Below are 119,013 nucleotides of genomic sequence, written 5' to 3'. Positions count from 1 at the left end.
GATGAAGTATCAATTGAAATTCCTCTCCTTGGGAGTCAGGACACTTACGGGCCTAAGAACTGTGTTTACTTGGTATCATCCTATAGTTCCCAAATTTATTAGACCTGAAGGGTGGCAGGCCAAAATATGCCACTTTGGCATTAGATTTTTTTTTTTTAAAGTTAAAAGCACTTGAGAAACAGCAGATACAAGATCGCTCTGACCTTCCTTTTTCTTCCTGAAAGCAGAAGGTGAAACTCCCAAATGAAAGATGTTGTCCCTATACCAGGAGGCAAGAAACTTTTTTATCACCAGAGACAGGGAGTCGAGGACAAAGGAAATCAATACACACAAACCTTCCTAGTCACTTCACCATTAAGTGCCTCAGCTCAAGCCCCTTTTCCACTATTTACGACCCTTTGTCCAACTTACTATGTAAGTGTTCAGCTCTGCTTTTGCTCTTCGTTTTCCTACAAGGGCTGCTGCGTACATGTAAAACTCTGCATGCTATGCTCTTGTTAATCCACGTCAATTTAATTCTCAGCCCCAGCCAGAAACCTAAAAGGCCGGTGGTAAAGTTTTGCCTCCCTTACACACCACACAACTGTCTTCTTCCTTTTTTTTTTTAAGATTGTATTTATTTATTTGACAGAGAGAGAGAGAGGGGGAGAGCACAAGCAGGGGGAGTGGCAGGCGGAGGGAGAGGGAGAAGCAGACTCCCAGCTGAGCAGGGAGCCTGATGCAGGGCTGGATCCCAGGACCCTGGGATCATGACCTGAGCGGAAGGATAACACTCAACCGACTGAGCCACCCAGGCGCCCCACAGCTGTCTTGAGAAATGCCTGTCGCCATCCTGGGCCATTAATGTTTCGATGCACACAGTTTGATAAACACTGCTTGAGAGCCCTCGTACATTCACCTTAGATAATTTCTCTATGACAAATGTTTGCAAAGTCCTGTACTGTTTACACAAAGTTCTCACATGAGTCATCTCATGTAACCCTCACAATTATGATGTAACTGTTATTATCCTTGTTTTACAGTTGAAAATACTGAGAGTCAAACAAATGGTGGTTGCCCAAGTAGAGAGTCAAGACTGACTCGACTTCAGACTCCAAAGCTCTTAAATATGTATTATATAAAATACGTGTGTGCACATATATGTATATATACCTATATGATGTGCTGTACCTAAAGGTTAAATGAGAAAGAGAATATATATATATTCTCTGACACTTTGTATTAGAAAAATTCAGTTTTCCTCCTGTTGTAGGGGAAAACCCAGTTCTTTCCTCCTGTGTTTCTCTTGCCCCTGAATCTCCTTGACTCCTCATACGAAACACTTTCATTCTGACATTCCTGGTCACCAGATATGTGGAGGTTTTACCCCACACCACGCAATTCTCTGCAACACCGGCTGGATGTTCTACGAGTCAACTCAGTTCTGACATTACATACCCGGAGAGAGCATCAGATCCCACAGGTGAAGGGCTCAGTCCCGCAAGACTGCTCCCTGCACCACCACCCCCAACATCCTACGCCAGCCAAAAGCCCAGGTTATCACCTGTGCTTCTGACCAACCAACTATAGACCAGAGGTTCCAATAACCCCCCTCCATGGGTTCAATTAATTTGTGAGAACATCTCGCAGAACCCAGGGAAATGCTTACTTGGTTTTATCAGTTTATTAAAGGATATAATGAAGGATACAGATGAACAAACAGATGAAGAGATATGTAGGGCAAGGTCTGGGAGGGTCCTGAGCACAGGAGCTTCTGTCCCCATAGAGCTGGGGTGTATCACCCTTCCAGTGTGGATGATATGTTTGCCAACCCAGAAGCTCCCGGACCCCTGCGCTATTGGGATTCTATGGAGGCTTCCTCACTTAGGCATGATCACTTACCCCACTTCCAGCCACTCTCCCTTCTTTGCAGGACAGGGGGTAGGTGGGAAATTCCAAGTTTCTTTTTTTTTTTTTTTTTAAGATTTTTTTTATTTATTTGACAGAGAGAGAGAACACAAGCAGGGGGAGCAGGAGAGGAAGAAGCAGGCTCCCAGCGGAGCAGGGAGCCCGATGTGGGGCTTGATCCCAGGACCCTGGGATCACTCCCTGAGCCGAAGGCAGATGCTTAACGACTGAGCCACCCAGGCGCCCCGGAAATTCCAAGTTTCTAATCATGGGTTGGTCTTTCTGGTGACTAGCCCTCATGCAGGAGCCATCCAGGAGCCCACGCAGAGCCACCTCGTTAGAACAAAAGACGCTCCTAGTGCTCTTATCGCTTGGAAATTTACCTGAGTTTTAGGCTCTCAGCTAGGAACCAGGGCCAGAGACCAATATTTATTTGCTATTATCTCACATCCTTAAATAGAGCGCATCTTTGGCTAGAAACCTCCAGACATATGTTAGTTCTCAAGGTGAAGGACCTTTACCCATCTCTTACTCTCCTGCGGCACCTGACATCATAGCGCAGGGCACAAAAGTGTCACTCAAATGTGCTGAATGAACGAAGAATGAGTGAATGTGTGAATGCTCGGTAATACTTATTAAACTGGACTGAGAACTTGGCTCCTAACTGAACAATCTTAACCTCCTCACTGATGGAGGAGTCCCAAGAGGAAGCACTCCCCGAATTGTTCTTAGTTTCTGTCCCTCTTCCATCTGAAAAGGTTTTCTTAGAAGAATCCACTCCTGTTGACAGATATAGTTCTTGGCAAACAATGAAACCATTTCCTTTGTTTTCCCTGAAATGGGCCTTCTTCCTGTTCCACTTTCAGAGGCAAGTCTACCTCGATAGGGATGGAGGATATGGTACACTTTCCTTTGTGTCCTTGTGTTTAAACTCTTCCCATAAAGTGTTGCAACATTCAGAGTGGCTTTTATGTGTTGATTTTTAATGTTAAATATTAATGTGTTTAATGTTTAATGTCTTCTATTCGTTGGAGCAGATCCGAGGAGAAAACTATAGCTGGGTTGGTGCGGATAACACTGCTGCTTAGATTTTACTATCCCTATTTTTTCATTTGATAGAGACAAATCACTTAATCCCTATCCTAATCCCTCTTCATTCATCCTTCCTTTAGTGCCATTTATAAGTGCTTGGTGACTCAGTCCAGCCCCACCTCTTCAGCCTCACCTCCCACTACCCCCCACCACACATTTTTGCCCTTCTGAATTAATTGTTGTTCCCTAAATTGCCAAATTCACACTACTGTTCCCTTTACCTCTATTTTACGGGTCATCACTTGACAAATGCATGTTCATTCAGCTGAAGTTAGCACCTCTTCTGGAAGGTGAGACTTCGTAACACCCACCCCAGAGTGAATCAGGTGCCCTACCTCAGCCCTCCCACCACCACGCATCCATATCTCTGTCATGGCCCCTACACAATAATTGTAATTGTTGGCTTCTTTTCCCTCTTCCTACTAAACTCATTCCATGTGAGTTACCAATAGACAGGAATTATGACTTCCTGAGCACCTAGCATAGCACCTGCCACATAGAAGGCCCTCAAATATTTGTGGAATGAACGAGAAAAAAAAATCTTTAAAAGAATATGAACTCTTAGAGCACTCACGAAAGAATCTCACAAATATAAATGGTCATATGGATAGAAAGGGGTAGCAGATGGATTTCTGCTTTCCCCCAAAATTATTCCTTCTCATTTTCTGCCTTAGAAAACAGAAGGCTATACTTAGTTTTTCATTCATTCGTTCACGTGCTTGTGCAACTAACATTCTTGAGTACCCATGGTGTACCAGGAACAGTCCTGAGCTCTTGCTTCAGAGGGAAAGTGACATTTCAGCAGAGCCAGTAATGCTCACCAAACTTTCAGACCTTTTCTTGAACATAAAGCTAAATTACTTTTTCCATTCCCCCTATACATGTGGCCAGTTCTCACCAATGGAATTTGAACAGAGGTAGCATTTCACTTCTGGGTCTAGGCAATTAAGAACTGGTGAGCCTTTTCCCCACTCTCTCCTTCTTCCCATTCTTTGACTACCTTAGACCATTGCTAAAGCTGAAAATGCAGCCAGATGGACGTCTAGGTCCCTGATTGACTTCGAAGAACAAGGCTCCACCCCACCACCACCCACTAATCTTGACCAGATTGTGATGGAAGTGAAAAATAAACTTTAGGGTATGAACTACTAACATTTGGGGATTTTTCCCCCAGCAGGTCTCTTTACATACCCTGATTAACGCTGTCATAAATGATGGCATATACATTAAGACACTAGAACGTTGTCTCCTGCTCTAGGCATTGCATGGGAGACATGGAACATGAAAATTTATCAAAGGTATTAAGGTCATAGAGACTTTAAGTTTATCCCAAGTGGACAAATAAATATCTTTATGGATACACAGCTCTTTGTGCTCTCTCTCAGGTGGCCATCAGATCAGAATGCTGACATTGGGGGCACCAGGGTGGATCAGTCAATTAAGCATCTCCCTTCGGCTCAGGTCATGATCTCAGGGTCCTGGGATCGAGACCTGCATTGGGCTCCTTGCTCACCGGGGAGTCTGCTTCTCGCTCTCCCTCTGCCCCTCCCTCTACTCATGTGCGCACGCTCTCCCTCTCTCTCTCAAATAAATAAATAAATAAAATCTTTAAAAAAAAAAGAATGCTGACATCTTGATCTGAAAAACAGCATAGAATCAGATTCATCACATGATCTTCATCATCTTTATCAGCCCTTGTGAATCTTTTCCATGCACTTTGAAGAATTTCCCTGAGTGAGCTGCAAGAGGTCGGCATCCCTCGAAGTGGAGTACAGAGTTGACTCTTGAACAACATGGGTTGGAATTGCACAGATCCACTTATACATGCATTTGTTCTAGTACAGTGCTATAAATGTATTCTCTCTCCCTTATGATTTTCAGTAACATTTTTTTCTCCAGCTTACTTTATAAGAACATAGCATATAATACATATAACATACAAAATACGTGTTAACTGACTACTTATGTCATCAGTAAGGCTTCCAGTCAACAGCAGGCTCTTAGTAGTTAAGTTTTGGGGGAGTCAAAACTTATACCCAAGTGTTTGACTGCTCAAGGGTCTGGCATCCCTAACCCTGCCTTATTCAAGGGTCAACTGTTTGTTGAGAGATATAAAATAGGAGTGAGAAGATAAGCTCTGAAGGCTCTTGAATATCTCACTAGGGAGGTTGTATACCAATCTTCAGGACACATGCTGAATAAATGGGACTGTTTGCAGTGGGGTGAGTTTCTTCCTTTCTCTTTCCTTCTCCCATCATCTTCTTTCCTGGGTAACTAGAACCCACCAAAGCTAAGGTAACAGTGGGAAAATGGCTGGTCATAGATGCTCCACCAAGAGGCCTGGCATGATGGAGGCCTCTTTTCTCAGTGCCCTCACCCCAAAGCCCTTCCCCAATGCATTACCATCCTCCCTCCTCTTCCATACCCCATTAATCAATGATACTTCGTAGCACCAAAAGGCTGATGGTTTCATGGAAGCCTAAATGAAAAATATTCAGCCCCTAGGACAAGAGGACTAGCACCAGTAGGATCAAAGGAAGGTTATAAAAGAGGAATAGAAGAAAGAGAGGATTCAGAAAAAAAAAAAAAAAGAGGATTTTCTACCAACTACGACATCAACTCACCTGGACGGGAAGCTGGTCCAAAGAGGGTGAAAGACAAGTGGAGCACATCGTGTGGACCTGCCTCAGGATTCCAGAACAAATGCCCCCAGACTCACCGAATAAAGCAGAGAAACATCTAAATCCCTACTTCCTGTGAACTCTGCATGGCTTGGAAGAAATGATTCAAATCTGAAGCAAATGGCTCTGCATCCCTCTGGACTCCATTTACAATGGCTCAAACTGTGTCCTAACTTGCTTAAACTGGAACTACATTTTCCAAATTTCTTTCTCTATATGGTTCTATGTTAGACTGACCTAAAGAGGAATTTGGACAAGATCTGGAAGGTACAAATGAAGCAGAGATTTTACTCTTGAAAGATTCACATGAGTACAGTGGCAGAAAAACAGAGACACTATCAGAGTCTAGCTTGTCCTTGCTCCCCATGTCTTGCTCTTCTTCCTAACCACCGGCCCTGCTGACTACCTGAGTCCCGGGCCCACGTTCGAAGCTTGGCTGGGGACCTACAGAGCTGACAGCTCTTCTGTGGATTCTACTTGAGTGGCTAGGTGTGCCCAGCTTTCTAGATACATTGCCGAGTTCTGACCCTCTAAGTTCATCTGTACCAGGGCTTCTTGGGGGCAGGTTAGACTTTGATCCTTCAATCTCACTTCCAGACCTTTATTTCCCCCATTTCTCCCACAGTTCTCTAAGATCTTATTCTCATATTAGTAATACTCTAATGGTTCTGCTTCCCTGATTGAAGCCCTCTGATTCACCATGCATGTACTTGGCTGCCAATGGGAAGATTCCATGGATTGTACCTTTCTTCCCCTCCCCTATGAAAGACAAAGTGCCGGTGTTATATATAGGACTACAAACATTTGGGTAAAATTACATACCGGAAGAGGTCTCCCCAAGAGAGGGTAGTTATTTAGTGCCCACTGGCTTCATAGCATGACTCTACTGTAGTGTGGAAACTGACTTTCCATTTTTCAAGCTTAGGAACTTGCTTCTTTTCCCCTTTAGCATTCTAAGTTAAACTCTGTTGAAGAAGTCTCAGTCAAGCTCCCTAGGGACTGAACTAGACAATAGGGTCTATGAATATTAATAGGACCTTTCTGTGAATATAGCCTGAGGAATAGAATTGTTATGGGTCCCAGAAATTTCTGTCTTATGGTCCAAACACGACACCCTGCAGAAACAACCACATGGGAAGCTGAGTGATCATCAGAAGGTTGCCTGGGGAGGGAAGTGGAACCAAAATTAAAGGAGTCAGGAGAAATACTGAGTGATGAATAGCGTCAAGTTATGATAGCCATCATCGATACCACAGAACAGCCTGGCCTGTCTCAGTTGCAGGCAAACTGTGTGGTTTCACTCACCAAGGGTACAGTCCTACTCATAGACCTCTCTGTGGTAGATGACAGTCTTGGCCCCAGTTCTTCATTCCTTACTGTACCCATCCTCTTTGCCATGACTTTGAATTTCCTTCCACTCAAGGAGTGGAATATATTTCTCTACCCTGTGATTATGGGTTCAGTCATTTGACTTGCTTCAGCCAACAAAGTGATACAGAGCTAAGAGTGTGAAAGTTTTGAACTTAGCTAAAGAGGCCTCGCATGTTTCTGCTTGCCTTTTTGTGCTTCTGCCAATGCCAAGACAACATTTTGCCTGAGCCAGCCAGCTGGTCCAAGGAGGAAGAGAGACATGGAGCAGAGTCAATCCAGATAAGCCCAGACTCGATGAGCTAATCCCCAGTTGACCAGCAGGCACATGAGAACTAATAGATGATTGTCATTTTATATCAAGGCATATGGGGACTGTTACACAGCAATAGTTGCCTGACACACCCTCCAACCGAGATTTTCTGTGGTAAGGTGGAGGCGGTGCTCCTACCTCATTGCGGCCCCGGAGTTCCAGACCAGTGTGGCCAGGACCCCCTCTCAAGTCACTAGGGGGCACCAACTGGGCCAATGGTAAGCAAGAGGATTCAGCCTCACACCCTCAGTAAAACTCTGTTTGATGTTTTCTATCCTTTTGGTCAGACATAAAATCTAAATATTTGTCACAGCAGAAAAAGAGAAAGATTTAAAAACTCTTCGGGAGACTATGTCTGAATATTAGTGGTTGTTTACAAACGCAACTCAAACTCACTGTCTGAAATGAAATTTGAAGGCTATCATTTGTGATTTTTGTTTTCCTCAGTTTTAAGAAAACTCATCCGCCCAGCAAAATCCCCAGGCAGTTGAGGGTGCCAAGACTTTCCTTCCTTTTCTTTAAAATTGCTCCAAGTCCATACGGAGAATTTATGAATAAATGTGGTTGGCAGACGAACCACATACCCAAAGATGAATTCTTATGACAATCGCATCTTAATTTGTTAGTTTGAAGTATGCATTGATCTTTATATAAATTAGAGGCATGGATTGGAAGGGGAGGTGTCCTCAAAACATTTTACTGTCCTTTTTTTTTTCAGACATTCCTTCTTTCCCCATGACTCTTTGCCTTTCGCTAGCTTCCCCCACCCTTCTAGTTTATGAGGGGACGGATGAAGTTGGGATATTTTTTGAGGAAATGTGGGAGGTCTGCAATCCATTTCCTACTTGATGTGAGCTTCATTTACCAGAAGGAAAAAGAAAAACAACAAGGCAAACACACTCCAGCAAAACTGGACAGCAGCTCTATGGACTGGCTTTTAAAGAGCCATCGTATCACTTTGCGAGGTGACAACACTCCAGGGACGGGATGGGGTCTGTGAGGGCCAGTGAAGCATACTCTTCCATTCCTAAAAAACATCCCCTCAGGAAACAATTTGGCGTTTCCTGCAAAACATGAACTTGCTTGGCAGTCTGACCAACTCATCACCCCTGTTCATCTCATACCGCATGCCTGATTAATAACAGTAACTAGTCCGAGAACATAGTGAATACAACTTCAATAGGAAAAGGGGGCAAGGAGAACAAACAACACCCTTGCCAAACGGACACGCGTGCACACGTGCCTAAAGCTTATACATACACTTAACATATACATAGGCTTCCATACAAAGCCACTTAAAAATGTTGAGAAATGCAAAATGCCTGAGTCAAAACCAGTTGGCATTACTGAGGACAGGGTTCAAAATTACTTCCCCCCACCCATTCAAATACATTTGGAATGTTAGCAGCTGCTGTTCTCTGCTGACCTATCATGTGCCAAGCACTGTGTAATGGTCTGTACATAGACTTGGTATGTATGATACACACACACACACACACACATAAAATTATTTTTAATTCTTGCAACAACCCTGCAGAGTGGGGATTATTGCCTAAACTTTATAAATAAGTAACTTCTGAGATCACAAGGAAGTGATGAAGGAGTCAGGATTTGACCCCAAGGCTGTGTGTGACTCTAAAGTCAAGCTCCTTTCATTAAACCACAGGCTTGGTCAGCAAACTGGGAAGTCCAGACACAGGAGTTGTGTTTACATAAATCCAATTCGTTACTTAAGGCCCACTGAAGTCGCCATCTCCGCTATGAATTCTTTACTTGTTCTAGAAGGAGCTCCGATGATTACAAGAAACAGAAACCCAGGGGCGCCTGGGTGGCTCAGTCAGTAAGAATCTGCCTTCAGCTCAGGGCATGATCCCAGGGTCCTGGGATCGAGCCCCGCATCGGGCTCCATGCTCCTCTGGGAGCCTGCTTCTTCTCCCACTCCCCCTGTTTGTGTTCCCTCTCTTGCTGGCTGTCTCTCTCTCTGTCAAATAAATAAATAAAATCTTAAGAAAAAGAAAAAGAAAGAAACAGAAACCCACTTAAATTAGTTCCAGTAAAAGAGCATGGTACTCTGGGCAAGGAGACAAAAGGCATATACTTTGTCAGGAATCTCAACAAATGAACCCCAGGAAGAACAGGACCCAAAGGAGACCAGACACCCCTTGGCCCCTCATCTTCCAGAGACTGCTTCTTTCTGCACGCCTGCACATGCCAGCCCACTTCTTGGAGTCTCTAATCCCTCAGAGCTGCAGTCTGCACCCAGTTCCACAATGGCTGCTTTGAGGGCAACTCTGCTAGACCTTTGAGCTCAGGGCCCACAACCCAAAGGACCTAACTGCATGTCCCTTTCCAGATTCCAGTCACCTGATAGGCTCAGCTCAGATTTTCCACACACAAGGCACAGGTTGCTGGCCAGTCTTTCTCAGCTTACAGATGGGCACCCCTGGGTCAGATGTTGACCTTGGCCTAGTCAGAGGCAGTGGGGAAGGGAGGATCCCAGGATCTGCTGCTGTACCTTCTGGGCAGGGAAGCACCCTGAAATCCAGTAAGTGTTCAGCTCTTACTCTCCTTTTCTTTACAAGGCTGGCTTATGTACCTCCTTTAGCGCTCAACTGTTAAGTTGCCTCCTCTTGCTCTCCAAATGCCTTTTATCTTCTAGTCTCCTAGAGAACCACATCTTATCTTTATGCTGCAATGCCTAGGGGAGTGCTAAGAACACAGTGGACACTTAAACATTGTTTGCTTTGTTAGAGTTTATCATGGGGCAGAACAATGCAGATGACCAAGAAGAATGTCTTTATTCTTTTCCTTGCCCATAGAAAGACCAACAGAACCAGAAAGAGAATATAAAATGTGATCGCAAGTCCTTAACCTCACTGGCTTAGCTTCAGCCTAGTGGAGAAGAAAAAGGATTTGACCCTGAGCACACAGACTATCTAGAGGTCCTTCTAATTCTCACTTAAAGAAGCATCTGGGCCAAGAGCTCTCAATCTAGAATAACACTTCGATGTACCATATTCTTGCTCTGATTCCATCCCTTTATCACCCATCCAGAGAAGTCTACTAGAATTAAAATAAATGACTCTTCTGCTATTATAGTGGTAAGCTTGATTCTACTCCAATTTGCAAAAAGAAAAAAAAGTAGTTTCAAAACCTTGGTATTCAATTACTAGTAACAAATTACCGGAAGCCATGCTACAACTGGCATTTTAATTGAAAGCTGTTAATGTGGGACATTCTGCTGCCAACCACTGAGATGACACTAACTGTATCAATGAGGATACTTAAGCCACAAGCAACAAAAAAACCCAACTGAAATGGTCATCAAAAATTTGTGTGGTGGCTTAAATCATGTTCATAATTCTTTGAAATTCCTCTCATCTAAGGTTGGGCTCTGCATCCTCTCTCTTTTATGTAGCTAACCATAGTGACTGGTTGACCAAGAGAGTACTGTGGAAGTTATGGAATGTGGAAATAAGGAAATAGGACCTAAAAGGCAGTACAATTTCTACTTGGCTGTCTTTAGGTGCTTGCTCTTGGAGTCCAGCCACCATGCTCTGAGGAAGCCACAGCAGTTTGTGGGGAAACCCACAGGGAGAGGCCCACACAAAAAGAACCAAGGGCCAAGACCCCCAGATCCGATGGAACCATCTTGGAAGTGGATCCTTCAGCCCCTAGTTGAGCTGCCCCAGCCGGCACCTTGTGGAGCAAAGACGAGCCTTCCCCACTGAGCCCTGCCCCAATAGCATTCAGAAGCTAAATAATGATAAAACGCTGTTGATTTAAGCCTCTACATCTTGGGAGGGCTAACTGGAAAGGAGGTGCAAAGGTAGATGGGACTCCAGAGTCATTGCTTTAGCAATCCCATCTTGTATGATTGAATGTTTCCCTTCCTTTTGCTCTGCTCTAGATTATGTAAGCTTTATCCTAAATCAGCTTCACTCATGTTTGTAGAATGGCTTCCAGGGACAATCAGACCTTCTTTCTTCAGTTCAGATGAGGGGGATAGAATGAATTCTCCCAAACTGCTCTTGAGAGATCAACTTTTCCAGATGCCGGCTAACATCTTTTCATATCTCTTTGGCCAGAACTGGGTCGCGGGCTCATTCTTGATCCAGTGACTGGCACAGAGGATGAGATAACATTTTGACTAAATAGGCCTACCCCTTAAGTTGAGATCAACTCCCCAGACCATGCTGCCGATAATTATGGGATAGAATTGATGTTGGGAAAGCCACTTCGCTGATCCAAGACTTTTGAAAAGAGGGTCTAGAACATGGGAAAGCCCTCAGGTTGTGGCTGACCCCAGATATGATAACTAGGAGAAGATTCGCAGGATTGGGACTGTCCTGAGTAAGCTACACAAGAGCTAGCTTTGTATAGATTGTGAAAGACTTAAAGTCTACTTTCTAAACCCATTGACTAAGAACCTTTCCTTTGTCCCCTTTCCTGGCATCTCCTATTTTTATCACGTCTCCCCTTTATCAGCCATCTGCATATTTATACCTACTCTCTGGCAAAGGTTGGCCCAGCGGGGAAAAAAAATGCTCTATACAATTTCTGGTAGCTTTATTTCAATTTCCCTCAGAAGAATAACCTCCCTAAATAGGCAAGTGTTGGCGTCACTATTTTTCCTATTTTTGCTGATAAAATAATTAACGCTTTATGGCTTCAGCAGATTACTTCTCCCTGCATCTATCTATTCAAATGAAAAGTGAAAAGAGTAGTCAGAAGATTGATAACCTTTCCAGCTCCAAGAATCTCTACATTCTGCGTCCTATCCTCTCCAAGATGGCTATAGCCATGCCTGAAAATCAACATCATTTTGTGGCAGTCAAGCTCTATGTTCTTCCTTAGAGTCACCCACCATCTCCCTATCTTTAGTTTGCTTTCACTGCTCTGGGCCATCTTCAAATTCTGTCTTCCTTCTTCACTTCTAGGACGGCTAAATGTAACAAGGTTTCCTTAACTTTTCTATATGGAGTTTTTCCTGCTCATACCTGTTGGCATTGTGCTGACTCCTTTAAACACAGTACAGTGTTGGGATGGAGTCCAGAAAATATTTAATTTCCCAAAATTGAATAGATATTTCTTGGGGGAAAAAATACACATGTGGATTAAATTTAGGGTGCTCAAAGTAGACATTTACTTATAGTCTGATCATAAGAACCACCCTGTCCTCCACTCTAAATGTGTATTTCTAGAGTGGCTGCCATATTTTCCCAGGATGCCCCCCCCCCCCCATCAGAGTTCATTGGCTCACAAAAAGGCACCGGACCTAGGGAACATCCATCAAAATCTTTCTTTAGAATTTTTTTTTTTTCAAACTATAACCAGGAAAGATCAGTCAATTCTCTTTTTAGTGATGGAAGAAATTTTGGTGGCCATATCTCCAAGGGAGAAGTCAACATACAATAAGAGAGATTAAGTAGATATTCTGAGAAAAGTAAAGCTGGTTAAGAGGTTCCAAAGGCACTAGATTTTTTTGTTCCATTCAGTCCTGAGGGAAGATGCACTCTGTTTTTTCCACTGTTCTAGAACATAAGCCACACTGGTTATAAAGCCACGAATTACGTCTTTTGTCCAACTTTGGTTTCTGCCACTCAAACATGAGACACTTGACGTGAATTCTCAAAAGAACCAGGTCCCTACAAGAGTCTCTGGGTCTTCGGCTTTTTCATTTGATTGTGATTTACATACACATGCATTTGCTTTGCATGCTCGCCTCTCAGCATTTGTTTAAGGCGCAGGGCACTGGAAAAAACCACGGGATTTAGAGGCGGAAAACCTGAGTTTAAATTCTGGCTTTCATACTTTTTTTGGTGGCAGTGCAAGAACCTCACTGAGCCTCAATCTCTTTCCTGCAAAGTGGAAATAATAACAGTCTTTGCCCTAGCAACCTCTCAGGGTCATTACGATGATTAAAATAAGAAAAGAGGGAGGGACAGGCCATATTCATCTTTGCATAAAGATGTATAAAGGGTAGGATAGGTGTAGATACTGAACAAATCTTCCATGAGTGAAAGAAAAAATATCAAACCATTCTGTACACTAAAGCACTATTTAAGTGTGAATTAAAATGATTATTAAGACCATTTCACCATAGCGGAGTGTATGTGTAAAGATTTATGTTGGCAGGTTAAGTTGATCTTTGGGCTGAATGACAATTTTGTAACTTCCTATAAGCTTTCTATAAACCAGATGCGAAGTGAATGGAATTTGTGTCCAGTACCCCTCCATTCTCTTTGGTTGCCCTCCCTCTGTTTGGTCCAGACAGTGTGTCAGTGTCTCTGGTCCCAAGTTCTAAAAGTGGCCAATGCTTTGAGCTGCTAGATGCTGTTGCAGAAGCATCAAGATGGCGACGATGGTGAAGAAAGTGGTTATTAAAATGATCCAAGGCCCTTTCACTTATGATCAGCACATAAATTTAACTCTACCACTGAAGCATCAACACAGTTAAGGGTCCTACAAAACTCTCAGGATGGAAATTGCCCATTTGTGACTCTTTTTCCCTTCCTAAATGCCTACCGTAAAATTACACAAGGAAGACATGAGGATTCAAGAAGCACCAATGCCTGGGGCCATTCATTGTAGGGGCAAACAGATCTATGCACTGTATTACAACACAGCAGAGTGTAGCCACCAATGTTTATAATGATAATCCTGAATCATCATCAAGTAAATCTTCACACATGGCATAGTCTGGCTACCAAGACAAGAAAGTGGCTAATATTTCATTTTTAAAATCCACCAGAATGACTAATATTATTTTAAAGATTTAGTGCTTCAAAAGGTATATTCTCAGTTATCAGAAAGACATCTCCCAAAATGATTTCTTTTCTAGCTATTCAAGAGGGCCTTAGTTTTGGGGTATTGTTGCTCAATCAATGGATCAATAAGTTGGTAGCAGGTACTAGATGCCCGTAACTTAAAGCTCCCAACCCTTAACACTGTACAGCAGGTAAAAATGAACAACCTCCCAATAATAAGTATAAGCTGTTGGGATAAAAATGCTTTGCCCCACTAACTTTGACTTCTTCCATTTATAAGGGAAAATTTATCTTTGGCTAAATTTCCTACAGCAAAGATTGCCGAAAAAAATGAATTCTTGTGGGATTTAGATATTTTTTTTTAAATCTCCACCAACAGATCATGAACTTATTGCTAATTGTTTGAAATAAACTATCTCCCACTTTCCTACCTTAATAGACATAATATTATAAGTGTGCTTTAACCTCTGCTGTACTAATGAACCATACAGAAGAAACTTGCTTGGCATATTTAAGAAGCAGTGAGAGGACTGGAGCAATTGGAGCAAGAGGAAGAGAGGGAGAAGGGGAAACCAGGGACAGAGGAGCATAGGGCAGGGTTCAGAGTAAAAGAGATAGCATGAGCCATCGTAAAGACTTTTGCTTTTATTCTGAATAGGCTGAAAAGCTATTGGAAGGTTTGGAGTAGAGGAATGACATGAACAGATTTAACTTTTATTTGGATCACTCTAGCTGTTGGGTTGAGAGGGGACATCGGGGAGCAGGAGCAAAGCTGGAAGCAGAGAGGCTGGCTAGCCCACTAACTATAATGAAGGCAAGAAAGGAAGGTGGATGAGACCGAAGTAATAGCCTTGAAAGGTGATGGGTATGAGGGTTGAATGATACAACATGAACAAAGACACAGCATAGTGATCGGCACAGTAAGTCCCCAGTAGATGAGGGCTGTTATCAGTATGATGGCATTCTGAACCCCAAAACTCATCAACAAATGGTTGGTTGATCAAATGGCAGACCCAGCTGCGTGATTACAAGTCAGAGTGAATGTCAGGATTTAGAAAAGGAACTTTTTGAACATTTCTACATAGATCAGCCAGATCTGAAATTGAGTCAAAACTAAAGAGTTCATGCTTCTCCTCCTTGAACTGTCTGCTTGGATCATTTAAAAAATCACACACACACACACACACACACACACACACACACACACACGTGAAAAACCTGTGACCAAAAGGTTGTTGAAATGTTGCCGTTGCCCAGAATCCAGCCTGGCCTTGCAGCGCTCGTAGATATTAAAAATCATTTCTATGCTCTTACATTTTTTGGTTTAACAAGCACAAGAGGCCATGAACTCCAGTATCTGAAGCAAACGTGTTAAACATCTGGGATCTGGCATAAGTTTCTCCTGTGGGATGCATTGTTTGTGCAAACTTTTATTGAATAAAAAAAAAGTAAGGACTGAGTTTCAAAATATTCGTGTAACCTAGTAAGAATATTTCTCTGAAACCAGAGTCAAAACACAAGAGTTCTTCAAACCATTGAATAAACTTAATTTAAAATCAGGCTAGAAATCAGTTCTTAAAACAGAGAGTGTCTAAATGGAATCAAGCTTACGGATCCCAAGCTCTCACGCTAACAAGAAGATTGTTCATCTAAATTAAGTGGATTTTTCCAGGCTAATGGCTGAGGTTCACACTACTCTCAGAAAGGCATGGCAAGCTGTCACTTAAACACAGTTGATCTTGGGCAATTTACTTCACCCCTGGGCTTGGTTTTCCTTATTTCCTATAAAAAATTGGAAAAAACAACACTGTTCCACAGGTCTTGGAAATTTGTAAGCACAAAAAAAATAGAATACAAAGGGTGACAGAACTTTAAAGCTCTCTAAACGTAGACACTTAGAAGAGGAAATATAGAGGGGGAGGAGGAAGAAGTAGAATGTAAGAGATTGTTATTAGAATATGGGAGAGATCAAACCAACCGAACAAAGCTCTAAAAGAAGAAAAGCTAAGGGCAGTCTTCTGGAACAGTCCTCGAGGATGGGACAACCTCTCCTATTCTTTGATTGTCTCCCCAAAGTGCCCAGGGCAGCATCTACTGAATGACAGATGGACAAGTCCCCCTGGTTTCTACAACCCATACCCTGAGCATTCTAAGGGTGGGTGCAGGTAAAGAAGCATACCCCACAGTCTCCAGCAGGCTGAAGAACAGGAAGCAGAAAAGAAATACTTCTCCCAACAGGGGAATAGGTGTGACTCTTTAAATCCACATCTCCCTTCTGAGAGGGGCTGCCAGTCCTTGCAAAGTATTTTCATGCAGAGAATGCATGAGAATCAGGAGGGTTTTGGCCTGAATGGTGGGCTGGGGGCTGAGTTTGAGAGCTGGAGTTCTGCATCATAGGGTAAGATGGATTTGGAGTTTGGGGACTTCAAGGGCAGAAAGTATGAGGAGACAGGATGTGCATGGAAGAGGGAGCCAGTGAAACAGCAGGGACAGAGAGTTAAAATGTGCATTCCTGTCTCATCTCCCCTCTCAAATCCTCGGTAAAGCTGACTACACACCCAAATGAAGATGGTGTATGTGTTAGCTTCCCGTGGGTACTGTAGCAAAGCACCACAGACTTGGATGAAAACAACTGAAATTTATTCTCTCACATTTCTGGAGGCTCAAAGTCCAAAATCAATGTGTCAGCAGAGCCAAGCTCCCTCTGAAGGCTCTAGAGAAGAATCCTTCCTTGCCCCTTCTAGCTTCTGATGGCTCCTGGAAATCCTTGGTGCTTTTTGGCTTGTGACCACATCATTCCAGCTCTGCTTCATGTTCACATGGCCTTCGTCCTCTCTGTGTATCTTTATATGTCCTCTATTTTTCCTATAAGAACATCAGTCATTGGATTTGGGCTTACCTTTTTCCAATCACCTCATCTTAACTTGATTGATTACATATCCAAAGACCCTATTTCCAAATAAGTTCACATTTTGATGTTCCAGGTGGACATGAATGGGGGGGGGGACACTGCTCAATCCACTAAAGTGTTGTTTCATCTTGTTTTTGTGGAAATCAAGCAACAGGCAGAGTTTTATGTCAGGGTCAACTCGGCAAGGGACTGGGTTGGTAGTAGAAGGGCCTGTGAACCAAGTGAATTTAAGAGAAGTTTAGTGTTTGGAGTCGGAGGTGACCATGAAAATAAAAGCCCCTCTGCCTCCCATAGGAATTTTCAGAAATCGGGAAGGACTTTGGAATTCCATAGGGCATGGAATGAGGAGTTCAAGGCAATATTATCTAGACCTTGTAGACCAAGGAGACCACAGCTGGCTTTTGGGTTACCAATAAAACAAAGACACCTGCGAAAGGAGAAAACAGAGAGGTGGAAAAGAAAGAACAAAAGCAAAAAAAGGCAGGGAGACAAGTAAGAAAGACAAATGAGTCTTTGAAGGACGACCAAGGAGAAAGAAGCACAAGCTCTTTAGAGTCACGGTTAAGGATCTAGCACAAGATCTGGTATATAAAAATACTCAAGGTGAGTTTGGGGAAGAAAGAAAAGAAGAGAGGGTAGAAGGAGGGAAGGCGAGAGAGAGAGAGAGAGAGAGAGAGAGAGAGAGGTGGGGGGGGGAGGAAGAGGACTCATGGCAGGCATGGCAGGCCTCATGCACAGTCATCAAACTTTGCCTCCGCCATCACCCAGAGCTGTCCATACAGTGGCTGCCTACTTATGATCCACATTAACTTTGAAGACCAGAGTGCCACATGGGAAGACTTTTTACTTCTCTCTCTGTATCACAGATCCTTAGACTGAAGAGGTCGCTGTCCATTTTCTACCCAAGGTTCTGAACTTTTTCCTTTTCTGATGACGCATATTCCATCTCAGCTCTAGTTGGAGCTGCACACTTCTGGCCTCTCTGTGTGGTCTTCCACAGTCCCTCACAGTGCCAGAACTCACCTTACTGAGTCTCCTGAAAGGACATGAAAGTGTCCTCAATTAGTGAATGTCCTTCAACACAAAAGGGCAAGGAGCACCCTGTGGATTAAGCAAATAGCTTTCAAATCGCTTGAGATACAAGCAGTTGAGATGGTTTAGGATGGTCTAAGGGGAAAAGGGCTAGAGCAGGAATCAAGGAACCCACGTGCCTGTCTACCACCAGATCAAGGGGGTTAGTCCATTCCCCAGCCCCACCTCAGGTCCTTCATCGTAAAGAAAGTAATTGGACCTTGTGACATAATCTCTAAATTGTTTCAGACTTATATGGTCTCTATGGGGCATTATCAATAAAATTCAATAGAACTACCTCCCTGGGACATCCAGAAGGTATTGGAAGAGTAGAAATGTTGCTAGAACCCATATTCCCAGTTTGTAGAAAGAGCCAGTGATTTGGGGGTGCCAGGGTGGTTCAGTCAATTAAGTGTCTGACTCTTGATTTCAGCTCAGGTCATGATCTCAGGGTCATGGGATCCAGCCCTGGGTCAGGCTCCACCCTCAGCCAGGAGTCTGCTTGAGATTCTCTCTCTCTCTTCTCCCTCCTCCTCTGCCCATCCCACCCTCCACCCCCCTCTCACGTGTGCGTGCTCTCTCTCATTCTCTCTCAAATAAATAAATCTTTAAAAAGAAAGAAAGACAGACAAGATGATTTCAAGTCTGAAATGAAATGGAAATTGCCAAGGGTAGGCTGAAACTAATGGGGCCACTCTGGTCCTTCAAATTCCAGGAACTGTTTATAAACTGAGTCGTGGCTCAGGCGAATGGCTTGGATATTTAGAATATTTGAGGTGAAGAAAGGCATGGACAATTGCTGCTTGCTAGGATAATAGGGAAGAGAAGCACCAAGCATTTCCACGTGCAACATCTTATTTCTCAAAACAACAAGGAGGTACCATTATTTCCATTTAACAGATGAGGAAAGTGAAGTTCATAAAACCTAAGCAACTTACTTCAGGTCACAAGCTGGTAAGTGGCAGAACTGGAACCCAAATCCAGCTCTGTTCAGCTTTAATCCCATTGGTCCTCCTGCCTCTCCGGACTGACACAATTACACCCAGGTGTCTGAATTGTACAGAGCAAAATTCCTATAAAGAACCTGAGTGGTGTCCAGTTCACTCTTCCATCCTCTGGCGTAAAGAATGCAGACATGCTTTGAATTGAAAGTGATGGCTATCTGGCCAGGGGCCAGAGCAAAGAGTTGTGAGAGCAGGTCAGAGCCAAGAACAGAGTAGAAGCTGGATAAAAATTTGTTGAGGAGTTGAGTAGGAGCACCTGGGCGGCTCAGTCAGTTAAGCGTCTGCCTTCAGCTCAGGTCATGATCTCAGGGTCCTGGGATTGAGTCCTGAGTCAGGCTCGCCACTCAGCAGGGAGTCTACTTGTTCCTCTGCCCCTCCCCCTTCTCATGTTTGCATTCTCTTTCTCTCTCAAATAAATAAAACCCTTTTTTAAAAAAGGAGTTGAGTAAATATAGGATTCAGGGTTAAAATTTTCTATAGGTCACGAAAGAAGGTTCTCAGGCTCCGAGAGGCCACATGACTTGCCCTAGGTCAAGAGAACCTAGAAGGGTTCTCTCTTTTTTCCAGAGAGAGCTGGGAAAAGAACCAAGCATGTCTAGACTTCTAGACTAGAGCAATTCCCACCACATTACCATAACTCCTTAGGCCAATGGAATTTTTCCTATACATTTAATTAAATGCAGTATACTTTGGGGGAAAATGATCGCTAACCTCCAACCAAGAACATTTATTTGCCTAATGGGTTAACTAGAAAATGACTCTGCTGCTTCAGGAAGCTACTAGGTGGCATGGTTAGTGCAATTTTCAGTTTTCATGTTAGGCTATGAGTCACTTCTGTTTATCTTAACATTCTTTCCTCGCATGTGGTATGTGCAGACCATAATCACTGAGGATAGGCACCCCATCACTCACTCAAGGAAGTGACTGACTCTCTGTGAGTGGATGACTGAATGTGTTTGATCATCTAGGTCAAAGCTGGGATCCTCAGTCTCTCATCCCCAAGGGGCCACCTCTGCATCCCCAGCACCACTTCTCAGAAGGACCCCCAGAGCTCAATATCCAGCACCACATTCTCTCTTTACACACACACACACACACACACACACACACACACACACACACTTCTGACCATCTTCAGAATACCTCCAGCTGGATATCTTACAGTCATCTCAAGTTCCGTCCAAGGTATCGGTGTCGTTGAGACCTATGCATTTACGCCACTGTATGTAAATTGTACCTCAACAAAAAAATAAAAATAAAAATAAAGAAGCAAGCTTAAAATGGAATTCATCTTCCCCCACTACTGACACTCCTCGTGAAATATTCTTTGGCCTGGTTCTGGGGGTCCCTTAGCCTCCACACCCAATACGTCACCAAAACCTATTGATTCCATCTATTTCAATTCTCTTGAATTTTTCCCCTTTTCCTCCATTTTCTCTTGCAGTTTCTATGATCGCATTCACTCACATGACACGGACCACCCACTTTGTGCTAGGCACTGTGCCAGCCCCTCAGTCTATAGTGATGAGCAGCATGCCGTGTCCTGGAGGAGTCTGCAGTTTAGAAGTCCGTGTGGCAATCACAACCTTGGAGATGCAGGTAATGCAGAAGGAGTGATTTGGTCTACACAGGAGCAGGGGGTGGGGTGCCAGGGCATGGGTCTGGAAAGCTCATAGAGGAACGAACCTCTGACAGGAATGTTGACAGATGAACAGACATCTGCCAGGTCAGTAAAGAGGAGAAATGCCAAGGAGGACAGCTCTAGCAAGAACATCTGGAGAGAATACATAAGCCTTTCAGGTTCGGGGAATTTGTTTCAGAATTGGTTGTAAAGGAGGGGCAAACAGTGGGAGATAACTTTGGAGAAGCAGGCGGGGACCAGACTGTGGAAGGCTTTGTCAACCACATTCAGGCATTTGAACCTTAACCTGTGGGCAGGGTGGAAGTCAGTAAAGCGTTTCAAGGAAGAAACTAGTCAGCTTTACTCTTTAGAAAGATAATTTAGAGATAATGATCTCTTATGTGAACAGCCACAACAGTTTTCTTGACTTCCGCCTCTCCCATCTCCACACACCATTTCCAAAATGATCTGCCTAAAAATGAGACCATGTCCCTTCCCTAATTAAAAAGCAAAACAAAACAAAATAAAACCCCTACCATAGCTCCCCACAGTAGACAACAGCAATTCCCAAACTCAAAAGAAAATTGTTCCTGGAGATGTTGATAGTTGTTCTAGTGGGGGAAACATCCCCTGCAAATAAGTTTGATTAACCTTTATACAAAATTAAACATGTTTCCTTTTTATTGCAGAACTTCTCAGAGCCTTTAATTTTCTAATGTCAATTGTGAATCTTTAAAGAGGAGATTCAGATTCCCCAATTTATGAAGCAAGTGAACTCTTGCATCTGAGAGCACTGGCTAGCACCTCCACGGACCAGTGTTCTGTGAAGTGCCGGCCTCTCCTACAAAGTCCGAGCTCGATTAGATGAACAGGACATAAGTAATGTGGCCTCAACTTCCATCACTCCCTGCCACACATGTGTCCCTTCATCCCCTGTTCTGACCACATTGGTCTTCCAGAACCCTTCCCTTCCTCTGCTTGAGGAATTCTTGGTCATTCTTTAAGGCATAGCCAAATATCAACCCCACTGTGAAAACGTGGTGTATGGGTGCCAGTTGCAAGGATATACAAAAGACTGAAAAGACCAAAGGCTGCTATCCATAAAACCACACTGTGTTTCTTAAATTCCACATATGAGTAAAGAAACAAAACAGATGAACATAGGGGAAGGGAAGGAAAAATAAAATACGATGAAAACAGAGAGGGACGCAAACCACAAGAGATTCTTAAAAAAAAAAAAAAAAGATTGTATTTATTTTATTTGAGAGAGAGAGAGGGAGAGCACGAACCAAGAGGACAGGCAGAGGGAGAGGGAGAAGCAGACTTCCCACTGAGCAGGAAGCTTGACTCGGGGCTCAATCCCAGGACCCTGGGATCATGACCTGAGCCGAAGGCAGATGCTTCACTGATTGAGCCACCCAGGCGCCCCTAAGAGACTCTTAACTCTAGGGAACAAACTGAGGGTCGCTGGAGGGGAGATGGATGGGGGGATGGGGTAACTGGGTGATGGGCATTAAGGAAGGCACGTGATATAATGAGCACAGGGTGTTGTATGCAACTGATGAATCACTAAATTCTACCTCTGAAACTAAAAACAAAAACAAAAAGCAAAAAACGAAAACCAAAAAACCCCCATACTAGGTACCATTTTGGAATAGTCTGGGTGAATAATTCTATAATCTGTGAATCTGTGCAGAGTGCATGACTACGTTTTACAAAGAAAGGGAAGGGCTGTTGCTGGCAGAGAGCCTGGTCTCTGGAGACTCTGTACTGTCCTGTATTTAAAGGGAGTCTGGTTTTTCCCAGCCTCTTTGCTCCAGATTACATGAAGAATCTAGGCACCGTGTCCAGCCCCTGGATGCCATGATGGACTAGGGACAAAGAAAGGGCTAGAAATACTGGGTTTTTTTTAAATGTATTTCTGGGAATGAGTGGGGGTAGCCTGACTCCTGGACAGGGGCTGTTGAAATGAAGGAAATTGACCCAAGAATGGAGAGACTGGTGATCAGAAGGAACCCTGAGAAGGAATCCTCATGAAGAACAACCATAAGGAAGACCTTAGGTCAGATCACCAGCTGAAGATACTTTCTTTTTTGGGCAGGACAACAGGAGAAGACGGAGAAAAAGAAGAAGAAGAAAAAAAAGCCAGTCCTGGCTCTATTCAAGAAGGGATGTTCTGGAGCCTGGGGAGAAATTCTGTGTGCTGGGAAGAGAAGACAAGAGGAGCTGGAAGGGCTGTACTTTGCCCTCAGACCCCGCTGTGCTTTCACCGGGTGGGTCCTAGCCCTCATCCCCTCCTTCCGACTTTAGGATGGAGATCCGATGGTGGGGGTGGAGGAACAAGTCAGAGAAGGAAAAAGGAGAAAGAAGAGAAGACAGGGAAGAAATGGGAAGAGAGAGCAGAGGGGCGAAGAATTCCTCCTCCCCGAGCGCATGACCTCACTCAGAAGCACAGCAAGGAAGTGGAGTTGAACCTCCGGAGAAAGAGTAAGACCACCAGCTCCACGTCCACGCTCCGTCCCTTCTTCTCCACCTCAGCCTTCAGCAGGTTGTTGGAGCGCTGAGTGAAAGCTGGTGAAAATTAAGAATGAGAGCCACCTTGAAGCAGTTTCCCGAGATGCAAGCACGCAGGGAATGCCTGTGAAGAGCAGAATGTCTATGAAGCATCAGCAGAGCACTGGCTCGGTATTAGCTGGAAGGAGCGACCACCTCTCCTCCCAGGCCTGCCCCATCCAGAGATGCTGCTCCAGGTGAGGCAACCCACTCCTTTCCGTGCGCCTTATTGTCCCCGAACCCCTACAGGATACCTGGGAGCTCTTTGCCACCTGCTTGTGAGAAGTCCTGGCTTGTATGATGAAAAATGATGCCCTGGGATTTTTTAAAAACTGGTATGGAGGACCCTAAGAAGAGAATCCATTCCAAAGTCCCAACAGGGAAAAAAAGCAGAAAGCAAGGGGGTCTAGCTCTCCCCAAATATGCATAAATTCTGAGCTGAAAAGATCCCTGTGACTAACCGTGATTTTCCTGGAAGAAGTAGATGATGATTTCGATAGTGCCTTTGCACAGAAAACTTCAGCAGTGTTACTGGACCAGGCTTGAATCTGCTTTTCAGAAACACGGGCAAAATGCTGTTTGGAAACGCCAGGCTTGGGGTGGAAATCTCCATGGGATATTTTTCAATGCGGAACCAGCCAAAAACAAACCCAAAATGTAAGACTACAGGTTACTGTAAAGAGCTAAGTTATTTGCAAATGCCACAGCCTGGCATCCCATCCGTGATGGCTCTCTCGGTAACATTTTTAAGAGCAGGGGATGTTATATTTCACAAGCATAACAGCAATCCATGCTCCACATTACAGATAAATTACAAACGGTTTGTGACGTGGGAAACAAAGCCAGGAGAAATTATTAAATCTCCTTACTACCTACAGCCCATTGACAAGTCCTTCAAAGGCAGAGTGACATTCCTCTGAGACTCAACCTTCTGGATGTTAATATTTTGCTAATCACAAAAGGCAATCCTAGCCTCACCCCACCCCCCAGGACCCTGTAAGTCTACTTTAACACATAAAAATTCCTTTGGAAATTTCCTTTATCTCTAAACCCCCCAAGGGTATGGCTCACCGATTTACATCTGAAGAGTCTCATGACTCACGTTTTACTAGGCAGTAATAAGTGACCTTTTCCCAACAATAGCTAGGCCCCCTCAAGGTCCTGGACACCTTGCTTCCAAAATTCCTTAGAGACTTACACTCTCCCAATCCCCCTCCCAACTTGAAAGTATATAATGGGCCACTCCTCATGACCCCGGGGCAGCTCTTTCTGCCCCCGGGTCCTGTCCCCGGGCTTTAATAAAATCACCTTTTTGCACCAAAGACTTCTCGAGAACTCTTTCTTGGCCGTTGGCTTCGAATCCTTACATCTTTCCTACACCAGTTTGTACATTCAAATGCAGAAGAACTCGAGGCACCTGTTCTAGAGTTTTTAAAGTAGAGCTGCTACGTTGTGACAGGCCGGTTCTGCAACATCAGGTGCATTCTGCAGAACAGTGGAGAGCAAGAATTAGAAAAAAGCTAGGTTGAAACCAAAACAATCCTCCCCAAACAAAAACTACCTTTACGCGACATCAAGCTATCCAATGACTCTCTGGCCCTAAATCAGTCATAATGAATTAGTTAATCTTGATAAACTGGTGTCATAATGACCTTGATGTTTGCATCTATGTACAATTTATCCCTACCTTCATTTTACAGTATTGCTCAAGAATATCCTAAATTCCGGGGCGCCTGGGTGGTTCAGTAGGTTGGGCATCTGCTTTCAGCTCAGGTCGTGATCCCAGAGTCCTGGGATCGGGCTCCCTGCTCAGTGGGGAGCCTGATTCTCATTCTCTCTCTCTCTCTCTCTCTCTCTCCTCCTTCCTCTGCCCCTCCCCCCACTCGTTTTCTCTCTCTAGTAAATAAATAAAGTCTTTAAAAAAAAAAAGAATATCTCAAATTCCTGAAAAAAACAAAAGTTCTATCAGCCACTGCCTAAGAACATGTAGTCCCCTCTATGAGAGGACACCAACGATGGCAACTTAGTAGCTCATTCCCAAACAGTTGAAACCTGTTTTCTCACCCACATGATTTCTTTCACTGATGGCTGCAGGCAAAGATTCACAATGAGGAAGCATTAGCAAGTCAAAGATTCTAACTGGCAGCTGTCCTCACTAGAGCTACCAGTGATAAATCTTGCCTCTCTGCACTCCCTTTGTTCTGAAGCCTCTAGAGTTTCTGTTTTCTTTTCTTTAATCTTTCCGTTGCTCACAGATTCTAATGGAGACATCAGCGATCTGTTAAATAAAGGCACTGAGAAATCTGAGCACAAAAATACTGATAAGAAAAACTCTGTATATTTGTGGTTGACAAGTATCAGCCAGTTCCAAAATAATGAAGAGCTTTAACAACTGTTTGCTTTTTTTTTTTCTAGAAAAGAAAACACTGCATTTCAAAGTATAAAGTGTGTTAGGGCGCCTCGATGGCTCAGTTGGTTAAGCTGTCTGCCTTTGGCTCTGGCTCAGATCGTGATCCCGGAGTCCCAGGGCTGGGGGCCCAGGACCGAGCCCACATTGGGCTCCCTGCTCAGCAGGGCATTTGCGCCTCCCTCTGCCCCTCACCCTGCTCATAGCTCTCACTCTCTCAAATAGATAAATAAAATCTTAAAAAACAAAAACAAACAAAAGTACAAAGTGTATGGGGGCGCCTGGGTGGCTCAGTCAGTTGAGAGTCTGACTCCCGATTTCAGCTCAGGTCATGATCTCAGGGTCTTGAGTTCAAGTCTTGGGTCAAGCTCCATATTCAGCACCTGAGTCTGCTTGAGATTCTCTTTCTTCCTCTCCCCCTGCTCATGCTCGAGGTAAGTAAGTAGGTAAGTAAATAAATAAATGAAAGTTCTCAAAGTACAAAGTGTACCAAAAAGAGAGAAAATTTTCACCTAACATTGATTTTGTTTCAATGTATTTAATAATTGTAAGTAGAGGCATCTTATACTAAATTTCAAATATGTATCTCTAGACATTCATGAGAATTTTTGTTGTACAAAATAGATGTCTTAATAATTACGACAATCTAACCAAAATCATTTTGTTCACACTGCTAAAAGGCACAGAGCCCACTGTAGTGCAGTTTTGTCTCACAGGCTGCGTAAACCCTTGGGCAACGATCGTATCCGTAGACTGTAGGTCTTGTTCAGAAACTGGCTGAACCGAAGTTGGGTGGATAGTTGCTCAACCAAAGCACATCCCCCCTAAAGACAAAAACCTTCCGCGAACAGGATTTCATGTGTTGAGAGGGGAATAGAGAATACCTGCTTCTTTGTCGTATCATCGCTCTCCGGGCTCACAGCTTACCCAGCTGAAGAATTTACACACATGACAATAAACAATCAGGCCACAAAAATACATTTATACCACTGAAAATGAAGTAATCAGACCTGCTCAAATATTTTCACCATCTGGAAAATTAACACCCCAAGGGCCAAGACAGTTACCTAAGAAAATTTCTAAGTACATTACCCAGGCCTGAGAGGTAACAGGCAGGTGGATTCCATGCCAATTAGAAAATGTTATGATTGGCAAACCGCTGTGAAACTCTAAAATTGCAGTTTAATGGAAATGCTGGCTGTCATCCCCCAAGTACATTTCAAGGAATCACAAAGCTTTAGCATTAGAGGCAGCCGAATGGAAGTTTTCATCTGTGTTGAACCCAGAAGATCAGGAGGTAACACAAGGACTTTTGCAGGTGTCCCAGCTCTTCATCCGGCACCCCTTCTACCAAGGAACCCTTCATCCCTCAGGACCTGATGGAGCCGTCCAGAGCAGGGCTCATATGACAGGCTCTCGGCCCAGCTCGGGGACGAGGCAAAGACGACAAGCTCCGGCTCCGAGAGCCCAGGTATCTGAGCCCAAGGGAGCAGCCAGTCCCATCAGACTCCAGGGAAGCACAACGCTGTGACTCAGAAAGCAAGCTTATCCCCAATCTTGTGAATATAAGGTTTCCCAAGGGGTGGGGGAAGCCAACAGCTTTTTGGGTCCTGGGAGCCTCTATAACTGTTTCCCAAATGTTTTGGGTTTGGCCTTACGATACACACTTTGCCCCAGGGCGTTTTTCCCTTAATTTTTAGGCCCCAGTGTATTTTAAGGTAAATTGATCCCACATGCTTCTGATTCATTTACACTGAACTCATCAGACCATGTTTGGAAAGAGCGATCTGAGGTCCAAGAAGCCCTTTGAGCCTGCTTTTATGAGTCTCTCCGTGCCTTTTTTTCTTAGAAGCAGGAAGCCACGTTTTGACGTGGACAAATAAAAGGCCAGCCCCAGAGACTCAGGTCTGGTTCCAAATGTGGCACCTCTGAAACCGATGGGTCCTCAAATCACCAAGACACAGCCTTCCTTCCTTCCTTCCGTTCCTGACATTAAAGGAAAACTTACCCTTGTGCTGTGTTGAGCCCAAGTGGGAAATTCAGAGCTGCCCGGGGGCCGAGCTCACGTAAACCATCAATCAACATTCCAAACTCCACAATGATCCCTGACACCCAAGCCTCCCAGACGAGGGGAGCCCCAGGTTCACGGCCACCTCCTGCTCTTTGCAGAGAGCTGAGCAGGGGGCCCCAGCACTGGCAAGCCTGTAGGAAACTGTCCTTACTCTTCTGAGTTATGAAGCCCGGGCGTTCTGAGCCATTTGTTGTTGATGCTGTTAGTAACACCCCTTGAAACCGACTGCCCGATGGGAAGTGGCTTGGATGTGCTTCGCTTTAGAGGAAAAAGAATCGCCAGCTGAGAGAAATGCTGTCTGGGGGAGGGAACCAAAGATGCTTTTCCCTCCACTGAAGACCCAGCTGTGAAGGATCCATGAAGCCCCTGCTTGCACTGTTGACTCTCTTTGCCCCTGCCTGAGGTGCTGAGTCCTGAAGGAAATCCAGAGTCTTTGATCAGAAAAGGGATGATGAACCCTGCCTATAACTGAAAGGATGCTAAGGGCAAGGTGACCGAGGCGGGGCCGTATTTGTCCCCCGTCGCTTTATGGGGCTTATAACAAGCACTCTCAAGTCCAGCTATTTACTAGAGATTTTAAAAGTCCCAAGGCCCAGGCTCTACCAAAAACCAACTAAATCAGAATCTCTGGGGGCAAAGCCCAAGAAGTCAGGCTTTTTTTTTTCTTAAAAGCTCCACGAGTTACCCTACGTGACAGTCAGGGTTGGGGACCACTGATTTAAAGTACCGTGACTACACTTGTGTTCTGGAAGCATACCTGGAAATAATCTACATGCCAGAGGGCTGGTTAGTTGTTTCCTAATTGAATGAAATAGGATGCAGGTCCGTGCTAACCCCTACCTTCCCCCACCTCCATTCCTCTGCCCCGCCCCCAACTCGCCATCACGTACCTGAGTTATAAAGGACTATCGAGTTCTCCAGGGAGTTTTCAAGTTGGTGCACAATACACAGGTTTAAAGAGAACTAGAACCAACCCCAAATGCTGAATCATCTACGATAGCCAAAATGAACCAAACACAAGATCTCTTCAAATATTTAATCAGTTTAGAGACCTCTGCCTTCCAACCCAGTTGGGTAAAAATTCTAAAGAAAGCATGATCAAGGGGTCCTCGAAGAAAACACTGGGGTAAAATGGAGAGGAGACTGGGTTTGGGAAGTCAGAACAAAACATGTGTCTTAAGGCCTTTTTAAGGAATTCTACCACTTAATTTTTAAAAAATACTCAAAATGCTCAAGAAAGGATTAAACAGTTATACAAATTTAAGGACAACAAAAACTTCTTTTATGGCTGAAAATGCCACACTTGGTTTTGAAATAGACTCTTTAAAAACCCTTAGATCCTGCTGGGGTTTCTTTCCATAGCCTTCTCTGTGCATACAAGAAGCGAACTAGCTACAGCCAGGGGGCCTCGGCAAAGAAGCGATCAGCGGATCAGCGAGAGACAGAAGGCGTGGAAGAGGTGACTGCAAGCCGTTCACAGTCTTTGAACATGGACTCAGGCCCCAGCGAGCCTAATCTATTTCCCTTGAAAAATATGAAAAGAAACTGAAGGCCTTGAAAAATCACCGTCGATCTCAGGTCAGGGTGCCAATAATACTTTCCAATAACTGCGTCGTAAGAACTGGGGAAGCATGTCCTTCAGAGTGACGGGTCTACCATGATACAGGCAGGGTCAGGACATCAGGGCCGACTCCTCGGGAGACGGTCTGCAAGAAAAGCGTAACATCTGTCCCACTTTACTCTCCCTCTTGTTTCTTCTCTTCTCCTGTCCCTTGGGGCTGCTGAGAGGCAGTGTCAGTGGCCCCCCCAGCCCGGGGCTCAGAACGGGTACTGGGACACGTATATCCGCAGTCGGATCACAGAGCTGCCTCTGAAGTTGATGACGGTGTTGACAGTGATCATTTCCAAGTCCAGCTGTATGTCCCGGGGCCCTTTGATGGGGCGTGTCATCACCAGGGTGGCACTGATGGGACCCGTTTGCTGTGGACAGAACCAGGGATACCAGTTAGACAAGGCCTGGCCGACGTAAGGGGGCAGATGAGCGGGACCCCCGAAGCCGTTAAGCAACATGGAAGAAAGTTGGGGAAAGCCATCATTTTGAGGGCACCTCTCGTGCAATCACCAAAGCGGAAGGCCAGGTGATCTGGCAGCAGCCTGCCTCTGCAGCCCCAATCGGGGATCTCCCCCTTCAGCGCTGCCATCAACCTGGACCTCCTCGGTGCCACACTCTGCCCTTGGCTTTGCCCACGTCCCAGCTGGCTTTTTCCTGCTAACCTTCCAGGGCTCGCCCAAACTGCCACTTCGTCAGAGGCCTTCCTTACTTCCCCCAACCAATTCAGGTCACCCTGGGACCCTCTGCCCCTGCGCCCAGTCTGCCTAGGGTGGAAAGCACTCATCACCGTGTGGCACTGTCCACACTAACAGGTCTGTGTCTGATGTCTGAGTCCCTACCAGACTATGAGCTCTGTAAAGAGCAAGGACAGGGATCAGGTTTTTCACCGCTGTCCTCCCCCAGAACCCAGCCTGGTGCCAGGCACACAATAAGTGCTCAGTAAATATTATCTTGAATGAAATAATGAGCAATTGGCGGAACTAACGGCATACCATAGGGCTGTCGCTTCACGGCTCTGGGGCTCGGCTCTAAAATGAGGGTTTGTACCAGATCACAAGTTCTCCAGCCAACAGCCTCCAGGGCACCTAGGACACTTTTTCCTAAACTAACAATTCCAGGGACCCATTCCAAGAGTGTCAGCTCGAGTGGATGTTTGGATGATGCCGGGGGAAAGTATAATTTGTTTACAGGCCTCCAGGTGGTTCTGATGTGCGGCGGCCGCAGGAGCTCCCATTAGACACCCTGTGGGTCCCTCCAGCCTCACACCACCCTGTGACCCTAGTGCTGCAGCCCTAATGATTTCACGTAAGCTCTTCTCTTCCACTGAATCTTGCTCTAAAGCATTTGAGGAGCTCAGCAGGGAGTCAGCTTCTCCCTCGGCCTGCTGCTCTCCCTGCTTGTACGCCGGCCTTCTCTCTGACAAATAAATGCATAAAACCTTAAAAAAAAAAAATCGAGAAGTGCTGATCTAAAAGCACAAGTCCGAATCTGGGGACCCTGGCTGTCCTACTTAGAGGTATGTGTCATTATTTCCCCATTTTCTAAATAAGCAAACCAAGGCCCAGTGAGGTTAAGTCATTACATAGGGTCACCTGACTAGTAGGGGCAGGGCTGCTGTCTGACCCCCAATCCCAGGCCTTTTCCACTGCACCACAGTTATCAGAAGAGACTGCTGTGTGTTTTACTTCTTCTCCCGAGCACTGCCCTTGAGGCGAGCGCTCACGGTCCATGCTAGATAGTGGGCTCCTGGAGAGGAAATGGCGTGAGAGAACAAGGAGATGAGGGATTAGCACTTTCTATAAGCACCAGCGCCCAGCAGTGCTCAGAAACTGAAAGCAACAGGCTTGCAAAATCAAGAAGCTTGGCTTACTGAAAGCCACACCACGCGTTTTATCTGTCTCCATAAAGGGAGGACTCCCCATAAAGATCCGACATCCCCGAGCTGCCACAAATATGACCAGGGCGGGGCAGGCAGGTAGGTGCTGGCCAGGTACTGGGACCTCCCCTGTCCCCTGGGCTATCAACAGCCTGACACCCATGCAATTTCCTCTTGGCATCCGCTCCCTCTGTTCCCGTCAGCATCGGCGCAATTGGCACCTCCTTACACAGAGAATCGCTCGGACTTCCTTGTCGACTCTTGCAAAACCTCAGAGCACTGGGCCAGCGTTTCAGAAGGGACAGGCACACAGGGAAATGCCCGCGGCATTTACATATACAAATACCTCACCAGCTTTCACTGTTTGCAAGAACAAAGGCCAGGGGTTGAGGACCTGGAGCTGTGGGCAGCCCTTGGGAGGGAGACCTGCAGAGCCCAAGGTCCAGGAAGGGACTGGAAGGACTGGGAACTTCCAAGTTGTTCACTTGGGCTCTCCTGGTAAAGGTCTCCGGAGGGTCACTGCCTCTCCCATCTGGAAGGAACCCCAGAGGTCAGCGGGTCTGAGGTTGGCCAGGGCCAGATTGCAGCAGCCTTGGAAGGCCTGCCTACAAGCCCATGGGAGGACCCAAGCACCTATCAGGGGAGCTGAGGACAGCCACCTCCCCTACTCACTACTCATTAGGCTTTTAGGGCATAATCAAGGCATTAATGAAAGAGGCCTCCTGAGAGCCCCTAGTCACTGGGAGGCTTCATGGTCACTGGTGCAAAATGATGCCGATGGGGTGGGGGTGGGGGGTTATGATCCCAGGCGTTTGGCCATGACCTTTCGTACATCTCTTATTTAATCCTCATGCCCCCACCATGTAAGTAGCTAAGTACACTACAGAAGGGCCCCAAACTAGCACATGATACCGGCGTGTCGGACCCCCCAAACCCTGCTCTGTGATAAGGTCTCAGGACCTCTCAATTTCCTGACCATCCCACCGCACGGACTCCATGCAAGCATCGCCACTTTACATTGTAAATATTGGCCTGTGGTGTGTCCCCCTCCCCACCGGTGTGCGTTCCTCAGGGACAGAGGCCACATCCTGTTTGTTCCTAGACTCTCAGTGCCTGACTCAAAGCCGCCTATGTCATGCTGCTGAGTTTATGTTCGCGCTGCAAGAAGGGGTGAGTGTGGCCGACCGCAGCAACTGCAGGTTGCAAACTGCCCACCTGATGTGTGTCTTCTTGGCCTTTTGCTCTCATGCAACTTGGATCTGTTCTGAATCAACCTATGGGATGGCCCTGCCTAACGAGTGGCCAGCAAGTCAGCTTGCCTTGGACCTGCCACCTGACCCACACATGTCACAGAGTAGACGTGCTTTGGCAGTCTGAACCCCAGGACCGTGCTCCGTCTTCTGGCCCTAATTGTGTTCCCGAGGCACCTGGCCAAGGCCAGTCAGTCACCAGTCCTCGGTCCAGGGCTCTGAGTGAGATGGGCTGCCAACAGTGCTCCTGAAAGAGGCGTGTGAGTGTGCATGTGTGTATGTACACGTGCCTGTGTGTGCACGTGGGTGTGTGTGGTTTGCCTGCTGTGTGCTTGTGACACAATCAGCAAATCTCAGGGTGGGGGGAAAGCCTGAATGGCCATCAAGCCCCCCACGCGATGCTCCAGTCCCTTGGACGGCACTGCCAAGGCTCCAGGGCCCGGGAGCTCATGGCCTTCTGACAACAGTAGCAGTGTCTGCCACAGCAAAAGCAGCACTACTGGGGGTACCTGGGCGGCTCGGTCCGTTAAGCATCTGACTCTTGGTTTCAGCTCAGGTCATGATCTCGGGGTCGTGAGATCGAGCCCCACATTGGGCTCCACACTCAATGTGGAGTCTGCTTAAGATTCTCTCTCCCTCCCCCTCCCCCGCTTGCATTCACGCTTGCGCTCTCTCAATAAATTAATAAAATCTTTTGAAAAAGAATATTACCAATACAAAATAACTGACACTTATTGAACATTTTCTACTATTACTAAATGTTAAACTAGACTTTTCTTGTTATCTCAATTTCTGCTGCATCCCAAAGCTAGAAGAGTAGGTGAAAATACCCCACATCCTAAAGGAAAATGTATAGATTTTGATACCCTCCTGACTGGGTTCGAATCCTGCTCTGGGGCTTCCTAGCTGTGAGACCGTGGGCAAGCTCCTCGGCCTCTCTGTGCCTCAGTGCTCACATCTGTAAGTTGGGATGGTCACGCAGGCCCTATGTCACAGGACTGTTGGAAGGATGAAGGGAGCGATATATGGGACCCAGCTGGCGCGATGCCTGGTGCGTGCTGAGCGCTATATAGGATTTGGGATAGTTCCTGTAGCTGTTATCCGTGACTTGCAAAGCAGTGGCCCAGGCTGATCTGTTTCTCTCGCTCTTACCACCATGCTACGTCAAACACACTTAGCAGCCCCCACCTCAAGTCGGAGGGGGTTTCAAGAGAACCGTTCAGGGATGCGGGTCCTCTGGGGTTTAAGAGTGCAGCCAGCGGTGCCTGACTCTCCTGGAGTCTACAGACGACGCCCAGATACCTGGAACCACGGGGAGGTGAGGGGCTGCTGGGGAGCTCCCTGTTGGTGCGCCTGCTCTGCCGACGCGCCACCACCCCCTCCCCACCCACGGGAAGTCTGTGGGAGGCACAGCACCAGAAAGAGGCTGGGAAGGTTTGGGGTGGCAAGTGGCCATCAAGGGGCCCGACTGCCCACACCAGAAAATGGTCAGTGCAAAGTCTCCAGGGAAATTTCCAAAGAATCCATAAAGCATCCCCGGAAAGCATGAGCATTTGGGTCTCTGTTCCAGACACGGCACCAATGCCTGCTTGCAATGGCAACAAGCCAATAAGACCCCAGTCCCCCTAACGCTCCCCTCCCATCATCTGCACCCCCCAGTCCTGGAGAAAGAGCCAGAGGCAGCATGGTCAGTGGGAGGAGGGGAAGAGGAAGCTAGCACAGAGGCCAAAACCCCTCCACCCCGGTCCCACCCCTGAGCAGGGGAAGGGGGGAAACTTGACACTGAGTGAGAGACAGAGAGGTTGAAGTTTTCACTGCAACCGGCTAGGACTTGATATGGGAGAAGGAGACAATTCAACAGTAAGTCAAAGCACCTGTTAGTCCCGTGGGATTAACCTAGCCAGCACCCACGTGTGCCCAGGTTTGGAGCCAGCAAGGTGAGAAAAAGGTTACTGAATGTTTCACCGCTGCTAAATCCTACGTGCTGGAGAGAAACAGTTGCCCTGTGTTCCAGGTACTGGACTAAGTAGACGAGCTCATCTAATCCTAAAGTAAATACTATTATTATCCCCTCTTTACAGATGTGGAAATTGAGGCCCAGAGAGGTTAGGTAATGTGCCCAAGGTCACACAGCGGGTGCGTTGTGGAACTTGAGTGAAGCGGGTCAGCCTGGTTCCGGAGCCCATGGAGCACAACCATGGGTGCCCCCTGATGGAGCTGCAGCTCGGACAGAGGGGAGCGTGGAAGGCCCACCTTGTCTGGCAGGTTTCTCCCTGTCTTCCTGCCTCCATGCCCATGGCTGCACACGGCCCCCCTACGGAGGCTGTTCTCTCTTCCCGGGTGCAGTCAGAAAGAGAGGCCAGGAGTCACCACCTCCCCGTCTCTGAACGTTCCTTCAGCCTTGGAGTCCTGACAGCCTCTTCTGAACAAGTACTGAAGAATGATGGCCCTTCCCAGTGTCCCGAGAGGGCACAAGCATACAGCTCAGCTTTGTGAGTTTCCAGGGTTCCCCAGGGGCTATGACAATGTGAGTCTGAGAGGAAGCCTCCAGGAAGGGTCCTCGCTCTTGCCCACTCCACCTGCGGGACAATCTGCCTCCCCCTGCATCACTGGGTATCTCTCACAAGTCAGCCTCACGGGGAACATTTGGGTCTAGAGGGATTTTAGCAGGTGGTGGTCTAGTGAGTGAAATCTCGCCCCGGTAAAGTCACCTTCCGAGGATCTTCTTTTCTGCTTGGGGAAAAAATGCAAGGACAGAAGTATCACTGATGGTATTTTAAATCCCCAAAAGAGGCATCTTTGCACACTATGGTTGGGCCCCGCTGTGTCTGTACAAATGAGAGGCCAAACTGGAGAATGCCAGGGGGCCAGGCTTCTGCTCCTAAGGGCAGCAAGGCCACCGCGGCTCACAAGATGTGGGTTTCCGCTGGAAGCGGAGACAAGACAGACAGAAATGCAGCTCTATCCTTCTCATCTTGCAGAAGCGCCTCTACCTTTAACTCATTCATTCCATCTTTCCCCAAAGCCTTTGGCCCTATTGCATTCGTCTACAGATGCTGGCTCCATGGACTATGTTACTACATGTGACCTGGTCCTGTTAGGGTCTTGCCAAAAACATAGTAGTGAGGATACAGGCAAGATACCAGCCCCTGGGACCTTCTCTAATCTGTTCTAACCCCTGCTTCTGAGACTCCCCTGTTTTTAGAACATCCTAGCCCCAGAGGCAAGGACTGGAAGATTCTGCCAGGAGACAGCAAGAGGGTCGTAGAGACCTCAGATAGGCGGTCCTCTCACAGGACCAGGGGCGGGAGGCCCCCTTCAAAGTGGAGAAGCTTCCATGGCCCTATAGGTTGCCTCTGGAGGACCGCATGCTGTAGTTGTTAGAAATGCAGATTCCTGGGTAGAGGGGGCTGAATAAGGGCCCCCAGAGATCTCAGGCCCTGTAACTACATCCCCAGAACCTGTAAATACTACCTTATAAGAAAAAGGGATCTCTGGGGCACCTGGGTGGCTCAGTTGTTAAGCGTCTGCCTTTGGCTCAGGGCGTGATCCCAGAGTCCTGGGATCGAGCCCCACATCAGGCTCCTCCGCTGGGAGCCTGTTTCTTCCTCTCCCACTCCCCCTGCTTGTGTTCCCTCTCTCGTTGGCTGTCTCTCTCTCTGTCAAATAAATAGATAAAATCTTTAAAAAAAAAAAAAGAAAGAAAGAAAAAAGAAAAAGGGATCTCTGGCCTGTGATTAAGGTAAGGATCTTGGCTCATGGAGATTATCCTGGATTATCTGGGCAGGCCCTAAATCCAATCACACAGGAGGGGAGAGAGAGACAGGGAAATTTGACACACACAGAACCAGAGGCAGTGTGTCCACGGACGGAGGCAGTGACTAAAGGGACATGGCCACAAGTCAGGAAATGCTGGCCGTCGCTGGGACTGAAGGAAGCAAGGAATGGCCTCTCCCCTAGAGCTCTGGAGAGAATACGGCTCTGGGGACACCTTGGTTTCAGCTCAGTGAACGTGATTTCAGGCTTTTGGCTTCCAGAACCGTGAGAAAATAAATTTCTGTTGTCTTAAGCCACCAAGTTGTGGTAATTTGTCACAGAAACCACAGGAAACCGATACACTAGGCCTCAACCACTGTCTTCTGAAAGAGACTCCCCAGAGAGGAAACTCCAGAATCCACTCTTTGGACAAGAGCCCAAATTCACCCTGCAATGTGAAAAACACGGCTCTAAAGCGGGGGTCTCCAAAGACGTGCGTCCACCCCGAGTGGCAGGAGATGAAGCTCAGGAACACAGGGGCACAGGATTACACGTGCGTCATCAACAAAGAGACGAATGTATTTTAGGACGCGTGCTCTAAAATGTTTTCTTGATATGGCTAAGGCAGCACTATCCATCCAACTTCCTACGGTGATAGAAATGCTCTTTATCCGAGCTAACACAGCGGCCACAGGCGACTACTGAGCTCTTGAAATGTGGCCAGTGCCACGGAAGAACCTAATCTTTCATTTCATTTCATTTTAATTTATTTAAAATTTAAAGAGCCCTCATGGCGACTCTGTTGGACCACACAGACGGCGCCCACTTCTGAGAGGAAAGCCTTTATATTTGCTGCAACGGAAGTGCCACGAGAGCAAGGATTTGGGGATGTTTTTTTCACTACTCCAGCTCAGTTTCTGGAAGCGCATAGGAGGCAATAAATATTTGTCAAACGAGCGGATGGATGACTGGATATGTGAGTGCCTCCTCCAGGCAGGACAGAAGATTGCAACGCGGTCTAACTTCTCAGGGCGCAGACAAGGAGGATGTGGAGGCTCACCGAGGAGAAGCAGTTTTCACACAGCTGCCCAGAAAGTCATAGGAATCAGAACCTCAAAGTCCCGACTCCCACCCACTCCCCTCTTCCCACCCACCCCTCCTACCTGCTCTCTGACCCGTTTCTAGAAGCACGTGCCAGGCTAACAACATAAGCATCGTTAACGATGGTGACCATCCCCTCTTACCCGCATATAGAATTCTCTGCCCTCGTTCCCAGACTTGATCTGGAAGATGTAATACGCCCCAGGGTAGCGGGTCGTGGCTTGCATTTGGAAGATGTCGGCAGGAACGGAGCGTCCTGACACCACATCCATATCCCGGTACAGGATGGTGAAGGGTTGGTCTCTGCAGCCAGGATTCTCAGCAGGACACATACAGCGGCTGTTGGCAAGGGAAATTATGCATGAATGCGATAAATACTTTCCAGATGCTCCTTGTACCTACTTCCTCCCTTAACACACTGAAAAGGAGGCTACCCCATTTTTATCATCCGAACGCTGTAACTGTAGATCCCCTCTGCCCCTGGGTCTCACCTACAACCTCACCAGGGTGTAGGTGAGCTCTCTGACCCAATCAGGTATTTCTGCTGCTAGAGTATAGACCCTAGATATCTGCTTTGCATATTCTCTAATGCACTTTACATCTGTCATGTGTTTATTTGGCAAAATGCTTCGCTGGTCATGTAGCCCTTCACTTCCCCAGACGTTCATACTCAGGAAGAAATTCTAAAAATGAGAAATCACATGAGATTGACAGAAACTGGGTGGTCCTTGTACACTCTCTACAGCACTTAGCACGGGCTGTGCAGAACGTCACTTCATCTTTTCATTCGATAAACAAGAGCTTAGGACTCACTAAACTCACTGTGAGACACAACGTTAGACACTTTGGAATTGCCAGGATCAATAAGATTCTGACCTCAAATAGTTCATCTTCTTGTAGGAGAAATAAATCATGGACACAAATATCTCTACTACAAAACGGCTAATTTGAAACACTAGTAACAGCATTGTCATGAAACCGTTGACTCTCTTTCCCAACGAAGGCCTGTTGTAGAGGCCCCTTGATGTCTTCCTAACCACCCTATCTCTCACCTCATCCCTGAGACTCCCCAAAGGGTCAGAGTTCACAACAGGATGAGGACATCTGTGGGTACATTGCCTTGATGGGCAGAACTGGGAGTCAACCTTGTCTTGTTTCCGTTGCTCTCCTCAAACTTCTGATCTATGTTCAAAACATTGGTTGGTTCCATCTCCAAAACACAGTCCAAGTCCATCCACCCTTCACCATCTCTTTTATCACAGCATTGTCATTCAGGGCACCACCGGGTCTCACCCGGACCTCTGGGGTGGCCTTCTAATAGGCCCCTCCCCCGTCAATCCATTACATGGCAGCCAGAGCGCCCGTCATCAGAAAACCAGATTCTGTCTCTGTCCTGCTTGAAGATCCTCCAAGGGCCACCCCTTGCAACATGAGTAAAAACTAAACACCCACTTTAGCCTGTAAGACCCAGGGGATCTGGCGTCTGTCAATTTCCCACCAGTCACTGCCCACTTCACTCACAAGGCTGCAGCAACTGAGCCTCCTCTGGTCCCCGAGGACGTCAAGCTCCCCACCACCTTGGGATCTCTGTACGTGCTGTTCCCTCTGCACTTCCACTCTCTGTCAACACTGGCTCATTTTCTCATTCCAGCCCACATGCCATCCCTCAGAGGAGATTTTGGACTCCCCAGTCTAGACCAAGTCCAACCAACATGGTCCTTTTATAAATCCCCATTCCTCTGGCTCACACTCCTACCCCAATCTATGATTATGTTTTCATTTATGGAACAATTTGCTTAATGTCTTTCTCGTCCACTCTCAGAAGAGCAAAAACTACGGCGCCTGACACAGGTGTCCAGCACAGAACCGGAGCTCAACTGACACCGAATAAAGGAACGTAGAAAAATTATTTCTAAAGTTTTGTTTTTTAAGGCTGATCAAAACAGCTGAGCTAATACGTCCCGGGTGCCCAAATGGCCCCTTAAAATGTCACGTGTCACACAGCAAAGAATTGCTTCCCAAATTAAGAAGCTTGGAGGGCGTGCTGACTGAGGGCAGCTGAAGAGGGTCACAAACAGCTGGGGGACGCGGCACTGGAGCTCAGATCTGAAAGATGGGGCGGATCCGTCTATGTGGCGGTGGGAGAAATGCCTTCCATATGGCAGAAGTGGGTGCGCGAAAGTCAGGAGGCTGGCCGCTGCAGGGTGTGGGTAAAGGTGAGGGCAAGTCCCGTTCGGGTTGGCAGGAGTACAGGACACACAGACAAGGACACGAGCTGGAAGGGGGTGGCTGGAGTCGGGAGGAACAGGTCCTGGAGGCAGGCAGTTTTCAGCGGCGTGCCAGGGACCTCCCAGGCCACAGTAGCTCAGTGCCGAGCACTGAACCGGGCCAATTCCCCGGCTACAGATAAGGGTGGCCGGAGGATCCCTGGGAGAAGCAGCAATGGGAGCTGGGAGAGCAGCCTGACACTCGGCTCTGCCCAAAGGACCCTGGAACCAGAAACCAAAGGGTTGCTAGAAGCGTATCTCTTAGCATGGAGGGAGGCCATCTGCCATGGATCCCCGCCTGCCTGCCCCTGCTTTGTCCTCTTTCGCCTGTTCTTGTACAGAGCAGGAAGCACCCTGGTAAGCCATGAATGGCTCTTGGAGGCTGCACTCCTAGAGGACAAGACAGATGTGTCTGATTCATCTCTTTATCTCCAGTGCGAGGAATGGGTGTTACTCGGGGTAGTAAATGTGTGGCTGGAAGAAAGGAGGGCAAAAGACGTACGTGTGTGTGTGTGTGTGTGTGTATGATAGGCAACAGGCCAGGCAGGGGCACTCTCCTCTCCACCACAATGGCACCCTCCTGAACCAGGCCCCTCACTCATGTTCCCATTTCTCAAATGACTTACTTATCGCTGATCCGCAGATAAGGCTCCTCGCAGCGGATGGGGTCAATGCACTTAAAGCCCCCCTGCAAATTGTAGCAAGTCTGCTGCAGGTTACACGTGTGGTTTCCATGCTCACACTCGTTGATATCTGCAATGCAGGTAGATAAGAGGCTGAAACAGGACAGCGCTTCCCAGGTGTTGGCTCCGGCCAGGGGTGTGTGTGTGTGTGTGTGTGTGTGTGTGTGTGAGTGTGTGCGCGAGCACGTGCGGGGGGGCAGCCTGGTCTTTACTATAGGACTGCACTGTCCACTATGACAGCTACTGGCCACAGGTGGCTACTGAGCACTGGAAATGTGGCTAGTGCAAGTTGAGCTGTGCTGTAAATGGAAAAGACACACAGATCTTGGCCACGCAGTACAAAAAAAGAATGCAATATCTCATCAACAGTTTTTACATTGAGTACACGTTGGAATGATAATATTGCAGAGGTAGTGCATTAAATAAAATATATTCTCAAAATTAATTTTACCTATTTTTTTTATTCCTATATGGCTCCTATTTTGTAGCTGACTTTATATTTCTATTGCCCAGCACTGCCATGGAGAATTCTTGCTTGGTGTTCAGGTAAGGTAGGTTCAAGGAGCTGAAATGGGTCAGTGGCTCACCTATCAGCCTCTCCAACGGCCCCAGTGGGTGGACCACGGGGCTGGGAATCAGCCCAAACAGCCAATCTGAAGGAGACCTACCCCCGACACAACCTGGGGTCCTGACCCTCTGAGGGACACACAGTTAGACGTGTGAGTTTCCCTGGCTTCCACTCTCTAGGGAATCAGGAGAGAAACACTAACTAGGCTACCCTCCAGGAGCCGTGCGAAAGCCTGGACCTCGGTCCATGAATGGGGCCAGATCACAAGAAGCCTTGGCTGGGGCGGTCCTCTGAGGGGTCACTGAGATCTGCCCAGGGAGGCCAGACAGGCCACCTCTTCCTGTGGAGTTCATGACAGTAGTGAAGTAGCTATGTCTTTTCTGAGGCCAAGGTATGGGTCACAGGACAGGAAGGCCCGACATCCTGGCCAGAGACTGCCACTCTGCGAGCTACTGGAACCCACTCATGCCCTCATCCCTGCCACCTTCCCCAGGTGAAAACATCCATGACCCCCTGAGCCAGCCCCACCTCACACCTCCTCCAGCCAGGCCCCTCTGGACAGCCTTACCCTGGCAGCTTCGGTTGTCGTCCAACAGAATGTAGCCAGGGGGACAGGAGCAGAAGTACGTGCCGGGCTGGTTCACACACTCGTGTTGGCAGAGGAACTCAGAGAGGCTGCACTCATCCATATCTGGGGGTGACAAGTCACACCTGCTGCTTATAATCAGACTACCTGGGGATGGGGGCTTAGTGGTTTTCTCTTCCAACGCCCACACCCTCCTGACACATGTGACGGTACATCTGTGGCTACGAAGTTGCCATTTTACTTCTTGCACACTCAGGTGACGGGGAGCTCACTACCTACTGAGGAAGCCTACTGACAGTTGGACAGCTCTAATTGTTAGCATATTCTTCCCTATAGGGAGCTGAAATCTGTCTCCATCCAACTTCTCACACGCCCACCTCAGCTACATTATCTACTAATTACGGACTCATTTTGCGCAGCAGGTAAATATAACTCCCACTTCCAGAGGTGGGATTCGTTTGCCCACTGGAGTTTTCCAGGTGCAGAGCTCTTCTCCAAAACCCAAAAAACATTCCCTGGACCCAGTCTTCTGAAAGGGCAACTTTACCAGTGCCAACGGCCCTCTAATCACCCCAAAGTTAAGAAACAATATTATTTCTATAGTCCCAACTCAAAGGAACATATCCAGGAGGCCAGGGGATGTCCAGTACATTAAAACATCTTTGTGTCCAAAAATCTCCTTGAAAAAGAAAACTCTGGAGTGGCACCGGGTGGGCCCATGTATATCCCTGGGTGGCCCGCCTGCCTCAGGAGGTCGCTGGGACCTGGGAAGCTGGAGGTGGGCCACCCTCCAGCTGCAGAGGTGGGGACGCGAAGGAAGAGCCATTGAACATGTTGGCCGTGGTGGCTGATGCAGAGGGCGGTTCGGAAGAGCCAGCTCTTCATCACACACAGAGTTTGGCAACAGAGCCCCCGTTTGAGCCTCATTCGATAGGCGCGCCAAAGAAAACATGTTTTTCTTTCATTTATTGTTTCCCGAAAACTTGCTTTCACTAGTTTCCCCATGTGACATGTCCTCGGATTGCTCTCTCACTCACAGACCACTGGTGGCTGGAATCACCCATGGAGGGTGTCTGCACAAATAAGGCAGTTTCCTCACCACTGGCTCCTTCTGGGAGTGTGACATGCGTGACGCCTCTCCCATCAGAGAAGGAGAAACTCCTTCCCGCCTCTCCCACCGGTCTCCAGGCAAAGGGTTCGGAGCCAGCAGAACCGGGATGCTGATGTGAAAAGTTAAAGCTCTGTGAGGCAAGATTTGCTTTTGGCAACTCCTCCCCCTCTCCCCCGGGACCTTGTAGGGTCCCATCAACAGAGAGTGTCCCCCTCGATCTTGGCTATGTTTGTAGATTCCGGTCCATAGCTCCGGTAGAAGCATGAATATAAACCAGCAGCTCCCAAGTGCTTGCGACGTACCAAGGGCCGAGTTAAATGTTTCATATGCCTCACCTTATTTTTTTTTAAGATTTTATTTTTAAGTTATTTTAAGTCATCTCTACACCCAGTGTAGGGCTCAGACTCATGACCCCGAGATCAAGAGTCGCACACTCCACTGACTGAGCCGGCCAGGCGCCCCATGCTTCATCTGATTTAATCCTCACCTCAGCCCTATGAAGGAAGCACTATTACTAGCTGCGTTTTACAGAGGAAAATTTGAGGCTTATAGAGGTTAGGTAGCTTGACTAAGTTCACAGATAACGAGTGAAAAGGAAAGCTGGGATTTGAAGCCAGCCAGCCAGTCAGCCTCCCGATCCTGCGGCTAGTCAGCACAATGCTGTAATGTCTCTCTGAGTGATCATGTTCGGAACTTACAATCAGTGGATTTGAGGGGTTCTAAGGTTGGGGGCATCCCCAGAGCAGGACTGGCTCCAGGGCAGGTGGAGAGGGCGGCACCCACCCCTGCCTCCTGTTGGGTAGGGAGGGGCCCTAATAGGCCCACTCGGTTTATCTTGGGGTCTGCAATCCCCAGACTTTACTAAGGCTGTGACTCTAATCTCCACCAAAAATTGAAATACAAGCCCAGTTTCTGGCCAGGAGCACACCTGAGGCTACTTTCACTCATCCCCATGACAAGCCGCCATGGTTTCCAGGACCAGCTCAGCTTAGCAGGTCCTCGAGAGATAAGGGGACACAGCTAGGAAGGGGCTAGTGCTGCACAGAGGGGCCCCACTAGCCTCAACAGCATGGAGAGGTACAGTTCCCGGGGAAAATGAGAAGCAAAGAAAGGGGGTGAGTAGGAAGGGACAGAAAACAAACTCCCTGTGTCGCACTGTTATCCTGGGCCAACCCTAAAGCCTGCAGCGGCCACGGGTCACTCTAAGTCTTAGAAAAGTGGGTGTCGTGTGAACGTGCAGAAGATAGAGATTTCGGGTGAAGTGAGTCAACTGAAAATCCTTGCCAAACCACCAGGGATGTAAAGTCTCCGAAAAGCCAGAAGTCTCTTACACGTACACCTGGAAAAAGTCAACTAACATGGAACGACACAGGTACACAAGCTTTTTTCATGTCTGTGACCACCCTCATGACTTGGCCAAGGAAAGAGCTAGAATTTGAACCCAGCTCCATCTGGCTCCAATCCCCCTACCATACCACCTCTGCAGATGGTCAATAAACACCTGTGGATTCTGGAGCATGGACTTCTGGAGAAACAAATAATCCCATCTCATAATGCTAAACTTTCCCCCTCTCAGTCCCTTGGCCCAGATTCCCCAAGGAGTGCCATAGGAGGAACTGAAATCAGGAAGAAAGTAGCTTTTCATCCCTGAAGGTATTTTATTAGTTTCTGGGACTGACATTTAATCCATCTAAAGCTCTCTGCAAATGCTTAGTTGGGGCTCCAGCTTTCCGGGCCCCAGAGAGAGGTGCTCAGTTGTTCAGAGAACTCTGTCCCCAGAACACCCCAGTCCTCACTGAAGCTACCAGACAAGTCTCATTCATGACCTGGGTCAGTTTCTGTCACAGTGAAACCCAGGATTAAGAAACTTTCCATTCAGCAGGACAAAAAGATTTTCACACCCTAGGGTATGGTTCGCTTATTTTGAAAAATACAGGGAAGCATGGTTAATTTGGACTGTGCTAACTCACAACTCCTCAAGATGCCAAAAGTGGATGGAGAGGAGTTTACTTTAATCCAGTATTTACAAAAAAAACAAGGAATGAAGGGAAGGAAGGAAGAATGGAAGAAAGAATGAGCTGTACACGGCTCTGTGTGGGATGCTACAGGGATTTATACGAGTAAAACTGCCATCCCTGTTCTCAAGAGTTTATAAGCTTCTTATTACAGGGTTTAATAAAATTATAATAGAGTTCACAAGAAAGCACTGGCAAAGAATCATAGCTTCTTGGTCTTGGAAGGAATTTATAAAAGGTCAACAAAGCCACCATATTATGTTCTCACAAATTATTAAGAATTAATTAATTCAATATTCAATCATTTGTTCACTGCTTTGAGAACTGTTGACTTCACGCATGCTATGTGCCAGTCCTAGAGCTAGGCACTGCTCATTTGTAGAGATTTTAGAAGTTCACAAAGTATTTTCACTCACCCATATGATCTCACTCATTCAGTGCCCCCACCAACCCACCCTGTGAGATATGCTATCATACCAAAGTCACTTCCCTCTACAGGTACTATTAGGCTAGGCCCAGGACTTGTCAGTGCAGGGCAGGGACAGATAATTCAAACCAACACACAAAATCAGGCAACTCCTTTCCCTCTTCAACCCCATGTCAGACCCTAAAGGCCGCTCCATTGGTTTTTGCATTAGGGGTCAAATGACAAGGGAGGAGACTCTACTCCACCTTTCGGGAAGTGACTCATCTCTGCTTTGAGTGGCTGTGATTCCACCGCACTGGGAAATATCCCAAACTGGGGATGTGTCTGGGAAAGGAGAGGAAACACCTGTAAAGGAAGCCCTGTCCTCTGTCCCCCCACTGCACCCCTACGACAGATGGAAGTCTCCAAATGCCAAATCCCATTACCACTGCAATGAACACCGTCATCCTCAAGTTCATATCCTGGGTCACAGCGGCAGATGAAAGAGCCGTAGGTGTTGACACAGGTTTGCACGCAGGGGTTCTCAGTGGTACACTCGTTCACGTCTATGGAAAGCAAAAGCACATCACCGACCATTCCCACAACAGAACATCCCCACTGACGTGGCAGAAAACGCACTGGCAACAGAATCTACTGGGCACCAGGAGACCAGATTCCCAGGTGCCAATGCTCTCCATCCAGGACCTCTCAGGTCTACAGCTCAGACCCCAGAGTGTTCACCGGAGGACGAGGGCCTCCATTCACATCTCCCTCTTTGCTCACAAGTTGGGAGGGGTAGAAACAACTTGTATACACATATCCATGTAGATGCGTGTACACACATACCCCTCCAGTCCCCAAAGCTCAATTTCCAGGTAACATCTGCTCTTTCCCATCATCTGACACATTCTATCACTGAGTAGCTCTTCCCTCACCCCCACTGACTTTGAAGTTTCAGGTAAGCAGGTAAATAACCACGACCATTTTAATAACTCTCTTTATTATTGCTATGGACTGAATTGTGTCCCTCCCCCAAATTCCTGTGTTGAAGCCCTAACCCCCAACATGACTGGATTTGGAGATGGGGCCTTTAGGAGGTGATTAAGGTTAAATGAGGTCATATAGGTGGGGGCCTCATGACGGGGTTAGTGCCCTTAGAAGAATGGACACCAGAGAGCTTGCTATAGCTCCCTCTGCCTTGCGAGCACACGGTGAGAAGGCTGCTGTCCGCAGGGCAAGAAGAGAGCCCTCACCAGCGCCTGATCATGCCGGCATCTGATCTTGGAATTCTCGCCTCAAAAACTATGCGAAAACAAATTTTCCTTGTTTAAGCTACTCAATCTGGTATTTTGTCACGGCCACCTGAGATAAGACAGTTACTCAAAAACAATGTCACTCATTATTACAAAAGGATCTCACACTTACCAAATCCTTACAAGGACTACTGCCCCATGTTACAAGTTCAGTGGGTTAAGGAAAGGACCACAAAGGGGCACAAGGAAACTTACAGATAATGGAATATTTCATCATCTTGAATGTGGTGATGGCTCCATGGGGGTATATGGACAGCAAAGTTTATGAAATAATGTGCCTTTAGTAGTGCAGTTTATTGTACATCAATGATACATCAATAATTTTAAGGTTGTTTGAAGGTTGGGACATGCGTCCAAGTCCCAGGCGAACAAGCACAGCTGGAACCGGCACATGAGTCAGGGCTCTTTCCATAATACCTGTGAGTTATTTATTCTGCATAGTTCATCGGGATGAGGGAAGGGGGAGGAAGGAGCCCTTTTCTCCACTGGCATTGGCTGACCCGTTTTAAGCACACCCTCTCCCCAGCCCCATACGCCAATGACCAAAGTTCCAGCTGAGAAAATTTCTATCCCCTTCAAAGTCCAGGTAAACCTCTTAAGGCTCTGAATAGAGATTTGAGTGTTTTCAGAGTGAAAGGCCTTCCTAGGGAACAGCTTGAGAAGCTTTTCTTAAGGGGAGGGCTAATCCCATGCCCACACAGCTCCTGTTTCCTTAGAGCTTTCAGAGGGTTGCAGGGGGAGAAACAGGGCTCTGCAGGGAGAGGGCAGCGAAGCACCAGTCTCCCCAACAGAGCTGGAGGCTCTGCCCCCCAGAAGCCAGAAAACGCGGTGGTGGTGGGCCTTCGAGTCAAGTGCAGGCAGGACGGCACTGCTGGGTATTAGGGCTTGTGTCCTTGGCTTCCGGCCACACGCTGAGCACACTGGGATGAGGGAGCTCGGGTCTTGCTCTCTTGCAGCTGCCTCCTCAGAGCAACAGGTCCCACAGCCCTCTGGCCCCTGGCATCCACACAGGCCCAAGTGCCCTTCTGAAGCGGGTGCCGGCAGGCCACACCCGCTGCAACCCGCGGGACAGGAAGGCTGGAGACTCGGGCCTCTCAACTCTGCCACCCACCGGCTGCAGGAATCGTTGCTTAAGGCTTCTGAGCTTCGATTTCCTCCTCTGCAAAACAAGGCCCCATGCCCCTGCCCTACCTATCTCCTCGGGCTACTGTTGGGGTTCAGGGAGGTTAACAGACTATGACCAGGCTTCAAAGAGCTCAAAGCACCCTTCCCTGCACGAGGTGTGAGGATTACAAAAGCTCAGTGGAGAACGTAGCACCCTATTGCACCCATGGACCCTGCTGATGCAATATCCCCGTGGCTGGGTGCCCGCGGCCAGGCCTTAGCGCACTGCTGGACTTGGCACTGCCCGGTGGATCACCTGCTCCTCGTCACAGACCTGTCCCTGAGAGGCCTGAAGGACACTGGGGCCTTTGGGCTCTGCTGCGCATGGCTGTTCCTCTTGAGGTGCTGGAAGCGCCTTACCAGTCTCCGGGTGGAAGCCTGGGCTGGCACTTCCAACCCCCTGGCCTGGGCACAGAGAAGCCTGCATCTGCCCTATGTCACTTCTCACAGCAGCAGGGGAGCCAGGCGCCTGCTCCCTGCTCCAGGAAAACGGAAGGGCCCCTGTTCTATCGGCTCCCTCAACCTCCAGGCCCTGGCTCTCAGAAGAAAATTACCTCTCCTGGCAAGAGGAACGCCGTCGAGACTTCTTGGAACAATTAGCAGAACCAGCTTTGGAGCAAAGACTTACAAAGAATCCAGGATCAGACCCTTTAACGCTGATGCCTTCCTGTTTACCCAATGATTTAGATATGATTAAGCTAATGGAAACATAATACCCTCCAACTAGCTGGCTTGGAGCCTGCCCGCCAGACCTCAAATGGTGTGACAAGGAAATGGGCCCTGCAGAACCTGGTGGCAGGCTCCAAACAAAGACCTCATTCTGCGTCTCCAGGACTAACCTCCACCCTGCACGGAGCCGCTGCCAGGGGCTGGAGGCCTGGGTGGGGGCTGGGGGCGGGGCCAGGCCTGGCAGAACTTGCATGAATTCCTTGGGCCTGGAGCCCCCATTCACTTCCTGAGCAGAAGAAACCTTCGGATGGAGACTGCAGAAGGCATGTAGCTTGCTCTTCTCACGGATCAGTATTCGAAGTAATCACGTGAAACTCAGAAAATGCCTTTGTGTCGGGGCGCCCGGGCGGCTCAGTTCATTGAGCGTCCAATTCTTGGTTTCAGCTCAGGGCATGATCTCTCAGGGCATGATCTCATGGTCATGAGATCGAGCCCCACGTCAGGCTCCGCGACGGGCTCTATGCTGGGTGTGGAGCCTGCTTGAGCTTCTCTCTCTCTCCTCTCCCTCTGCCTCTCTTTCCCCTGCTCACTCATTTTCTCACTCTCTCTCTCTCTCAAAAAAAAAAAGCCTTTGTTTTACTCTGTTTTTTTGTGGGGAATGCTGAGTCCTAAATTATCATCATCCCTGGGCTCTTTGCTAGGGAACAGGCTCTGCTAGCTTAGGTCGTAGGGAAAACTGGAGGCAGAGGCATGAAAATTGCCCACAAGACCCGTGCACGGAAGGTGTGTCTATTTTGAATTCATCCAGGCTCAGGACCCCTCCCTGACCACCCCTCTTGAGCATCAGGAACTGAACTCAGGCTACAGGACATGCGTGAAAATTTCCGATTAGCCCAGAAACCTGGCAAGGCTACTTGTGGAAAGTAGACACGCAGAGAGGAACAAATCCATGAAACCATAAAGCCCCAGATGACAGATGACTGTGGTTCTCCTCTCAGCGGTACTCAGAGCACTTTTTGAGATGCTTCCCATAACCTTCGGTTTGGACCGCAGGTTTCTGTAAGCAGCGGGGCTGGGCACACGGTGACCAGGAGCGGGAACAGCCGCTAACCACGTCAGCTGTCAGACTCCGGAGAAGACAGCATCTAGTGTTTCACACCGTGTTCAAGAGATCACTCGCCTCACATACCTTGGCAAGACCTTCCATCCTCGTTGAGGGTAAAACCAGGGTTGCAGGTGCAGGAATAGGATCCAGGAACATTTGCACAAAGTTGCTGGCAGTAGCCGTAGCGACATTCATCAATGTCTGGAAAGAGAAATGCTAGCAAGGTGAGACATTTCTTCCCAATCACCAGTGCTCCACCCGGCATCATGACTGCCCATTGCTTTTGGAGCAGGATCACGAAGGGAAGGGGAACTAAAGAGAAGACAGTACCGACTGTCAGGGATGGTGATACCCTCCAGAGTCTAAGGCTCAATCCCTTAGGCCCTTAATCCCTGACCCAACTCAGTCCCGTGAACACCTGCACCTGTCTGGAAAGTTCTAGAAGAAATGTCTGCTTTGATTGGGATGTGGGGCAAGTCAGCCTCCAAGAGTTTATCCAACTCCAATACTCAATGCTAAGATTTATCCAACATCAAGAGTCCACTCTAAGATTCTGTAGAAACGTCGCATGGCCCTAGGAAGGGACAAGTTGGCCTAAAGTGTAAGAAGAATCCACAGCCTCGCTCCAACAGGTTCTTCGCCAGCTCTGTTCACAATGATCTGTCTAGCACTCAGGAACAAGCAAGCATAGGCCAGGACAAGCAGAGCAGCACAGCAGTCTGGAGACCTAGAATCCAGTAACACAAGGATGCTGGAGTTCGCCTTGGATCTCCTGCTTGCACCAGAGCAGACATAAAACTCTGGATAAACACACCTCTCCCAAGCCATGGCTGGCCTTTCCCGAGCAAACGGCTTTGTGGCTGAATGGAGCCTTTTAGCAGAGCTGGGCAATATGCCCTCCCTGCTGACATGTACCAGTCAATGGGGAGCCTGATGTCATTAGGAAAGCACTTCCCAATACCCCAAGTTAATGGGCTGATGGGCAAGAGAAGTCACTCCTCTGGGATGGGATGCCTTTAAATGAAGCCTCCAGACAGAGACCCAGTCCTCACCTATACAAGCACCTGCTGTGGCCAACTGATCTGACTGTAGCTGTAACTGGTCCTTATCTTATCCTCACTTCCCCCAAATGTTGCCTCCCTGGTCCCCCAGTTCCTTGGAACCAGAGTCCAGCCAGGGCTCTGGAGACCAGTTCCGAATCTGTCTCTGTGCCTCATTTCTACCACCTGCTGCCAGAAAGGACTCCACTCCACCTTAGCTAGTGATCAGCCCCCTCGGAGGCTGTGCCCTTGTGCTTCTGTTTTATCTCTGAGCAGCAACTACTTCTAACCTGACCCACCCCACTGCCCACTGAGTGCCCTGCAGCTCCTGCTGCGAAAACACACTGACTTGTGCGGTTGCTGGTCCTGACCTTTCCCAGGGTGCAGCTGGGCACACCACCGAGGCCAGAGAGGCAGCGGTGGGAGTGGGGATGGGGACAGTCTCCTCTGCCTAGGGGTACCTTGGAGGAAGGGCAGCCCCGGCCCCTTATTTTTCCGCAAAAGCAATGCCTCCAAAAGGTGCACAGAAGGGGTGGGAGATGGTGATGGAACTTGTGTTTTGAAAGAGAAAGAAGAGTTTGGCCAGGAGAAGGCATGAGTTCAGCCACAATTAGGAAAGGTCTTCACTTCGGATGTGAACTGTGAGCGGGCTGAGCATGTGGTACCACTTAGGCCTCCAGGAGCATCCCTCCCAAAGCTTCAGGCCCCGTGGAAGAGAACAGCCCTCCCAAGCAGAGAAACGTCCCAAGAGCTGGCTCCCCTCACATGGGGAAGGGTTTCCTGGCCCTAAGGTTTCTACAGCGGGGCCTGTGTCCCACTCACCCGGTCCTCTCTAGCGCCCCCTTGTGGTGGAAAGAAAACTGGACTGAGAGAGAGGAGCCAGATTTTAGACCCAACTCCCTCTTTGTTCAAAATGTTCCCCTTCTTTGAGTCTCAATTTCCAACTCTATAAAAGTTGGATGACATAATATCTAACATCCCTTCCAGCTCTGAGAGCCGACATATTAAGTTCCCGTACAAATAACTCACTCACACTGATCTGCTTATGTTCAAATCAGTGGCATCAAATTTTCCATAATAACTGAGGTTGGTTAAAATGCACAGCGACCATCATATTCACAAATGCCCCCATGTGCAGCCAGCTCTCTGGAGCATGCCTGGAAAGGAGAACCAGGCCAAGTGTAGTCTGGCTTATCAGGCCTCAAAGATGCATCAGACGGGGCTCTAGAGTGGACCGACACTCAAGTCTTAATCAAGGGAGTCTCAGAGTCTCTCTCTCTTTTTTTTTTTTGTTTCCATGAGTTGTTTGGATTTGGTTCTCCGCTCCTCCAGGACTGATTTTCGGGCAACAGAACAGTGTCTTAGAGAACTTAAACTGGTAAGGCTTTTCCAAGAAAACACAGCATAGAAATCACACCCTAGAAATAGAATTCAAGTGACAGCTAGAGATTGCTATGAATTCATTCACTTGGCTAAACCAAAACCAGAGGGGAAGAACGGCAGATAACCCTCCAGTAAAAATAAACAGAGAGATCATATAGCGGATGCCAACTGCAAGGGACAAAATCCTCAACTGGTGACTGACTCCTTCAGAGTAAAAAGACCACAGCTAGTGGGGTGGGTATTGGGAGGAGGTGTTAGAATCTACTGATTCACATGTGAGACTCGGAACATTTCTGTGACTAAGCAAGCGTTCCCATCTCTTAGTATGATTTCTAACTGAGACAGAATAGTCCTCACCTCTATCACTTCCTGCCTTGGATATAAACTTTCTGAAGGCAGGAAGCAGGTCTAGGTAAAATCAAATATGAGCCCTTAAAACTTACATTCAAAAGCTCTGATGATGACACTGACAGCGATGTCACAACTGATTTGACAGGGCAGTGCAAGCTGCATAGCCTTCTACCCCCCAACAAAGAAAATCCCACTGCCCTCAGGCCACCCAGTTATGTCCCCATTTCACAATACCCCTGGTGACCATTAACTTCCAAGAGTCTCTTCGAGCCCCAAAGAGCTGTTACCTAAGCACTGGCCTTCCAGAAGCCAATAGCCATCGGTGCAGGAACAGGTGTACCCTCCTTCCGTGTTGATGCAGATCTGGGTAGGGTGGCACTGGTGAGAATCCGTTGCACACTCGTCCACATCTGTAACACAGACATATTCCAGAGAACGTCACATACATTTATCCAGAGCCAACAGAGGTGCCAGCTGCTTGCTTGTCCTTCTGGGAAGGAGGTGATAATGTCTACAGGTTACATCCAAGGAGACGGACGTGCCTCCCTGATGAATACCACTAGGAGACACTGACCTTTGTGGAGGGGGCAGACCTAGTCTGCTCCCCAGAAATCCACAAAAGAAAATGGCCAAGAAGAGAACACACATCCTTGGGGACTCTTCTGACATCCTGCCCCATCACTTTCTGAAAGCAGGTCACCTTGATAAAAACCATGACTTGATTTAGAAACACGTTTTGTCTTAGGCGTAGTCAGGCATGTGTTAAACATGGGTCTGTTGCGTACCTGTGCAAGAAACACCTCTGAGAACACAACAGGAGAAAAATAAACGTCTCCCGCCAAAGGAAGCTAGGAGTGGAGCCACTTGACTCTATCCATCCACGAGAATCCTTCAGCCTGGGGCTCCCGCACCTTCCCGAAGCTTCACGGAACCCTGCAGCCTTCCCGCTGCTCCAGAGCTCCTGGGACTGATCTCTTACTGCCCTCTGCTCAACACTGGGGGTCTCTGCATGGCTGCCTATGGCCGTATGTCTGGCAGTGGGCAGGTACCTGCGTCCAAGTCACCCCTTCTCCTTAATCAAGAGCTTCAGAGCGTAGAGACCAAGCTGTATGCATGGCCACACTCCTCAAGACATCCAGTGTATACACTCAGCTCTCAAAACTGTTTCGATGGCAACAAATCCTTCTGGCGCTTCTCCCTGCACTGCACTTTAGAGAGAGCGTTCAGCATCCTATAATAGAACCTTCTGACACCACACTCTCACTTCCACCTGGAGGAGGAGACTTTCCCTAAACGTTCGTCTATTAATTCACTGCACGGGATCCATCAAGCGCCCCGGATCCCACACCAGCGCCTCCCCTCCTTGTCAACCTACCCTTCCTGCCCGTACCTTAGCAGGGCACCTGCCTTTTGCTCCCCTCATCCCTGCACTCGGGGCTGCCTCAGCTACATCTTCTCCCCTTCTCCCTCCCTCCTCCAAAAGGACCACACAGTGTGGGAAATAATATTAAAAGCCACTCACTGAGCATATGCGGTGTGCATGTGCGGTGTGCTCACATCATGTGTGTATGTCATGTGCACACGTACTATGCAAATGTAGAGCACGGGTCGTGTGTGTATGTCGTCTGCCTGTATTGTGCGCATGGGTCGTATGTATACAGGAAACGTCACAGACGCTACCATATTTATTCTCACAAACCCTGCGAGGAGGACTCATGAGCCCCATCTTCCAGGTGGGAAAATGGTGCTGATAGAGTAAATACCAAGCCAAGAGCTGAGCCCAGGCCTCCCTGCCCACCTGACTCCGAACCCCTCTGTGCAGGAATGGCAGAGGTCACATCACCACAGTCCGCCACCCTCCTGCGACAAGTCAACACCGACCACACTCATCAATCCCCACCCCACCTCCAACCATCAGAAGCCTGGGCATCGTGGGAAACCAGACTTCAGTCCTCCAGACATGCAGCTTCCAAGAACCTGGCTCCAAGGTGGTGGCAGCCTCCACTCCACCCTGATACACTGACAATGTGCAGCCTCCGTGGCAAAAACCCAGCCTGTTCTTGGCTGCAAGAGCCCCTGCCTCTGCCCTCGGCCTCCCTTCCATCCCCAGGGCTGCCCACCCGGCAAAGCCTCCCAGGGGAACCAGCGAATAATGCTTGGCCAGCAGCCACTCCTGCTCCAATCCCTATCGAAGACTAGGATAATAAATAATGTCACTATCGGCCAGCACATAGTTATATTTTTCCGGCCGGGAGTGATGGATGGCCACTATACCCTGGGAACAACGGTGCCTTAGGAATTTGCACGCTTTTTCCTGCCTTGAGGGGATTGAAGGGTGAGAGAGACCCAAGGGGAGAAGAGACATTAGACTTGGTCATAGCAAGTTCCCAAGACTCTGTGTTTGTGTAACTTGCGACACACACAATGTGCCGGCGGACTCCTGCAGAGAGACACCAAACCCATGCCAGGGGACCAGACGGGGCTCCCACGGGTGTGCGGGGCCTGAAAGTACACAGGCGTGCATGCACACGCACACACAAGCGCACGTGTGAAGTAGTCGAGCCTAGAAACCACATCTTGAAAGTGCATTTTTTTAAGAACTCCACCACTTTTACTGAGTTAAAGAATTAACTTGATTCAACTGCATTTCCGTCAACATACGTTCAAAAAACTGTACTTTACACTTTCAGTCACCGAATGGATTGTCAATACATACATATTTTTTTAAGAACCTGTATGTCCCTGGAGTTTTTGGAGGGTGTGTCTTACCTTTATATTCTGAAAACATACCTGTGTGATGCTGTGTCCATAGTAAATGCTCAGGAATTCTTTGGTGAATGAATGAATGAACACGTGAACAGCAAACATGGATGTCTTAAAACCCCCCAGACAAGTTTCCGCAGCCAGCGTGCTGGCAAGACGGTTCTGGTGTGTGGACTTTAAAAACAACCCACAACCAGCCCCCCTGAAAACCACCGTCGGCTTGCACACCGGGCGGAGAAGAAACTAGAATGTTCTCACCGTGGGGTTCCGCCGGGGCTGAAAGACTCATCACACATTCCATCTTACAGCTGAATTGCTTACATTAAATACATTCGACTTCAATAACAGAAGGAAAAAATACATCAAATCACTCCAAGGACATTCTTTTGGCAAAGGGTCCTTTTCTGCATCAGTGGAAAAATACAAGTTACAACAACCTGAGGAAGTGTCATTATCCTCGTGCGCAAACTGTGCCTGCTATTTCCTTGCCCGTGTGATACTTAGGAAGAGTCTCCCAAGAAAGAATCCTGGTTCATTCAGCCCTTTATTTACAGATTCATTCATCCTTTATGTTCAGCTGTGGCTGTGTGTGTGTGTGTGTGTGTGTGTGTGTGTGTGTGTTCTCCCGAACCTCCAGGCCATTTGGCAGAGCTGGCCTCTAGCAGAGCCCTCCAGCCATGTCACTCCCAGACGGAGGCTCTCCCTAGAGTCCTCTGCCCGCTCCCTGTCTTGTCCCTGGGAGCTGTGGTCCTGGTCAACTGCCCGGGGAACCTGGAGGATCCCATCAGAGCGTGGCTTGTCTCTTCCCAGGTGGGGCAATGTCCATCCACTCTCCACATGGCTAGCACCCCAGCAACCAGAGGACAGAGCTTGCTCTCATCTCCAGAATCTGCTGGCATATCAAAGCCCAGCCCTGCACCTGCCCAGGAAGAAACTGTCCTCGCACCGAGTGGCACAGCTCTGCTGACCTGTGTGGCTTTGGCTGACCTTCCTTTCGATGTCCCCAGAGCGGCCTTCGACGGAAACGTTCTCAGTGTGAGACAACTGCTCGCTCTGGAAAGTCATCAAGATCAGTCACTTCCTTGACACCCTCTCAGGAAGCCACAAGCTGGACTGGGCTCCCAGGCCTCAGGACAGTGGCTCACATATGAGGGATGCTCGTTTAGGATTTCATACTGCTAGCTATGTCTCACGTCCCCGGCCAGATGGAAAGCTTCACGTGGGCAGGGGCGCTAAGACAGTGTGAATAAAGGACGTCTGTCAGGGCCAGTCAGGGTCTCATAGCAGCAGCAGATGGAGGAACTGGCCTCAAGACGTCAGAAGGCAACTGCTCAGCAACCCAGACAACCAAACAAATGGGCTCTTTCAGGCTGACTCAAGAAACACCACGGGGAGGGACCACACCTTCACGTTGGTTCACTGGTTCCCCTCTAAAGATCTCTATCGGCAAGCAGAACAGACTAAAGGTACTGCCATAAATAGGCATAAATCGGTTTGAATATAAATAATATGCATATGTATGCCAGCTCTTTATCATATTTGAATATGCATATAATATACAAAGATGTATTTACATGTCCACATTTATCCCCAAAAGGTAAAGGGAATATATATTAACGGTTTTCAAAGCACACGTTCTAACTGAAATTAAAGGTCCTTTAAAAACTGTAAAACAAAACAAAACAAAAACCAATGATTCATCCATGCCCATGGGAAGCACATTTCCTAAGCCGTTCTGCCTGCACCAAAGCCTAAGAGGAAAAAAGACCAAAGGGCCAAGACCTCCCCAGAAAGGGCTAGTGGGTAAAAAAATAACTTCGGGGGCAGGCAGAGCTGGATGTGAATCCACGCCCCTGCACTTGATAACTATTACTGAGCAGGCGCGTCAGGCTCCCGCGGTCTGCTAAACAGGGTTCATAGGTTAACGTGTGCCCAGGTCCTACTGCCACTGCCTGGCACACAGTAGGTACACAGGAAATTTTAGTTCCCTTCCCCAAGTGAGGTACTATTCCTAACAGCTGTGAAAGATAGGGGACGCACGGCCTCTGCCTCGGCAGCTTTGTTCTGGGATTCACCAAAGACACCAAGATGACAGCACCGGGGCTCAGTGGGCTGTAAGGCATGATTAGTTCTACTGTAGCCAGAGTGGGGACTGCTCCCCCTAGAGCAGTAGACACGTGGCAGGAGATGGAGACAAGAGTGAAAAAAGGTAGGCTACGTTCCTTCATGGGGACTCGGTTTCCACCTCTGCCCTTTGGCACCTATGGGTCCATCTACGGTTCCATAATTGCAGACGTCGCAGGAGTACGTGTGTCTGACTGAATTCCAGAGCCAAATACGATCAACCTTTACCCCACCTATGACTCTTCGCTCTTTCCACGTCTTCTGCTCTCCAGTATTATGAACAAGCAAGGGGTCATCCTCGTGAACCCGTGTTCACAAGCTCAGAGGAATGTCTCTGCTCTCGTGTGAGAACAGCACCGGCCAAAGGGAAACATTCTCACTGGGTGACACTGCGAGAAAACGTCCAAAAGTATTTGCAAGGCTACACCTATCCAAAGGCCTTTTTTGGAAATGGCAGAATCATTTCCTTGGTAGTAAATTTTTACCCAGTGAAACAACGTGTTTTCCCAGCCCATTTTTGTTCCTTCCTTGCTCAAGCTAATGGGGCTTGATAAGAAAGAAGAAAGTAACAATGGCACATTCCTATGCCTCCATTTGAAGCCAGTTTCAGGCCTGCTGCTGGACTGGGTCAGTGCCATTTTTCAGCAAGACAAGCCCAGCCAAGGCTGGAAGCTACGCAGGACCTACTTCCCAAACACCTGCTTAATTAAAGACCTCAGCGTTTGGGAACTCGCTTGTTGACATCCCAGGACATCTGTACTCCATGTGTCTTATGGGTCCTGGGCAATAGTCAGGAACCAGACCTTTCTGTGTTTACAGCACTTTTCTTAATGCTTGATATTAAGCTTAGAATACAAAGCTTGCCCATTTGCGCCTCTAATTAGGCAACAAATATGTGGTCCATTTTTTCCAAACAACAAAAAAAATCCTTTCCTCTTGGATGAAACCAGCTGGAGTGCAGGTTCCGTCCTCTCTGTGGATTCTATTTTTCTATCCATAAAGTGAGAGCTCGGAGGAGAGTTCTGGAAGGCCCCTTCTAGCTATGACCTTCTACAGAAACAAACTATGCAACTAATGGAGATCACATTGTTTGGTCTTGGGTAATTATTTTCATCAGAGTGCTTGGTAAACATCAGCTGACTTCAGCTGCTTTCAAAATGGGCAGAGAATTGGTCAAGCCCATTCAACTTCTGCCAACGTATGAACGGTTGTCAGGGGTGGGGGCAAGAAAGGGCTGACACATATCTTCCTTCTTGAGGGTCAGGAATCAAATTGTCCCAACAGCAAGGAGCCAAAACTTGCTTATGGCCAGCCTCGACATGGTATTTTTTTTTTTAAGGGCATGAAGCTTTAGTTATTACCATGATTGGAAACCAAGCAAATGTGGAGCTCAAACTAGATTTCCATTTACTGAAATTCATGCCATTTGTCCATCAACAGAGAAGGATTTTTGAACCTATACAAGCCAGTGGTTCCCAAACCTAGCTACCCAAGAGAATCGCCTGACTCGATGAGAATGTCTGGGGTTGAGGCTTGGAAAGCTGTTTAAAATTAGCTACATGATTCCAGTGCAAAACCGTATCTAGCACTTGCTGTACCAGACCAATACTTCTCACACTTGAATGTGCAGATGAATCAGTGGGGAGCTTGCTAAAATTCAGGGTCCAGGTTTGGTAGATTCTGCATTTCTAACAAGCTCCTGGGCGATGCCAATGCTGCTGGCCCAGGGGCCACACTTTGCGTGGCAAGGGGCTAGATTATCGTGAATGATATTCAGTTCTGTAGCCATTCAACCTGTTCAGACTTTCAGGCTGTTCAAGGGAGTCCAAGAGAGAACTGACCAAATGTCAAGCCGCCAATTCCTAGCTGGGTATTTCTCTATGATCAAACCCACGGGTAACTACATACTATTAGGATTTTTAGAGCCTTATGAAACAAGTTTGCAGCTCAGTCTACACCAGACAGAAGGCTCTCCTGGTGTATAGAAACAGCCATTATTCAAGTCCACCCTGCAGTGTTGGAGTGCCTTGGGCGAAAGCATCATGCGCCTTCGGACGTTCTGGCCCGCTTCAGTGAGCCCACTGTGTTTGATTTCCTATGAGTAAACTCAGTTCCCTGAACAGTAAGGAAGTTCTTAGAAATACTGCTCCAAAGTGATGATAAAAAGTGCAAAAGATTCCAATTAGAAGGAAGGACAGTGTCTTTCCTCCAATGCAGACCATCCCTTTTCCACAAGCATGGTCTAGAAATCCTACAGCCCTTGAATTTTAAAATCTTCACTCCTCCTTGTCCCCTCTGAGCCTATTCCTGCCCCACATCCTGACATCCTTGTCACCCTCAGTGCCACAGTCTGTGATCTCCTTGTCCCCAATCCTCTTCCGATGCCATGGGTAAGGGCATCACTGTTTCCTAGGATCCTGGGCTAGAAACCTTGGGCATTGTTCAATCCTTCCCCCAGCTCCTTATTCTCACACAATTCTGGACATCTAGCAAATTCCCCCCTTTCTTTATGTCTCCCCCAAAGACTCCAAGGCTTCGCGGTCTTTTCTCTAAATGACTGAAATAACTTTGTTACTAGTCTGACAGCCTCCAGTCTCTCCCCCTGACAGCAAGCTAAACACAACCTCCAGAACCATCCAAGACACAAACATGATCGTGTGGCTCTACTCCTCAAAATATTATAGCCCCTCCTTAGAAATGTCATAGCTTTGTTTTGGCACCTCAGCAACCTAGCACATCAAGCCCACTTTCCTACTCAAACATGTACTAAGCACATCTGGCCTTACAGCCCTACATACTGTAATTACGTAGTTAGCTACGGATGGCCCATCTCCCTCCACCAAACTGAGAGTTTCTTGAAAGCCAGAACTGGGTCTTATTCACATCTGTATGTTAAGCTCCTAACGTAGTCCCTGGCACGGTGGAGAGAGTATGGAAATAAATTACATTTGAATGAAGGTACTTCATTCGTGGAGTTTTCTTTTTTTTTCTTTTTTTCTTTTTTTTTTTTTTAAGATTTTATTTATTCATTTGACAGAGAGACAGCCAGCGAGAGAGGGAACACTAGCAGGGGGAGTGGGAGAGGAAGAAGCAGGCTCATAGCGGAGGAGCCTGATGTGGGGCTCGATCCCATAATGCCGGGATCACGCCCTGAGCCGAAGGCAGACGCTTAACGACTGCGCCACCCAGGCGCCCCATTCTTGGAGTTTTCTGAAAGCAAGAGGGAAAGTGTGTTAGGCCACACGACATCAGAGGAAACCAGTTCAACCGTCCGTTCTTCTTGAGGCCTGTATCTCATTCCCACGGGTCGAAGGCTATCTGGCAGACAGCTCCCACTCCAGTAGAGCCTCAAGCCTCAACCTTATCGTGCCTGAGGCTTTATTCCCATGCCAGCCTTTGCCCAGGGTGGATTTGAGAGCGTCCTCAACTTCCAAAGGTTTTGACATACCCTGTGCTTGGCCTGATGGAGTAAGTTTTAGTTCTTCTCTCCTCCTAGAGAACTGGATGTCCAGTCAAGGACAAAGTTTATTTTCAACAATCACTAGAAGGAGGAACACCAGAGGAGGGAAAAGATACACCTTCATTCCGGCCTGAAAACGGGCTCCAACGGGACCTCTGAAGGTACAGTCAGGAAATCCAATCCATTTTTCAGGCTCAGGACAAAACCCTCAGCCTGGTGCTGCCTGTGAGAATGCCCAGGTGTGCAAACTCACCCCAAGGAATCAGCCTATCGTCAGCAACACACACTCCCTGCCAGGTCATTCCCAGAGCCTGATAACAAAATCTGCATGTGTTTTGTTCCCCACACCTGAGCTCAGAAACCCTGCTACCACTTCTGACTCCATCACTAACTAACCAGGGTGCCACTATGCATGTCACTGACCTTCTGCATTTCCTTCTTATCTGTGAAACTGAGCCACTACACCTGCCCTCCTAGTGCTTGCAGGCCGGGGGGGACGACTGCGGTGGGACAGAAACAAATATGTGGAGGGCACTGCAGAGGGCTATGAGAACACAGAACTGGGAATGTCCCAAATCTGGGAGGTGAGGGCAAGTCTTCACACTGAATAATGATGTGGAGGAATGGTTCTTTCACTGACACCTAAGCTGGAACCCTAAGACAAGGGAGAGAAGTCAGATGGCTCTTTCACATAACAAGTTACAACCAATAGGCCAGCAGGTGATTAAGAATATACACATTTCATCCTGAGAGCAACCTACTAGGTCCCCTGTCTTGCCCCCACTCCTCTACCCTGATCCCATCTCTAGCAGACAACCCCAGCACACCAGAGAAGCATTCTTAAGGCTACAACTCAAGCGGAGGTAAAACCTCAATGCACAGGAGGAAGAGGGGATAAGCATGGAGAGACCAAAGGGGTCAGGGAGAGGATACTAGGGATGTTGTCTCCTCGCTGGGGGGGGGGCCCACATATCCTGAGAGTCTGGAAGTGAAGGCCCCACCCCAAACAGCCCAGGGCTGCAATAGCTACACCTTCTCCCCAGCACCTTTGGCCTTGGTAAGAGTCGGAGTCTAACACTTGAGCCTAAAATAAATATTTGAACTAATTAAACACTTTTCCGAATTGCGTGTTTACCCAGCCCATGAAATAGAGGTTGTCCTTTTATATCCACCCTTCCGTGGTCCCTAGCAAATCCCTGGATTTCTCTAGTGTGCAAGGCAGGGAGAGGAAGGAGCTACATGTGGGGCCAACCAATGAAGTGACCTGCCAGACCACTCTAGCACCCCCCCATAAAGAGCAAAGTGCCCAAATCCCAGTGTTGATAAAAAGCTGAACAGGATTCATTTATGCCGCATATATTCACCATAAACCAATACTGCTGTAGGTCCTAGGGATTCAAAGATAAATGACACATGGGTCATGTCTGTTTACAGTCTAGTAGGGACAGGATAAGGGCAATTCAGTATGGTAAGTGTCACGCTGGAGCAAAGAATGGGGTCATTTCCAGGAGGAACAGGTTTCCTGGAGCAGAAGATATTTGGATGGCTCTAGACAGATGATGTGACAGAGGCTGCCACAATTGGATACTGTCCTCCAATATACATTCTCCTAACTAAAGACTGTATTTTTCAGCTTCCCTTACAGTGAAGTGAGACTATGTGACTAAATTCAGGCCAGTGAAACATAAATAAAAATAATATATACCAACTTCTGAGTCATACTTTAAAATAATGAGTATGTAGTCCCCTTGTCATTTCTCTCCTCCCTCTGGTTGGGATGTAGATGTGATGGTGAGAGCCAGAGCAGCCACCTTGGACCCAGAAGTGAGAGCCACAAGTTAAATTTGGCCAAACCACTTTACCAGCCCTGAACTACCTGCCTCTGGTCTGTACCATGAGGGAAGATTTAAATTCTCTTATCTAAACTAGTATGTTGAAGGTCTTTTTGTTATAGCAGCTTAGCTTGTACCCTAATACAAATGAATAGGAGTTAGCCAAAAGAAGTAGGCAGGCTCCTCTGTAGCACTGCTTTGCTAAATCTGACCGGTGGATGCACACTGGCTTGGAGTTCTCCTGCAACCCATCCCCAATAAACCTAAAGGAACTAGAAAAGGGGAAACAAACAAAGTTCAAAGTTAGCAGGAGGAAAGAAATAATGAAGATCAGAGCAGAAAGAAATGGAGGCTAAAAAAAAAACCCAACAAAACTAAAACCTGATTCTTTGAAAAGATAAACAAAACTGATAAAACTTTAGCTAGACTCACTAAGAAAAGAGAGAGGACACAAATAAATAAAATCAGAAATGAAAGAGGGGAAGTTATAACCAATACCAAAGAAATACAAAAGGTCATAAGAGACTACTATGAAAAATTATACATCAGCAAGTTGGACAACCTAGAAGAAATGGATAAATTCCTAGAAATATGCAATCTTCCAAGACTGAATCATGAAGAAACAGAAAATCTGGATAGACTGAAACTAACAAGGAGACTGAATCAGTAATCCCAAACCTCCTGACAAACAAAAGTCCAAGACCAGATGACTTCACTGGTAAGTTCTACCAAACATTCAAAGAAGATTTAATACCTACCCTTCTCAAACTCTTCCAAAAAAAACTGAAGAGGAGGGAACACTTCCAAACTCATTTTATGAGGCCAGCAATAACCTGATACCAAACCCAGACAAGAACACCATACAAAAAGATTACAGGCCAATATCCCTGATGAACATAGATGCAAAAACCCTCAATAAAATATTAGCAAATTGAATTCGAAAATACATTAAAAAGATCATACCCCATGATCAAGTGGGATTTATTCCAGGGATGCAAAGACAGTTCAACATTAATCAGTGTGACACACCACATTAACAAAATGAAGAACAAAAATCAAATGGTCATGAAATTCAACATTTCTTATGATAAAAATATCCCAACAAAGCAGGTATAGAGGGGATGTAACATAATAAACATAGTAAAAGCCAGATATGACAAACCCACATATAACATCATACTCAACGGTAAAAAGCTGATTTTTTTTCCTCTAAGATCAGAAATAAGACAAGGATGCTCACTCTCACCACTTTCATTCAACATAGTATTGGAAGTCCTAGCCAAAGCAATTAGGCAAGAAAAAGAAATAAAATGCATCCAGATGGCAAAAGAAAAAGTAAAATTGTCACTATTTGCAGACAACATGATTTATATCTAGAAAACCCTAAAGACTCCACCAAAAAACTGTTAGAAAAAACAAACAGGGGTGCCTGGGTGGTTCAGTCAGTTGGGCATCCAACTCTTGATTTCAGCTCAGGTCATGATCTGGGGGTTGTGGGATGGAGCCCCATGTTGGGTTTCACATTCAGCAGGGAGTCTGCTTGAGATTCTCTCTCTCTCCCTCAGCCCCATGATGAGCGATGTGGAGCATCTTTTCATGTGCCCATTGGCCCACTGTATATCTTCTTTGGAAAAATGTCTTTCAGATCCTTGAGCTCATGTTCTAAATACATAAATAAATAAATAAATAAATAAATAAATAAAATCTTTTTTTAAAAGAACTAATAAATAAATTCAGTAAATTCGTAGAACACCCTATCAATATACAAAAATCTGTTGCATTTTTATATACTAACAACAAACTAGCTGAACAAGAAATTAAGAAAACAATCCCACTTATAATTTCATCAAAAAGAATAAAATAACAGAGAATAAATTTAACCAAGGATGTAAAAGGCCTGTACCCTGAAAACTACAAGACACTAATGAAAGAGATTGAAGAAGGTACAAATAAATGGAAAGATATTCCATTTCATGAATTGGAAGAATAAATATAATTAAAATTTCCATATCACCCAAAGCAATCTACAGATTCAATGTAATCCCTATCAAAATTCTATTAGCATTTTTCACAGAAATAGAACAAATGATCCTAAAATTTCTGTGGAACTACAAAAGATCCTGAATAACCAAAGCAATTTTGAGAAAGATTAAAACTGGAGGCATCACACTCCCTGATTTAAAACTATATTACGAAGTTATAGTAACAAAATAATGTGGTATTGGTATAAAAATAAACATACAGATCAGTGGAACAGAACAGAAAACCCAGAAATAAATCCATGCATACATGGTCAATTAATTTATGACAAAGGAGGCAAACATAGACTAGGGAAAGGACGGTCTCTTCAATAAACAGTACTGGGAAAACTAGACAGCCACATGCAAAAAAAAAAAAAAAATGAAATTGGACCACTATGTTACACCATACATAAAAATTAATTCAAAATGAATTAAAGATTTGAACATAAAACCAGAAACCACAAAATTCCTGAAAGAAAATATAGATGGTAAGCTTCTTGACATTGCTCTTGGTGATATTTTTTTTTTGGATCTGATTCCAAAGGCAATGACAACAAAAGCAAAAATAAACAAATGAGTTATATCAAACAAAAAAAGCTTCTGCACACGCAAGGGAAACCATCAACAATTTTTTTAAAAATTAAAAAGAAACAGTCTACTGGATGGGAGCAGATATTTGCAAATCATATATTCAAGAAGGGGTCAATATCCAAAATAAACAAAGAGCTCAACAACTCAATAACAAAAATAAATAAGCAAATAATCTGATTTTTAAAATGGGCAGAGGATCTGAAAGACATTTTTCCAAAGAAGATATACAGTGGGCCAATGGGCACATGAAAAGACGCTCCACATCGCTCATCATCAGCGAAATGCAAGTCAAAACAATAAGATACCATCTCACACCTGTCAGAATGGTTATCATCCAAAAGACAAGAAATAACAAGTGTTGGTGAGAATGTGGAGAAAAGGGAACCCTGATGCACTGCTTGTGGGAATATAGATCAGTACAGCCACTATGGAAAACAGTATGGAGGTTCCTCAAACAAAATTAAAAACAGAACTGACATATGATCCAGGTCTACTTCTGGGTATTTATCCAAAGAAAATGAAAACACTAATTCAAAAAGATATTTAAAACTCCCTGTTCATGGCATCATTATTTACAATAGCCAAGATAGGGAAACAACCCAAGCATCCATAAACGAATGAATGGATAAAGACATTATAGTAGGGGTGCCTGGGTGGCTCAGGTGGTTAAGCATCTGACTCTTGGTTTCAGCTTGGGTCATGATCTCAGGGTTCTGGGATCAAGCTCTGCCTTGGGCTTTCCACTCAGCAGGGAGTCTGCTTGGGATTCTTTCCCTTTGCCCCTCCTGTGTGCACTCTCTCTGTCTCTCCCTCTCTCTAAATTAATAAATAAATCTTTTTTTTTAAAGAAGTTATGGTATATACACACACAATGGAATATTACTGTCATGAAGAAGGATGAAATCTTGCCATTTGTGAAGATATAGATGGACTTTGAGGGTATTACGCTAAGTGAATTAAGTCAGACAAGGCAAATATGATTTCATTTATATGGGGAATCTAGAAAACAAAACAAGTGAACAAACAAAACAAAACTCACAGATGCAGAGAACAGACTGGTGGATGCCAGAGAAGAGGGAGACTGGAAGGTGGATGAAATGGGAGAAGAGGGTCAAGAAGGACAAACTTCCGGTCATAAAATAAATAAGTCATGGGGATATAATGTATAGCAATGTGACTCTGGTCAATAAAATTGTATTGCACATTGTTTAACTTAACACGGTGACAGAGGGCAACCAGCCTAATTGTGATCCTTTCACAGTGTCCCCCAATATCGAATCATTATGTTGTACGCCTGAAACAAAAGTCAGTGAGGAAGAGTACGTGCAAAGGCACAGAGGCATGAGAGGCACAGCACGTTCAGAGAGCCAAGAGCAGTTACCATGAGCAGACATACATGGGTGAGTGCAGTGAGTGTAGGGAGTAAGAGGGAGAGGAGTACATTTGTAAAAGGGTCACATGCCAGGCTAAGGATGCTGGAGGAGGAGGAAATGGGAGCAGAAAGAACTGGAAAGGGGAAAAGAAAAGAAAAAAAGACGTAGAGACAGAGTCAGTTGACTCCTCCCACCCCCAAAAGCCCTAGTCCTTTGCAGTTCTGTAAAACCTAGCATTGTATTTTGTGTTTTGATGAGCTCTCTGAGTTTGCTTCATCAGAACAATTTGACTTCCCTATATTTTTTAAAAACCACAATAAGGTGAGCCCGAAAAAATGAGATCCTTGATTCTAAATGGTTGAGTCAAGAGTCTGCTCATTAGAGTCTGTCCAGCTGGGTTCTTAATTAATGTTTTTTTGATAAGAGTTAGTAGCAGTCATGAAGGAAATTCTCATAAAGAAAAATAAAAACAAATGGCCCCCTGTAACTCCCAGTGACCACCATATGTCTCTGTGCCCCACTACCACAGACATGCTAGAAGTTGTCTGCAAACACTCCTATACCCCTGCGCCTCCCACTCTCTAACTCACTCCCATCAGACTTCCAGCTGTTTAGTCCTACTACAGTCTTTCTCCAAGGTCACCAATGACTTCCTCAATGTCAAATCCAATGGCTTAGTCTTTATCCTTGCTACTTCTCAGTTTTATTTGACACAGTCAACCTCCCCCTTCTTTAAAGATTTTCTTCATTAGAATTCCATGATCCCCACCCTCCTTCTCCTGGTTTGAGAACTTTCCTAAGATTACCCTGGTAGTCAGTATGGATGGATCAGGACACAACACAAGCCTTCGTATTTGAGCCCAGTCTGCTCTCAACTCTCACACCCTAGCTGACCTGCAGCCTTGCACAGACAAAACAAGTTAATAAGTAAGTATTTGCTGAACTAAACAATGCTGCCAATGGCAGAATATTACAACCAGAAGGAATTTAAAAATCATCCAGTCCAATGTTTCTCTACCTTGTATCACCTGGGAAGCTTGAAAATATATTAGAGAAGCCCACCCTAGACCAGATAAATCACAACCCCTGGAGAGATTCAAGACAGATTTTAATGTGCGGCTAGATTAACTACTGATCTAGTCCAATGGTGTGCATTGGAATCACCTTTGAGGCTTGTTTTTAAAAATTAATGGAGCTCTTGATTCCAGAGGTGTCTAGAGAGAATCCCAAGAATCAGTATTTTTAACAGGCAGCCCAGCTGATGCTGCATACTTGCAAAAACACCGGACTAGTCCAGCCACAAGACCGAGTGACTTGAGAGCAGGATACACGTTGTATTTATCTCTGTAGCCCCGTACTCTAAGTCTAGTGCGTGGCACAGAATATTCATTCAAAAACTAGTTGCTCACCTCACGCTCATTAGGATGGCTGCTATAAAAAGGAAGGAAGGAAAAAATAAGGAAGGCAGAAGGGAAAAAAGGAAAGGAGGGAGGGAGGAAAAGAAAATAACAAGTATTGGCGAGAATTAGAGAATCTGGACCCCTCATGCACTATTAGTGGCAATGTAAAATGGTGCAGACACTGTGGAAAGCAGTATGGTAGCTCCTCAAAAAAATTAGACATAGAATTACCATATGATCCAGCAATTACATGGTTGGGTATATATACAAAAGAATTGAGTAGTGTCTGGGTGGCTCAGTCAGTTAAGCACCCGACTCTTGATTTCAACTCAGGTCTTGATCTCAGGGTCGTGAGTTCAAGCCTCATGTTGGGCTCCACGCCGGGCATGGGGGCTACTTAAAAACAAAAAAAAAGAATTGAAAGCAGGGTCTTGAAGAGTTGTCTGCACCCCCATGTGCACAGCAGCATTATTCACAATAGCCAAGAGGCAGAATAAACAAAATGTAGCATATGCATACAATGGAATATTATTTGGCCTTAAAAAGGAAAGAAATTCTGACACATGCTACAACATGGATGAACCTCAAGGACATCATACTAAGTGAAAAAAGCCAGTTACAACAGACAAATTTTGTATGATTTCATTGATAGGATAAGACTCAAGATAAGATTTCATTGAGGATAAGACTCAAACTCATAGAAACAAAGTAGAATGGTGGTTACCAGGGGCTGGGAGGAGAGGAGAATGGGCAGTCAGTGTTTAATGGGTATAGAGTCTCCATTTTGCAAGATTCAAATGTTCTGGGGATCCGTTTCACAGCAATGTGAATACACTTAACACTTGAACTGTTCACTTAAAAATGTTTAAGATGGTAAATTTCATGCTCTGTTTTTGCCACAATAGAAAAATTAATACCTATAAATCAAAGCCTCTTTCCTCATTTAATTTCATTCTAAATTGTATGAATTGTTTCTACCAAAAGACATGATCGACCTGTGATCTGAAATCAAGTCCCAGTGAAGAAGCACACGGGAGGTTCATGGAAAGCTGATCCCTCAGCCCCAACAGCCCACATCTGTTGTGTAGCTCCCTTCTCCACATTGGAATGGAGACCTGAGTCTCCCTGCATGGGTGCAGTGAGTGCCGAGAAAGGGGCTGGAGTGGGAGAAAGATGGAAGTGTAGAAGAGATAAGGAGGGAGGCAGGGAAGCGGGAACAAAGACGTCTAGACTGTGACATGGTGCGTCTCATGGCTCAGTAACTCAGTTCAAAGGATGGCACAGTTTGGAGGGAATACAGGCTTTGGAGTTAGATCCCTTTCAAATCCTGCTGTCCCACTTTTTTTAGCTGTGTGATTTTAAATAAGTATTTTTCTTGTTTTTCTGTTTGTGTTTAGCCTCTAAAAGCCTTGGTTTCCTGGCTTTCCCCATGGAACATGAACTCCTGGGGTTTGGGGAGGATCCTGTGCCTGGCATGGAAATGGCGCTCGGTCAAGGTTAACTGTTACAGCTTCATGTCAAGAAGGAGGAAGAGAGGGAAGAGAGTAGGAAGAAAGGGAAGAGAGGGAAAGAGTCCTCCTAAAAGTTGGGGAAGGAGAAAGACTGAAAGCCAGGTTCTATTCCAGAACCTTCCTCCAGCTCAATGGTAGCCTTCAAGCAAGTCTTTCTCAGTCTGTTTACTCCTCTGAAAAGCGAGGTCTGAGGTCTCTTCTATCTGGAAAGGCTGGTGAATCTGAACCCTCCATGCTCCAGATGAGTTTCCTATGTCATCACTGTCTACACCTCTTACCTATGCAGAGCTAAGGAGGCCCTCTGGAGGACGCAAGAGGAAAAGACATAAACATGGCAAGGAGATGCCCACAAGTTTCCTCTGCATAAAAACGAGGATAAGACTTTGCAGACTGATTATTATAAAGTAGGGCAAAAACTCAAGGTAAGACGGTGATGTGAATGAGGAAGGGCTTCTTACCTGATGCCACTTAAAAAGTAAGGGGAGCACAACTGAGTTCCTGGCTTTCTGATCAGCCCATGTCAAGTGTCTATTATAATATATCAACATTATTACAATGGATGGCCATTGTTACAGTATGTGAACATTGTTTTAATATGTGAATGTTGTTGTAATATATAAATCTTGTTATAATGTATAAACATTGTCATCTCTCCTGAGATTTACTCTGAAATAACAATGTTTTAATATTTCCCTCTACCTCTCTTTCAAGATCTATTTAATAGGCATTTTTGAAAGGCTTCTAAAAAGCTTAGGAAGACAGAGAAGTTAATGATTCACTCTTTACTCCTTCATATGCCAAAGTGGTATTGATTCAAAAGGGAGAAAAATGTACTCATCAAAATAAGGAATGTTGATTCATTCATTCAACCAGTATGTATTGACCAGTGACAAATGGATATGCATTTCTCATGCTTTGTTTTCAAATGCCCTTTTAGAAGAATTCAGTCAAATGTTTTTATCTACCTATATTCTCTTAAGCAAGTCCAAGGTATTACCCACCTGTTATTTTAATGGATAAAAATGAAGTGGTTAGCATATAGAACAACAAGTACACATCAGGAACTCAAACAGCCTCACCACTAACTAGATTCACGTCCGTTTTGCCATGAATTAAACAGGGGTATCGGGGCGCCTGGGTGGCACAGCGGTTAAGCGTCTGCCTTCGGCTCAGGGTGTGATCCCGGCATTATGGGATCGAGCCCCACATCAGGCTCCTCCGCTATGAGCCTGCTTCTTCCTCTCCCACTCCCCCTGCTTGTGTTCCCTCTCTCGCTGGCTGTCTCTATCTCTGTCAAATAAATAAATAAAATCTTTAAAAAAAAAAACAGGGGTATCATGCCTATTTCCTTTCTGGGATTCAATGAGATAAGAATTTCCCTTGGAGGAGATGTCACTTTACATGCACTTCTAGAGACTTACCATCAGAGAGGAAATAATTTCCTCCAGGTCACAGGAGAAACAAATGGGAAAACAGTTACCTAGTTCTAGTACATTTAAGACTAGCTCTGATGGGCTCACACTACCGATCTTGCAAGCATCCTCTCACCCACCCACTCAGTGTCCGCTTCCCAGCCCAAAGGAGGAAGGGAGTGAGTAAGACAGAAGACAATTTTGGAGGGCCATTAAATTTCTGGTGCTTACTTGCAAGCCTACTTTGGAATGGACAAACTGGCTGAGGAGAAAGAGGTAATCCCTTGAATGCGTGGTCACTAGACAGTCATTTGATTTCCATTCATTAGATCAGCAAACATTTACCAAACAATTTCTACATTCTTGGCATTATGCTAGGCACTGTAGATACCAGAGTGAATAAATCATATTCCAAACAAATTTTGCAGAATCAGTATCACACAGATCATATTCCCTACTGACAATGCAATTAAGTATAAATCAATAACAAAAAAACCCCCAATACCCGTAAATGTGTAAAATTTAAAACTCATCACTAAACAAATCATGGACCACAAGAAGTAATCACAATAAACCAGAAAATTCTTAGAACTTAATAGCAGTGAAAATGCTACATATCCAAACTTGTAGGACACAGAGAGAAACAGATGGTCTTAAATGCTAAATTAGGAAAGAAGAAAGGTTTAAAATTAGTGGGCTAAGGGGCGTCTGGGTGGCACAGCGGTTAAGCGTCTGCCTTCGGCTCAGGGCGTGATCCCAGCGTTATGGGATCGAGCCCCGCATCAGGCTCCTCCGCTATGAGCCTGCTTCTTCCTCTCCCACTCCCCCTGCTTGTGTTCCCTCTCTCGCTGGCTGTCTCTCTCTCTCTGTCAAATAAATAAATAAATAAATAAATAAATAAATAAATAAATCTAAAATTAGTGGGCTAAGCATCCGGCTTAAGAAGTTTGGAAAGGAACAAAGAAATCCAAAAAATTAGAAAGAAGAAGGTAACAAAAAAAAAAAGAGCAGAAATTAACAATGAAATAAAAAGCAAAAAGTGATAAAAGAAGTAGAGAAGATCAATGCAGCAAAATTTGGTTTTTTGAAAATGGCCAATAAAATGAATATGACTTTAGCGTTTTTTAAAAAAAGAGCACAATATTATGAGTGAAAATAACAAGAGAACTACAGATTCAGCTGAGATTCAAAAGATAATACAAAGAATGTCCCAAAAGATCCAAATCAATCTGAAAACTTAAAAGGACAAATTCTTAGAAAGACATAACTTGGCAAAACTGACTTAAGAAGGAATAAAAAGTTCTAATAGTCCCATAACTGTTAAGGAAATTATATCAGTACCTAAAAATCTTCACAAAGAAAACAAAAAACAAAAAAACAAGTCAAAAAACAAAACAAGAGACCCTGATGATCTTAAGGCAAATTCCAATACACTTCCTACGAATAGATGATTCTAGCCTTCCAAAGAATAGAAACATAGAATATCTCACTCTACCAAATTAATATGTTGATACCAAACTCAGCAAAATAATTTTTTAAAAAGGAATGTGACAGAGGTTACTTAGTGGCTCAGTTGGTTAAGCGTCTGACTCTTGATTTCAGCTCAGGTCATGATCTCGGGGTCAAGGGATGAACCCCGTGTTGGATTCTGAGCTCAGCTAGGAGTCTGCTGGAGATTCTCTCTCTCCCTCTCCCTCTGCTCCTCCCCCGACTCACACTCTCTAAACAAACAAACAAACAAACAAAATCCTAAATTAAAGAAAAGGAATGCGACAGGTCATTTTAACATATAGACATTGAGGAAAATACCCTAAGCAAATTATTAGCCAAACAAATCCAGCAGTATATTTCAAGCAAATTATACTATATCATGACTAAGTTGGTTATCCTAGGCATGAATGAAAGGATTCCCAACATAAGCAGATTTTTTTAAGCATATAATTATCTCAGTGGTTGTAGAAAAAAAAATTTCATAGAATTTAACACCCACTAATGATTTTTTTTAAAAAAAGAAAGAAAACTCAACAAAACTCATTCTTAATGAGAGGTCATTAAACACAGTCCTTACACTACCAGGAAAAAGACAAGGATGCCCACTGTCACACCTACATTTATAGCATTATTCTAAAGGAAGCAGCCAGTGCAGTAAGACATGAAAAATATACTAAACATATAAAAATTACAGAAGAAACAAAACTCCCATTATTCATAGACAGTGTGATTGTCAAAATAACCCAAAAAAGAGTCTACAAAGACTGAAAATAATAAGAGAGCTTGGCAATCCATCTGAATAAGTTCAATATTCAAAAAAAAATTGCATTTCCAAAATACTAGCAACAAAAAGGAACACTGAATTTTTTAAAGACACCATTCATATAGCAACAAATAATGTAAGATTCCTAGGAATGAATAAAAAAGTACCGGAACGTGTCTTATTAGAAAATAAGACTTATTATAAAGCCATAATAATTAACACTGGGTAGTACTGGTGCACAAATTGTCAGTTTAAAAGAACAGAGAGAACAGAAAAATACAACACAGGTGGGGCACCTGGGTGGCTCAGTCAGTTAAACATCTGACTTTTGATTTTGGCTCAGGTCATGATCTCAGGGTCATGAGATCAAGACTCATGACATGCTCTGCACTGAGTATAGCCTGCTTAAATTCTCTCCCTCTCCTTTGCCCCTTACCCTAAAAAAAATACAACACAGGTGCAGACTTGATAGGTAAAACAGGGGCATTACGAAGTAATGTGGAGAGGGGGAACTATCCAATAAAAGGTGTTGAGGTAACTAGTCATTGTTCATACAGAGAGAAATGAAACTGGATCTGCACTTCCCACCACATACACAAATAAATTCAAATGGATTCAAGGGGCGCCTGGGTGGCTCAGTCGTTAAGTGTCTGCCTTCGGTTCAGGTCATGGTCCCAGGGTCCTGGGATCGAGCCCTGCATTGGGCTCCCTGGTCAGTGGGAAGCCTGCTTCTCCCTCTCACACTCCCCTGCTTGTGTTCCCTCTCTCGCTGTCTCCTCTCTCTGTCAAATAAATAAATACAATCTTAAAAAACAAACAAATGGATTCAAGATTTCTATGTGAAAGGCAAAGCCTTAAAACTCTTGAAAGACACTATAAGAAAACATATTTATAATTGTATGGTGGAGAAGGATTTCTCAAACAAGCCCTCACAATAACACGAACTACAAAAGAAAAGATTAATTCAAATACATTAAAATTGGGAATGTCTGTTGCTCAAAAAACACCATAAAGATACTGAAAAGATAAGCCACAAATTGGGAGAAGATATTTACAACTTATACAATTGGAAAAGGACTGGTATCCAGATATATAAAGAATTCATATAAATCACGAGTAGAAAAAGGAAAGAGAATTCAATAGAAAAATGAGCAAAAGATAGGATCAATTTCACAAAAGAAGCAACACAAATGGCCAATACATATATTAAAAGATGATTAACAGGGAAACAAATGATAAGATTATGGCTCTGAACTCTGGGAAACAAACTGAGGGTTGCTGGAGAGGAGGTGGGTGGGGTGATGGGGTAACTGGGTGATGGCCATTAAGGAGGGCACTTGAAGTAATGAGCACTGCGTGTTATAAGCAACTGACAAAGAATCACTGACCTCTACCTCTGAAACTAATGATACACTATATGTTAACTAATGGAATTTAAATAAAATTTTTTTAAAAATAAAAATAAATAATACAAATAAAAGATGATTAACCTCATTAGTAGCCTAGGAAATGAAATTAAGAGCACGAGGAATAAAACATTTTACAACTAATAGATTGGCAAAAAATGAATAAGTCTGTCAATACCAAGTGTTGGTGAGACTGTAGATTAAAAGAAACTCCTCATCACTGCTGATTCGTGTGTCAACTGGTGTAACTATTTTGAGAAACAATAAAGCATTATTTTGTGAAGTTGACATTTCCAAACCTTATAGCACAGCTGTATGGTATCCAGAAGAATATTCATAGCATTATTCTTTGTAATAAGACTAAAAACAACCCAAATGTCTTTTGACAAAAGAGGGAATCAATACATTGTGCTACAGTATGGTCTCACAGCGAAGAAGCAAAACAAAGCAAAAAATAAACTACAGCTACACACAACAACAGGAAACAAACAAATGAAACAAACAAGTCTCAGAAGACCTTGGAAGGAAATGTGGGCGGGTGATGGTGGAGAAGCCCGCAGGTTCTTAGGTTGGGTGCTGGCTTCTCCCATGTGCACAGTTAATAAGCTTCTGGCTTACATGTGTTATATAATTTTGTGTATATAGCAAATATTGCATAAATCCCTTCCACAATTCAGCTTGTGGTTTACTAAGACTGACAACAGCTATGATACATTCTGATAAATAATGGACCAAATTTTTTTTAAATGCCCTGGAAACAATTAGTCCTATAGATTTTTGTGAAGTTTTTATTTAAATTCCATTGAGTTCGCTTACAGTATAATATTAGTTGCAGGTTTACAATATAGCGATTCAACAACTCCAAACGTCAGTTGGTGCTCTCATCACAAGTGCCCTCCTTAATCCCCATCACCTATTTCACCCATCTCCCCACCCACCTCCCTTCTGGTAACCATCCGTTTGTTCTCTGTAGTGAAGAGTCTTGGGAGTGCCTGGCTGGCTCAGTCAGTCGAGTGTTCAACTCTTGATCTCGGGGTTCTGAGCTCAAGCCCCACATTGGGTATAGAGATTACTTCAAAATAAAATCTTTTTTAAAAAAGTTTGTTTCTTGGTTTGCCTCTCTAGTCCTGTCCATTTTATAAGAACTAAGGGCTCATCACTACTAATACTACTAATACTGTGAGATAAGCAGGGCTAGAGCTGTTATTCCCATTTTACAGAAGAGAAAACAGAGCCTCAGAGAGTTTAAGACATTTGTCTAAGGTCACACAGCAGTAGAGGGGCAGAACTAGGGTCAGACCCAAATATCCTGGCCCTGGCCCTGAAGTCTTTCTGTGGATGCTTCTCCCTTAAACACTTGTAGGGAAGATTCTAGTCTATTTCCGATACCTCAGTACTGCATTCCTAACATGATACTGGTCTGTTCTCAGAAAAGTGTTATTCAATTGCTCTTAAGATTTTCTTCCTCAGTTAGGGGGCAGTGGTGCATCCCTGGGCCATCACTCCAGTTTCAAAAGCTCTTGGAAGCTATCCTGCACTTTGTAAGTGACCAATGGGACTTTTTTTAAAGGGCAGAAGTTAATGACTCTAATGAAACACATCTCAAGGAATATATGGCTACGTATAGCTAGGCATCCTACCTACTGAACACCTTCTAACATCACACGTTCTGTATACATTCTCTCCTCTAATTCTCACAGAGAAATTGCTGAGATAAGCATTATCCTCATTTTACAGATAAGAAAGCCAAGGCTGTTCCCAAGATTTACTACAACAAGAGGCCAGGAGATCAAGAAGGACCAATGGCTTTGCACATGGAGCAGAGGCATTTGGAGGGCACGACCAGTGGGATCACCACGTTAAAATAAAAGGGATCAGAAACACACAAGTGCTTTGATGTGGGGTGATGATGGTGATGATGGTTATACATGATAATAATGTACCATTGTTTGTTTTTTATTTTTTGTTTCTCCTAAGGTCAGGATGCAAAAGACAGCAGCACAGAAGATTCAAGCAAGGCACTAGGCATTTCTCAACTCAAGCATCGTAACAGCCTGATATTTCTATAAAGAGGATTCAAGGTATCATCTCCCTAATAACTTTTTTAAAAAAAAGATTTTATTTATTTATTTGTCAGAGAGAGAGTGAGCACAAACGGGGGAAGTGGCAGAGAAAGGCAGAGGGAGAAGCAGGCTCCCCGCGGAGCAAGGAGCCCGATGCGGGACTCAATCCCAGGACCCTGGGATCATGACCTGAACCAAAGGCAGATGCCCAGCCGACTGAGCCACCCAGGTGTCCTTCCTTAATAACTTTTAACGAAAGGGAGCGTTAGTTGTCTCTGAGGGGCAGCGTGGGTACCCGCGTCCCTGAGAACAGGTGGGTCTCACAGATGACAGTTCAAGTCCCCTTCTTTCCTTACTAGTGATCATCCCCCGGTGTCACAGAAGGGTGCATGGACAACATATGCAGAACGCGCTGCAGAGCACATCCTCCGTTATCTATCACTGTTGGCTCACAACAACTGATGGGTCTTCGGTTTCTTCCGTTTCCACGTGGAAGCCAGGATCCCAGGTACAGCTCTTGCCCATTCAACATGCAAGCTCCCTTCATGTGGTAACGGCCCCCCAATTTTCCTTCGAGGAACCCCCTTTCTGTGCACACGTTCCAGGTAGCTTTCGATCCACTTCTGGCTCTGGGGTGGGACTTCCCTGTGACATGAGCTTGGTAAATCAAAGCCGCCCGTGTTGCCGGCCACAGTGATGAGCTCAGGGATGGGCACGTGAGCCAGGTTGGCTACCAGAGTCTGACCACATCCTTCTGCTGGAGCTCTAGGGATGGAGCCATTCTCTCTGGGTTCCTAAGCGGATAAAACAAAAGCCTGCAGCTGCCAGGGGCTATTTCTTGAGAGAGCCTTCCCTGAGAATGAAGAATCCTAGAAACCTTCGTATTTGGAGGCAGGAGGTAAAGGGAGAAGAAAACCCAAGTCCATATGATATCACTTGAACCCTTGGATCCCACCATGTCTGAGGCTAATTCTATTCGTGGACTTTTCAGTTATGAAAAAAATAAATGATATGGGCATGTGGGAGGAGTGTACGTGTGTGTGTATGTGTTTTGGTATTTTATTTTTTTGCTTAAACCACTTGGAGCTGGATCTCTGTTACTTGGAACCACAATTAATACACTTAGTGTAATCAAATTGCCCTACAGCTTTATTGAACCACAGTCCTGATACTGGCATGCACTGTCAAAAGCCAGGGCACCAAGAGTAATAGAAAGTGAATGTGTTTCCTAGAAATCTCTGCAGAACACATCAGTCTAAAGTAGCTCTTCCCAACATTTTCCAGGTCGAGGCACACAGAAAATTCTAGAAGTATGTAAGGCACAATGGGGAGAGCAAAGGTGATTGGTCCAAGGATTCAGGCACCCCAAGTCCCTGCCAACCATCCCAAAAGCTGAGGGGACCAATCCCCAGCCACACCTATCTCCCAGGAGCTGGGTGGGAAGACTTACTAGAGGAAAGTAAAAGCAGAAAGTGGGGGAACATGCTTCAGAGCAAATCCTCAAGTGAGTCTGCTCTTATCAAAATGAGTGACCCGCCTTATCGGACAGTACGTTCTTCTTCCTCTATACACCATTCTGGAACAAAATGCTTTTACATTATTAGCGTTGTTTTTCGAAATCCGCCTGCCAACACCCAGCTGTTTCTGCACAGTCAGGCTTTCTGGGGTGTGCGGCTGCGGATTCGTGGGAAGGACCCCTCGCTCTGCTGAAACTGCTTTTGCTCGTTACAGCAGACCCAGACTTGCAGCCAAGAAACAAGGGGACAGAAGGTCACTGGCTTGGGGGTGGAGGGAGGAGTATCCATAGAGCTGGGCCAAAAGAATGCCATTATTCAAGAAATGATTGAAGAGTTTCTTCAAGACTGGCCAAAGGAGTCATTCTCTTTGAACTCTGGGGGTTTGAGAATGCTGAGCGCCCAGCCTGCAGATTCCTCCGTTGACCCATTGTGGTCAGACAAAGATAGAAGGGTGAAAGAGCTTCTTTTCTTTATAAATCCAGGAGCTTGACTTTGCCGATGAGTACACAGAATCCAAGGAAAGGCACGTTGCTGTTGCTGTTGTATTAAGAGCAACATCTTTCTGTTTATCCAGCACTTATTACCCAACTGTCTTGGACAGCTGACCCACCAACAAGATCAACAAACATCACTGAACCGGCTCTCTATGCAAGACAGGAAGTAAGGAGTATGAGAGAGATACAAAGATGCCTAAGACATGAGGCTTTACTATGTAGGGAGCACAGACACATTTCTAATTAAGTCTAAGGTAGATGATGATAAATGCCCCAACAGAGGTACAAGCAGTGTTCTGGGAACTCAAGGCAGGCTGGGGAGGAACTTGCAATAGGCTTGGGATGGATGGGGTGGTAGAAGAAATCATGTATGGGCTGGTCGTTAAGGACAGGGAAAAAGAGTGGCAGGGGCGCCTGGGTGGCTCAGTTGGTTGGGCTGCTGCCTTCAGCTCAGGTCACGATCTCAGGCTCCTGGGATCAAGCCCCGTTTGGGGGGGGGTCCCCACTCAGCAGGGAGTCTGCTTCTCCCTCTCCTTCTGCCCCTCCCCCGACTCATGCTCACTCCTTCACACAAACACATGCTCCCACTCTCTCTCAGATAAATAAAATCTTTAAAAAAGAAAAGAAAGGAGGAAGGAAGGAAGGAAGGAAGGAAAGAAAGAAAGAGAAAAGAAAGGAAAGAAAGGAAAAAAGAAAAGAAAAGGAGAAAAGAATGGCATTCCAGGGGTCTCTGCCCTCCAAGGGTCCTGCAGAAGGAACAGGACTCTGTCATGTTATGGGCTGAACTATATCCCCCAAAATTCATATTTTAAAGTCAGTTGTGTCCCTCAAGATTCATATACCAAAGTCATAACCCCTAGTGCCTCAGAATGTGACCAGTTGCAGAGACAGGGTCTTTAAAAAGGTAATTAAGTTAAAATGAGGTCATGAGGTGGGTCTTAATCCACTGTGACTGGTATCCTCATACGAAGGGGAAATTCAGACACAGAGATACACATAGAGGGAAGATGACAGGAAGATAGTCTTCTCTAAGCCAAAGAGAGAAACCTGGAACAGATCCCTCCCTCACAGTCCAAAGAATGATCCAACTCTACGGACACCTCGATCAGACTTGACACATGTCTAGCCTCCAGAACTGTGAGAAAGAAATGTCTGTTGTTTAAACCTCCCAGTCCGTGGTACTTGCTATGGCCACCCAAGAACATTCTCTCATTTTGTGTGCTTCCCCTGTCCCTGAACATCTCCCACGCTGGAGACTGCCCCCCAGCCTCCCAAAGGGAACTGGACTGCCTCGCGCTCCTCCCTCCCCTAAGTGGTCTCAGGGTTCTTGTTGATGAGACCCTATTACTGTCCATGTGGTTCACTGCGCTTGATTCTAGAACCCCACACACTCTTCGTGGTCAGTAGGCCGCACTGGAATGTGATCCTGGCAAGCCTCCCTCCTCATGAGAGCTAAAAGCCAAGTTGTACTATCTACTGTTGTCTTAATACTTTTTGTTTGATTAACCCCGTTGTGGCTTGTCTGCCTGCTGAAGGACCAGGGTTTCCTGCCTTTTTATCCCCTCCACCATCTTCAGAAGGAGATAATGCTAGCAGATAAATTTGTTCTATTTACAACTCTTTATGGAGCTTAAATGTGGAAAGAACAGAGATCTATGACTTACAAAGAAGATTAAGTATGGCATATCCATGTAGCTGGGTTGGGGGCAAATTTTTGTGAAACCAGACTCTGGTTAAGGTTGCTGAGACCTGGGTGCCTGGGTGGCTCAGTCGTTAAGCATCTGCCTTAGGCTCAGGTCATGATCCCAGGGTCCTAGGATCGAGCCCCGCATCAGGCTCCCTGCTCAGCGGGAGCCTGCTTCTCCCTCTCGCACTCCCCCTGCTTGTGTTCCCTCTCTCGCTGTATCTCTCTCTGTCAAACAAATAAAATCCTTAAAAAAAAAAAAAAGTTGCTGAGGCGTCTGCCATGAGCTCATCTAAAAAAGAGAGTTCATTTTGTGCCCTCACTCACCTTATCCTGACCAGCACTAGCCTGACCAAACTGCTTTGAATATCAAAGGGAACACAGGCAACCAGATCAGAGATCCTGCCTTGTTCATTTGTTATCCCCAGTACCTCAGCACATGTGACTCCCTGAACCAACCTCAGAGATCACCCACCTCCTAAAGGAGATAAAACCCACAGAGAAGGGGCGCCTGGGTGGCGCAGCGGTTAAGCGTCTGCCTTCGGCTCAGGGCGTGATCCTGGCGTTGTGGGATTGAGCCCCACATCAGGCTCTTCTGCTGTGAGCCTGCTTCTTCCTCTCCCACTCCCCTTGCTTGTGTTCCCTCTCTCGCTGGCTGTCTCTATCTCTGTCGAATAAATAAATAAAATCTTAAAAAAAAAAAACAAACCCACAGAGAAGTGACCTGCCCAAGGTCACTCAGCTTCCAAACCCAGCCTCTTTCTGCAGCTAAGCACTGTTTCCTGAGATTAGGAACCCAGAGACCTTGGGCTTTATCCCAGCTCTGCAAATGACCTGAGAGAGAAGATCCTGGGCAAATTACATCTCATCCCTGGTCTCCCGGTTTCCCAGCTGAACCATAAATGTCCCTTCTCTGTGTAGACTTTGTTGACTCCCTTGAGCAGAATTAGTTGCACCCACAATACACAGTCCAGGATGGCCATGCGGTGCCCCCCACCAAGAATTGGCAACCTGCCCCCCAAACACACCCACACACCCACCCATATAACTCTACTTCCTGTGGGTCCTCGAAAGAGCCTTGCCCCCAACTGGAGGATGAAGTGTCAGCCAGCTGGGCCCAAGGCCACCCTCGGTACTCCCCGGGTCCCAGTAATACCTTCGGGGAGTCTATAACCACCTCAGATCTCATCTCCAGCTCCCCTTGCCAGCAAAGATCAAATTTTACAGTTAAAACCCAATTCCAATCTGGCAACATCTCAACTTTGTTCTTTTGAAACTAAAGGGTAGGAGGAGGCCTCAGACACTTGAGGGTTCTGAAAGTACCAATTTGGGAATTATGAGAAGTGTTCTGTGCAAATCAGTCATAAAATTTTAATTCACTTACTCAGCAAGTTCCCAATAGGCTCACAGCTGTGGCGACTTGGCTGGGGCCCATCGTTTGTGAGAACATGGCGTTGACGAGCCCAAGATCAAGGTTTCTTCCCTTTGTGCCAATCTGCTTGTCACAGAAGAAAGCCCGAGCCACAGTCAGAGTCTGCTCTCCCTCACTCAGCCTCACCATGGCTTGCTCCCCTGTAATTTGCCTCCAGACAGAAGAGGGAGGATATGTGGGCTCTTCCCCACCTGACGACAGGTGAGCTGAGCGTCAAGGTTTAAGCACAGCCCCAACAGGGGCAGACTCAGGCACCCACACCTGGCTGGATGTCCTGTGGCTTTTGGCTGGATTTCTGACAACCCTCCTTGAGCCCAGAGAATCCAATTCATTCACTTGGGATTTTAATTGTCCACAAGCAATCTGTACTAAAAATTCATATTGACTTTTAGAAAAAGCTCAAGCATGAAAAAGTTAAAGAAAAAGGTAACAGAAGAGAAGCGATCAGACTGAGTCACTCAGGGTTTCTGTCAATGTTTGACTTTCTTCCTTCTTAGCTTTCTTCCTTCTTAGGTTATAAAGCAAGGAGTCCTAACTGTGTCTTCCGTCAGCACTCACTTAACAAATATTTATCAAGCACCAATGATGGGCCGGGTACTGGGGGTACAGCAGAAACAAAGTAAGAGGTGGGACAGATAATGAAGCAATAACTATAGCCTGACACAGGAATAACCTACATGTCCATCAGTGGATGAATGGACAAAGAAGATGTGAAATATGTATATATATATATATATATATATATATACACACACATATGTATATGAATATATATGTATGTGAATATTAGCCACAAAAAAAAAGAAATCTTGCCATTTACAACAACATGGAAGACGGTGAAGGTATTATGCCAAATGAGATTAGTCAGAGAAAGATGAATACCACATGATCTCACTTATATGTGGAATCTAAACAAAAAAACAAACCTAAGTTCATAGAAACAGAGAATGGATTGGTGGTTGCCAGTGTCAGGGGATGGGCAAAATGGGTAAAGGGGTCAAAAGGTACAAAGTTCCAGTTACAAAATAAGTAAGTCCTGGGGAGGTCGTGGCAGGGTGGTGACTACAGATAACACAGCCTTGCATATCTGAAAGCTGCTAAGAGAGTAGATCTTAAAAATTCCTATCACCAGAAAGAAATGTTGTAAGTGTGTTGCGATGGGTGTTAACTAGACATGGGGATACAATATACACAAATACGGAATCATTATACTGCACACCTAAAATTCATATCATGTCAATTACACCTCAACAGAAATTAATTAATTAATTAAAAGATAGTTATCAATCAGTGGTTCTCGAAGTGTGGTCCCCAGACCAGAAGCATTAGCATCACTTGAAAGCCCAGGCCACCACTCAAACCTACTAAATCAGTAGACGTGAGACCCAGCAATCTGTTCGAAGTCTTCCAGATGATTTTGCGCACACTCAGGTTTGTGACAGACAATAATGATAAGGGCTGTGATGGAGAGTGAATGCAGGGTTACTTTGGACACAGCAGTCAAGGAAAGGCTCTTTTAGAAGATGACCTATAAGCTGAGCTGAAACCTGAAAAGAGGAGAATGAGCAGGAATGTGAAGAGTCAGAAGAGAGTTTCAACACAGGAAACAGCAAGTGCAAAGGCCCTGAGGTAGGGAAGAGCCTGATATGTTTGAGGAAGAGAAAGGAGGGCCAGTGTAGCCTGTAAATAACAAAGAACAACCTGTCCAAAGAAGACAACAGATGGCCGACACATGAAAAGATGCTCAACATTGCTCACCATCAGGGAAATGCAAATCAAAACTACAATGAGATATCACCTCATACCTGTCAGAATGGCTAAAATCAACAACACAGGAAACAACAGGTGCTGGTGAGGATGTGGAGAAAGGGAAACCCTTGGGGCGCCTGGGTGGCTCAGTTGTTAAGCGTCTGCCTTCGGCTCAGGTCATGATCCCAGGGTCCTGAGATTGAGCCCCGCATCGGGCTGCCCACTCAGCAGAAAGCCTGCTTCTCCCTCTCCCGCTCCCCTGCTTGTGTTCCCTCTCTTCCTGTCTCTCTCTGTGTCAAATAAATAAAATCTTAAAAAAAAAAAAAAGAAAGAAAGAAAGAAAAGAAAAGAAAGGGAAACCCTCATGTGCTGTTGGTGGGAATGCAAACTGGGGCAGTCACTCTGGAAAACAGTATGGAGATTCCTCAAAAAGTTGAAAATGAAATTACCATAGGATCCAGCAATTACACTGCTGAGTATTTACACAAAGAATACAAAACTACAGATTCGAAGGGATTCAACGTTCATAGCAGCAGTATCTACAATAGCCAAATTATGGAAACAGCCTGAGTGTCCATTGACTGATGAATGGGTAAAGCAGATGTGGTCTATATATATACAATGGAATAAAACTCAGCCATGAAAAGGAACGAAATCCTGCAATTTGCAACAACATGGATGGGTTTAGAGAGTATAATGCTAAGCAAAATAAGTCAGTCAAAGGCAAACACCATACAATTTCACTCCTATGTAGAATTCAAGAAATGAAACAAATGAACAAAGTGGGGGAGGGGAGAGAAAGAGGCAAACCAAGGAACAGACTCTTAACTCTAGAGAACAAACAGATGGTTCCCAGGGGGGAGGGGGGAGGGGAGGGGGAAATAGGTGATGGAAACTAAGGAGGGCACTTGTGAGGAGCCCTGGGGGATGTATGGAAGTGCTGAACCCCTATTTGTACACCTGAAACTAACATCACCCTGGATGTTAACTAACGGGGATTTAAATTTAAAACAAACAAACAAAACAAAGAGCATCTGGGGCATCTTATGGGAGGAGCAGGGTCTGCAAGTCAGCAAGCCCACACTCCAGTCAGCCTCTCCCACAGACGAAGGGAGGGGTACTGGAGACAGTCACAGAACCTTTCCGAGTATTCTGTAAAACAGGGAAAACAATCCTGAGCCTGCCTACTGAGCTGTTCAAGAATTCAGTGAGTGAGTGAGTGGATGGGAAAGCATTTGGAAAAGCGAGAGGCAGTGTTCAAGTGGGAATTATCACATTTAAGGGAGTCGATTAAGGATATAACCTCAGGATCCAGCCTCCCACAGCAAGAAGCCAACCTGGTCCCTGGCCAAGGCCTGCTCTCTGGAGCTAAGTAAGATCGAGATGGTTCTCTAACAAGGGTCTGTGTCGGAGGGCTGAGGTGGGGATTTCCCAGAAAGGCCTGATTGTGAAACTCTTACATCTTCACCCCACTGGTCAATCTAAGAGGATGCCTGGCTTCATGAGGAGCTTGTGTTTTACTCCAGCTGCTTGCAAACTCGCCCCAGGTGTTACAAAGACACTGCCAGATTTCCCACGGAACCGGGCCACAGGCTATCATCACGGTCAGAGCCAATTTCATCGCCATCCCTGGATGCCCCTTTTCTGGAGGGACTCGGAGAAGGGCTCACCTCGACCTCCTGCTACAGGAAGGCTCCAACCAGGACTCTGAAAACATGGAGGTGATTGCATTAAGAGATGGCCCAGTAATGAGTCCCCCCTCCGCTGAGCTTAGGCTAAATGCAAAATCACTGCCTCAAGTAGAAAATACTGTCTCCAGAATCTACCTGCTTCCAGAAGCTACTCTTCACCTCGTTGTTATAAGTAAGCACTTCCTTAGCCTGAGTGATCAGGGCTGGAGAGAGACACTGGTCCAGGCCTTCTCATACACATGGGGAAACGGAGCCCAGAAAGAGAAGGGACGGAGCTGCCGTCACCCACGGAACTTGTGGCAGGACTAGGATCAGACGTAGACCCCAGACCACCAGGCACCTCAACCAAGAAGCTTCTTCAAACAGAAGCCACACCCCTCCCCCACTCAAAAACCCGTGTTCACAGAACAAAGCCCAAGCCATTGGCATGACATTCAAGGCCCCCAGAATCTAGTTCCTGCCAACTTTCTCAGCCTTATCTCACCTTCTATGTCTGCCCCACCCCCAGCCCATGTCCACGCTGCAGCCACGCACTGGGTATCAAGAATGGGCAGGTGACCAAGGCTGGCCCTCACCTGTATTCCTGCCTCTCTGTCTGGACCCATGCTGTTTCCTCAACCCAGAAAGCCTTTTCCCATCTCCCACGTGAAAACCCTACTCAATCCTCCAAAAATTCTCCTAAAGGGCATCACACCCATTCCCAGAGCAGAATTCCTATTCCTGGTGGGCACTCCTCCAGCACCTCTCACGCCCTTGGGCTCATGTAACGATTCTCATGGGTTATGTACCTCCTCCCCTCCCCCCGCAACCCCCGCTCATCTCCACTCAGCTGTGAGATCTTGAGGGCAGGGATAGAGTCTTATTAATCTTTTCATCCCCTCTGAGCACTTGGCAGTGCCCAACCCAGAGAAGTGCTCAGTGACTATCTGTTTAATCAAAGGAATGTACAGATGTGTCGCACCTGTCCTTACGGAAGATTTCCGTGACCCCCAGCCAGGGCCAGCACAACACGGCCAACCTGCTTTTGATGTCGTCCCATGACACTGGGCGATAATTAACTAGCACATGTTGGGCTCCCTCTTTACTAACCCACTGCCATCCAAACCCAACTCCTGGCCAGAGTGTGCACTCCCCAGGGCGGTGATGGTGCCTGATGGGTCTTGGGTTGCACAGCACAGATCCCAGCACATAAATGATACATGAATGAATAAAGTCCATTAGTGATAAACCTAACCTATTTGGACAACTGAGACAGAACCGATTTCCCTTGCTCATCGGAATCCTATACATACAATTCACCATGTAAGCTTTTCCGCTTGTTCCACAAATATTTATCAGGCGCGACAAATACAAGTTCCTGCTGGATAGAGGATGGATAGAGGATTAAATAAATAACCCCAAATGTCTATGTATCATAGTTACGGGGCATGAGCCAGAGGACACAGGACGGGATGCTGCGGTCACTGCTAAGTTCGCCCTGAGTTCATCACTCGCCCTAGTGGCCCTGTCCCATCCTGCTTCATTGTGGTCACGGGGGCCCCAGCAGAGATGGCCACCCCTCACCCAGCTCAGATGCAGAAAACAGATGACCTGTCTTTCTCCCCACTGGGAATGAAGCAGAGTCGGGTTTTTTGTGTCTTTGCATTGCTTAATATAATCTCCCCCAAATTATTATCCCCTGCTTCCCATGGGAACTGTTGAAGATGCCAATTTCATACTGATTCCGGATGCAAAGTCTGTTCTGTCTGACCTCATTGATTCCTGGGGGATGTGTTGAGACCTGTGAAATATGCGAAAGCTCATGAATCAACTCTGGCTGGCGCTCTGCAAACATCTTAGTTTGAGGGAAAATCAGACGGATCCGACGATTCCCCCGAGCCTCGCTGCTTCCCCAGCCCTGATCCGCCCACCATCCCCTGGAGTCTGTGGATGCTGGCTGCCTGGGGCAGGGCCCAGCACTGGCTGTCCCCATCTCCCCTCTGGCCCGGCTCCGACGAGCCAGAGGGGAATGGGAGGTCAGTCCTTGACATCCAGTCTGATGTCTGAGGCCCTCTGGAGGGAAGGAATCCTGTGAATGTCCTCTCCCTGCCAGCCCCCAAGGAGATGGCCTCAAGACCCCTCCCCAAGCATGCTCCTTTGCTTCCAAGACAAACAGGAGCCTTGGGCTCAGGGGGTGTGCTTGAGTGAGCGATGAGAGGTTGAGTTAGGAAATGAGTGAAGGCTCCTCTCTCATTGCTTGGGTTTAACAGTGCTCACACTCCCTTTCCCTCCACTCACTCATTCATTCATTCATTCATTCATTCATACGACAATCATTTATTGACAGCTCACTCTGCCAGATGCTGTAAATCAACAATGGATGCTGGGGCCATGTCTGGAGCCAAGAAACCTTACAGCCCCCTCCAGACACCCCACCCACGGCCCCAACCCCCTACACCCACATCCTCAGGAGGGCACATGGACACCTGCCTGCCCTCTGCCACACACCTGGGGGCTGCCCAGAAGCCATCAAGAAGGAGGACAGGTGGCCTGCTGGGGAAGGTTGTCTGATGAGGGCTTGGCTCAGCCCACCGGCACTGCCCCAGTCACAGCCTACCAGCCAGTGTGGTTTGGAGTCCGCCTTTCTGTCTGCGTGTCCACGTGTCCAGAGAAGCCAGCAGCCAAAGAGAGAGGAGAACCCATGTACCCATGTCACTCCTCCTCGGCACTCCCAAGCTGAGAAGGCCCCAGAGAAAGGATCAGAGGCAGCCTGTCTGGCTGAGTCGGGTCAGAGTGGAGAGAGGGAGATGTATCAGTGGTCACAGTCTGAAAGGCAGTCCCTCTCCATCTCCCTCCTCTTCAACTCTCCCTCCCCAAACTTTCCCACCTGGGATAAGCAGCCCCGTGTCTTCCCCTGTGACCGGGGAAGGATTGGTACAGAGCTGCCTTTCCTGCGGGCAGAGCAGAGGGTGAGGGAGTGACAGTAATGACCTGTTTAGGGAGTGCGCACCTGACTATGGGACACTCCACATTCCTTTGGTAAGCTTCAAAACAACCCCACAACAAAGGTGTTATTATCCCATCTTATACATGGGACCCTCAAAGGGTATAACACCCTGAGCCCGGCAACTGTGCAAGGATGGGATCTGAACCCCAAATGTCTGAATCTACAGCCCATGCTCTTCGCCCCCACATCTTACTAACTCCCACCGCTCTTCGGCCTGATGACCTCTCCCCCCAGGTCCTTTGAGAAAATAAAGATCTCCTTTCTTTCCCTAACAGCATGTATTATAACTTGAGCCTCTCGGACGATATTTACATGAGGTTGTTGTCAACAACATTAAATCCAATTACTAATGTATTCTTGTACTCACATGCGTACTCTCTATAAAACTAATACTTAGCATTTCCTATGTTATTTTTACTTCTTTATCTCATTTAATCCATTTCTGATAGCACAAAGAGCTCCCAAATCACTCTGTTTCTTGCATCATGCTGGAGCGGGGGCAGAAGTCATAGACATCCTTGTGACACCAGGCACACCAGCCGATAAGAGCCGTGGAGAACATCTACGGAAGCTGCCAACATAGGTACAGAACCTATGCAAGTGGTTCTGTTCTAGAGTTGGCCAGTGGTGTACTCAATCCATTTCCATTAAAAGGACATTAGAGAAGAAATCTACCACTAGCCTTGAGGACAAAAGAGAAGACACGATCACCTTCTACCATTTCAACGCACTTGGAAGCATCACGCCTCCACGGAAGCACCACAGCAAGCACCTCCCACTCGTTTCAAACACACATGGCTGCAGAGTCTGATCAGCCCTGGCCCTGACAGGTAATGGTGCCCTCCTGCCCTCCAGCAGACCCTCTCCGCAGAGCCGGTCATACACCCACCTTAGCCACAACCATCAAGAGCAGAGCTGAATCATCCCGCTGTTGAATGTTCACACTTGCTCCATTCTCTTGCAACACCACTTGCTTGTCACACACAACTGGCTAATTCCAGAATGGAACATAATTGAAAGAAACAGGACCAGACCAAGGAACATAAGGTGAGAGCCAAGAAAAATTTGTAGGTCACTGAGAAAATTGCTATGCCAGGCACCGGGGACGTGCCTACTTCACAAAGGCACCAAGGGCTGGGCGGGTCCCAGCGTGGGTAACCACCCAGCGTGGGGGCCAGTCGGTGCACTGGCACCTCCTCGCCACTACAGACCGGGGCCGGGTCCCAAAGGCAGCTGCAGCTGTGGGTGGGAGGGACTTCCTCATGCACGGAGGATAGACACAGTCCTGGCAGATGTCCTTGAGCACGTGTGCTGGTTGAAACCCAGACGTCGAAAAGGCCCATGTCACTGAGCAATCCAGATGAGAACACACGAACGGAAAACCCAGACTGTCTTCCTAAGGACTGGGAAGATTTAGAAAAGCAGAACATTCTTGACTTGGAGGAGACCCAAGAGATCATCTCCTCCAGGAAATTTAAGCCTTTGGTGTGCACGCCATGAACCCGTTCTATAGATGGATGAAGTCCATGAACCCCTTCTCAGAAGAATGCTTTGAATTGCATGGAATTAAATTCACAGGATTGCCAACAAGACCCATTATATTAAAAGGCAGTTAACAAAATAGTTTTAGGGGCGCCTGGGTGGCACAGCGGTTAAGCGTCTGCCTTCGGCTCAGGGCATGATCCCAGCGATCTGGGATCGAGCCCCACATCAGGCTCTTCTGCTATGAGCCTGCTTCTTCCTCTCCCACTCCCCCTGCTTGTGTTTCCTCTCTTGCTGGCTGTCTCTATCTCTGTCGAATAAATAAATAAAATCTTTAAAAAAAATAGTTTTAAAACAAACGTGTAATGTAGGAATATATATGCTTCCTTATCAGCGCATTACATAACAAGATGGAATATCTTGTTCAATTCTGAAGTAGCGATTAGTGAGAATGATATTTTACAAGATGCCAAATACTGCAAGACACTTGAAAGTAACTGTTACAGCTGTACCGTGGTGTATATATATCTGTGTTTCTCAGGTGAATACTGTCACAGGGACCGCTAAGAGTCATACAGCTTATTGCCTACATAATGGACGACAATGACATATTTCACTAGACGTTAATGGGAAAAAAAAGTGACAGTGGATCCCCTGAATTCTAGCCACAGACCCCAAATTAAGACCCTTACTATCCTCTTATCCCAAGGGACTTTCTTACGCCTCACAGCTAATAAATAGCAAATCTGTTCAGTTCTTCTCAATGTCCTATCTGGTCCCTTTCCCACCCGGTCTGCCTCACTTTAGGCTTACAAAAAAATGGGGGGGTGAGGTGATTTTGTTTTTAAACAAAAATAATACATCCTTCTAATAGATTCAAACAATATGGGAATTACATTTTAAAAATTAAGTTTTAACGTTTATTTTTTTTAAGTTTTTATTTATTTATTTTAGTAATCTCTACCCCCAACATGGGGCTCGAACTCATGACCTCGAGGTCAAGAGTCACATGCTCTACTGACTGAGCCAGCCAGGTGCCCCTAATGTTTCTTTAAATGCAGTTCTATCTAAGAAGAGACAGATGGACTACAGCCTTGCTTAGAAAGTGTGGTTCTGGGACCAGGAGCATCGCGTCACTGGGGAGCTTGTGAGGAATTTGGAACCCCAGGCTGCACTGCAGATCTGCCGACGCAGAACCTGCACTTCCCCGGGAGAAGAGCTGCCCTGACACTTCCCGGAGTCCGTTCTCTGCTAAGGTCTCCTTGGAGACCCCTAACGCCAACCAGGGGCTAGAATCCAACCCTCAACCCTCCAAAAGTCATGCGCTAGTAAACCTAATTCCCAGGGGAAATAACAAACGCTAATAGAATAACAGGCCTAGGGATTCGGAGCAGGAGACTTCACAATAGAATGACTGGACTTGAAATAATTAAAACAATAATTATAATAAAAACCAATTATTAGCCCTTACCACAAGCCAGCCTCCAGGCTAGACCATTTATGTGCACAGCTCATTTGATTATCACAAACATCCTGTGGAAGTTGGTACTGTTCTCCCCAGTTTACAGATGGAAACACTGAGGTTCAGAGAGGCTAAGCGGCTCGCTCCCTATTCCAGCCAATGACCGGGAAAGACTTGAAGCAAGAGGGGCTGCCCATGAACAAGCCTGCTGCGGCCCAGTTCACAAGGACAGCGGAAGCAAGCCTAACTGTGGAGCCCCGGCCTCAAGTCTCATCCTATTTCCTCCCAGGCCGGCCAAGTCCCAGTGCCCTCAGCAGCCGAGGGAACCGAGTGGCCTGTGCTTCCTGCATTTTCCTTCTGGTCTCATCTCTGAGGACGCGGTTTCAAGTCACAGCCCAAGCCTTTATAAAAAATAGGGAGCAAAGCCCGCTGGAGCCTCCACATGGGGGGCAAAGTGAAGTTTCCAGGTGCTCCTGTCCCTGCCTTATCTGCTGGGAACAAATGACTTCTCACTATTTTGTTTCACAGTTTAAATAAACCCAGGCTTTGCTGGCATCTCGAAGCAGAATCTGACTGAAATCTCATGAGGGGCGGAACTGGGCAACATCCTGAAAAGTCTGTGAGGTGGGTGTGTACCAAGCTCAGTTTTAGGTCATTTTGAGAGTTTTAAAGAATGAGGCTTTCAGTACATTTTCAGGCTCTATGAATCTTTCTACAGGTTGTCATTGCAAGACCCTAGAGTCTTTCCTGATGAAGAGTTTCTGTGGGATACTCCACGCAGACACTGGACAAGGTATTTTCCCACGTTCTCTGTGAGTTAGACCTTGTTATGCCCATTTTACCGATGAGGAAACTGAGACCCAAGGCTCACAGCCAGGAAGTGGCCAAACCAGGGTGGGAATCAAGGCCAGTCTGACATTCAAGTTCCAGCCCTCTCTACTCCAGCATGCACGGCCTTCCCATCTCTGCCTTCTCTTCGCTATCTCAGGGATCCATCTCAGGCCACCTAGTATTTCAGCTGCTTTTGTGTCTAATCTCTCTTCCTTGACGGTGAGCTCTGGACAGAGTCCCATGGCCATGCCTAGACACTCTGCCCTCCCCGCCCCCCCGTGCCCAGGCCAGAGCTTGGCACCAACAGGCACTCGGTTTCCACTGGTTACATTCAACAGTGGTTGAATAAAAATCGGCTGGCTTTCAGAAGGAATAACTCAAGAGAAAGCCTAAGGCCAGCACCACCCACCTTCCAGAAGGATCCATATCTGTGCCTACCTGACTGCTGAAACGCTTTGATGAATGACAAGTCCCCGGGCCAGAAAGGAGAATAAAGGCATTGCTCATAATTTCACAAATGACCAGAAGAGCATCTGCAGTCCCTGGGCCCTAGCAAAAGACTGCTTGCTCAACCACAGAACATTACATGAACAGTTGTCACTGGTGGAGTCCCTAAATTTGCTACTAAGCCAAGCTGACTGGCAAAGCCAGAACTAAGAAAGTCTACCCAGAGAGGTGACAGCTGAGCCCTAAAGGGGACAACACTTATATACAAGTGACATCCACATGCAGTGACCTTGGCCAAAGGTGCTGTTCTTAAAGGCAATGTGCTATGATAGGAAGGTTCCTGAGTTGGGGTTCAAACAATGGGTGCTCCAGCACCTCAGCTCAGCTCCCCTCCTCCTGAGCCTTCAGCACCCACACTGTTAACCCCACAGCATCCTGCTTCTGTGAGATCTTTTGACCAGCTCAGACCCCTTGGTATGAATTTGATTTTACCTTTATCTGTGTTTTGGGTGCATCTAAGTGGGTAAGACTTCCCTGGAGCAGCCCTTTCCTGACAACTAACCATGTCCATCTGGCTCTCCATTGCCAGAGAAGCTGGCCACCGATCTCCCATGGGTCCAGGATCTGGAGGACACATCCTAATCAGCCTTGAATCCCACCACCCTCGTGGAGGTGGCCCTGGGGCTGAGCACCCACCAGCCAAGATGTCAGTTTTCTAGATGACACAAAACTTTCTTGGCTCATGGTAACTCTTAGGTCACCACTCACTCATGGTAACTCTTAGGTCACCACTCACTCTGTAAGTGTCCCAGGTGACACCAATTTTTATCTAGGGCCTGGGGGATCTCAAACCTGAGGCCGAATTTTGTTCCAAAAGGAGCAGGGTCTAGTCACCTCCAAAGCAGAACCCACAACAGAGAAGTCGAGAAGGAAACTCAGGGGTACCGGGGAACTGTGCACTGAGCCTGGCCCTGCCTGGCCTGCAGAGATGGGCCACAGTCTAATTTGGACACAAGCGAGGAAACTGCTTCTTTGAAACTGGGTCCAAAACTCAGAAAAAGAAAGCCATGTTGAAAATGTCCATTTGCTTCTTTAAGCAGATTGTCTTAAAGTTCATGAGGAGAAAGCAAGGCATAAAGAGGAGAAAAGAGCAAGGGTGTTATCTATGAAGCAGTCTGCCAAAAAAATTAAATTTGAAGTGGATCAGATCTCTAGATCTAGCTATTACCAGTTTACAGGAAAACAGAAGACATGAGGGAATATGTTAAATACCACCCCCAAACACGTGATCAGCAAAATCCCAAATGTAAGGAATTCAAAAGACAGACAGCGCCGCCTCGTCCACAGTAAGTGGCAAGAGAAACAGAAAAGATTACGAGAAATTTAAGAGACTTGTCAACAAAATGCAATTTGTAGACCTTATATAGATCTGCTTCTAACAAGCCAACAGGGGGAAAAAAGGAAGACATTTATGATATGATCAGGGAGATCTGAACACCACCTGGGTATTTAACGATAAACAGGAATTATTGTTGATTTTTGCAGGTTTGATAATGGTGTTGGGACTATTTTTTTAAAAGAATCTATCTCTTGGAGATACATTCTGAAGTATTTAAGGATAAAATTATATGATGCCTGAGATTTGCTTTAATTAATCCACCGGGGGAAGGTAAAGGACAAGCAAGGCTGGGTCTGGGCTGATAATCACAGCAACTGAGTGATAAGTAGGTAGTGTTTGTTATGTTCTCCGCTTTTGTCTAGGTTCAGAATTTTACAGGACAAAAATGTTAATTACCAAAAAAGAAAAAAAAAAAAGGCAAGAGAAGGCCCTTGTGTTTAATCAGGGCTCCAACACAGACTCTCTCAGAGGCTTTGAACAAACCTTAAACTTGCTGAGCCTCATCCAGAGCCTGATGGGTTCAAATCCTGGCTCATCCCCATTCGCCTCGGCCAGATTTCCTAACCTCTCCAAATGGCTCTGGCTCCGGGTCCTTACCAGTATAACAGGAATAATGATAGTCCTACCACGCAGGGTCACCTTGAGGAGCAAGCGTGCTAATTCACATGTAAATATCCCGGCACCCAGCCCTGTGGAAGCGTTTGCTCTTATACCACTGCTGTCATCTCTCTTGCTCATTAGTTTCATCTTGATGGGGAGGAGGAGAAGACTCCTTTGGAGAGGCTGTCCTCCCTCCTAGGACACCCAAATTTCAGAAATGTTTCCCAGTTCTTCCCGATCACATATTGCTGGTTCCACGCTTCCTCCACAAGCTCAGACCTACATTCTCCTTCTCCAGGTGGTGAGAATCCTGTGCTCACCTCCTCCTCCTTTATTAACAATGTCCCCTCCTGGTGCCTTCCCCTCTTCGGCCATCTCTGCACTTAGCTTCCCTTCCGCCTGTTCTCAAGCCCACCTCTCGCATCCTTGTTCCTGGAGGGAACAGTGGGTGGAAGCAGACTCCCTTCCTCGTCCCTTCTCTTGCCCCTCCCCTGTGACGCCACCTCTTACAATGCCCAGAAGGACCTCTGTACATCAGGAAACGGTGGGGTGCAGGGAAGGGAAGTTAGAAAGAACTCACGACTTATGAATGCATAATGCTGAACTTTTGGAAATGGACGGGCCCGGTGCCAGGCCTCACTAGGGTTCCTTAATTCTATTCTTCTTACAAAAGGACCATTATGAAGGCTTCGCATCTCCCGTGTGACAGGTTGGGAGCAGTAAAACTACATGACGTCTCGGAGACCAGGAGATGAATAGGTTTCCCAGCCCCGTCCTTATTCTCAAGGGCCCTGGGATCCTGGAAAGAAGTCTATGGGAGGGAGGGAGCTGCTGCAGGGAGCCGTGCAGTAGTTCCCAGCTGTTCCCCAAAAGGGCCTGTGGATGGCCCCTGATAGCAGGCAGAGCACCCTGAGGCTCCCCTACCCCCCGAAATCCTGGAGCATCTTGATGGGTTATCACACCGGCTGCCTCACTTCCAGTCATGCACTCGGCCCATCCAGCCCCACAGGACATCCTGGAAGAGGAGCACCACCCCAATCTCTCTCTCTTTTTTTTTTTTAAAGATTATTTATTTATTTATTTATTTCAGGGAGAGAGAGAGAGATTGAGAGCACGAGCAGGGAGGAGGCACAGAGGGAGAGGGAGAAGCAGACTCCCCACTGAGCAGGGAGCTCGACACGGGGCTCGATCCAAGGACCCCGGAATCATGACCCGAGCCGAAGGCAGACGCTTAAATGACTGAGCCACCCAGGAGCCCCCCAATCTCTCCTTCTCTGCCTTTCTTTTGGGGATCATTTCTTTTCTACCAGACAAGAAAGGTCATGTGGCCGAGTTAGGAAGGTAGATACTGGTAGTCAGGCCAGGGCCTCCCATCCTACCTCTGCCATTACTAACTTGTTGGAGTCCATGTTCCCTTTCCTAGAAGATGAGGAAGCGAAAGTTCAATTGGTCAGTCCCTTCCAGTTACAGCAGGCTGGAGGCTCGTTACAAGGAAGTGCACTACCTCCCTCTCCGCCAAACTGCGTCCATGGCTTGACTGGACCTCACACTCCTTGCCTTTGCCCAGTCATCTATATTCAGAGTGACCATTCACCAGCTCTCCCCTCCCTCCCCGCCCCTCCTTCTCCCTCCCTCTCTTCCTCCTTCTCTCCCGCACCTCTCTCTCTCTCTCTCACACACACACACAAACACACACACACACCATGTGCCTTGTGACCAGTAAGAATGGAGAAGTTTGGGTCCAGGTGCATCCAGTTTCCCCTTGCAGCTCTGAAGGACACTTGTTTGCATACTATTTCCTTGTATCCAGATGGAAATGCACTCATTTCCATGAACATATAGAAGACATTATGAAATAACCAACCCAGCCTCTCTAACAGCTCAATGCTTCAGAGCCCTGAAATGAGACCAACACAAACCTCACTAAGTACACCAGCGGTCTCCAGAACTTTCGGGGTAGGGGAAGGAAGTATCAGAACTTCAATGCACAAATGCACATTTATTTTTATCACATCTTCTAAAATGTTCTAGTTTTGAATGTATGCATTACACTCCTCAAACCATATTAGTATAACAGGATATGCATGTAATTTATAAAAATGCATATCATGGGGCTCCAGGCTCAAAAAGATCTTGGATCTGGGGTGCATGATCAAAAAAGTCTGGAGCCATCATCACTCCAGACCATCTGCCAAAGCTGGAAACAGTTACAAATGTTTTGGTCCGACCATAAGAGCAACCAACGAGGGATCCCAGGTAACCCTCCGCCAAGGCCACACTGGCCAACAGACACCAAAGCTCACTAGGGCACCAGTCAAACCACTTACCAACCCCCTTGGGGCCTCACACCATGTGGTGTCACCTTCTTCCCAGAGGTCTACTCTTGCTGTGAGTTCCCATCAGTGAGGCTCATTTTAGCCAAAAGAACATTGGCACCCACCCAAGGAACCCACTTTCTTTCCAGAACAGTTGGCCATGGCCTTCATGACTTCTTTTATTTCAAGAGTATACATTCCATTCAAGGGTGAAGAGTACTGAAGAGAAAGTGCTGGTCTTTTCTAGATCTTCTGAGATTCACTAAGTTAAACCAGATGCATTTATTATTGAACGGAAAAAATATAAGCTTCGTCTTTAAATAGGTGATAGACGGACAGATGAAAATAAAGAAAAAACAAATCGGCTTTCTGGATGAGAACCATCACGTGACAGCAATCTAAGCTGCTCTTGGGTGGGAGGGTTCCTGGAGACACAGGCCGCTAAGTGGGAAGAAACTCTATAGAAAGCACGTCATTGCTTCACAGGATAGGACTTCATCGTTGCTGGATGAGGACGTCCCCAGAGCACGGGACCCTGAGACACCGGGCTACTCACCCACACACTGGTTGCCTTCATCCATCTGGTATCCCAAGCGGCAGATGAGAGGCCTCGAAATCGTGGGGTAGTTTGGAGCGGAGAGCGGTGGGGCCGCTGCTGGGTACGGACCTGAGTAGGGGTTCGAGTAGGGATTCGAGTAGGGCCCTCGGTACACTGGGTTTGTGCGGGGGATGCATAAATACCCGCCATTTTGGTTAACACACATCATGTCTCCTCGGCAGGCCTCAGGGATGGTCCGGCATTCATCAATATCTGGAAACGCCACAGAAAGGATGAGTGTTAGCGGCTCGGTGGCCACACCGTGCATGGTGCATATTTAAGCCAGGGATCCCAAAGCACTCTTTACCAGCATCTGGTCCCAAACACGGAGGGCAGTCGCCGGCTCATCACTGCAGGTACTCTAGAATGTTGGCGAAACTGAATCACATTGACCAGCAGCACCCAAACATCAGCCATCAGAGACCAGATAGCCACAAAACCCGTATTATCACCCACATGTGAAGCCCAAGTAAACACTACCAATGTACATAATAGAAGGTAAGAGTAAAATGAATAGATACATACTAAAATAGAGTGTTTATGTGTGAGTATACCATCTAAAACCATCCCAGGTGCTCCCATGTACCCATAGGACACTCAGGAAACACTGGGGTGGACCTCACAATTATTCCCACTTCTACTCCAAATAACAGCTGGGCAGGGGAGAGAGTCCCTTGCACCAAGGAAGACAAGGCTTGGCAGAGAGGTTGCTAAGAACGTGGAGGTTTACTTGCAAGTCAACTCACGCTGTGCCAGCAAACAGGCCCATGACCGGCCAGGCTGGTGTTCAGCTTGCTAGGCCTGGAGCGGGAGGTAGGTGCCCTAGAAAACCAGCCTTGCGAGGGGGTCGGGAGCAGGACACGTGAACTCTGGCTCCAGCACAAGCAGCCCACTGCCTGAGCCCACACCCTGGGGCCTCTCACCAGGCTTGGGGTCACTCCACGGGGGACGGGAGGCTGGGGGAGACATGCTCACCCCAGCCAGCTCATCTGAGACATGCACCCCAACTCCCACATCAGAAAAGGGAAATGCTGAGGCTCAGACGCCCCATTCTCTAGCAGTAAGACTGAGACCCTGCAGACATCTGGTGGGACAGAAAACAATGGTCGCTGCCCCCCTCTCATTCCCTGGCCCATCCTCATCCCCCAGCACTTCAAATCTAAGTGCCAGTCTAGACTGTTCATGGCAGGGTTTGGTTCCTTAGCACTTGTCATTTTTTGGAACCATCTATCTCCCCTCTTGTTCTTAGCTGATGTGAGCTCAGGAAGACAACTGATCTGGTTTCAATCAAATATACTCAAAAAGCTAGATACATCCCCAAGGTGGGAGCAAGTGCGGCTGCCTTATTATCTTTTTATATATGCTATGCTCCATCCACAACAAGCTCTTCTATACTTTAAACATCCTCTCCACCCCTGGTCTTCACTTCTGCTGTTCCTTCCACCTGGAATGCCATTTCTCAGGATCCTACTCATCCTTCAATGCCCAGTTCAAATGCAGCCTCCATGAAGGCTTTCTTTATTGACCCCTGACCTAAGACATCACTCCCTCCCCTACTTTTGTAGAGGCCATGGCTATCACCTCAACTTGGCAACGACTTCCACCATGTACAGACCTCACTCTGGGTCTACCTCTGCCACTAGATGACAAACTAGGAGAATAGCCCCCAAATGTCAGTCCTGATCCTCGGAAACTGTGACTGCATTGGGTTACCAGGTGAAGGAGAATGAAAGGAATTAAAGTTGCTGACCAGGTGACCTTGAGATGGGGGTTTGGGGGGGGATTACCTAGGTGGGCCCAGTGTAATGATGTAAGTCCTTAAAAGTGGAAGAAGAGGAGGCAAGAAGGGCTGGTCAGAGAGATGTGACAATGGAAAAAAGAAGAGATCCAGAGCCCACGAGGGATTTAACTCACAGTGGTGACTCTGAAGATGGGGGTAGGGGGACCATGAGGCAAGGAATGAGGAAGCCTCTAGAAACCGGGAAAGGTCATCTACTGACAGCCAGCAAGGATACGGGAGCTTCGGTTCTGTAACCACCAGAAACAGGATTCTGTGGGATCATAAACTGATGCAGCCACTACAGAAAATGGTATGGAGTTCATCAAAAAATTACAAATAGAACTACCCTATGATCCAGTAATCCCAGTTCTGGGTATTTATCCGAAGGAAATGAAAACAGAATCTGAAAGAGATGTTTGCCCTCCTGTGTTCGCTGCAGGATCATTCACACTAGCCGAGACTTGGAATCCACCGAAGTGTCTGTCAGCAGACGGGTGGATAAAGACGTGTTTGTATCAAGATACACACACACACACACACACACACACACACACACACACTCAATGGAATATTATTCAGCCAAGAGAAAGAAGGAAATGCTGCCATTTCCAACATCAGGGATGGACGTTATGCTAAATGACATAAGTCAGACAGAGAAAGACAAATACTGTATGATCTCCCTTCTATGTGGAATCAAAAAAGCCAAACTCATAAAAACCATGAGTGAAATGGTGGCTGACAAGGGCTGGGGACGGGGAGAGGCTGGTGAAGGGGACAGATTTTCAGTTGCAAGTTGAATAAATGCTGGGGAACTCATGGACCTCATGGTGCGGATCATTAACAGTACTGTACTGGACACTTAAAAATTGCTAAGAGGGTGGATCTTACATGTTCTCACTGTAAGAAAAGAAATGTAACTATGTGATATGATGGAGGTGTCAGCAAAGGTTCCGGTGGTGGTCATATTGTGATTGATATATATATATATATATGTATATAAAATCAACAAGTTGTACACCTTAAACTCACACAATGTTGTGCATCAGTCATATCTCAATTTTTCTAAAAAAGAAAGTGAATTCTGCCAACAATACCCACAAGCAAGAATTCCCCCCTAGAACTTCCAGAAAGGAACAAAGCTTTGCTGGCCCCTTGATGTTAGCCTGGGAGACCCCTACAGAACTCCCGGCCTACAAATAATAGAGATAATGATGTCTCGATAACTTCTGAGCTGAGCTGTGAGATACATTTTTGTTGTTTAAACCACTAGGTGTGTGGCAATTTGTTACAACAGCCATTAGAAACTAATACAGACGGAAAGCCCCTTGGGGACATGGATCCATTCTTACTCATTTTTGCCCCCTCATGGGGCTGGTCACAAAGCAGGTGATTCATAAAAGCGCATTACTGACGTCAGACATTCTCTGACACTGTTTTCTTCCATAATCCAGGCCATTACAGATTTGAGAACATCAAGCAGCAGCTGGGAAAGAGATGGCCCCACCATCGGTCTATCCCTCAACACCCCCACCCAGTGCCCACTGACAACCAGCAAGGACGCGAGAGCTTCAGTGCTGTCCCCACCCAGCGCAGGATTCTCGGTGGCCTCGTACCTAAACACTGTCCTGACGAGCGGTCCAGATCGAAGCCGTTAGTGCATTGTTGCTGCAGGGAAGGAGAGAGGAGAAAGAGGTAAGCTCGTGTTCCTTACTTTATTTATTTTTTACTATAGAAGTATTATAAGGACAACACATAAAGTTGGGGAACTGACATAAATAAAAAAAGGATCCATAATACCAACACCTGTATTATCAGGCCTATTTGCCCCCCATCTTTTTAGCATTTTCTTATAATCATTTTACACTTAGCATTACGCTTTACACTCCCCCACACCATTGCTTCAAAACTCCCAATTTCAGCAGATTTGGGGGCTGTTTCCTGCCCTGGTTGCGAAGGGCAGTAATAGTCACATCTGATCCGCACGATGATGAGGGACAGCCTGTGTTTGTCTCTTCCTGGGAGTGGGTATGACTGCTTTACAGGGCAATCACTTCCCTGCTCTGGGTGCCATTTGAGCTCCCCTCATCAGGGCCCCCTGGAGTGCCCTCCCCACCGCGAAGTCCCCGAACCTAACCCTCTAACCTAAACACTACACAGCAATGCAGCCTGTTCTGCAAGAAAAGTAGAATTCAGGAAATCCCCCCATTTCAGTCTCGCCAAGACAATTACACAAAGACGCTTCCAGAAATAGATAGGTCTCAAGAGTCCCCGAGGGTTGTGGTCTTCAAGTGCAACTTGAGTTCACAACTTTATGGTCTCAGAAAAATGTCATGGCTGCCGACAGTCCGTGGACCTCTGGGGAAGACCCTGGAGATGGACATTTTATAGGACTAGGTGGAGAAGGAATGTTTCTGACTATGAGAACCCTGTCCCTGGTCTTCCCGGGGTCCAGGGTTCGGCTTCCCCGCGCTCTGGGCTGATTTTTGGAGATGATAGATTCAGCCTGTTTTCATGGGAGTGGACTCAGGAGTCTTAGGGCCTTGGGCAAAAGAAAGGGAGCAAATGAGCCAGGAGGCTGTGCCACAAAGCTCAGGAAACCAGGAGACTGGAGTCCAGGCCTGGCTCACCAACTAAGCACCAGCCAGGGTTCAAGTCCGCCAGCCTGCCTGGCTTCAGCTCCTCAGCACAGCCACCGCTCGCAGCTTCCTATGCCTCCCTATCCTCACCTGTAAAACGGGGGTGACAGTGCTTAGTCCCAGGCAGCTGCAAGGACGGGATGTGTGCATACATGCGGAGTGCCTAATGTGCCATGAACACAGGACCAGGACCACTGTCCTCTCTGGGCCCGGATGTCACCATCTGTCACCGTGAGGCTGGATCAGAGGACTCCAAGGGCTCTCCAAGGTCTAAGTCTCTGTTACTCTTCCCAAGAGCTTTTCTATCCCTAATAGCCTGAATCCATTTCGAAATTCTGAATATGAAGGGAAAAAATATTCCCCCACCCGCCTGTGGCCCCTCAGCCCAGCTCCAAGGTGAGGCCTCACTCATTTGTGAGCCAGAGACGGAGAGGCCGCTCCAAGTTTGCAGGAGGGATGTGCCCACATTCTCAAAGGCTGACACAAACGTGGCTTCGTAAAGTCTGGGCGCTGCAGACCTCTCCCAGACCCCAGCCAGAGCCTAACTCCCCCTGCTCCCTCTCCACACTCCTGCCAGGGGCTGGGCCCAGAGGTGGGACCTGCCTCCTCCAGCCCAGATGCGTGTCTGCGGAGACACACAGACCCACGTGGGCCACGCGCATGCAGGGCACTACTGCCCAGAAGCCCTAGAACGCCTCAAACTTTTTAACATTTACCATAAATCAGCCCCAAAGGTTACAAATGAGGCATCGGATCTGATTATTCAAAGTCTTGGACTGGGAATCAGAACACTGAAGTCCCAGCCCTTGCCCCTGGGGCGAGGGCCAACCTCTCTGAGCCCGGTCTTCATCTGGGTGGGGGGCAGAGCTCAGCTTCGGTGAACTGTAATCCTGGGATTCTAAAACGCGTGGCTGGAGCCCCTCACCCTGATTTTTAACATGCTTCTAGATAAGAAACAACATTAAAATCCTACCTGTGCATTCCCAGGACTCGGAAGACAGAGAGCCAGAATGGTAATGGTGAGTATCCTGCAAGGAGCAAGAAGTCGAGATATAAATGCCCAAGATACTTCCAGAAGCCAGGTCTGGGGAAAACAGGGACCTCAGGCTGCCCTCGCGTTTACAATGGTGACTCCACCTTGTGGATATGTCTGGGGTGCTGTGGTGCTCCAGAGGTCAAAGCGGACTCCAGATACCCCTAACCATCCCAAACAAAACCATGCCTCTTCTATTGGTTTTATATGTTGGGATAATGTGTTGTATGCCTTTTTTTTTTAATAAAAGGTTTTGCTGCCTCAAAGACAAAATTTAAAACCCACCGCTGTGGTATGACCAATGTATGGACCAGCTGCTTTGTCTTTACTTCTCTCAAGGTTTTGAATGTCTTTATTCTGAAATGGTAACAGAGTGAATGAGACCACAGCACCCTCAAAAGATGAAAGGAAAGTGACAACATGCAGCATTTGAGTTCTATGGAAGAGAGGTGTCTTGGTCAAGTCTCCTAATCCCAGAGTACGCTTCACATAGGCCCCAATGGCAAAGAGGGGCCAGGGGATCTGGGCACCCAGGAGAAGAATGGACGCAGAGGGAAAGCTTCGAAGGACGAGTCCAGAAACCCTGGGTCAGGCTGGCTCACCATTCACAGACCACAGAACCTCGTGACTTTCATCCTTCATCACCCACAAGCTTCTAGCCAATAAAATCGTGGTTGCCAGTAGGCTTTAAAAATACAATATAGATACCACCTCACATCCATCAGGATAGCTATAATCAAAAGAGCAGAAAGCAACAAGTGTTAGCAAGGATGTGAAGAAATTGGAGCCCTTGTGCAGGGCTGGTGGGGAGGTACAATGGGGCAGCCATGTGTCAGTGCCCCACAACATTAAACATGGATTTCCCATACGATCCAGCAACTCCCTTCCTGGGGAAACACACAGAAGTAAAAGTAGGGACATGGGGGCGCCTGGGTGGGACATGGGGGCGCCTGGGTGGCACAGCGGTTAAGCGTCTGCCTTCAGCTCAGGGCATGATCCCGGCGTTATGGGATCGAGCCCCACATCAGGCTCCTCCGCTATGAGCCTGCTTCTTCCTCTCCCACTCCCCCTGCTTGCGTTCCCTCTCTCACTGGCTATCTCTGTCAAATAAATAAATAAATAAATCTTAAAAAAAAAAAAAAAAGTAGGGACATGAAGAGATGTTTGCACACCCATGTTTCACAGCAACATTTTTCACAACAGCCCAAAGGTGGAAACAACCGAAGCCTCCGTCGACAGATGAACGGACAAACGAAATGTGGATTGGGGTATTATTCAGTCTTAACAAGGAAGCAAATTCTGGCATAAGCTACCACGTGGGTGAACTTCGAGGACGTGATGCTAAGTGAACTAAGCCAGTCACAAAAGGACAAATACTGCATGAGTCCATTTATAGGAGGGTCACAGAACAGTTAAAATCGTAGAGACAAACAGTGGGATGGTGGGTGCCAGGGACGGAGGGGAAGAAGGAATGGGGAGTTTCATGAGGACAGAGTTTCAGTTTTGCGAGATGAGAAGAGTTCTAGAGACTGACTGCACAACTACATGAAATGTACGGAACACTAGTGAACTTCACACTTAAAAATGATTACAGGGGCGCCTGGGTAGCGCAGTCGTTGGGCGTCTGCCTTCGGCTCAGGGCGTGATCCCGGTGTTCCGGGATCGAGTCCCACATCGGGCTCCTCTGCTGGGAGTCTGCTTCTTCCTCTCCCACGCCCCCTGCTGTGTTCCCTCTCTCACTGGCTGTCTCTCTGTCACATAAATAAATAAAATCTTAAAAAAAAAATGATTACGGGGGTGCCTCGGGGGCTCAGTCGGTTGAGTGTCTGCCTTCAGCTCGAGTCATGATCCCAGGGTGCTGGGATCGAGTCCCACGTCAGGCTCCCTGATCAGCGGAGAGCCTGCTTCTCCTTCTGCCCCTCCCCTCTGCTTGTGCTCTTTCTCTCATTCTCTCTCAAGTAAATAAAATCTTTAAAAAAAAAGATTTAATAAAAAATTTTAAAAATGATTATAATGGTTTAGAGGCGCCTGGGTGGCACAGTTGGTTAAGTGTCTGACTCTTGGTTTCGGCTCAGGTCATGATCCCAGGGTTGTGGGATCAAGCCCTGAGCTGGGCTTCGTGCTCAGTGGAGAGTCTGCTTGAGATTCTCTCCCTTTCCCTCTGCCCCTCCCCCTGCTCACTCACTCTCTCTCTCTCTCTCTCAAATAAATAAATAAATAAATCTTTTAAAAAAATTATTACAATGGTTTAAAAAAAATCTTTGTAAATGAAGAGCTATTTAGTGCTATTATCGTTCGGTTCAATAGCAATTTATCCGAGCAACTACTACTTGCAAGCACGGACCCTGGACAGAAGAGCAACAAAACTACAACCCAGCCGGTGCCTGGGGAGCTGGCTGGAGAGCCACCTGATTTGATAACGTTGATACACACTGGTAAGAGCACTGAGAGAAATACCCAGTGAGCACCGTGAGAGCCAGGCTGGAGGCAGGGGCAGGAAGGTCAGAGAAGGCTTCCCAGAGGAGGTGATCTTAGAGACTTGCTACTATCAACACACACCTCCACTTTACAATCCCTCCCTTCAGAAAAAGAACGTTCAATAGATGACAAAGCTCACTCAATCCATGACACAAGGCTCATTGGAGTTAGCAACACTGGGTAGTTGCAGGGCCCTGGAATTGAGCCGCCATCGAGGGAGAACAGAACCATGACGTTGTGCTAGGAGACAGACACAGGCCCACTTTCTTCATCTAGTCCTCGATCCAAAGAATAAAGACCCTGCGAGTCCACACATTTTCATTTCATCTAAGCGCCTGTGTGAGCCAGGTTCTAGAACGCCGGAGACAGCTCTGACCTTATAAAGTGCAGAGCCAAATCCCAGGGCTTTTTGATACTTGCGACGGCCAGATTTATATCTGGAAGGAATGAAAGAACAATAACAAATTTATTTTCCAAGCTGTATATTATGAATTTCAATGTTTTCCTGTTTCTTCACATGAAGTTTCCTTTCGCTTGGTTATAAAACCCTGTCTCGTTTATGTTGGAGACAGAACAGCCTGACTGAATGCAGTGGGCTCCAAGAGCTAGTGGAAAAGGCATGCTAACCCCATTTCTCCCCCGACTCCCCTACTCCCAGTTCCCCTTGGCTGGAGGGCAGCCCTGGGACAGGTCTCCTCGGAAAGGTCCAGCCTGAAGCCTGGCCTCCTGGATGAGCCACAGCTGAGTCCTGGGGGCCAAGTAAGTTTCAGGCCGATCGATCCAGAGAGTTTTCCGAAAATGAAGGAACCCACGCCCTGTTACTCTCACGGTCTCACAAACAGTACACCTTGTCACAAAGAACTCCAGAAAACTCTAAAAATAAAGGAACTATAGAAATTCTAGGGGAGACTTGGATGCTCATAACTCGCCCCTGGAGCTTTCAAAAACAGGTGGGTCCACCCATTTTGTGCACCAGCCTGCAGTGTAAGGAAAGCCAGAGGGGCCCACTGAGTCTCAGGGCTATCTGTCAGAGAGGTGCCTGTTCCCAGTACAGGCTCGCAGTTCATCTGTCTAAAGCAGCTACATTTTCAAGAGTTCGGTAAAGACTGTGCAGATATAATCTAGATAAAGTTCTTCAAGATTTAAGGATTCCTTGACTGAAATTGCAATTTTCTTAAAGAACAGCAAAATGTTTGCTTACATGTATTTCTGTCTGCAGTCCCCACTTTTCATTGGCTTGAAACTTCTGGGTAGCATGCCCTTTGTGAATCCCACACAGACATAGAGCAAATCCAATTTCGGGATGTTCAGCTAGCCCGTCCTCTTGTCCGACAGCCAATGCAGCAAAATAATGGCTAGTAATTGCTAGAGAACTCGTAATTGGTCTCCCAACGTTAGAAATATATATATATATATAATATATATATTCTAAAATGGCACAAAAATTCGCTGCCCTTAAAGAAAAGAAAGAGCGCGCGTCACGCTGCTCTGAGGTTTTTGCAGACTTCTCCCGGATGCTGACTTCTGAAGCCGTATTATAAAATACCCACTCCCAAAAGAAGGCTTCAAGATGGAAATTACAGAGGCGCAGCTTTTTATAATTAACAATATCATTGCATCACTAGCTAATGCCTTTTCCAATATCCTGACACAGCCTGAATCCCAGCCATAGCCATTTTCCACCCATCAGGTTTTTAGTAAGGTTTCCAGACCCTGGAGGAAAAAAGTCCTGAGCGGGGGGGAACCTACCTTTTTAATCCTGGCATGTCCAAGATGTGTGAGCAGGGGCGGCAAAGGGGAAAAGAAAAAGAGCTGGCAGCGCCGGGACCTCGGAGCCGGCCGTGAACTTCGGCTCCCTCTGGGCCCTTGGGGCTCGCCGTTACTTTATTCCTGGGGGACGAACCAGTCGTGGGGAGGACAAGGGGAGAGCCTGGGTCCTCCGAGCCACTGGAGAGCCCACAGAAAAAGCACCTGGTTTTGCTTAGCCCTTTTCAGTAATTCAGCATTAAACCAATTGGAGGAGGAATTTTAAAAATGAACACTTCATTTTCTAAGTATGTTAAACAATGCAAATGGGGCCTCAGTCTGGACACAGCTGGTTCAGATTACAGCGCTCACCAACTGGCTAGACTCCTCACAACAATCTTGGGGCGTCTGCCAGGACCCAGTGCTCGGCTGGGAGGAGAGCCCCGGCCCGCCGCCCGGCCGGAGCAGCCGCACTCGCGCTCCCCGCATCTCTACCGGAGGCGATTGGCGGGCAAGTGCAAGGGGGCGGGGGGCTGGGAGGGCCCGTTGACCCTTTACTTCCCACCCAGCAAGGACGGCGCTGCCCGCGGCGGGGCGGGCGGTGAGGCCAAGGCGTGGGGAGGAGGATCCTGCACCCCAGCCCTTGGGAGGCTGGGGACGCCCGCGAAAGTCACCCTCCGGGAGAGGGACGACTTGAACTCAGGACAGACACAGCGAAACCGGGACCCGAATCTTCGGGGAGCCAGACCCAATGAAGCAGAGGCTTGGGGGAAGGCACGGGAGACTCAGGTTTTCTAGAAGGGGTGGGGAGCACAAGGGGGTGGGGAAGAGGAGGAGGATGGAATCTGGCGGAGGCTAATTCAAGACATCAGCTTGTGCAAAGCAAATTTCCCGAGGCCACGCGCCCGCCCCGCCCTCGTCCCCTGATTCTCGGGGGCACGTTCCTGCTTTAATTAAACAGTGTCCAGTCACAGATCCACACGCCGTCTGCCTTACACGGACTCAATGTCCTAGTATATCTCAATAAAGCTGGAAAAATTTTTAATTTTTTTTTAAGTGTTCCTTGGCTCGAAAGGGATTTTAACAAGTGAAACGGTGATTTGAAAAGACAAAAAAGGACAGTTGGGGAAAGCAGAAGAACCTAAAAGCATTATGATCAGTGTTTCACATTCATTGTATGGGGGGGGCGTCAAATTATTTCTTTTTCTTCCTTTCTTTCTGTTTTTAAGCATTGGAAACTTTTCGTGAGATGACGTCTTACCAAAGGCACTATTCTAGAAAAGACCATCGTGAGATTGGCAGTAGTCCAAGCCCCTCCTTCCCTACCTGCATCTTCCCTTGGTCCCATCAACAAAGACCTACCTACAGCTGGAAAGGCCCTGATGAGGTCCTGTCTCTTCACAACTATGTGCAATAGGAATTCCATCTCTATTTTACTGGAGTGGGGTTAAGAGAGGTTAGGTAGCTCCCCCGTGGTCACACAGCTATTCATTGACACAATTGAGACGCCAAAGTCTACATAGTTAGCCTTCTCAAAGGCCATCTTTTTTGTAAGTAAATGAAATCCTACTCTAAAAATGCATTTGAGGGGCGCCTGGGTGGCACAGTCGTTGGGTGTCTGCCTTCAGCTAGGGGCATGATCCTGGCGTTCTGGGATTGAGCCCCACATCAGGCTCCTCCGCTAGAAGCCTGCTTCTTCCTCTCCCACTCCCCCTGCTTGTGTTCCCTCTCTTGCTGGCTGTCTCTCTCTGTCAAATAAATAAATAAATAAATCTTTAAAAATTAAATCTTTATAAATAAATACATAAAAATAAAAATGCATTTGAAACACCTGGCTGGCTCAATCAGACGGGCATGCTACTCTTAAATTCCAGGTCATGAGTTTGAGTCCTGTGTTGGGTGTAGATTACTTAAATAAAAATAAAATCTTTTAAAAATATAAAAATAAAAAAATGCATTCAACAAAAACATCAGAATTCTAGTGGTTGTCAAAGCCCAGTGTCTACTGTACCATTCTATTTACTTTGTATATGCTGAAAATCTCCTATGATAAAACATTTTTAAAAACACATTATATTTACAAGGTTGTTCACTGACCCCAATTGCAGAAGTTTATAAACTGCCTTAACATCCATCAGTTGGGCACCAATAGGGTTAAATAAAGAAGAGGATTTCCAAAACTGGACTGTTGTGCAACCAACCAAAAAAGCCAGACACGTCAGAGTACATACCAAACGACTCCTTTTATATAGAATTCTGAATGAGGTAGTGGCTTCAAGGGGCTCTTCTTTTTTTTTTTTTTTTTAAGATTTTATTTATTTATTCGACAGAGATAGAGACAGCCAGCGAGAGAGGGAACACAAGCAGGGGGAGTGGGAGAGGAAGAAGCAGGCTCATAGCAGAGGAGCCCGATGTGGGGCTCGATCCCAGAACGCCGGGACCACGCCCTCAAGGGACTCTTCTGGATGCTGATAACATTCGAATTAGCAATCTGGGTCCTGGTTACACAGAGGAGTGTCCACTTAGGATTCATGAAATCTTATGTTATATATATATTTTTTAAAAGGACCAAACTAGCTCCTTGTGTGCTTGCTACTGAAGGATTTCCAGCACAGTCAAAATGGTAGAATACTGGTAATTTCACATAGCCCCATAGGATATATTGATAAGTGTAAAAGCAAGTTGTAGAAGTGTGTAGGCAGGCCACCATTTGCGAAAAAAATACACATACAAGTTCTTTCTTGTGTATGTAAAGAAAAGATTTCTCCTGAAGGGTACATGAGAAACTGTTAGGATGGCTTGTCTCCTGGGAAGGAAATTGGGTAGGCAACTGGGGAAGAGAAGTGAAAAGAAAATTTGCTCTTCCCTTCTCACCTTTTGGTAAAATTAGAATTTTGTACCATGAGCACGTATTATCTATTCAAAATATGAGGTTACTTTAATTTAAACATATATTAGGGGCACTGAGTGGCTCAGTTGGTTAGGTATCCGACTCTTGATTTCAGCTCAAGTCATGACCTCAGAGTCGTGAGATCCAGCCCCGCATCAGGCTTCACACTGGGCATGGAGTCTGCTTAAGATTCTCTCTTTTCTCTCCCTCTGCCCATCCCCCACCGCTCTCTTTCTCTCTCTCTAAAAAAATAATAATAAAAATAAACATATATTCTATTTACGTAGTGCTATTTGGGGAGTAAGAAGAGTTTTAAATGACTAGTCCATAGACCTCACTTATAGTATCAACCTTCTTGAAGGAAAAGGAGGGCAAGAAAATCTATATGCCCGTTTTTTACAAATCGAGCAAATTGAGGATCTTGAAAGCAAAATTGTCCAGGAACCCATCTTGGACCAGAGACTGTTTCCATTTTAAAACTCCAAGGTTGGAAGAGGGAAGAGAGTTAGGGTTGCAATGAAAGACTTGATCTTTGTCCTGGTTTCGCCACCTACCTGCTGGGTGACCTTGGGTGAATCACTTAACCTCTCTGCCTCTCGGTTTCCTCATCTTCAAAAGGGAGATGATATTTACCTCTCAGGGTTGTGCGAATAAAATAAAAGCTGGTTATCCTCATGATCGTCACTGTGTCCAAATCCTTACCCTATACAATCCCCTCCAGTTATCTTTAATAACTAGCCAATTATGCACTTCCATGGACAAAAGGGACATAATCTCACAAAACAGCCCGGGTCACCATTGAACAGTTCGCATTGTTAGAAAGTTCTGTACTGAGTTGAACCCAGATCTGCTTCTCCCCTCTGCAGCCCTGGGCTACTCCCCCCTCTACATGGCTACCAGCTTCCTTTTCGTGAAAAGAGCTCTCCCTCCTGGCAGTGCTGGTGTCCTCTTCCCCAGGAGGAGCACCCCTAGTTCTTTCAAGGGTTCCTTATACATCACATGACTCTGCTGCCCCGCGCTCCCTCTCCTCCTGCGTGGCTGCATCAGCCTTTGGTTCATGTGAAATTGGCATCAACAAAAACAATCCGTGGTACACAGGCTGCCAACACCCTCTCCTTCATCCCGTATTTGGACTGCGAATCCTCCTTAACCGAGAACAAAGTCTTCCATGTGTCCCTCTTAAACTGTCATCCATTGTCCAAGATCTTTTCCCACATGAATGTTACTATGTAAAGTATGAAGTATCGGGCCCGGTTTTGACAACTACGTGTCTGCCGACCGTGACTTCTTTGACTTTATCAGAGTTGCCAATAAAACATTGACCAAGACAGGTGCTGGAGTGATGTGCTCTGTCCAGGTTGGCCCTGATCTGCTTTTCCTTCTTCAACATTTTGGGGTCACTGCTGATTGTTTAACTTGGGATGCCACCAGCTTCTCCCACTCAGTGTACATGTCCCCATCCACAAAGACTTGGTAAGAGACTCTGTCAGATGTCCTAATAACATCAAAACGCATGTAATCTATAGCATTTCCCAATCTAGCAATTCTGTTTTTAAAAAGAGAATGAGGTGTGCTGAGCAGGAGCTGCTGGGGGACCCTTGCTGGCTTCTTAGGGACCATCACTTCCCTAAGTGTGTTTCCTTTCTTAGTTACTACATTGAAATCCCAACATCTGCCCTTCCTGCCATCATCAGAATCAAATACGATCAGAGCGATGACACAACTTCACAAAACGTACATGGTAGCGAACATCTAAGAGTTTATCATCTACTGAATGAACCTTCCTGGCCCCGTGAAGCTCAAGGTCTTCACTGTGCCATGGGTTGGAAGACAGATGGGCTGTTTTTTTTAAAAAAGATGATATTTAAATTGGGGGGGGGAATTCACAAAATTATACATTTAATGATATATTTTGACTATTAATATTAAATTGTTTAATGTTTTACTGTCCAAAAATAATTATATCACAATGCCTTTCTGAAAGCAAAAGCAAAACAGGGAAGACAATGTTATTGAACGTTTAGATCATGCTAGACTCCACACGAACCCTCTCCTTTGACCACTGTAATAACTCTGTAAAATAGGAAACCCTCCATTCTGCAGATGAAGACAAGACCCAAAGAGATCAGGGCCACACAGACAATAAATCCAAACAAACAAATTCCAGCCCAAACCAAGCCTATTTGGCTCCAGGTTCCTCATGCTTTCCAGTTGCCAAGATTTGCTTTCTCCACCTCGCTGGTTACATGGCTGGCTCTCTCCTAGCTCCCTGCAAACACTCCAGAACGCCCTGGGTCCTCCCATCATCACCTTCTCTTCCTCTTTTCTTAGCATGAATAAAGCCTTTCACTTCTTATATTTTCCAAAGTTGGCCCCAAACAATCAGAAAACTAAAATAACTGCCAACGCCCAGGTAAGGTGCTGGGCACTGGCTCCACCGTGCAGGTCTTCCCAGCCTGGGGAGGGGGAAACTTCTATTGTCCGGAAGTCCCTGTGGCTCATGCTCTCCTCCTCTCTCTCTCTGGCTCCTCAGTGAGTCCGTGTGTCAGCCACCTCCTCACCACCTCCTCCCACCTCAGCCGTCAGACCTCTGGCCATGCCCCACCGTTCACCCAAAATGGTACTTTCTCAGTTTTCCAGTGATCTCATGGCCAAACGCAATGACTTTTCCTCCATTCCTAACTGTTCTTCTGTCCCTTTGAAGTATCTGACCATTAACGAACCATCTTCTCCTCTCTTGTGTCTAAGACTTTAAGTTATCCTGGTTTTCCCACTGTGACTCTGCATTTTCTCCAGCCCCCTTTCTCTCTCCCCCCACTAACCAAAGGGTCCCCCCAAATTAGATCCAGACTCTGTACTCTTTCTCACTACTCTCCTGGACATAGTCACTGGTCCCTGAGCTATTATGGGACGTAGGTCCCATAAACAGTCAGTTATGCTGATGACCCTTGAATAAAGCCATCCCTAGCTTCTCTCTTGCTCATGTTCAGCTCCTTACAGGCTACTTCCCCAAATCCATTCCCTCTCCTGACTTATCAGGCACCACATCAAGGTGAGTAGTTCACTCTCTGTGAACTAATAAATAAGTCAAAAGGACTCCATCCTATTGGTAGTTTTTGGTTTGGGGTTTTTGGTGGTAGTTTGTGTTGATTTTTTTTTTTTTACTAGAAATACCTCAAAAGTTATGTTTGGTGACAGAACGATACGTGTTCTCACATTACACCCTGTAGGATAGTGGGCTGGGGCTACTATAGCAGCTGGATCCCTTTAGGGTATCAGTCTTGCTGCTTGGCAATCTCTAGAGTGTTGACCTCCTTCTACTTGGTCCAAAATGGTGCACCACCACACTCACATTGCAGGAAGCAGGATAGAAGCCGATAGCACCCAGCTGCAAGGGGCGCTGGGAGATGTAGCCTGTGTCCTGAGAGATCACGAACCGACTTACCTAAGAATCGGGAGTTCTCCTGCTGTGAACGCAGAGAATGGACATCCGTGGACGAGCAGCGGCCTCTGCCAGAAACCCTAAGGAACATGAGTTGTGTCTCTACATTCTTGCCTGTTTCTATTCCCATAGTAAAGATAGTTCGCCATTGTCATTCATGTTACAGAGTTTCCTCAGTTTGTGTTTTGCCTTTTTGTCTTCCAAAATTTTTGAAACATGTACATTTTACATTTTTATGTATTTGGATGTCTTAATGCCATCCTTCATGGTTGCTGCCCTCTGTGTCATGCTTATGTCAAGCATAGAGTGAACTTTAAAAATCTTGGTTCTGGGGCACCTGGGTGTCTCAGTTGGTTAAGCGTCTGCCTTCGGCTCTGGTCATGATCCCAAGGTCCTAGGATCGAGTCCGGCATTGGGCTCCCTGCTCTGCAGGGAGTCTGCTTCTCCCTCTGCCTGCTGTTCCCCCTGCTTGTGCTGTCTCTCTCTCTGATAAACAAATAAAATCCTTAAGAAAAGAAAGAAAGAAAGAAAGAAAGAAAGAAAGAAAGAAAGAAAGAAAGAAAGAAAGAAGAGAAAAGAAAATATTGGTTCTGTTTCTCTGGAGAACCCCAACAAATACAGGACCCTAAGAAAATTTTTAACCTTGCTGAGCTTCAGGTTTTCAGCTATAAAATGGGGGCAAAAATAATAACATGGTGCTGTAATAAAAATAGAGTTCCTAAAGCACCTAGCAAGTGCCAGCGCACAGTAGGCCCTCAGTAAAGCTGTGGAACTTCTCCCCCCAACACCATCTCTCTATAGGGCAAATTAAGTTTGCATTTGTCAAAGGAGGGCACAAAGATGTTCCCTCTCCAGTCTTGAGAATGTTAAAAGGACATTGCCTGGAGGAGGGAACCTAGTCCCAAAACTCAGAAATCATTTACTGTAACCCCTTAATTTTACAAATGTGAAAACAAAAGCCCAGAGAGACTCATTTACCTAGGATCAGAGCATTAGGGGCAGAATAGAAATTAAAACCCAGATTTTCAGGGTTTCTTCCCTGATGACATGGGATCTCTAACTCTACTTTAACCAACTTGTTCAAAGACGTTAGAATTTTCTGCACATGCTTGGAATTCTCAGGAAATTCAACAAATTGTGAAAACACCTGGGCTTTTCTTATGGATTATTTTAACTGGCTGTGGTTTTAGCATATAACCACATGTAAAATACGGGATCTCTACCATAAAAGACTTCAGGCAAGCACGCCCTTTGCCGTGGGGCCCCAGAGTTGCACTCAAGAAAATAGCTAACGGCACTTGTCTATTTGCCATCCCTGTGTCGTTTTTGTCTGTTTTCGACACTTAATGTGAATTGAGGTTAGGGGCAAACTTAATATAACTTTATGATGGCATGATGTTTGAATTATCTCATTTCCTATTCACAATCCATGTAAGATTAGCGGTTCCCAAATTCCTCAATCTATCAGACCAGTAAAATCAACACCCTCAAAAATTAGAGGGAACGATATTATGTCAACTTTGAATTTTGCCAAAATAAAATTAAAAATCTACACGACTATCATATACGTCATCATATTGCACAAAAGAAAGGACTTTTCATAGCAAACATGACAGACCTTGCAAGCCTATGTACCCAGATGGGATGGCAAATATTTTTTTTAAGTTTATTTGGCAGAGAGAGAGAGAGAGGGAGAGACCACAAGCAGGGGCAGCAGGAGAGGGAGAAGCAGTCTCCCCATTGAGCGGGCAGCCCCTTATGGGACTCAATCCCAGGACCTGGAGGTCATGACCTGAGCCAGAGCAGATGCTCAACTGCTTAACCAACTGAGCCACCCAGGTGCCCCTGGGATGGCAGATTTTAACAAAGAGCCTGAATTCAGGAAGGGAAGCAGCATGCATTATTTGATCATCTCCGTTGTCCCCCAAAAAGTAACAAAATTGACTCCTTGTTACAGTTTTAAGACACGCTGTGTGAAAATGCTTTCAAAATAAAGAACAAGAAGGGTCGCCTGGGTGGCTCATTCGGTTAAGCATCTGCCTTTGGCTCAGATCATGATCCCAAGAGTCCTGGGATCGATCTGCATTGGCACCCTGCTCAGCCGGGAGTCTGCTTCTCCCTCTCCCTTCTGCCCACTGCTCCCCCTGCTCGTGCTGTCAAATAAATAATCTTAAAAAAGAAAAGAAAAGAAAAGAAAAAGAACAAGGAAGAAGGTGGTACAAGAGTGGAGACTTGACAACCCGGAGTTGGTAGTCGTGGAAGCTGGCCGTGGGTACATGGGCTCAGGATGCTGCCCTCTCTGCTTTGATGAAGTCCAAGTTCAAAACTTTCTCTAAAGAAAGTATAATTCTTTAGGAAATATGACCCAATGCTAAGATTTGATTAAGGTGGGTAGTGAGTATGCAAATGTTTATTCTGTACCCTTTGAACACACTTCAAGTTTTGTCCTGGCCATCCCTGTTTGGAAGTTTTTGTGGGCGAAATCCAACATTTGGGCCAACACAGTTTCTTCTGACGGCTTTTTTCCTGAGCCTGGGTCACACTTTCTTCTTTGCCTTCCTCACCATTTTTTATTGAAATCTGGACACTTTGGATTATATTGGAGCAACTAAGGTATTCTGATGTATTTTTCTGATTTTTTAAGAAACCTGATGCAATTTAAACCGAGGAAATCAGTCTCCCCCATAGGAAAGTGCAGCTGCTGGTGTCTCTGCTGTTTTTACATCTTTTTTTTTTTTTTTTTTTTTTTTTGTACCTCGTGCTCTGGCTTCCCAGAGGTTGCTCCTGCGTGGCGCCGTGGTCAGCAGAGCCCGTGGCTTCCATCCACGGCCCGTGGCCCCGGGGCACAGACTGAGAAGCGCTCTGAGGCCAGTCCCTCCCCGGCTTCCTCAGCTCCAGAGTCTTCCCGCTGCCTTCCTACGGTCGGCCCCTCTCCCTCTCTGGAATTGCGATCTCAAGACGAGCAGAGCTGAGTTTTCTCCACGTTTCCTTCCGAGTTCAGCACTTTTAACGGGCAAAGTTGCAGTTCGTGCATCATCTCCACCCCCACCACGCAGCCCACCCCTCGGGCAACAAAGCGGCTGGTTTGCATGACTAGCTTTTGCGGCTTTTCAGGATGGGCTCCTTATGAGGAAAACTGGGAGGTTTGGGGAGCCCCAGGCAGGAAGGCTGCGGCGTCCTGTGGTTCTTACCTGAAGCTCTACGTTTTTCAAAAATCAACAATTTTCAGTCTCTTGCCCGCCTCTGGTCGATTTCCAGGGCCCCAAATGGTTGTTTTTGACCATTTTCGTTTCCTACTTTTTTTTTTAGAGGAAGGGGCTGACCTCGTCCCACGGTGATAGCCGGATGTCTCTAAATATCCTTATTGTCTCTTCTTAAACGTGTGAAATATTTCACACACACACACATATTAAAGGATGGCAGCAGAAAATTACTTTTCACCAAGTAAACCGAATGTCCCAAGGTGGGGGCGAATAAAAGTGAAGAGACTTCTAAACACGGAAGTCCTCCTTTCCCGAGTGGCAGTTCGGCGGAGAATGACGTGCTCGCTCGTCCGAGTCTTCCAGCGCAGGCGCTACGGGCGGCGAGGCCGAGCCTCGAGCGCGACCCGGGGCGAACCCGGCACCGCCCGCGGCTCCACGAACACGTCCGCACGCGGCTTTGCGGAGAGGACTCGGAAAGCATTCCGACAATGTCGAAAGACTTCACAGCCCACGCAAGTTTTCAAAAATAAAAAATTACCTCAGTCGTCTAGAACTTGTAACGCCATCACCGTCCGCGTCTCGATTCACGGAGAGCGCCTGAAAGATCCCTTTGTGGAAGGGCCTGACGTGTTAACTCCCAGGGGATAGCGCGGGACCTTGACACACACCTCGGTGGAAGGAGCCGCGCCGGAAACCTGAAGCAAATATTTACGACTTTGGTTTCCAAGGTTTTCTGGAAAGGAAGTCCTGTTTCCCTTCACTGTCTGGGAGGGACTGTCCTCTGGGGAGTGTTTGCATTTGCCCTGGGTCAAGGAGGGCTTGAGATGGAGTCCCCATCGCTAGAGGAAAAGTGTCTCGCAACATAATGTCCCTCAACATCTCATTGCCGTGCATTTTACTTATTTTTTAAAGATTTTAAATTTAAAGTAATCTCTCCACCCAACGTGGGGCTCAAATGCAGGACCCCGAGAGATCAAGAATCGAATGCTCCACAGACGAGGCAGCCAGGCGCCCCCAAATGCCACATATCTTAGAAAAAATAATGTCGCTTACATTTCGAACAGGCCAAAGATAGCTAGGAAACAACCTTACCAAACCCGTACATTAAGTTCACAGTATTTTCAATCGAGACTTCATTTCTGAGGGTTCAAAGGACGCTGGAGCTGAACAGGAGAGGACTCATGAAACAGCCACAGATGAAAATGATCACAGTTCTGGTATCATGATAGAGCAGATCATTCATTTCCTAACCCCAGGAGGGCTCAAAGACCGATGCACAGGAAGAACCAAGGCACAAAACCAACTAAGGGTTCAAATATTTGCCTTAAGTTTTTATTTATTTACATTCTTGGATTTTTATCTCCAAAACAAATACTGTTGTAATTATAATGGGTGATTAATTCACTGGATATATTAATTACGGCAAAGGAATGCTGTAAACCCCTCAGATATATCCTATGTTCACATGACCTAAGTCCCAAGAACAGGAAAACAAGGTTCAGGTCCGTAACATTTTATACCCCATGATTGCTGGTTAAGGGCAAGAATTGTTTGCCTCTTATCTGACATTTAATTTGCTAGCTTGCTTCCTTCTAGAGTGCTCAAATCTTGCTCGAAGACGTGCTTAACCCCCATTCCCCTTGCTCCCACGTGACCGCCTGCCTGAGAGGCCTCCAAGCACTTGGTACTTCTCACATTTTTCCAGTGATCAGCACCCATGTCTGTCTCCCCCATGGGACTGGGTTTCTTCTGCCTCAGACGCCCCCATTTTTAGCAGATAAACTCCCTGCCAACATCACCGAATTAAATTCCCACAACTTCCCTCCACCCCAATCCACCTGCCATCTGCATCTGCCCTCTCTTCCCTCACTCCTGTCCCAAGAAAGGCGCCTTCCTCCCTCAGGCCGACCCTGTGTTCCGCTTCTATCAGCTCCCACTTCTCAGGAACTGTCTCCAATGTCTTCAGCCTCTTGGTCTGGTCTAAGCTGCGTCCTCCCAGGAGCACTCACACATGCTTCAGCCTCCCAGCCGAACATGACTTTCCCTCCACCCCACTCCTCATCTCCTCATGTCCTCTCTTCCCCTCACAGTGTGACTTCTCAGAGTCGCCTACAAACACATCTTTACTTGCTCATCACCGACTCAACCCACTTGACAATACGACTTTTGCTTCTGCCATTCCACAAACACGGCTGAAGCTCAAAGCCAACAACTTCCCGGTCCCTAAATCCAATGGATTCTTCTTAAAACTTATCTTGCCAGGGCAACAAGCACTTCACACTTTTGACCTCTTTCTACCTTCTTGAAACAACCTTTGACTTCAGTAACACCTCCACCCCTGACATTCTTACCCACTTTTTGGCAGTAATAACCAGAACTTCTAAAATCTGTGTAGAACGATAGGCTTTATAAAGCATTTCCACAAGTGATACATTTATTCATTTAATATTGTGAATGCATGTGTCATCTGATCACTTACTATGTGGGTGCTGAAAGATGAGAGAAATCAGTCCCACAGTGAAGGCAATTTTGTTAAAGGTCACAGAGAAAGGATTGAGCAAAAGCAGTACTCCCATCTCCCAACTTTGAAAACTATGCTCCTTCCAATACTACCATCACATGAATAGTTAAAAATATTCAAGTTCCACATGTCAGAAAAAAAGGAAGACATAACTGATTATCTTACTGAAAAACCAAGAGCCCAATGATGCATATTACCTCTGAAAGAAAATTAAAAGGCTCACTAAAACCTCTCAGATCCTCTTTTCATACAAAATCTTCGGCATCTATTAAATTGTTCACACTTCCCATTTCCAAGGCTCCCAACACCCGAACAGCAACATCCGGTGAACACTTGAAGACATCAGCTTCCGTAGTTCATCAACTGCTGCTATAAACAACAT

The 119,013-nt window shown here is 46.5% G+C and overlaps 1 protein-coding gene across 3 annotated transcripts; it reads right to left on the bottom strand.

Moving 5' to 3' along the window:
* Window positions 1-28,771: 28,771 nt before the first annotated feature.
* Window positions 28,772-113,368, bottom strand: FBLN5 (fibulin 5). Of its 3 annotated transcripts, none has more exons than XM_057318679.1 (11): window positions 112,911-113,368; window positions 102,292-102,346; window positions 100,296-100,347; window positions 96,861-97,115; window positions 52,293-52,415; window positions 49,316-49,432; window positions 45,427-45,546; window positions 41,431-41,553; window positions 40,238-40,364; window positions 37,488-37,683; window positions 28,772-29,729 (listed from the first exon to the last, which is right to left on the bottom strand). In XM_057318679.1, the coding sequence occupies exons 4-11, from the start codon at window positions 97,069-97,071 to the stop codon at window positions 29,568-29,570; spliced, it is 1,179 nt and encodes a 392-aa protein (XP_057174662.1). In that variant the 5' UTR covers window positions 97,072-97,115; window positions 100,296-100,347; window positions 102,292-102,346; window positions 112,911-113,368; the 3' UTR covers window positions 28,772-29,567. The 3 variants fall into 3 exon arrangements, with proteins under 3 accessions (XP_057174662.1, XP_026371223.1, XP_026371222.2); XM_026515438.4 differs by lacking the exon at window positions 112,911-113,368 and adding an exon at window positions 106,579-107,271; XM_026515437.4 differs by lacking the exon at window positions 112,911-113,368 and adding an exon at window positions 106,031-106,391.
* Window positions 113,369-119,013: the final 5,645 nt, after the last annotated feature.

Source organism: Ursus arctos, unplaced genomic scaffold, assembly GCF_023065955.2.
Source record: "Ursus arctos isolate Adak ecotype North America unplaced genomic scaffold, UrsArc2.0 scaffold_25, whole genome shotgun sequence".
In the NCBI taxonomy this organism is placed as follows: Eukaryota; Metazoa; Chordata; class Mammalia; order Carnivora; family Ursidae; genus Ursus; species Ursus arctos.
The sequence above is the reverse complement of the archived record's forward strand: the minus strand, read 5'-3'. Positions and strand labels throughout refer to the sequence as shown.

What these genes read in the sequence shown, in the direction of transcription:
- FBLN5 (XM_026515437.4), bottom strand. Translation starts at nt 106,086, where the DNA reads ATGCTACCCAGAAGTTTCAAGCCAATGAAAAGTGGGGACTGCAGACAG. An exon ending in TCTGGAAGGCCAGTGCTTAG is followed by an intron (nt 49,433 to 52,292) that starts GTAACAGCTCTT and finishes TTCTCTTTCCAG; the next exon opens with ACATTGATGAATGTCGCTAC. An exon ending in CGACAACCGAAGCTGCCAGG is followed by an intron (nt 40,365 to 41,430) that starts GTAAGGCTGTCC and finishes CCTGCATTGCAG; the next exon opens with ATATCAACGAGTGTGAGCAT.